The sequence below is a fragment of the Haliotis rubra genome, unplaced genomic scaffold, assembly GCF_003918875.1.
Source record: "Haliotis rubra isolate DU_JTF1 unplaced genomic scaffold, ASM391887v1 Scf77, whole genome shotgun sequence".
NCBI lineage: Eukaryota > Metazoa > Mollusca > Gastropoda > Lepetellida > Haliotidae > Haliotis > Haliotis rubra.
Window position 1 is genome coordinate 874,783 of NW_025767490.1, and position 141,521 is coordinate 1,016,303.

Here is a 141,521-nt window from a genome sequence, read left to right on the forward strand (position 1 = left end):
GTATTGTCCTTTCAGTTCTAAAGTCCGGCGATGTAAAACACCTACAGGAAGCTTAGCCCAGCTGCCTATAAGTGCTCGCTTTCCGCTTATGGGTCAATAGGTCATTATTCGATTATGACGGTCATTTAACAAAAGCAGTGATAGCGAATATTAGCAGGGTATTCCTGGTTTTGTTTGCTATAACCACTGCTTTTATATTAAACTGCCATTCAGTTTGTACCCCACTCTATTTTGTACTACCATTGTAAGTCCTTTTCATTAACATATATTGATAGATAAACGTTGATAAAATTAGAATACAATTGTTAATTGCATTACATTTATTTGTTTGTTGGTTCATCTACGAACTAATTTTCAGTTTAATTAATTTTCCAACACGTAACAAAATAAACGTCTGAGACCTGTGTCTTCTCCCAGCTTGCCTCGAGAACATTAAGCTAACACACCATGATATACTGGAATACTGAGCCTGGATATCATAAAACAGGTTAAGGGAACAAGCGCTCAGACACGTCTCAAACCTTAAAGGTTACATTCCCTATATTGCAGAATAATTGTCAAATTACGACAGCTGCCAAATCAACGCATGGGTGTTTCCTATCGGCCGTAGCTCCTATATGTCAGGTCAGATCGTTTACCCAATTCAATAGGTTAGCGTGAACAAGCAAAACTGTGTACTGAATGTGCGTAGTTGTCTCCAGGCAGCAGACTTGACTAAGCATGAACATGTCCTGTGCCCAGTTTGTTTGTATTGTCTGTTTGGTCCTGACGTCCATCCCAGGATGCAATGCGAAAGATAATGGGGGAGAAAGCTCGTCTGTGTTCACCCGCCAACTAAGACTCCTGGACAGCGAATTTCAGAGGATAAAAGGTACTGTTTCTGATATTGAAACTAAACTGATTAACAATTTTGAAATGTCTGAACTCTCTATGAAGGAAGAACTAAAGGCTGACTTTATTCCACCCTTAATCAAAGACTTGGTACGGGAAGCAATGACCGAGGTGATCATGGAAGATTCCACAGTTAATGGACATGTTCTTAACCAAGTTAGACAGCTAGAAGATCGCTTGAGCAGTTTAGATCGAAAGGTCGAATCTTTGACTCTACAACTGGTTGATAATCAACCTGACCTAGGACTGCAGAACCGGGTGGAGAGCAGACTTATGACGGCGGAAACTGACTTGGATGAGTTGAAGCAGAAGGTGTTGCAGAATGAACACAAGACGGTAGAACAACATGCTCATTTCATGACTCTGAACGATCGCTTAGACATCACACAAACTAAGCTGAACATGTGTAAATGTAAGAAGGCTTCTTTGCGGCCGAGGCAGCCCACATCAACGAAGCCAGCTCCAACGCTGTCTGTTCCAGAGGAAGAAGTGAAACGACGGCTTCTCGTTTTCCCGTTCACCGCCCCGCCTCAACAAATATCCCTAGATTCCAACACAGCCCAACCGTATCCCTACATTGATGTTAAGAGGACGTTGAGTGTGGCTTTTGTATCCAAGACAAAGCAACTGTTAGTGTCGACTAGGGATCCTGGCCTTATCCAAGCGTTCGATCTCGACAGTTCAAGCAGGACATTGCTAAGGCGTGACGTTGTTGTCTATGGAATGGCGGTGGATGAACAGAGACAGCTCGTGTTTATGGCCACAGACGAGCCTTCAACGTCTATTTACCGAATGAAAGTGGACGGCAGTGATTTCGAAATGATCGCAGAACTAAGAGGCGCTTTTCCTTTCTCAATTGCTGTCGATCCAATCAGACAGATGGTATACGCTTGCATGACTTCAAATATTGTGAGTGTTCGCTACGATGGTGTTGGGATGGTGGATATGTTAACTCATGTAAAGAGGGGAGCATCGATCGAGGCACTGGCTGTGGATGTAAGGAATAACGTCCTGTATTTCAACGAAGGTCAACGGTTGAAGAAACTGCGTCTCAACAAAGCAGCAAAAGGCGCCAAGGATGTCCTTCCCCTGGGGTTCAGGGCTCGTAGTTTTCAGTTCTACAACGGCAGCCTCTATATTGGCAGTTCCAGTGGCGGGGAGGTCGAAGTTATCCACTCGGTTGGTTCTGTCAGAAAACCAAATGACCACTCGACACACCGAAGACTGAAGATCTTTGCGGATGCCGATCCCTTCACGTCTATTTGCTTAGTCCCCTGAAGATGGCCCTCTGTGGAGTCTCCACCTGAGTGGGTTTTAACGCCAACATCATTCCATTTATATTACGGCGTGACAGGAACAAAGGGAAGACGGAATCCCGAATTAAGTGATGTGGTCTCAGACATGTATGATTATAGTGAAATGCACGAGCACTTGCATGCTGCTGGCAAACTTAGGAGTAGGGGCGAAAGTCTGTGATCCGTCATAAGTGGAACTACTACAACGACAGATTTCAGACCTCATAACTGCAATAACCACTCGGGAACGACGCCCAATCCTCGACGCTGTGCATAGTTGCTTCCCTTAGCTGTGTCAGTATCCTGTAATCCTTGATTCAAATATCAAGTCAGCCCGTTATGATCCTTCGTTTGAGTGCACCATCTTATTGCTCGTTGGTTCCATTCAGCATCGACCTTAAACACCTGCAACATACCTATTGAAACCGGCGTTACACAGACTCAGACAATAACTGATTCTGATGCGAGAAAATAGGGCTGCGCAATATAACCGGTTTACCGGTATTTACCGGTTCAGACATGATAACGATACGTTTTGCGATACGCTGATCGAAAACCGGTATTTTGACTTGCATTCGGAAAACTTCGTAACACTCGGAAATCTTCGGATATTTCCTTGTATCATTTGTGCCAAATATTATTCACATTTCTATTTCATCATGATTAAAAGTTGTTATTAAAGTTTACTCAAGCATAGTGATTTTGCTGTGTTTTTGCTCTATAAATCAAGCATTAACTCGATTATAAGTAGTTTTTTGTTTGAAAATACTTCATGCAATATATTGCAATACATATCGCAATACATGCTTTCGCATCGCAATATATCGCAATATGAAAATTCTCTGCAATACCCACCCCTACTAGAAAAGTATCAAAGTTCACAGAAGTATATTTGCTTTTGGAAACGTTATGACGTCTTTGAAACATTCATTCAGTGTTATAACAATTCAGAATTAATTCAGACCTTGCAGTGATGAAAGTGCTGTAAACAAACCTCCTTGGCTATCCCCCTTTAACCAGAAACTGACTAATCCCCATTCTTTCGTCTTGACTTGAGATGTGTCTAGACAGCAGTAATAACGTGTCATTAATTATAATTGAATGTGTTATACTTCCATCTACGCATTTTCTATTTGTATTATTATTAATATTATTAATTGAAATAAGAGCAACCATCAGCGTCAATATATAAATAGTATACCAAAGGGTCGAGACTCCTGTCTTGGTGCAAGTCGAGTGTTGGGGTCGAGCATTTGGCATTATGTCTATTGAACACTCTTGACGTGAAACTATTTCATCATCATTTCATCAAGATGCCTTCACAATATCTAGCCCACGATGACATTTAAAGTCAAATTTCACAAACGAATTTCTAGATTTAGTTAGGAGAAAATCGTACCCTTAAAGGCCAGAAACTCAACACAGCATCTCTAAAGAGTTCAGTACGTTTGTAGGATTCTTTGTTTAATAAATGCCAACTTCTGCCAAGAAATAACTTTGTTTTTGAAAATACATTACAGAGCGTGTGATTTCAGCATTTTCAGTTCAACATTCAAATACTTCAAACCAATGATATATTTTTTTCTCTTTCTCGAAAACCGACTTAAGGTATCTGGGAAAATGAACATTCAGAGTGAAATTGCAATCATTATTTAATTCCCTAACACCACAAGTCAGTTACAGCCTAGGAATCGTTTCTGTTTGGATATGTATTTAGCTGTATTAGAACATGGCAAATATGAAGCCCCAGGTAACAGGGCAATCTTTCCAAATAAGACCCTTCAGAAATTTATCCCCAAACATAGAAATCCTCGGACGTTTACAACTTTCCGTGTTGACAATTAGTCAAGTATATAGATTAACCGGCCATGCAAGTCTTCAGCTGCCCGAGTGGTATTTCCTCTCAAAGTCCTGGTGATTCATGTTTCTTGCAGGAAAAACGTTAAAATAGTCGTTCCAATTTGAAGGTGCTTCCATCCCGGCACCTCCAAGCTCGCTGGATTACTAGCCTGGCGCCTTAGACAGCTCGCCCACCGCGCCCCCGCCCCGAACAATATATATATATTGTTACTAACAATATATATATATATTGTTGGGGCGCCAGGCTAGCGGTGAGCGAGCTGTCTGAGGCGCCAGGCTAGTAATCCAGCGAGCTTGGAGGTGCCGGGATCGAGCCCACCTGTGACCGAGTGTAAAAAGCCTTGGAGTCAACTTTGTGTGCGATCTTTCAGTGTTGTCACAACCCCTAGTGTACAGTACACAACCCTGTGCACTTAAAAGAACCCACGAATCCGTTGGTAGATGACCAGATTGTGGCCATATGAATACGTGCAAACACCTAGTTGCGGGTACACTCGGTCACAGTGAACTTGGACAAATTATTGTGACTATGTGTCCCAGTCCACCCAGCTGAATGGGTACCTCGTAAGGATGGGAATGCCACACATAACGATATGCAGCAAGTTGCGGGATGAGACATATGCCGTTGCGATGGACATCCAATGATCGAGGGTAAACAAAGCGCCTGTGAGCAGTTGTACTGGATATCGGCGCTATACAAATGTTTGTATGTATATATATATATTCAAATTTGAACGACAGTAAATCATAATGAATAGAGTCGTATTTATTTTTTGTGTTCATCCAAACCTGGCAGAATGAACCAATGTCGTTATTATGTTAAGTTAAGCTGTGTGTGCGTTTGTGTGTGCGTGCGTACGTCCGCCTGTGCATTCACATTTTGACGGAGGCATGTAAATAACGGAATCTCTAGCAGACACTTCCCCACATGAGTACAATGTGTGAAGCTCATTTCTGGTGTCCCCTCGGACTGATATTGCTGGAATATTGCTAATAGTAAACTCACTCACTCGAGCATACAATCCTGTGATTGACATTATGAGCAACAATGTACGTCGTCGTGGTGACAACGACAAGGAATGGTCCAAGTCACCGAACCTAACGGAGGTCGCTTCCTACAACCAGCGTGGGTTAGAATTGATCTTCAGCAACCCATGATTGTCGTAAGAGGCGACTAACTGGATCGGGTTGTCAGGCTCTCTGACTTGGCTGACACGTGTCATCGATTCCTAATAGCTGAGATCGATGCTGATGCTGTTGATCACTGGGTTGTCTGGTCCAGACTGGAATACTGCATTCTGCAGCGTTAAACAACCAACCAGCAATATGGCGGTTGGGTTCCAAGCAAATTAATCCCACCAAGAGAAAGAAGGCGGAATTACTTGTGAGGATGTACAATTCAGTGACTGGTAGCCTCACATTATATCACGTTCCACACATAGCTTAGCAAATACCAGTACGATGGAGTGAGTGAGTGGAAAGGTTAACAATCTATATCTATATAGTAACAAGCGCGAGCCTCATATAAATCCAGACTTGAAACTGTCGTCAGGATTTACATTACAGTGATCCACAATGTATGAATGAGTGAATGAGTGAGTGAATTAGTGTCCTCACAATGTGAATGAGTGAGTGTATGAGCAAGTGAGAGTGAATTACAGTAATTCAACAATGTGAGAGTGAGTGAATGAATTAGTGTCTCCACAATGTATGCGAGTGAATGAAGTACAGTATTTCCACAATATGAGTGAGTGTATGAATGAGAGTGAATTACTGTGTCTCCACAATGTATGTGAGTGAATGAAGTACAGTATTTCCACAATATGAGTGAGTGATGAAAAAAGTGGGTATGTGGAGCGAATCACAGTATTTCCACAATATGAGTGAATGTGTCTCCACAATGTATGCAGTGAATGAATTTCCAGTATTTCCAATTATAGTGATGAGTGAGAGTGTATGAATGAGAGTGAATTACAGTGTCTCCACAATGTGTGCGAGTGAATGAAGTACAGTATTTCCACAATATGAGTGAGTGTATGAATGAGAGTGAATTACTGTGTCTCCACAATGTATGCGAGTGAATTACAATCTCCTCACAATGTGAATGAGTGAGGGAGAGTGAATTACAGGTTTCCACAATGCAGAGAGAGAGTGAGTGAGTGAGTGAATGAATTACAGTGTTTCCACAATGTATGAGTTAGTGACCCTGGGTAAGATATTACAACACTACCTACTAAGAAAATATGGACCACCACCATCCTCAGGAGGAAATCAGAACTATGTCCGTCACAGGAATTACAATTCCTGGGAATCAAGTTTCTCACCAGAGAAAATCAAATTGTACTCCCACAGGTACGATGGGAGAATATACAGAAATGTCTACACACTGCCTTGAACGAACTTCTTCTGATAAGAGAGTGGCAGAGATTATTGGGCCTCCTAACGTCAGCTCAATCCCTAACTCGCAGAGGAAGGTTACAACTACGTCCAATTCATCGTTTCTTAATACCACATCTGGAAAATCTACAATCCATAAGCATTCCTCAACACTTTAGGGATATTAAATGTGGTGGACCACCACCATCGTCATCGTTTCCAGCAGGAAGTATGTATGCAGGCAGGCATATCAGGACAAAACATCAACAGGACTTGTCACACCAACAAACATTTCCCTTATATTGGAGATAATATTGATTTATTTTCACATGTTTTCTTTCATTCTGTACGGTTGAGTATACATAATTTACATACTATACATATTCACACAAACAATGACATGTAACCACTTGGAGAAGTCATGAGGTTTCTCCATTGAGACGATGACCAAATCACATCGTCTCATCACTGGGCATTCAGCGAATTAATTCCAACGACTTTACAACCATATCAGTCTATTGATGAATCATCTGTAGTGTGAGACAGATCTCTGGTTGTTACCAGATAGCACCGCAGATAAATCTTATACTGAGGTCATGCTCTGCTGTATGCTAGCTACATGGTGCCCTGGGAACCTACCCTTCCACAGAATTATAACCCTCGTTTCCACCAGAATTGGTGCTTAGTCCAAAGATCGGCAGATAAAAAAACTTACTGATTCAGTTTGACTGTCATTGTTTCAGGTTGTGCAGTGTTCTTCAGCAATATTGCAGTAAAATGATGACTGGAAATAATCAAGTCTGGACCAGACAATCCAGTGACTGACATTATTAGAATGGATGTACCAATCTTGTATTCATCAGCTGAGTCAGCAAGCCTGACAACACAGCATTGTAATTGCTTCTTAAAGTGAGGGAGTATAGTTTTACACACACTCAGCGATATTCCAGTTATATGGCGGCAGTCTGTATATAATCAAGTCTGGACCACACAATCCAGTGATCAACTGCATGAGCATCCATCTATACAACTGGGATACGATGGCATGTGTCAACCTAGACAGCGAGCCTGACCACCCGATCTCATTAGTCCTCTCTTACGACAAGCATGGGTTACTGAAGATCAATTCTAACCCGGATCTTCACGGGTTTGCTTCTTACAAGCTTGGTTGACAAGACAAGATGCACAATGGATGCAGCTGTACAGTCTTTCTGCTGCAGTAGAGTCACCCATGCATGATAGATCATCAATTTTCATTCACACATGTACTCTTATCTCTTCATATACTGCACATCCATATTCTTCAGGGCTTTATTAAACTTTCAAACCACCGATATTCTTTTCCCAGGGCACGATCCAGCTTTTTTGTGTCCAGGTCAGCATGTGATACATTTTCCTTTTTCGCTGAAGGTGGCCTTGACCCTTCGGTGACCTCCATGTCAGAGTCTGAATCAGCCTTAATGTTCAACTGTAGACCACTGTCAATATCATCGATGTCATCTTCCTCTTCGTCCTCCATCACTTCAGCCCTGGAATAGATGAACACAGTCAGGAAAACACTTCACATAACAAGTTTATTATTTCTCTAACATTAACATGAGCACTCAGCGAGACATGCCTGTATGCTTTGGATCTTCTGTGAGGTGAGGTGAAATTGGGTTTAACGTCGTGCTTGAGAATATTTCACTCATATGACGACGTGCATGCGTGTGTATGTGTATGTGCGGCTGCTTGTACTAGCCCAGACTGAGGCTGGTTTTATAGTGCTAGCCCACTGAGATACCATGCCGCAGTGAAACATGAATACCCCACTCAGACACATTATACTGATTCCCGAGCCGACCAGTCCTTGTTGTACCCATTAATGCCGAGCGCCAGGCAGGGACCAACAAGTACCATATTTTAACGTCTTTTGGTATGACGTGGTCGGGGATGGAACCCGCGACCTTCCGCACTCCGGGGCGGACGCTCTAACCACTACACCACGGGGGCGGTCTGGGATACAATAACAAGTGTCAACCAAGTCAGCAACCCGGACCACCTGATCACATTAGTCACTGTTTGCGACAAGCATGGGTTGAAGATCAATTCTAACCTGGATCTTTATCGGTAGATCTTTAACTAACACAGGTATCCGATTCTGTATAGTGTAGAGATTCATACACATAGTATACAATTGGATCCTGCGACAAGTAAGGGATACAACTCCGCATGGTGAATCATCAAGAGATCACAAACCAACTGAAACTCTACGATTATCAGACTAACCCCATATCAACATCAACATTTGAGCGAGTGAGTTTAGTTTAATGCAGCACTCAGCAATATTCCAGCTATATGGCAGCAGTCTGTAAATAATCGAGTCTGGACCAAACAATCCATTGATCAACAGCATGAGCATCGACTTACCCAACTGGGATATGATGACATGTGTCAACCAAGTCAGCGAGTCTGACCACCTGATCCCGTTTGGTTGCCTCTTACGACAAACATGGGTTACTGAAGATCAATTCTAACCCAGACCTTCACAGGTTCATCAACATTCGAACATACCTGGCAGTGGTTCCTTTAGATAGGCGGGTCTCCAGGAATGTCAGGCATAAGTCTGGTAGTGGAGGCTGAGCCACAGCAGACATGCTGCACATCTAGGGAAACACAGGTTCGTTATGTCACTTAATGTCCTTGAGGCATTTTGATTTTAATTACTCTTTACAAATCTGATAATCAAAAAGATCATAGCCGTGGAACACCAATGAAAATTAAAGATCATCAGCATAATTTCAGTTACTTCAAAACAGTTTAAAATAACATAGAAGTAGCTTTTTCAAACCTATTCTAAACAGTGACAAGATGTATTTCAGGCAACTTCCTCAAGATAGGAAATAAAATGTGACGGCTTTCAAAGCACAAAACACCTTTCCAAAGCCAGTAACGGCATAATCAAAGACTATCATACCTGGATGAACCCTGTGATATGGGGAGTAGGTCAGTGATTATGGTTTTACGCTGCTTTTAGCAATATTCCAGCCATGTCATGGCGGGGGACACGTGAAATGGGCTTAACACATTCTACCCGTGTGGGGAATTGAACCTGGGTCTTCTACTTGACAAGCAAATGCTTTAACCACAAGGCTAACCAATCGTCCTGATATGGGAAATGGTATAACTGCTGAGTTTGAAGTACTAATATATCTATGAGTATGTGAGTGAAGTACCTGTTGAATGAACTGTGTCTCCTTCATGCCCACAGACATGTCGATGTGCTCATGTTTCCGATCCTTCACGGCAGACTTCCTGTGTTTTGACATGAGCAGGCTGAGAGCTGACTGGGGAAGGTTCTGTTTAATCGGAGTCTGAAAACCACAAGAGACGCTTTAGGATGTGTTTTATTTGTTGTTTAAGGCTGCTCAGCAATATCCCAGGTATATCAGAAAATCAGGTGATTGACATCATGAGCAAAGTTCCATGGTTACCAGAAAATCAGGTGATTGACATCATGAGCACAGTTCCATGGTTACCAGAAAATCAGGTGATTGACATCATGAGCAAAGTTCCATGATACTTGGACGTGATGAATCAACCTGACCACTCTATTCATTTAGTCATCACCTACGACACACACGGTTGTTTGGGATCTGTATTCTTACCTAGAATCCATGGGGATTACGAGCAAGCAAATATAGTTTTACGCCGCTTTTAGCAATATTCCAGCAATATCACAGCAGGGGACCAGAAATGGGCTTCACACAGTGTACCAATGTGGGGAACCGAACCTGGGTCTTCAGCGTGATGAGGGGACGCTTTCACCACAAGGCTAGTCCACCTCATCTGCAGAATTCTAATACAATGCCTGCCTATATAATACTAAAATAAAGCCTATATCAAATAGAACTTGCCCACCTAAAATTAATCAATGCAGGGAATATTTAGAATTTTAAACAAAAAGCACTGGCCCAGTATCCTGTTGAAATTGGAAATTGATTCATATCCTTATTATCTGTAACTCACAGGTACATTTAAGCATTATATTCTGCTGTCTGCTACAAGTTACTGCAGCTGACATTTGTAATAACTGTAACAGTGAGTGAGGTGAGGTGAAATTGGGTTTAACGTCGTGCTTGAGAATATTTCGCTCATATGACGGCGTGCATGCGTGTGTATGTGTATGTGCGGCTGCTTGTACTAGCCCAGACTTAAGCTGGTTTTATAGTGCTAGCCCACTGAGATACCATGCCGCAGTGAAGCATGAATACCCCACTCAGACACATTATACTGACTCCGAGCCGACCAGTCCTTGTTGTACCCATTAATGCCGAGCGCCAGGCAGGAACCAACAAGTACCATATTTTAACGTCTTTTGGTATGACGCGGATGGAGATCGAACCCGCGACCTTCCGCTTTCCGAGCGGACGCTCTAACCACTACACCACGGAGGCGGTCGTAACAGTGAGTGAGTGAGTGTAGTTTAATGCCCTTTTAGCAATATTCCAGCAATATCATGGCAGGGACACCAGAAATGGGCTTCACACATTCTACCCATGTGGGTAATCGAACCCGGTCTTCGGCATGATGAGTGAACACTTTAACCTCTAGGCTACCCCACCACCCCTTACTGTAACAGGGACTGGGGCATCTTCTATTTCAAAGTAGGAATCTTATCTGGCATTACTTGCCAATTAGGACCAGTTAGTACCTGAGATGGTCTAGGTAAATCACTACTATGACAAACTTCTTAAAAACATCCTAAGAAGTGACAGTTACCAAAGCAATACAGACATTGCATATGTTCTACGAATCAAAGCAGTGAGCTTTTTTTATGTACTTGGTGAAATTTAGGGTAAGTTTACTCACAGTAACATGATCATTGTAACTATTTTAGTAAGTAATTGTAAATTTTATAATAAATTGTATATTTATATACTTATCCTATCTCACAGTATCGCGTGAGATAGGATAAGTTTAAAAATTTAACACTTAGTCAGAGAGACAGTGAGACTGCATTAACACTGCAGTTATTCCAGTTAAATTACTACATGTTAGTGTAAAGTTGTAGGAAGGTCCAGTGATGAAGGTCTCTTGCGTACGATGCTGACACACCTAGACACCTATGCCTTAGACTACTCAGCCACCTGTGGCCTTCAATTCTGTGCACAAACTCCACACTGTGCCTGCTAAATCCTACCTTCTTTCTATATCCATCAGTGCTGTCCTCACTGACTTCATATTGCACTGTAAGGAGATCTTGCTCTTTTGTCATGAAGTACAGCTGTGATTGTCTCTGCCATAGTAGTCTCCCCTTGGCACTGAATGGACTCTCCTCTTTGTGAGGTATGAAAACAGCACTGACAACGTCTTTCTTTGAGACCTGCGTCTGAGTGAAGACCGGCTTTGAATTGGCTGGCTCGAACACATGAACTGTCAAGAAGAGGTCAAATGAAGAGAAACGTGAAATATATTTCAATGTTATTTGTTGCTTCAAATCCAAAGTAAGTTTACCATTTTGCTGCTATATTTGTGATGTATTCTTGCAAACATACAAGTATGGACCAGACAATCTGTTCCCGACACTACAATTACAACTATAAGATGGCTATTACATAACCTGGTATAGAGCCATTACAAATCTGGATATCTGATACAAGTATGGATCAACAGCATGAATCTCTGTTCCTGACACTCAAAACTACAACTTTAAGATAGCAAGATAGTCGCCATTATGGCAAGCACCTGGGTTGCTGAAGACCTATTCACAATCTGGATATATCTAGTTAAGTAGGATATTTCATGCCATACTAAACACCATGCTAAAGTTACTAGATTGCTGATAGTAAATAATATCATCTAGACCAGACATTCTGGATCTGTCAACCCAACAGTATAGACAATCAAAATGGAAAGGAACAACATCAAAGTGGGTTTGTTTGTTGGCAGCAATATTCCAGCCATATGGCAGTGGTCCAGAGGCCCAGATAAGCTGCGTATCCGGAGTAAAATACGCATAGAATTACGCATTGAAAAATAATTGTTGCGTACCAATTACGCATTTAAAATGTTAGATACGCAAAAAGTTTAAAACAAATGCGTACGGAATCGATTGCTATCAAGTTGTACTGTTAGTATAGGACAAGTGTTGTAATGTCAGTATAGGATGAGTGATTTTTATGAAATAAATTCGAACTAACCTGTAGAGGTTTCAGATTCTTTGAATATATTCCTCCTTGGGTACTTATAAGCATTTAAATGTCCATTTAAATTCCCTACGACAGTTGTAACAATATTTGAATAAAATATTTACAAAACAAAACTACGCTTTTGTCTTGTGAGACCACCCTTACAGGGCCTTCCCGCCCCTACAGCCAAGAGCAGGTAACTCTAGGACCGTAAACTCGGTACCTCACTTTCCATGCTGAACGAAGTCAGACAGAATGCAGGGAGGTGGGTGCGCATTCTTGCGAGGAATATATTCAAAGAATCTGAAACCTCTACAGGTTAGTTCGATTCTTTTATATATTCCTCCTTGGGTACTTATAAGCATAAGACAGACTCCTAAAGATTAGGATCTCAGGAGCATTATTCTGTCTTAGCTTAAACACCCCCGACAAGAAGTGGAATTTCCCAAGCTAATTATAGCAGAAAAGGCACACTTACCGGTCAACGTGTCCACCAAAGCCAATCAGGCGGGGCATGAGCCAGGGTCAGGGTTAAACGTGATGCAAATTTGTCCAGCTTAAACCTCGCTAATGCAATCTTAACGAGACACACCCTCCCTCCTTCCCGTGAATCTACTTGGAAGCAAAGATAAGGGTCCCGCAATAAACCCAGAAACGAAAATGCGGAATATGAACAGCAAAGTTTCCAAGGGCAGTTTAGTCTAGAGCTTCTCGGTTTAGAAAGCAAGAGACATGGGAATAAAACCAGCACCACATAAAACCCAGCACCAAGGGAAAATGTAACAAGATTTGTAAAACCCAACACCAGTGTTAAAAATTGGCAGATAATGGTTCACACAATAAAACCCTCGAAAAGCTCAATCGGCTAGAGAGGTGGAACCATGCCCACTGGAGAGAACTGACTGACCTAACCGAGCACGCCACTGGAGAGTCTGTCAAGTTGGTAATGACGGATGAACGCACTCGACGGCTCCAAATAGCCGCTGAGCAGATCTCCTCAATGGGCAGGGCTGCAGCGTAGCTGTCGATGTAGCTACTGCCCTAACCGAATGAGTTTTCAACCCAACAGGCGGATATCGCCCTGTTTGAGTATAACTCATATGTATGGCAGAGACAAGCCACCGAGAAATGGTCTGCTTGGTCGCCGGAAGACCAGCCTGAACCCGCCATAACAACAAAACAATTAGTTACCCTTACGGGTACCCCTTTGTTCGCTTGATATAAGCCTGAAGTGTCTTTACGGACATCTAAGACGTGGAGCACGCCGTAGAGAGGTACCGGACAGGGAAGGCTGAGTGAAAGCTGGGAGCTCAATAGGCGCAAATCACATTGAAGGGACTATCCTTCTTGGACGGTAAGTCTCAGGCAGCCGAATGCTAACTCTGTGTCTTTGTGAAAAACAGTAAGCGGGATCGGCCGACATTGCGTGAATATCGCCAACCCGCCTCGCCAGAAGTCACCGCCACAAGAAACGCCGCCTTCCACGCCAACAGCTGGAGGGAAAGAGCCGACAGATTGTGAAACAGTGGACCGGACAGCCAATCAAGAACGATTGACAAGTCCCATCGGGACTAATCAATCCGGACAACCGACGGATTCTGTCCACACCTGCTAAAAGCGCTGTACATAAGAGGGTGCTGCCCCAAGAGAGCACCGTCCAACAGGAATATGAACGCAGAAATAGCCGTAGAATATCCTCGAACAGTGGAAGCCGCTTAGACAGGCTTCCAACCGAGACTGGAGGAATTCTAACACACAGACTAAATCTGTAGAAAAGGGATCAAGAATCCCCTGTTGACACACCAAGCGTGCCAATAACAGGCCCTCCATCTATCCTCATATTGAACGTTTGTCGAAATCCTCACTGGAAGCCAGAATTGTGTCTGCAACTGGTGCAGGAATTCGCCGCGATGGAGGCGTATCCCTGATAGCGCCAAGCCACCCACTGAATCCTGGGATTCGGTGGGCTTAATCGACCGCTCTGGGATAGGAGGTCCGGGTCGAAAAGGTAATAGAACAGGAGGCTGAGCCAGAAACCTGAGAATTACCGAAACCAGCTTTGTGCCGACCAAAGGGGTGCCAGAAGCACAAGTAGCCGAGCTGGTTGTCGCGGTCAGCTGCGACAGGACCCTGGAAATCAGTGGTATCTGGGGAACGCCACAGTACCCTGTCCGTCCAATCTAGCTGAAAGCGCCGCGTTGGCTAACGACCCGGATCCGGAATCGGGGCAAAACACAGGAATCTGGTTCGTCACCCCAGGCGCAAAACAGATCCACCTGGAACGACTCAACAACTGGGAGATAATCCTGAATATCTCCCGGTCGAGCATCCACTCGTGTGGGGCTAGTATCGCCCGTGAGAGAGCATCTGCACGGACGCTGTTCACCCCCGGGAGATAAACAGGCAAAACCCGAATGTTGAACTTATCGCACCACAGTAGAAACTGCCACGCCTCCTGAAGGAGCCGACGGAGACACTGTGCCACCTTGCTTGAGAATGTAAGACATGGCCGCTGATTGTCCATTTCTAGACCCGAACCACACGGCCCTGCACCAACACCGGAAGCACTCGAACACCTTGCGGACTGCTCTCAGTTCTAACACATTGATGTGTAGGCTGACCTCCGGCTCCACCAGAGGCCGGAGGCTGAGTGCTTCGCCCAGGACCCCAACCTGTGAGGGAGGCCCGTCTGAACTGAAGGGAAGGTGTCGGGTGTCGAGGGATCCCCTGGACAAATTCCGGCGTCCGTCCCACCATCGCCAAGTGAGGGATTAACCACTCTGGCGTTATGAGCATAATCTCGTAGCCCTGCGAGTGGGACCACAGCTGAGCTAATGCTTGCTGAATTGGTCGCATCCTCAAACGCAGCGCGCCAAACCATCGTCCACTGTCGCCACCATGTTGCCGAGCAACCGGGAAGCCATGTTCGGGCCGGCGCAACGGGGACTGGAGGAACTGTAACACAGTCCTTCGGACTTTGGCGATGCGTCCGAGCAAGGGAAACAATCCCTAGCGCCGTGTTGAATCTGGCTCCCAAGAATATCAGATCCTGCGTCCGGACGAGGTCTGATTTCTTGAGATTGATAATCCAGCCCAGTGACACCAGAGTATCCAGCACGCACAGTGTGGAGGCTCTGCTTAACTGAGGCCCTAAGGCCCTGAGAAGCCAATCGTCTAGGTACGGTGACAACACCTGCCCTGAGACCTGGCTAACTGAGCTGGGATTAGCATAAGTTTGGTGAACACCCTTGGCCGTGCGAGATGCCTGAAGGGAGCCTGTGCGAAACTGGTAGCACGTCCCGTCAAGGAGAACCGGAGGTACTTCTTGAATTCGGGTGCATTGGAACATGGAGGTATCGTCTTTGAGATCGATTGGCGTAAGCCAATCCCCTGTCTCGACCGGAGGAGATCACTGACCTGAGTGTTCCATCCTGAAAGACGGCACCTCCAGTAATTTGTTCAGCCCTCTGAGATTCAGAATGGGTCTGAACCCTCAGTCCTTTTGGTCACGAGGAAGTAGGTGGAATAAAACCCTCTTCTCGACAAGCGTAGCATGCAGTTGACAACCTAGTACACACTGCAGCATAACTAGCAATTACGGTTTTGTAGCTAATATAGAAAATGCGAGCAGTAGACATCGCCCTACACGCACAAAGATACAAATAAAACCACTAAAACCACCTGTAACATTGAAAAACCACATGGGAAACCAATGAACAGGAAGGCTAGCGAAGGGACCTGTCCGCCATCTTGACACGCACTAGCTTAGCCGTCAGCGACAGGTACCAAGTTACAACGAGAAATTATGAATGAAAAATTCAGAAAAACCTCCAATTAAGCCCATGCAGGAAAAAAAGAGAACCATACATACAGTTGCAGTTTCTGAAACACTCATAACTCTCTTTAGTCGCAAGGAAAAACCTTCTGGTATGGACCCATGTCTTGTCGGTTACAACGACAGCATGGAAAGTGAGGTATGCGAGGTTACGGTCTAGAGTTACCTGCTCTTGGCTGTAGGGGCGGAAGGCCCTGTAAGGGTGGTCTCACAAGACAAAACGTGAGTTTTTGTTTTGTAAATATTTTATTCAAATATTGTTACAACTGTCGAGGGAATTTAAATGGACATTTAAATGCTTATAAGTACCCCAAGGAGGAATATATAAAAGAATCCATCATATTTAAGTTGGTTTTGATTAGGTATGACATAAGGCAGAACATACCTGCTTAGTAAACTTGCTCAATGACATAATACTTAGGTGAGTAAAGTGACTGAAATACACACATATTTGAAAGAAGTGGGTAACGGAAAATGAAATACCCACTCAACATTCATGATACCCACTCCCAAAAAATACAGTGGGTACAGTACCCACATGAGCTTAATCTTATCTGGAGCTCTGGTGGTCTGTAAATAATTAAGTCTGGACCAGACAATCCAGTCATCAATATCTGGAGTATTGATTATCAGAACTGGAATATGATGACATGTGTTAACCACGAGCCTGACAACCTGATGCCAATAGTCGCCTCTTACAACAAGCATGTGTTACTGAAGACAAACTCTTACCCAGATCTTCATGGGTAAACAATATCTACACAAGGCTGCAGATTATTCTTTTCAATTTGTTTCCAATCACCGAAACATTTAACAGTGCAGAATAAAACAGCAGACAGCTAGACCATCAACTGATTCATTCCGGTGGTCTCATGAAATCTTTCATGCCAGAATGTGTCGTAAGCACTGCTACCAGCAAGGTGTGGTACTTACGGTCCCCGCTATGTGTGAACACAGACATGTACTTGGTCAGCGGGTCATCAACCAGCACCACTGCCCCAATAGACACACTCCACTGGACTGAAAGGAACATTAGAGAATTATTCCCACATTGTACCCAAGTGGGGAATTGAACCCGGGTGTTTGGCGTGACGAGCAAATGATTTTATCCACTAGACTACCCTACCGCCTGCAGTACATTGATTAAATTCAATCAACATCACATTTAGTTAACTCTGCAATATCTAGTGGACTTCATCGTCATGATGTTAGGAGTGACTTTTTGAGCATCACCATGGAAACTATTCTAAATAAGTAGATATTTTAGTTCTATAAGGATCTCGAGATTTGAAGCCTTGCTGCTATTTTAAAACCTTACCCTGACATCCACAAAAATAGACACTAACTTTTAACAACGGATAAACAGTAAAAGGATAAACAATCAACTTACAGAAAAGTTGAGGCCTTTTAAAATATCTCAGTCATACTGTCTTACAAGTTAGGTATTTTCCCCTCCACAGTGTTTCTGACCTGAGCATGTGAGGAGGTTCCACACGGTGAGCTGCCATGCCGTGGTGGCCACGAGGAGGTGACAGCAGGACTTGCGGCCGAACAACACCTGTCTGAAACACAACATGACTGACTGAAACACCACTTTATTAGCAAACCAGTGGTTGAAGGCATGACCACAGGTCACGATGACATGCAATTAACAGAGTCACTAGGTATAACCACAGGTTGCCTCTTAGAACGCACAATAGAGATGAAATACACAATGCCATTTAGAAAGTGGTTAAATGTAACATATGTTATATTTGGGATTACACTTTCTTAGTAAAGTACAGATTCTAGTACTTTTGTTGGGTTTAGTCCCACCTGGGATTCGAACCCACACCCTTAATGTCTAGTAATGTTTGTTTTTTCGATTGTTCTAACGGCTAGGCATCTTAGAATTAAGAAATATGGTTCGATTACGAGGGGGCACACTAGAATGGCGCAGTGACGGGATAACGTCATTCAATTGTTACGTCATCAAAAAACTATACCTTTATTGTCTGATAATGTATTCTTTTTCGATTGTTCTAACCGCTAGGCATCTAAGAATTGGGATTACACTTTCTTAGTAACAAAAGTACTAGAATCTGTACTTTACTAAGAAAGTGTAATCCCAAATATAACATATGTTACATTTGACCACTTTCTAAATGGCATGGTGTAATTAATAGCTTTCAGCCGTGGGAGCCGTGCCAATTAACACTTATCAGAGGGGTACACAAAGTCCGCAGTCTAGACTACCAGTTGTCCGACTTCCATTTTTGAGGAAGCCGCGGTGGCTGAGCGGTCTAGGCATCTGACTTTGTGTGCTGGCGATTAGGTGCCTGACTCTGAGGGTGTGGGTTCGAATCCCGGATGGGACTCAACCCAACAAAAGTACTAGAATCTGTACTTTACTAAGAAAGTGGAATCCCAAATATAACATATGTTACACACAATAGAGAGCTGGTCAGTTTCAGCAATAAATATAAAATCAAGTCTGCTTTGGTGGACCTGGTCACTTTGGTAAACCAGTGGTTGATATAATGAACAACATTCAATACCAGGTCATTTTATGTACAAAACGCACACCTGCATATTGAAAACAATCATTTCCCACCTGATATTCTTCTTGTCAAAGCTGCTACTGAAAGTAGTCCTTAGGACGTTAGTATCTGGGTCCCACAGTGTAATGGTGGATTCGAACACAACGGCCAGGAGGGAGCCGTCTTCAGCGAAGGCCGTCGCTCCTGTGTCCATCTCTCGGTAGAAGCCAACCGAGTCACATGTCCACTTGCTGTTGGATCCTGTCAGGGGTAAAGAATATTTTTAGTTTACTCATTCAAGTTTCTTTTATTTTCAGTCAGAAACTGCAGTGAGTGAGGGAATTGTGAACATAGCTTTCTGCATGCCAAAGAGAAAACCGTATATCTACACAAGTTCTTTTTGTAGAATCCGTTTTTTGTAAATATTTCATCAACAAAACCAAATCTGCAACTTTGCAAGATTACACTTTGTACCATGGCATATTGAATTTTTGCACAGCTAAAACTCGAGAGACATTCTCACATAATCAGATTATCCATTATCTCGAATACAACACTGCATAAAACACTGGCACATAACATGATTAATGACTTCGGACTTGGGACTTTGATGTTATAGTTTAAGTAAGCCTGACCATCGATTTCCCACCTTAGTCACTCCTCTGACACCGCCTTTGTAGTGGTTAGAGCGTCCGCACGGAGAGCGGAAGGTTCAATCCTCGGCCTCGTCATACCAAAGGACGCTAAAATATGGTACTTGTTGGTCCCCACCTGGCGTTTGGCATTAATGGGTACAACAAGGACTGGTCGGCTTGGAGTCAGTACAATGTGTCTGAGTGGGGTATTCATGCTTAACTGCAGCATGGTATTTCACGGAGCTAGCACTATAAAACCAGCTTAAGTTTGGGCTAGTACAAGCAGCCACACATACACACGCATGTATATCATCATATGAGTGAAATATTCTTAAGTACAACGTTAAACCCCATTTCAACTCACCTCACCTCACCTCACTCTTCTGACTAGTATGAGGTAAGTGGACAGAGTATTCAATGGAAGTGAGGTGAAATTGGGTTTAACGTCGTGCTTGAGAATATTTCACTCATATGACGAGTATTCAGTGGAACCATGGGGAACTATCACTGAGAATGAACAGCAAAAGAACTGGAGAGAATGACAATAGAACGCCTCCACACTCTCCTTGTTTAAACAATCGTCTGATTTTGACTCCTTCTTGGTTCAACACCAGCAGTACTGATCACGGTAAATCAAGCCAATCATTGGATTATTTCCACAGCTCTCCAAGTAACTAGACCATAGATTTGTAAAGCCTAAGGATATCTAAATATGTTAAACTATGAGTGAGTATGGTATTATGCCGCTTGTAGCAATATTCCAGGATTATCACGGTGGGGGACACTAGAAATGGGCTTTACACATTGTACCCATGTGGGGAATCGAATCCGGGTCTTCAGTGTGACGAGACAATGTTTTAACTACTAGGCTACCCCACCGCCCCTGTTAAACTATTTTACAACAAACAAGCTTATAATGTACTGATGGATATAACAAATATATCTGTGGGTATTATCTGTTACATTTGTTGTAGACTTGCATATCTGTTGTGTGTCTCGACGATGAATTGAACATACTATAGATATCTGTGTCGTCCACCAGCGTCCACAGTTTGAAGCGGCGATCATGTCCCCCTGACACCACCAGCGGCAACATGGAACTGATGGAAGAGTTATAGGGCCGGAATGTCAGGGAGCCCAGTGCTTTATCGTGGGGTCGGTCCACGACCGTGTTCATCTCGTACCTGACAAAAAGCACAGTACTTCAATAAAGTCAATGGCGATTTTGGTTTGGTTTGTTGTTTAATGCCGCACTCAGCAATATTCCACGTATCTGGCAGCGGTCGGTAAATAATACAGTCTGGACCAGACAATCCAGTGATCAACAGCATGAGTATCAATCAATGCAGTTGGGATATGATGACATGTCAACCAAGTCAGCTAGCCTGACCACCTGATCCCTTTAGATACCCCTTACAACAAGTATGGGTTGCTGAAGACCAATTCTAACCCGGATCTTCCCAGGTAAAATCAACGGTGAAAATGAGAAACAAACCAAATCATGTTTGAATTGAATATGACAAAAGAGAACTAATTCAAACTAACACTAAGTCTAAGAAGAGATGTAAACATGGACCTGTACTATTTCCCGATTGCTGGGATACCCCTGGAGTAAATACATGATGACTGTGTGTAACCAGATAAGTTTCACGGTGTCTAGATCTGTGAGAGAATATCCTTGTAACAAAGGATAACATGAACCTCTTCAAAAACAAACATACATAAGTTTTTATCAACAATTGTTTGTTTGTTTGTTTGTTGTTTAACCCCACACTTGGCAATAATCCAGCTAAATGACAGCTGGCTGTAGCTATTCCAGACCAGACAATCCAGTGATTAACATTATGAACATCAGTCAACACAATACAGCTACAATGACATGTAGTAACAGTGTCAGAACACATGACCACCCTATCCTGCAAATCACATCAAATGACAAGTAACGGTTGCTGAAAACCTAATCTGACCGGTACCTTCACCGGTTACTAAAACCAATCAATTCCTCAAGCAAACATCTCTGAAAAAAATAAACGGGCTACACACCTCTGTTTCTCTTGATCAAAAAGCCAGAACTTGAGCTGCATCTCGGGGGACATCTCCCCATCGTCCCACAGTTCATAGGTGGCCAACCAATCACCACGCTCGTCTATCGCCGCCTTTGTGATCTGGGTGACAGTCAGAGGCTGTTCCAGATTCTCCGAGGAGATGTAGTTTTGTCGTACAATATCAAGCTGAAACACAAACACATGGTGATTGGCTTGTACAACTTCATGTATGGCCTATTACATTATGTCACCACAATATGAGTGTGAGTTTAGTTTTATGCCACACTCAGCAATATTCCAGCTATATGACGGTGGTTTGTAAATAATCTAGTCTGGGCCAAACAATCCAGTGATCAACGGCATAAGCATCTATCTACGCAATTGGGATACGATGGCATTTATCAACCAAGTCAGCGAGCCTGACCTCCCAATCACGTTAGTTGCCTCTTACGAAAAGCGTGGGTTACTGAAGATCAATTCTAACCCGGATCTTCATGGGTGACCAGAATATGAGGTGATAAGACCAAAGTGATGGAGATTGAGCCCAACAAGGACACTTGTAGTGATAATAATAAACATAATGGACATTGCAACCTAACCCATGGTCAGCAGATCCTAGCATGACTAAGGGATGCAACTCTATAAGTTCCACCAGTTTAATGCTGGATAAATGACCTAAGCACATGGTGTTGACAGACCAAAAGTCATATTAGTGTACGCTGTTCACTGCTCAGAAAAACACATAGGCACAGGACTTTTCAGCCACACCTCGTATATCAGTCAAGCTGATCATATCATCCTGAACTCACGTTAAAGAGTTGCCTGTCGCTATGGACACAGTAGAACTGTAAGTGTCCTGGCCTCCCATTGGTCACTACTGCCCGCGACCTGGGGTCACAGAGCAGACCGACAGGGTTTCCGTGGGAGAAGCTTGTCTTGGTGAGCCCCTGGTAGATCTGGCAGATGTCGAGGGTGTTCCTGATCAGATGGATACCTGGGGAAACAGTCACACAGTTACCTTTGTTTGTTTGTTGTGTTGTTTTGTTTTGTTTTGTCTTGTTTGTCAAACACTGCACTCGGAGTATTTCAGCTATAGTGACTGAGCTTAGTTTTACGCTGCACTCAGCAATATTCCAGCTTTTTGGCGGCAGTCTGTAAATAATTGAGTCTGGACCAGACAATCCAGGGATCAACAGCATGAGCATTGATCGGTGCAATTGGGATACGATGACATGTGTCAACCCAGTCAGTGAGCCTGACAACCCAATCCCGTTAGTCGCCTCTTACGACAGGTATGGGTTACTGAAGTTCAATTCTAACCCGTATCTTCACAGGTATTTAAACTATCCAGTCTGGACCAGACAATCCTATAGCTGACAAGACAATGCACACACATCCTCAGCATACAACCTGACGGATATTTCCTGAATGCAAACATACAATTCCAGCTTCATATTGTCTGTGACCCACTAATGAACCCATGACAGTGACTTCCTGAATGCTCTCATGATTGAAAACATATTTCAGCCGGTGCATGTGATACCATTGTCACAATGTGACACACACATAACATAACCTAAACCCATAACTTGAACCCATAACCTGAACATACCATTGTCACCCGAGCAATACCATTGTCATGGACCTGACACCCATAACTTGATACCATTGTCATAACCTGAACACCCATAACCTGAACTGACCGCTAACACTGACACACACACACACACATACATACCATTGTCCTGATGACCCATAACCACAGCATCAATAATATCAATACCATTGTCATAATGCTACACGCCATAACCTTAAACCCCATTGTCATGATGTGACACCAAACCCATAAACCCATATACCATTGTCAACCCACGACCCTACCACCCACACCATTGTCAATGTGACACAGCATGTACACATAATGTGACACATAATATTAATACCATTGTCGCTGATGTGACAGCATTTACCTAAACCCATAACCATTACCTCAAATGTGACATAACACCACAACCAAGTGACATACAGCCATAACCAATATGAACCATTGTCATGATTTGACACACACACACACATACCCATTGTCGCATGTGACGCAAACCACATACCATTGTCATGCATTTATTGCACACTGACACATACCATTGTCATGATGTGACACACGCACACACACACACACACATACCATTGTCATGATGTGACACAGCACACACACACGCCATACCATTGTCATGATGCTGACACAACACACACACACACACACATACCATTGTCATGATGTGACACAACACACACACACACATACCATTGTCATGATGTGACACACACACACACACACACACCATTGTCATGATGTGACACAACACACACACACACATATCATCATTGCCATGCTGATGACACACACACACACACATACCATTGTCATGATGTGACACAAACACACACACATACCATTGTCACATACGATGTGACACAGCACACACACACATACCATTGTCAAGTGATGTGACACAGCACACACACACATATTGATTCATACCATTGTCGCTGATGTGACACAGCACACACACACCATTGTCATGATGTGACACAACACACACACACCATTGTCACGATGTGCCACACCACACACACATACCATTCTCATGTGACACACACAGACACACACACACACACACCATTGTCATGATGTGACACAGCACACACACACACATACCATTGTCATGTGACACAGCACACAGCACACACACACGCACATACCATTGTCGCGATGTGACACACCACACACACACACACACACACAAACATACCATTGTCATGTGACACAGCACACACACACATACCATTGTCATGTGACACAGCACACACACACACATACCATTGTCATGTGACACAACACACACACATACCATTGTCATGACACAGCACACACACACATACCATTGTCATGTGACACAGCACACACACACACACACATACCATTGTCATGTGACACAACACACACACATACCATTGTCATGTGACATAGCACACACACGCATACCATTGTCATGATGTGGCACAGCACACACACACACACACACACACACACACACATACCATTGTCACGATGTGACACAGCATACAGGAGGTTGTCTGGAGCACAAGTCACGTGGGTGATGGGGGACCCCAGCCTGGGCTTGAAGTCCTTGTAGTGTGTCTCGTACTGCCATTTGACCAGAGTGCACTCATGGCCGCCACTCAACAACAAGGAGCCTGACAATTACACAAAGAAGTTTCTTCATCTCAAAGAATCAGAAAAAATATGGAGATTGTAAGTTTTGTCCCCATTCTTATCATTAGAGGTACTTTTGGCTGACTGAGTTTAGTTTTACGCCGCTTTTAGCAATATTCCAGCAATATCACGGCGGGGGACACCAGAAATGGGCTTAATGAGGTACTTTTGGAGGTTCCTGAGGAGATTCTATTAGAGGTCCCTTAGGAGGTACTGGAAGTACCAAAGAGGTACTATTGGACGTCCCTAGGAACTACTGGAGGGGAATACTATTGGAGGTACTATAAGATACCACATTAACATCGTATGGCATCCTGCATGCTGCACTATGGCAGTATAGCACCAAAGTATCTGAGTACCACTTAACAAAGTTTACCCTCCGTGATTGTCCAACACAGCATAAGTCACAACACAGTTCAGCTACATCAAGACAGTTTACTAACCCAGTCTTTGTCAGGCAAACCTTTCTCAGAAGATCTGCATGTTACTTTGTGACTTCAGAATTATGTGCGCCACACTTTTTTCAAGATCCTTGATCTGCCTCTGTGACTTAGTTTCAGGATGAACCATCGCTACTTATCACTCTCTCTGTAACTTGTGGAATGTATAGATAAGAGTTATTTCCCTTGATCTGCCCCATTATTCAGCATCACATCTGCAGCTAATGTCACTAACATTTCACAAATTGGAATAAATAACTTCAATTTAGCTAAAACAAATGTGATGGATGCATAAAGGTAACTTGTATTTCAGTGACCAGTAACAGGAATGTGTTCCATGCTGAGCCAGGGAGACGTAGCAAGCCATTTTTTTTGTGTAAGCCTGATAAGTTGCAAAGCTTTTTATTTAGGTAGTATTGAGGACTTGCCCAGCCTTTTTAGCAGAAACCATGTGTAAGCCCGGGCATTTTTTTATAATGGTAGTTACGCCCCTGTCCTCTTCAAACAGCTGTTTTGAATGCATTGTTAAACTACATCATTACACTTTAGTACATAAGAGTGAGTTTAGTTTTACGCCGCACTCAGCAATATTCCAGCTATATGGTAGCAGTCTGTAAATAATCGAGTCTGGACCAGACAATCCAGTGATCAACAGCATGAGCATCAATCTACGCAATTGGGAACCGATGACATGTGTCAACCAAGCCAGCGAGCCTGACCACCCGATCCCGTTAGTCGCCTCTTACGACAAGCATGGGTTACTGAAGGTTCATTATAACCCGGACCTTCACGGTTCAGTAAATAAGAACTCACTCTATACACACCAAGTGGTATTTCTAACGACTGTTACCTTCAGGTGAGAATGTGAGATCCAGAACGGCCAGGGAATGCCAGTGGTACACAGACTTCACCATCTGCTTCTCATTTGTGAAACTGTACCTGAAACAACATGGAAGAGTGTTGCGTTACACCACTGTTTAGCAAACATATCAATGGAGCTGGAATTGATCCAGCCAGGCCACCAGTGTTTGAGTGAGCATGGTTTTACATGACTCAAAATTCCAGCATATTTGACTAACAAGTTGAGCGGGTGAGTGTTTGAGTGTTTGAGCGAGCGTGTGGTTGAGTGGTTCAGCAGTCGAGTGATGGAGTGGTTAAGTGGTCGAGTTTTCGAGTGGTTAAGCAGTTGAGCGAGTGGGTGGTTGAGCGGTTGAGTAGTTGAGCAGGTGAGTGTTTGAGCCAGTGTGTGGTTGAGCGGTGGAGTGGTCGAGTTGTCGAGCAGTTGAGCGAGTGGGTGGTTGAGCGGTTGAGTAGTCGAGTGGTTGAGTTGGTGAGTGTTTGAGCGAGTGTGTGGTTGAGTGGTTGAGCGGTCGAGTCGTGGAGTGGTTGAGTGGTCGAGTTTTCAAGTGGTTGAGCAGTTGAGCGAGTGGGTGGTTGAGCGGTTGAGTAGTGGAGTGGTTGAGCGGGTGAGTGTTTGAGCGAGCAGTGTGTGGTTGAGCGGTTGGTGGTGAGCGTTGAGTTGTCGAGCAGTTGGCAGCGAGCGAGTGGTGGTTGAGCGGTTGAGTAGTCGAGTGGTTGAGCCGTGGAGCGAGTGTGTGGTTGAGCGGTCGAGTGGTGGAGTGGAGTGGTTGAGTGGTCAAGTTGTTGAGTGGTTGAGCAAGTGAGTGGTCGAATGGTTGAGCAGTTGAGCGAGTGGGTGGTTGAGCGGTTGAGTAGTCGAGTGGTTGAGCGGGTGGAAGTGGTGGTTGAGCCGGTTGGTGGTGAGTGGTTGAGCGGTTGAGCGGTCGAGTGGTTGAGCGGTCGAGCGAGTGAGTGGTGGAGTGGTTGAGTGGTTGAGCAAGTGAGTGACTAACTTACCAGTAATATATCTTGCCATCAGAGCAGCCAGTAGCCAGGGCAAGTTCTGTAGGGTGGGCTGACACACACGTGATCTGAACATACTGCATCTTGTATCTGTTGAAACAAAGCAAACATATCACTTTACATCAGCATTAATGCAATGGGTTAGTTGAGCTTTATGCAGCTTTATAGTACTTCATATACATCACAGTGTGTCAGGCTTAATGTGTGAGGAAAGCCTACAGTTGTACATGTCTCAAACATCTTGTTTAACGCCAGACTCAGCAATATTCCAGCTATATGGCTGACGTCTGTAAATAATCGAGTCTGGACCAGACAATCCAGTGATCAACACCATAAACATTGATCTGGGTGCCGTTGTACAAAGGGATCTTTGCGTTAAGGTGACCGTAACTCCCATACCTTAATACAGACTTAAGGTAGTCATAGCACTAACGTTGTTTTGATCAACAGCACCCTGAGCAATTTGGATACAATGACATGTGTCAACCAAGTCAGCAAGCCTGACCGACCAATCCCATTAGCCGCCTCTTACGACAAGCATGGGCTGCTGAAGACCACTCCTAACCCGGATCTTCGAAGGTGCTATGGTAGTAACAAACATGGAAAAACATGGTCTTGCTAACCCAGTATTCAAACGCACAATGTAGGTTAAAGGCATGCCTATGGGATGCCACTCTGCACAGGATTATATCTTAAATGACTTGGAGCCCATGCCACAAGCATTAATGAAGGTGGTAACTTTCACATGAATATCATGGAAATACGATAAAACTGCTTACTTGATACACTTCTTGTTGTAGTGAATGATAAGTTCTTTTCTATTTGTTGATACTCCAGCAAAATAATTATCCTGAAAGAAACAATAAGCACCAACACTAGAACAGGAACTTGACATTTACACAGGTTAGTCTGTGAGTTGTGCTCAGGAAACAGAAATGTGATGGATTGAAAGACAGATACACAGTAGAGATGAATGGAGGGAGGGAGGGAACCCATTCCAATATCACCCTCCCACTTTGTGACTGATGAGGATGGTGAGGTAGTGGTTAAAGCATTTATGGCAAAGACTGACTGACTGAGTTTGGTTTTACGCCGCTTTTAGCAATATTCCAGCAACATCACGGTGGGGGACACCAGAAATGGGCTTCACACATTGTACCCATGTGGGGATTCGAACCCGGGTCTATGGCGTGACGAGCCAACGCTTTAACCACTAGGCTACCCCACCGCCCCTCATGGCAAAGAACCAGGTTTGATTTTCCACATGGGTACAGTGTGTGAAGCCTATTTCTGGTTTCCCCTAGATATTGCTGAAATATTGCTACAAGCTGCATAAAACACCACTCACTCACTCACTCACTCACTTGAGGCTGAGGAAAATAATCAGTGAATATGAGGACCACAATCATAGGATCATTGCATGCCCAAGGGTCACAACTCTTCACAGCTAACTGCATCTTAAACAACAGGACTACCTGTTCCCTGATCAGCTAAATTGACCTTGACATACACGTCACATTGGTCACTTGGTGTTCAGTTTGGTAAGCAAGCTATACTATTTTTCATTATTTACCCAATAACGCATTTCATTAACGTCATTAACGCATTAACGTCATTTCATGGAACATTTTTATCACTCTCACTGAGATCACATTCAAGAAGACTCATCACATTGATTGAATCAGTGACATCAAGTGTTACACCAAGTAAAAGCAAATACAGAACAGGAAGCCAACACTGCCACAGACTAATTTTCTGTCACACACAGACATCTGATTCAGTAAACCCCTTTTCTTCCCTTCTGACGCTCGTCACACCGAAAGCCCGGGTTTGATTCCCCACATAGGTTCAATGTGTGAAGCCCATTTCTGGTGCCCCCCCATGATATTGCTGGAATATTGCCAAAAGCGGTGTAAAACCATACTCACTCCCGAACTCACTCCTCTTTCTGACAGGTAAATATGATTACATTTGTTAATAACCCTATGGCCATGTTTATTTTTTCATGCTTAACTCCAACTTCAACAAGCCAGAGCACTATGAACTATTTCAGCCTGCAGTTACATTATCTACCTGTGACATCTCCATCACTTGCAGTGTGTACCAACCTTATGTCCTATAGCCACGGTCTTGGCATCAAGTGCACAGCTCTCGAAGATGACACCTTGTTTTGTGGCTTTAAGATCCTTTGACACTCCTCTGTACGCGACACTTGACCCTCTTTAAAGAAATCAATGAAATACACTATTCAGGTAAGACCTGCATACAATGCGCACAACCCTGTCACATAACAAGGCATGCAGCATAACTGTAGTCCGTTTGGCTCAAAAGCGGATCGATGAATTGCAATCTAACTCGAAAACTAATAACCATAAAATACTCAATGAAACACTGATCATAATGAAAACGTCACACCAACTCTGAGAGGTGTTTGCAGAATTTATGTCCTAAAAATAAAAAAGTTGTTTAACAAACTATCATTAAAATATCGACACAGTTCACTATTTGTTACGAGGGAGGAGTGCAGAGAAAGGGACAGCCGGGTGTGCGAGAAAGGATGGAGACGGCACAGCACAGGTTAATGAATCAATAACTTTGTCGGCACTTGTGCACGTGCTTCTCTAACACCTGGCTGTCCCTTTCTCTGCACTCCTCCCTCGTAACAAATAGTGAACTGTGTCAATATTTTAATGATAGTTTGTTAAACAACTTTTTTAATTTTAGGACATAAATTCTGCAAACAAATCACAGAGTTGGTCTGATATTTTGATTATGATCAGCGTTTCATTGAGTATTATATGTTTATTAGTTTTTGAGTTAGATTACAATTCATCGGTCCGCTTTTGAGCCAAACGCACTATAGCCCTGAAGCATCAGCTTGTATACAGGAATAAACCTGTAATACCCCTTGGCATACATAACCTGCATTAGAAATTGAGGAAGTATACAAAAGCAGGCACAGAAAATAATTTTTTCAGCTTCATATTGTTCTGGACCCTCAAACTATGTTATCATCCAAAACAGGATTTCCTTCGATGTTATTCAAACGGCCACATCTCATTTTCCATTGAATAATCATGGAGGGTATTATTTATGTGATTTTTGTCATGCCGCCTGGGCACTTTGAAAATATTTCATCCATGTTATTTCAATACTTTCCGTACCATAGCACGCAAATACAAAACTGTTTCGATCCCTGAAAAGGTAAAATAATTGAAAAAACACACTGTTCTCATGGACTTATCATGCTAAAGCAAGGAGATTATCACTGCTTCAGCATCTTAGACATTGTACAACCCCTTTATTTTACATATCAAATGTTACCTGTTAAAGACTGCTTTCTTGGACTGGTCTGCAATACATGGAACGAAAACTGGCCTTTGCTGATATTTACACTCACAAGACTATGTAACGGCTGTGGAAATTTGTAGCTCTGGAAATGTGAAATGTACAAAATTAGTTTTTCTATGAGGATTGACAATTTTCTATTGTCACCATCTTTGAAACTGGTGACATCTTGTTCGAGCAACCATCATCATATGAGTGTCAACTGGGAGTCAGAGACTCAGACTCTGTGACTTGAATAAATACTCATCCTTCAGTCACTGGATTGTCTGGTCCAGATTATTCTTGGGCTGCAGTGATAAAGCATGAATATTGTTGACTGCTGCATCAACAATACATTCTCATTAAGGGTGAGTGAGTGAGTTTAGTTTACGCTGCACTCAGCAATATTCCAGCTATATGGCGGCGGTCTGTAAATAATCGAGTCTGGACCAGACAATCCAGTGATCAACAGCATGAGCATCGATCTGCGGAATTTGGGAACCGATGACATGTGTCAACCAAGTCAGCGAGCCTGACCACCCGATTCCGTTAGTCGCCTATTACGACAAGCATGGATTATGAAGATCAGTATTCTAACCAGGACCTTCACAGGTCTTCTCATTAAGACCTCCAATGTAAACAGAATGCAAATGGGAAAAATGCACCAACATTAATTAAGACAAGACACACTTTAGTGAATTACTTTTAGCTTGGTAACGGTGTACGAATCTACACCGAAACATTGCTCTATGCAATAAACAAAAAGCTGCTATCCACAAAGTCCCATTCTTCGTTACCGAGTCAATCATCTCTGCAATGCCGATCAAACAATCCGAACTGCCAGCTGAAATGGACAGAGACCAGTTCTAACCTGAACTTCCCTCAGGCTTCCTCTAGGACCAGCAATGGGGTTCTGTGGAAATATTCTTCCCCCATCAGTTTAGTTGCCAGTTACCATGGTTACTATAAGCCATGTGGTGCTGGGATATACTTTACCTCTCTTCTCCACACAAGTTTCCATTTAACCGCCTCTCACATCTAGCAACTGATTGCTGCTGACACATTCTACTTCAGTCCCTACATCATGTGACATGACACACTTACCTTGAGCATGACGCCATCGATGTAGTCCCAGAAGAATACCTGGGCGTCAAGGCCACTAGAGATCAGCTGAAACATGACCACCATCAATAACTAGTCCATCTGACTAATGAGGTAAATAATACAAACATATTTACTAGGGATGCCATGAAACATCGATACATTGATACATCGATACTTTTTCTAAGACAATACAATTATCGATACATTCAAAACTGTATCGATATTTAGTTTTGAAAGTATCGGTTTAAATATGTTTATGTATCATTTACATTTTGCAATTGTATCATGTTGTTTGATGTTATGAGAGTTATATATGATTATTTTTCATGCACAAAGATGGGGAATTTGAACTTTTTAATCTCTGAGAATAAAAAATGTTGATCTTTTCATGGACAATTATAAAATATGAAATATTAATGTTCAAAATGTAACTAAATTTACGCAATAATGCCATGAAAATAGGTATCGTGATATGTATCAAATCGTGACATGATGCATCGTGATATGCATCGATTCATGAAACTTATGTATTGTGACATCTCTAATATTTACTCTGAAATCTGCTTGTTTAAGAGCTTTGAATGGACAGATAAGTGAAACAGTCTGTGAGGTTGTTCCCGGTATTGGACAGCATCGCCCAAACGCAACAATCCTCAACAAAAGCGTGTGCCTGCACGTGGACTCATGGACTGTGACGCGTGATCAGATTTCGATTGTAACGAGTTTCGTCTTTGTCTTCATCAAGTAAACGTCTCATATTTGTACATTTGTGTTTGTGTTGTCTGTTCAAGTCAAAACAAAATCAACGGTCATAGAGCTGGAAAACATATCAATTTTTAAAAAGTTACGCAGAAGACCTGTGTTCGATTCCCCACATGGATACAACATGAGATGATGCATTCCAGGGTCCTTCGCCATAATATTGTGGGAACACTGCTCAACACTCCCACTATTTGTGATAATACACTATAGTTACATCGCTAAAACACTCCCACTATTTGTGATAATACACTATAGTTACATCGATATATGTACATCGAGTAGGAACAATATTTCATCATTGCCATGCACGCCGTGTGGCGTATGAATATGTATCACTTCATCATTAAACTAGAAGCACCGTATCCTTTGGTTGTCCCTGCCTTACCACAAATACGACTGTCGAAACCGCACACAGAAACATAACACTATTCACCCACTCCAACTTCCATATTTCATCAACTTGGAACAGAATAAATGTTTAAGAAATTAGATTACACCAGATGACCTGCCTCAGCGGATGCTCATGGTATTTCAAAAGCCAAGCTTCCCATAAGTTACATGCAGACTGTACCTGTAGTTTGTTGGCTGGATTCAGCATAAGACATGTCACTTGATCTGTGTGAGCCTGTAACTCACGAACACACTCCCCACTCTCTGTGCTGTACACCTTCACTGCATTGCCCGAGCCACAGAACAGACATCTGCATCATAAATCATTTAATGTTCATAAACTAGGGGTGGGTATTGCAGAGAATTTTCATATTGCAATATATTGCGATGCGAAAGCATGTATTGCGATATGTATTGCAATATATTGCATGAAGTATTTTTAAACAAAAACTACTTATAATCGAGGTAATGCTTGATTTATAGAGCAAATACACTGCAAAATCACTATGCTTGATTAAACTTTAATAACAACTTTTATCATGATTAAAAATACAAATGTGAATAATATTTGGCACAAATGAAAAAAGGAAATATATTTCCGAGATTTCGGAGTTTTCAATGCAAGTCAAAATACCGGTTTTCGATCAGCGTATCGCAATACATATCGTTTTCATGTCTGAACCGGTAGATACCGGTAAACCAGTTATATTGCGCAGCCCTATCATAAACTATTCTTCAAGTTCATTTGGTTATTTCATATCAGAATATGTCCCAGCGAAGTATGCTGGTTACAAAAATACAAGAGGCAGCCGCATAGTCATGACAGGATGACATAAATGAATGTTTATGTGTTTTACACTTTTCAATGTTCAATTAGATGATCTAACTCATGTTGCCAGCTTGAAGCATATGATTTCATCTAATCAGCCAATAGTTTACCATGGAATCATGGGCACAATCACAAATGATTAGTGCTGCTCTACCAATTAAGTTATCATATACCCCTGCTTGTTTAACATCATGCACATGTTCATTAGCCACTTTATCCATGAAACTTGATAACTATTCTACGTTGTTAAATTACAATGTACTAGACAGTTAAGAGAGATAGCTTAATTACACCCTATACTTCACAACTAACCCTTCAGCTACAGATTGTAACAGGGTATTTGATAGGCAAGTGGTTGCAATAGAGTGCACTTTACCAGGCACAGCTCTCGCGGCATGCTGCGGAGCTATTATCAGCTATAGCGCTACTGCACTCCAGCACTGTCTCGCTGTATTGTGTTAATTGTTTCGTCTCCCTTCACTGCCAGTCTGCCATCCTTAGGGTTAGGGTTTAGGGTTAGGTACACTTTCCAACCCTTAGAGAGATGACGCATCTTTAGAGTCAAACTACCCTTTATGATCCTTAGGGTTTAGGGTTAGGGTATGGCACCCTTTCGGATCCTTAGGGTTAGGGTATGCCACCCTTTCGGATCCTTAGGGTAAGGGAACCGTTCCTATCCTTAGGGTTAGGAGCCCTTTCCAATCTTTATTTAGGGTTAGACCTTACCTTAGGGCAGTGTAATCTAGGGCTGGGACGGGTAACCCGGGACAGGTGGGTAATGAGTTGGACCTGGGTACCCGTCACGTTACCTGGACCCGCTTTGATCACGTGACTAATAAGTGAAGACTTAATTGAATGTGTTTATAATTATTATATGTATTTACAACGAGATTTTTGTCTATGTTTGAGATTGTGGACTAAACTAGCAGTGAAAACTCACAGGGTATCAACTGTGGACAAATAAGCATGTCACGTGTAACATAGGTTGCAAGTACGCCAAGTACCTATGTCTCACAGGCATGCCCATGCTTTGTTCAGGATGGGTACAGTGCCTCCTCATATAGAAACCGGCTGTTATGAAGGAATCGAACTTACAGATAGAAGATATTTTCACTGCCCAAATCGAGTTGAATCGGAACAGCATTTTATTGAAATGTCCACTTTAAGATGATTTAAGAGAAGACCTTTTAACATCAGCAAAGTTTTTCATGCCACGTTTTACCCTCTTATCGGAACCTGAAAAGTCATCACTCATTTTATCTACTCATATGCTTCCAATATATTGCTCTGTGATATTTAATTATCAACCGTCTCTCATAACTCCATTTATAATATTTACTGTATGTTTTAATATGTATTATTATTTGTTTTAATGTACATATGGTGAGACGCAAATAAGCAATCTGTCAGTCTGTCTGTCTGAGGGAGAGAGGTATTTACTTTGAAAACTTCATGTTTTCATTACATTGTTTACTTGTTAGTTTAATGGTATACACTTTTTATTTATACCTTCAATTGTATTTTGGCTGTAGATTGGAACTTCATTTGTTTGTAGCTCCTGGTTTGTTACGGAGGGATGTTTGTTGTTCTGATGCTTCCACATCGATTACGTACTCCCTCCTTTCTGACTTAGCTGCACTGTGCACAAAGTGCATTTTGTCTTTGTGCCTGATGCGAGTATTCAAAATATTTCCAGACGCCACTCTTAATCTCGGCCATAACTGATTTTATTGAAGGAGAATAACTCGCAATTAGTGTTATAACGGGTACCCGAGTCGGGTAACAGGGGGTCGGGTACCCGGGTTGAAAATTTGGACCCGTCCCAGCCCTAGTGTAATCCTATCATATCCAATTAAAAACATTTCACCCAATCCGGGACTCGTCAGTACAGTCCAAGAGTGAGTGAATGAGTTTGGTTTTACGCCGCTTTTAGCAATATTCCAGCAAAATCACGGCGGGGGACACCAGAAATGGGCTTCACACATTGTACCCATGTACAGTCCAAGAATGGCATGGAAAAAAACGAATGGGAAGGGTGTGGCACAGTGTGGCGGAAGCGCGAGAGATGAAAACAACCCATCGCCCTTGAGCAATGTGATGGCGCTCATGGTCTTGAGGTAGAGCATCCGCTAATCACAAATTAACGAAGTCAGTAATCCGGCGAAGCGTGTTTAAGCCCAAGCAGCTCTAATTAATCTGAAAAAGTGTGCAAGGTAAAGTGCACTACTTCCATGGTGCCCAACCAAAAACATCGTGAAGGGGCATTTGATCAGAAAAAGGGCACATGGACCTAGCTATAAAAGACTGAAGAAGTGAGTTGGGGGTAATCTACCCCATCTCGAGTCGTGTGCTACAGCCGGCAGCCTAAGGCTAACCTAATCAGCGTTATATAAGCTGCGCCGAAAACTAATTTTGGCCCATAGCAGCAATGTCTCTATGAAATCTATCATATCAGTTCAGCAAAACAGATGCGCGAAAAGTGTAGACTGTGAATTCAATTCTCAAAATGTCAACTGAATTTTGTATGTGGCATATTTTCGCAATGTCACTTGAATTAAGCTGTGCATAAATATAACTTACTTTGAATCATGAGAAAATATAGGTTTTGTCTGAACGATGCTTTCACCAGCGCGTAAACACACGATAGGTTTATCGTCAACAATATCCACGTGCGGCATGGTCGTCGCCATTACAGTTTACCGTTACCTCAATAAAACGACTGTTGTGATTGGTTTGCCATGGAAGCCTGGCCAATCAAAACGTTCTTCTCAAATAACTCTTCAAAACCCTTTCCTTCCGGTTCCTGCCAAGGTTGACGAAATAAATTTGTAGAAATTTCTACAGAGCACAGAAGTGTACAGAAAAACGATACAAGATCATGGTGAAGTTGAGCCCAGGTGCCAAGCAAAGGGTTACATCGCTGCTGAATACCACACGAATTGTTTTTCAATGGGGATTCATCCCAACTGTTCTTTATTTAGGTAATTGCCGACTTGCTCTCCCATGATTTTATGTGACCCTCACGTTAACACAATTTATACAGAACGGTAACCTAAATTCGTGGATAACCTTGATTTGTGGATCGCGGAAATTATTATGCTAGCTCGTAAATTAAGTCTCGACTGACGTCACAAAGCGGTACTTTTGTCAAAAGTTTTGATGTACATACAATGCCACGCCTCGGGTAAGAGTTCCGCCCGTAACCCCCGCTAGAAATGTATTCTATTTATTAGGATTATTTCGAGGGTTTAGGGTTAGGTTTGTGGTTAGATTTTAGGTTTAGGGTTAGGCATAGGCTGTTTATAAAAAAAACATAGGCGTATATTCTTAGGCATATAATGATTTTAAACAATACGGGGGTTACGGGCGGAAATCTTTCCCCAGCGGGGATGTCTGGCTGGGTTTTTGGCTTATTTCACACACTGGTAATGGTATATACAGTCAAATGTTTTTCCGTAGATATTTTTGATAAAATGATGCATTAATTCTGAGTAGATCTAGCTTGAAATGGCATCTTTGAAAGTGTTTGATGTATTCTTATTTGATTTCTTTGTTTTCATTGTAGGTTTTAGAACAGGGGCTGATGAAGGCACGCCAGAATTAACTCTGTTGAGGTAATCCAGCATTTGAGCAGATTATATCTAATGAAAATGTTTTGAAATACGTTAAATAGTCACACAAAGTATGGGGCAGTGGGGTAGCCTAGTGGTTAAAGCATTTGCTCGGGTACGATTCCCCATATGGGTACAATGTGTGAAGACCATTTCTGGTGTACCCTGCCGTGATATTGCTGGAATATTGCTAAAAGCGGTGTAAAACCCAGCTCACTCACACAAAGTATACATTTACACACCCAAGAAATTCATATCTTATTTCATAGTTCAATCCAAAAAGCCACAAAACCGCTACCTTGATCCCACGTCCAGTGCATTTGCTCATTGAAATCCCGGCTTAGGCCATGCTGTGAGAGACGTAATAGAGAGAAATACACAATTTTCCCGTGTTTATAGTGCATGAATCTGCATGAAAATAAAGGGATTTTCCATCATTCTCTGTACATGCAAAATGCAGAAAGGGGTTTTTTGCAATGCGTGAACTAATTTGTCAAATGAAAGGTGTCATTTCTGTAGATTTCCAAGACCGATTCCATGTGGAGGAAAATTTGGATACAGCAATGTCAGCATGGAGAAAAGTAGAAAACATTTTGTCTCTCTGATCACACGAACAACTGCCAAACATGACTAACATATGAAATAAAACTATGTATCAAAACAAGCCATCATCCGAGTGTTTACAACACATCTCATGATAGCATTATTGTGAATTCATACTGATAAACACAGACCTTAGCTAATGCTATGTTTCTGACCCAGTAGCAGATTGTTTGGTCACTTGATAAACTACATGCTGAAACATGTAAATAATCATTTATTAACAGAATAAAAAAGTTGTGAAATCTAGAATTCAAACCTATCATCACTGATACTATAGTCTGTTTCCAGTGAAAACGTACCGATGAATTTCACTTTAAACAAAAAAGTAAAACAAATAAAGTGAAATTAAGATTGTGAATCCTCATAATTTTACCTTGCCACTTGAACATTTAAATCTCAGAATTTTATTCAACTTAGGATAAAAGTTGTTTAACAAACGATCATAGATTCAAATCGCTATTACTGGTTTGTATTACAATGGTGTAAGCGCAGTAGTTGGAACAGTGAAACAAATGCACGTGCGGTACGTGAAGAGCGTTAACTTAGAACAACCCTTGTCGTTCTTGGTGTTTCATTTGATGTGCATACCCCTTGTAATACAAACCCATAATAGCGATGTGAAACTATGATCATTTGTTAAACAACTTTTATCCTAAGATGAATAAATTTCTGAGATTTAAATGTTCATTTGGCAAGGTAAAATCATGAGGATTTCACTTTATTTATTTTACTTTTTGTTTAAAGTGAAATTCATCGCTACAATTTCACTGCAAACAGACTATACAGTTGTTGAATGTCAAGTATACATGTGTTATGTGTGTAAGTTGTAGTGCTGTCCCATTTCTCTTGTTGCCCGTGAAGATCCGGGTTAGAATTGATCTTCAGAAAATCATGCTTGTCGTAAGAGGCGACTAACGGGATCGAGTGGTCAGGCTCACTGACTTGGTTGACACATGTCATTGTATCCCAATTGTGTAGATCAATGCTCTTGCTGTTGACCAGTGAATTGTCTGGTCCAGGCTGGATTATTTGCATACCACCGCCACATAGCTGGAATATTGCTGAGTGTGACATTGAACGTCAAACCAACAATTCTCCTGTAAGATTAAGCCCAGTATCAGAGAGTAATAGCATTGTACTTTTCATTGTGCTGTGATTGTCTTAATGCTAATACCTTACCTGGGCCTAGATTTTAATGAAATGTATCTCTTAGCACTAAGATGTGTGAAATTAATGCTGTGACCTGTTGTGACTGTTCAACCCAGCTCTGTGGAGAGTTATCACATTTATATCTTACCCTGTCCTACAAAGGGGCAATGGGGTAGCCTAGTGGTTAAAGCGTTCGCTCGTCACACCAAAGACCCGGGTTCGATTCCCCACATGGTTACAAGGCGTGAAGCCCATTTTTGGAGTCCCCCACTATGATACTGCAAAAAGCAGAGTAAAACCAAACTGACTCACTCACTGTCCTAGTGTCCTATGACCATCTTAGCACCCGTATGTTACCTGGTACTGTGAGTGCTTGTGCTTCGTGGCAATTTTTAGCTTCATTGTGTCCTTTAAGGCCTTTGTTGTAAACTTTGATTTGTTTCTCTTCCCAGCTTACTGTGGCAGTGATAAGACTGACGTCTCAAATAGCAGCCATGTTCTTCCTGCTGTGTTGGAAGACTCTTGGCTCATAGACAGTGGAAGCCTGAACTGAGTGTGCAAGATCCTTGTGTGAAAGATCCTGAAATAAAACAATTTCCTGACTCGACTGTGTTTGTACATGTTTTATTTTCTATGGAAAGACCCCAAGTATAGTATCTGGAAGCCTGTGTGTAAGTGGGGCTCAGTGTTCTTAGAAAACACCAAACGTGCAGAGTTGTGCCCCTTAGCTGAGCTGCCATCTGTTGTTTTCGGGTTAAATACCCAACTATAGTACTCATGGAAATAGATATAAAATGGTTTGGGGCGAGGTTTTGAACACAACTAATGTTTAACTGTTAAATATTCTATGACTGTCGTTTTTCCCAATTTTTGTTTTTAACACTTTTTATAAAATGATCCAAAATAGATGAGTTTACAGGAGAGCAAATCATGTCGTATACCACTTTAGTGCAGCCAACAAGCAAGGATATATATGCCACTCTGGTGCAACCCACAAGCAAGGATATATATATCGCTCTGGTGCAACCCAAAAGCAAGGATATATATATCGCTCTGGTGCAACCCACAAGCAAGGATATATATGCCACTCTGGTGCAACCCACAAGCAAGGATATATATGCAGCTCTGGTGCAACCCACAAGCAAGGATAGATATGCCGCTCTGGTGCAACCCACAAGCAAGGATATATATGCCACTCTGGTGCAACCCACAAGCAAGGATATATATGCAGCTCTGGTGCAACCCACAAGCAAGGATAGATATGCCGCTCTGGTGCAACCCACAAGCAAAGATATATATGCCGCTCTGGTGCAACCCACAAGCAAGGATATATATGCCACTATGGTGCAACCCACAAGCAAGGATAGATATGCCACTCTGGTGCAACCCACAAGCAAGGATATATATATCGCTCTGGTGCAACCCACAAGCAAAGATATATATGCCGCTCTGGTGCAACCCACAAGCAAGGATATATATATCGCTCTGGTGCAACCCACAAGCAAGGATATATATGCAGCTCTGGTGCAACCCACAAGCAAGGATATATATGCCACTCTGGTGCAACCCACAAGCAAGGATATATATGCCTCTCTGGTGCAACCCAAAAGCAAGGATATATATGCCGCTCTGGTGCAACCCACAAGCAAGGATATTTATGCCGCTCTGGTGCAACCCTCTGGTGCAACAACAAGGATATATATGTCGGCTCTGGTGCAACCCACAAGCAAGGATATATATGCCACTCTGGTGCAACCCACAAGCAGCAAGATATATATGCCACTCTGGTGCAACCCAAAAGCAAGAATATATATATGCCACTCTGTTGCAACCCACAAGCAAGGATATATATGCCACTGGGTGCAACCCACAAGCAACCTACAAACAAGGATATATATGCCACTCTGGTGCAACCCACAAGCAAGGATATATATGCCTCTCTGGTGCAACCCACAAGCAAGGATATTTATGCCACTGGTGGTGCAACCCACAAGCAAGCATATGATATATATGCCACTGGTGCAATCCACAAGCAAGGATATATATGCCTCTCTGGTGCAACCCACAAGCAAGGGATATATATATCCACTGGTGCAACCCACAAGCAAGGATATATATGCCTCTCTGGTGCAACCCACAAGCAAGGATATATATATCGCTCTGGTGCAACCCACAAGCAAGTATATATTTGCCACTCTGGTGCAACCCACAAGCAAGGATATATATGCCACTCTGGTGCAACCCACAAGCAAGGATATATATGCCACTCTGGTGCAACCCACACAAGCAAGGATATATATGCCGCTCTGGTGCAACCCACAAGCAAGGATATATATGCCTCTGGTGCAACCCACAAGCAAGGATATATATGCCTCTCTGGTGCAACCCACAAGCAAGAATATATTTGCCACTCTGGTGCAACCCACAAGCAAGGATATATATGCCACTCTGGTGCAACCCACAAGCAAGGATATATATATCGCTCTGGTGCAACCCACAAGCAAGAATATATTTGCCACTCTGGTGCAACCCACAAGCAAGGATATATATGCCACTCTGGTGCAACCCACAAGCAAGGATATATATATCGCTCTGGTGCAACCCACAAGCAAGGATATATATGCCTCTCTGGTGCAACCCACAAGCAAGGATATATATATCGCTCTGGTGCAACCCACAAGCAAGAATATATATGCCACTCTGGTGCAACCCACAAGCAAGGATATATATGCCACTCTGGTGCAACCCACAAGCAGATTATATGCCACTCTGGTGCAACCCACAAGCAATCCATGATATATATGCCACTCTGGTGCAACCCTCAAAGCAAGGATATATATGCCACTCTGGTGCAACCCACAAGCAAGGATATATATGCCACTCTGGTGCAACCCTACAAGCAAGCAAGCAATATATATATGCCTCTCTGTTGCAACCCATGACAGATATATATATCGCTCTGGTGCAACCCACAAGCAAGAATATATATGCCACTCTGGTGCAGCCAACAAGCAAGGATATATATGCCACTCTGGTGCAACCCACAAGCATGGATATTCCACTGGTGCAACCCATGGCCAACTATTTACCACTTTGGTGCGACCTACGATCAAGGACACACCACTTTGATGCAACCTATGAGCAAGGATAGACCACTTTGGTGCAACCTACGAGCAAGAATATACCACTTTGGTGCCACCACGAGCAAGGATAGACCACATTGGTGCAACCCACAATCAAGGATAGACCACTTTGATAAACCTACGCGCACCAATATATGGCATTTGTATTTGTGCAAAACACGAACAAGGGTATGGTGATCTCAAACCTTGAGTCAACCGGAGCCACCTTGGCTTCCAAATGACGATTACAGGTTTCTGGTATATGTAGCCAACATACGCAAACAAAATTAGAACATTGGTGGGGGGGCTTTTGTACATACAGTGGATGTGGGTGGCATATACATTGTAGGGGAAATCCAGGGAAAACTTTATGTCAGGAACGCAGTAACCATATATGGGTATTAATGAATTCAAATGCTATTGAAATTTACTGGGTAAACAGTATGTGAAATGTTGGACAAGATAAAGAAAACGGGAAGTTTGCCAACATCAGTTATATCGATGATCTAATATCGCCTTTACGTGTGTTTGTGACAAGTCCCACCAGTGTGGCTCGGATCCCCACACGTTTACACTAACAGCGAGAATAATCACTACTGTGACTCATAAACAGGAGCTGATGATACAGTCGGAATAGTGCAGTGGACTTTTAGTAGAGATTTCTCGTGATTATGGTAATTGCTCCGGTATGCATTATTTACACAGTAGTATGAACATGGTGACAGATTCAGTGCAAGTTGCTGATCAAAAATACACAGATCCACACTTATACAGATCCACAGATACACAGATAAGTCTTACCTCGATGTCATACTAGTACTGTAGGCAAAATATGAATGTATTATTTATCACTGGTAAAATTATTTATTTAACGCTAGATGTACAAAATTGAAATATATAATAAGTAACCGCAGTGCTGTCAACACAAATCAGCAAACAGCTGCTGGGTCAAAACCAGCGCCATGTGCAGAGACAAAGTCCTCTCAGCACATATACTGTATAGAAACACGGAAAGTGGCATGCTGGGATCGGGACAGTGTTGGCACGAATGTTGGCTGATGGCATGTGGTGGGTGGTGGTTGATTGTTGGCGTGTTGGCAGTTATTAACATTAGATTAATCAATACGTCCCGACTGCAAAAGATAATATAGTGTGGATTTTCATTAGTCGTTTCTGAGCTATGTACATTTGTGAGTGAGTATGGTTTGAAGCCGCTTTTAGCAATATTCCAGCAATATCACGGCAGAGGACACCAGAAATTATCTTCACTCATTGTACCCATGTGGGGAATCGAACCCGGGTCTTCGGCGTGACGAGAGAACGCTTTATCCAAGAGGCTACCCCACCGCCCCTTGCTTAATACAGGAAATCGTTTCCGAGCGCCATGGCATCTAAACCAAAAAGGGGGTACAATCGAAGGTTTATATGTATTCAGTGGCGGTTTTCTTTCTTTTTCTTAAAGAAATTAACATAGAACAATGTTCCACACAATATATCTAAACCTAATGGTTAAAGCGGGCTACAATCGAAGGTCAGGTTTAATCCCCACATGGGCACAATATGTGGCCCATTTCTGGTGTCCCCGCGTGATGTTGCTTAAATTGAAATTAACATAGAACCAAACTCAGTCAGTCCACACAATATCATTGTGATACAGATATTCGCAAAAGCACATTTTGTCATGTATTTTCATTCGTGTGAGAATTTGTTCTTTGTCTACATATAATTGAAGGATATAGATTTTTTTACTGAAAACAAAAAGGGGAGGATGGGCGAGGATTTCTTATTGTCCCCGCGTTAATTACGATAGGTTCAGTGAGAGTTGGGTGCAACGCCGTTTGACTAATAATAATAATCCGGTCATACATGGCGCTTTGCGTAGTAAGAAATCTTGATAGAATGTAGGTTTAGATCTCTGGGCCCAGTTCCTCAAAGCGATCGTAGCGCTACGACAGTCGTAAGTCTATGTTAAAGTATGGGAGCTACGACACGATCATGTTAAGCGCTCACGACGTCGACAGTCGTGAGTCTATGTTAAAGTATGGGAGTTACGATCACCTTAACGCTACGATCGCTTTGAGGAACGGGGCCCTGAAACCAACGTACTAGCGCTGATCTGGTGATGACAAACCTTGAAACGTCATCGTGACGAACCGGGATTCGAACCAACGATCACAGGTTCCTGGCGTCCGCAAGGGGTGCAACTCTGTACAGCGAATTACCATGCCATGGAAGACTGAGCCACCCGTGTCCCATAAAATAGATGCAAGGTTTACAACATCCTCGATAACCTCCAGGGTATACGTTACGATCAATCTCCAGTCGTAACGTATACCCTGGAGGTTCTCGAGGATGGGTTTACAACTGTCTCGACCTTTGTTGTGTGTGTGTCAAAGCAAAACAGTTGTTGTTTGTTTGTTGTTTTACGCCGCACTCGGCAATAATCTAGCTATATGGCGGCGGTCTGGTAAATAATCGAGTCTGAACCAGACAATCCAGTGATCAACAGCATGAGCATCGATGAACAGCAATTGGGATACGAATGACATGTGTCAACCAAGTCAGAGAGCCTGACCAACAGATACCCACTAACGACAAGCATGGGCTGCTGAAGACCAATTCTAACCCGGATCTTCACCGGTAGAAAGCAAAACAGCCCGAATTTTCTGTAGTGAGTAAGTGAATGATTGAGTGACACTTTCAGCAATATTTCAGCAAAACGACAACGAGGGGAAACCAGAAATAGGTTTGCCATATTGTAGTCAGGGCGGGACTTGAACTCGGACTTCGACCTGACGACCGAATGTTATAACTAACTGGCTACCGATAGCCCACAATGCAGTGTGTAGCAAGTTGTGTTTACCGTTTCCAACATGTCAGGAGAAACAAGATTATGTTCTCACGCGGTTTACTGAGGAGTTAACCTGGCTGTAATGAACAAGTATCTGCAAGTTATCATAATATGTATGTATGCACACAATGGAGGCTATTATATCATTCTGTGTGCTAACTGGGGCTTATATCCAGGTGGGTAATCTGTTTAGTACGTTCCACAACTGAATGTACAGAAACAGGCATACATGTCGTAATATTGTTCCCAAAATAATGGTGAGGTGAAGTGAAATGGGGTTTAACGTCGGGTTTATTTCGCTCATATGACGACGTGCATGTGTGTATTAGCCCATATTAGCCCAGACTTATATAGTGCTAGCTCACTGAGATGCCATGTCGCAGTGAAGCATGAATACCCCACTCAGACACATTATACTGACTCCGAGCCGACCAGTCCTTGTTGTACCCATTAATGCCGAGCGCCAGGCAGGGACCAACAAGTACCATAGTTTAACGTCTTTTGGTATGACGCGGTCGGGGATCGAACCCGCGACCTTCCGCTCAGCGGGCGGACGCTCTAACCACTACACCACGGAGGCGGTCCCCAAAATAATGGAGATGAGACAGCTGCAAAATTCCACTTTTAAACCATGGTGTTTTCACAGGGTAGCCTAGTGGTTATGCGTTCGCTCGCCACGCCGCGAACCCGGATTCGATTCCCCACATGGGTACAGTGTGTGAACTGGTGTCCCCCGCCGTGATATTGCTAAAAGCGGCGTAAAATTAAACTCACTCACATTTATCCAGTCAGTGCAGGACTGTCGCGGAAATTTCATTTTTCGATTGGCAAAGTGTGTATCACATAATGAATGAAAGATGGAATGTATCATAATTAACATAGGAAACTGTTTTTACTAGGGGTGGGTATTGCACAGAATTTTCATATTGCAATATATTGCGATGCGAAAGCATGTATTGCGATATGTATTGCAATATATTGCCTGAAGTATTTTTAAACAAAATACTACTTTTAAGCGAGTTAATGCTTGATTTATAGAGCAAAAACACAACAAAATCACTATGCTTGATTAAGCTTTAATAACAACTTTTAATCATGATAAAATAAAAAATGTGAATAATATTTGGCACAAATGAAACAAGGAAATATCCGAAGATTTCCGAGTGTTACGAAGTTTTCCAAATGCAAGTCAAAATACCGGTTTTTTAACCAGCGTATCGCAATACGTATCGTTTTCATGTCTGAACCGGTAAATACCGGTAAACCGGTTATATTGCGCAGCCCTAGGTTTTACCAATGTATACGCGTAAGCACCTTTAACTGGGGCGGTAGGTCTGAATTGGATGTACACTGTATTATCATTTGTATCTGGCCTGATGTCTGCAAGTAAACACTGATTTGATGTACCTGCCCGATGTGGTATTGCACATATTTCTACTAGGGATCAACCATACTGAACCACTTATTATCACCTATGTTACTATACTCAAAAGAATTGAATTTTCCTTCTTTTGATGAGCAATACGTCTTGGTTTATGTAATGCAGTGTTTTATTGTACACACAGCCAGTCTCTCAAGATTTGTGGATTACATAAAGAAAACATTTGGATTTGAGATAGTGTGTGAGCGAGTTAAGTTTTACGCCGCTGTTAGCAATATTGCAGCAATATCACGACCGGCCACACAGAAATGGGCTTCACACATTGCCTCCATGTGGTGATTCGAACCCGGGTCTTCGGCGTGACGAGCGAACGCCTTAACCTCTAGGCTACCCCACCGCCCCGGATTTGAATTCAGTGGGGCACGGATACCGGTTGTGCGACTTCCATTTTTGTGGACGTCGTGGTGGCTGAGTGGGTTAGATCGCTGGCGATTAGGTGCCCGGCTCTGCGAGTGTGGGTTCGAATCCTGGATGGGAGTCAACCTAACAAAAGCACAAAAATGGGTACCCTACGTACACTAAGAAAGTGTAACCCCAAACATAGCTTATGTTACATGAAATCATTGGTACTTCAAAGTGTGGTCACCTGGTATCACAGCCCAGCTCCATGTTTGGTCATGTAATACATCTGGGGATACCGTCACTGACGTCCATGTCATGGTACACTTTCCCAATATCGTTAGGTCTGCCACATGGCTGACACAATGCAGATACAAACAGTCATGTAAATGTTGCAGTCTATTCCTGCTCCTAGTTCCATGCATTCATCATCGTCATCATCATCATCATCATCATCATCATCACTGGCAGGAAGCAGGGTATATACTTTACCATTTTACTGAAACAAGGCAATTGTGGAACCCATATTTTCTTGGAGGCGACATTCTCACAATCACACCTGTTTGAGTGTATACGGAGACCTCAAGGTGACCTCAGTAAAGGAAAAGCTCCTGTGTTGCCCTCTGTCCATTTTACCGTGCAGCCTATTGTCCAGTTGACCTTAAAGGGACACTGATCCAGAGCAATTCCACGGGACCGTTTGCTGCTTTTACTTTTGATATTGTTTTCCCCCGCGAGTACCCGGATGATATCCCAGAATTATTGACTGGTACGACCTCTGCTGCGTCACCCGCGCGCGCAGTTGGTAGTATAAGTATGATATCTATATCCTGACACCGCTAAACAAAGATGAAACCTTTGTACTCATTAATATTTCCATCATCATGATAACAAATGAAACCATTTTGAAGTTTAAAATATCTTAAAATATGTTAGGAGTGAAAAAAAGAAGTCAATGTACGTCTATATATTTTTGTCTTATAATCCTAATTAATTTATTATTATATTTGTATGCATTTGGGAACTTCATAAAAAGTGCACGATCTGTTTTAGTGAATTCATAACATAACTGTAATATCGAGACATTTTTAGATTGAAAATGTGAATCATATTTCACACACACGCCACAGTGCGACCTTATTGTTGTCTGTCTCATCGAACTTCACAGCGAAAAAAGATGAAGTGGAAATATTCTGTTTAATATGACACAACAAATGAATAAAAACCAAATACAAATATTAAAATTAAAACCAACTAAACTTATAGCAATAATATCAGGCGATTACCTTCTACGCGGAATGTATCCATCAATATCCACATAAAGGAACGGTAGGTCTCTAGCTGACAAAAGAAACCTGTTCCTTGTCATGTGTCTTTTAACAGTCTATAGTTTGTAAAATGCAAAAAATTTATAAATCGTTATAACTGGTGATGAACAGGAACGATTTTAGGTGCTGTGAGGTGAGGTGAGGCGAAATTGGGTTTTACGCCGTGCTTGAGAATATTTCGCTCATATGACGACGTGCATGCGTGTGTATGTGTATGTGCGGCTGCTTGTACTAGCCCAGACGTAAGCTGGTTTTATAGTGCTAGCCCACTGAGATACCATGCCGCAGTGAAGCATGAATACCCCACTCAGACACATTATACTGACTCCGAGCCGACCAGTCCTTGCTGTACCCATTAATGCCGAGCGCCAGGCAGGGGACCAACAAGTACCATATTTTAACGTCTTTGGTATGACGCGGTCGGGGAAGGAACGATTTTAACGGATAGATAACTTCTTATTGCAATCGATGCAAGTGCTTGATAACGACATTAGCATCTTCACCGAAACGTCGCATCGATTGCAGTAAAGACGTTGTCTATCCATAAAATAACGTTCCTGTTAATCATACCAGCTTCTAAATGCCACTCAAACAAGTAATAACTTGCCATAGTTTCTGAACTGTTTCAGATTCAACCCAGTGGTGTATAGCCTCATTGGTCACCCAAGAAAACACACCTGACAACAATTCGAGAGAGAGGGGTGTGTGTGTATGTGTGTGTGTGTGTGTGTGTGTGTGTGTGTGTTTGTTGTTGTTGTTGGGGGTTTGGGGGTTATTGATTTTCATGGAAAATTGCTGACCCCCTAGTATACATAAAGACGTTGTATATCCTTAAAAATATTCCTCATCCTTCAAAGTTTCATTGCCTATATATAACTTTAATTAGGGGTCGACGCTGTTTTGAGGATACGGACGGTAATTCGTGTTGCATAAGAATTACATATACGCATTTGCTGTGCACTACACTTAAAAACTATAAAAACCTATTTACCGTTTTCAGATTTTTCTAGCAGTGGCAAAGTGAAGTTGATTAAGTTTACGGATTCAAATAATAATGTTTTTAATATCATAGGTCAATAGACATCACTGTGTTACATGACACGATTAGTATGGTAAACATAAACACAGAAATAGAATCAAATTTGATCAGTCATACCATCCAGGCATTACAAAATCCGAAAAAGCCTACACTGCTGGGATACTTTATTACAATCAGACATGCTAGAACTACCGGGGATATTTTCAAAGAGCGGCATCTGATGGACATCCATCGTTCTTACTGTCCCATTGTTTACAGTGGCGGATCCAGAAAAAAGGCCCCCCCCCCCGGAAAATGACATAAGATCACATTGAATTTTTTTTCTTGCGTTGGCAGAGCCAATGTCGGATTCAGGGGGTTCGAACCACCTGAACCCCCTCCTTTCAAAATTCCTTGATCCGCCCATGGTTTAGGATAAAGAAATTCTGCCAAGATGGACAGTTGTCCTGTCCCCGTGTCCGTCACGGTCGAGAGAACAGGGACTGACCACCTGGCAGCTAGGCGGTTGTTGGTGCGAAACATTAATGGCTCTGGATCAGTGCCCCTTTAAATGACAGAAACCATACCTGGTGTTATAATTTGTATTCTGCTGTTTTAATTCGTAATAAAAAAGAACGGCGTCAACGAGAGGGTTCGTCTTTTTATTTTCAAAAACGAAATAGGAAGTATTAGATAACAGAGACAGCTTTCAGTCGAGCTGAGGCCATACCCTTGACCTATATTTTCTATACAAGTAGATGTGATATGTTGCAATGGCGCTCGACACACGGTTTTGTACGGTTTAAACGCTATTTTTCCAAGGTCGTCCACTGCAGAATACTTTCTGTTAACCCTCGCAGTAAAGACTTTTTAAAAATACTCAAACATACATCAAGGTTAATGTAGAAACCTATGTTTGAGGTATATACATAAAACCTGAAGCAGTTCAAGTTCCCCAATTTAGAATAAATCCATTCACATTGATTTTCATATACATTTCTGGTGTTAATAGTGAGTGAGTGAGTTTAGTTTTACGCCGCACTCAGCAATATCCCAGCTATATGGCGGCGGTCTGTAAATAATCGAGTCTGGACTAGACAATCCAGTGATCAACAGCATGAGCATCGATCTGCGCAATTGGGAACCGATGACATGTGTCAACCAAGTCAGCGAAACTGGCCACCCGATCCCGTTATAGTCGCCTCTTACGACAAGCATAGTCGCCTTTTATGGCAAGCACATGGGTTGCTGAAGACCTATTCTACCCCGGATCTTCACATGTCTCTGGTGTTAATAACGTAGCAGAGGGTGCATGACTGAGTATGGTTTTACGCCGCTTTTAGCACTATAAATTCCACCAATACACCGGCGGGGAACACCAGAAATGCGCTTATTACATTGTACTATCTGGGGAATCGAACCCGGGTCTTCGGCGTCAGGAGTGAACCACCAGGCTATCCCACCGAATCTATTATTCCACCATTTTTGCCCTGGTCTGCCCTGGTTATAACGTCAAAATGTGGGCGTTATATCAGGGAAGCCATTTTAGTAAGTCAATATTTTAATTACTCTAAATGTAACTTGTTTACATTCAGTGAGTTGGGCACACATCCATATTTCTTACAACCGTTTCAGAAACGAAGGTACTGGGGTCGAGATGTAGTGCTTGAGTTTACTATGTACTAAATTTTAGTAGTCCGAATGATCCCCCGTAACGACACAGACTTTCATTTCACGGCCTGATGAACATGGTCAGCCTTTCTCTTGATAGCTTATAAGTATTCCGACGTCAGCCATGCATGCACGGGCGTATATTGTACCTGCATGAATACGTTCCTTTCACCTGAGGTGGCGAACATGCGCTTATCATCAAAGACCATTGTGTTGTTTCTCCAGGCTGCTCGTAAATCCTTCGGTTATAAGTCAAATAAGTTTAAAAATGTTCCTATGCATTTTCAGTATAACATATAAAAGCGAAGAAGTGTCTTGATAGTGGTCTCTGAAACATAAAATTGGCGTCCGTTGTCTTCAATTAACACCTTAGACTAGTGTTGTGTATTAACTAGCCGAGAGCCGCGATGCGGTCCTATACAAGTCAAGACATGACCCCGCTATGTACTAACCTGTTAATTAAAATTCATTAAGATCCCGAGGTTGCCTTATAAATAATACAAATTAGCACTACGTGGAATGAATAAATTATGTTTTTATTATTTATTAATCAGCAAGTGTGTTAATGTTTAGCTAGGTAGATAAATGGCATGATGTTATAACAGCACCCAAAACCCAAACTCTAATATACGGTGAAATTCGAAATTGATTGCCCGCAAGCGCTTCCTGCCCGTCGTGATTCCCCGCATCACGTGACCGGCCCATAATGCCTAGGAACATTTTGTGACGTCACGAGGTCTCTCCCCAACTCGTGGAGTCACACAGTACCGGTCTGACTCTGCAGAAGAATGTCACTTGCACGTACAGCCACGCTACGACTTCTGCTGCAGAACAAGGTAAATGAGAACAACAACACCAAGAACAGTTTAATCTGTTTTTGACGACCTCAACACAAAATGTTTGCCACACACGGCGTGTGATATGTAGATTCAGCCGCGAGTTCGATATTGAGCTTCACCTGTTAGCGAAGACGATACGTCACGACAGACCGAAAAGCTTTGATTGGTTCCGAAATCACTCTTGTCACAATAATTGATTCATATCGCACATCAGATATATGTTAGTATTATATTCCAATACCTGTTGTGGGTATTTAGCGTCCGTAAACCTCCCCAAACTAGGTGCAAGATATTGTTTGTCAAGGTCAAACTCGCATCAGCTGTCAAATGTTCAATAGGGCTCATTCCACACACACGATAGATAATATGTAGGTGACGAAGATCACATACATTTTAACAAGTATGGTTCGTTATTACAGTAGGTGACTGCACTTTCCGATTTTAACTAACTAAATCCAGTTGTCCTGACGACAATAAGTGGGTGGGTATGTTCTACCCCAATGCATGGCAGGCCTCAGCTAGGCTTCCTTACTCATCAGCATTATCACTGACAAGATACAAGGTTTCCTTGTGATTTGAAACTGTTTAATGCCTGTATTTTCACAAACCGAATTAAATAGCTGTCTGGGCTTTCACGCTCTGCAATGCAGTCTAGGCGTGGTTTTGTATGTATGAATGAAAGTTTATATGTAGATCTAGAGTTAATAAATTAAGTCAGATTTGGTCGGGAGGGTAAGCAGATTATCAAGCTTTTCAAAAATATGCGGGTTTACCTATAATAGCTTATGATTAACAGTATTGGGAGCTTCTTTAAATACAGCACCACAACTTCTTGTGAGGATGATCTGTTATAAGTCACTTGTCACTGAGACTCTAAGTGGCCAGTTTATGTGAGCTAGGAATTTGTTGGCTCAGAACTCACACTCTTGTTTGCCAGTCAGTTAACCGACTTTTATATGTTCTTACTGATAACCTTGGTATTTATTTATTTTGTCAAGTCTAAGATGTTGGAATGGGCTGAATATGTCACAGACATGAAGGTTACAAGTAGGCGTGATGCTTACAGACACCTCCAAGTGATCCTAATGCCAATTGTGGCGAACTGTTCTCATTCTGTAATCAACAAAATACTGAGCATCAATGGACGAGTCAATACGAGAATCGTATTGTTATACTTTGTAGTCTGTGTTTTCTGACGAAGTGTGGTAGAAGGCATTATGCAATGACAGATCACTTAGAGGAACTTATGCGCATGTCAACAGTGCAGTAACTATTTCTTTAGCCAGTCTAATTTGAAACAAGTTGTCACAAATACAGTCATCCCTCGCAATAACGCTCTTCACGATACCGTGGATTCGGTTAAACCGCGGGGTAATGCGATAGCAATATATAAGATCTCTGTTAGAATAACTGCTTGACATATAAATTATTCTGATAATGGAATAGAAATTCTTTGATGTTATATTTTCGGATCGTTTTTAACTGTACATTGGACCAAAACATCGATCTGTGCACAGCTGATTGCTATTTCCAGCTTAGTTGAATAACAGGTAGCATGACAGGAACAACAATTGACTTATCATGTCTTATGTTTCATTGCAAGTTTCATGTACATACATCTATTTTCATTGACATGGTTTGTTTTTTCGCCTCCAACAATACGATATAGTTTTGACTGGGCACAATACACGAAATAGCAGTTTTGTTATGTCCATGGAAAATACTATTTTACTTGGCCTTTGTTCCACGTTATGTAATCGTTACTATAACGCAGGTGTGTAAAAACGCGGGGGGTCATCCATGGACCCCAAGACCCACGTTATGGCGAGGGATGACTGTAACAGAATTGGGTAATGTGACATTTTTGTAAATTTGTGCTGATTTCTGAAAGTTGACCATGTATTGCTTACAACGAACATGCACTGAGTTGTCACAACATTATTGATTGTCTATCCCATGGCAGTCGCAGTGAGGGCCAGTCTTACATTGTGTAGACATTGAGTGCTGTCATAAAGTTTTTATGATGGCTTAGTACACATAAATCAAGAAATAGACATGTGTGGAAGCCTAAACTCAACACAGTTGAAATCTCTTCACATATACTGATAAACTACAGTGTTGCATTAATTGACATGAAACAACATGTACAAGTTAAGAGCGGTCCTAAGAATTTATTGGCCATTCTGAGGGCTAAATAAACAAAACAAAAAACATTTATGCTTGTCATGTACGTACCAAACAATGATCACCGCCCCTTGTACATGTGTGCAATATAGCAATAATTATGACCACCCCTCCCCCCCCCCATGTCCCTCGTGTCTTTGCAGGGATTAAAGATTAAAACATAGTGTTTGAGGTGACACCTCCCCCTCCTCTCTCTGATTGGTCTATCAAGCACCACTCATGACACCTACCAATTCTTTAGTGTTATTTCTGCAAGTCGATTGAAACCCGATTTTGACTCTCAACTTAACGATCTTGCCACAAATGGATGACGATTTATCCTCACAAAGTGGGTGTGTGGTCGAAAGAAGCGCTCTGATTGGTCAACGCTTTTAAATCTGCATGTTTTTTTTAGATTTGCGGAAATTTTTACTTTCAATGACTGCTTGACTTGAAGTTTTTTTCCCAGCAATGGCTTGTCTAAAGAAAGCATCATTTGTAAATGTCTTCTTAACAAACATCATCCACCCAGAGGACTTACTTCTTTGACTTGATTTTAAAGTCAACATCAACCCCTAGCCATAAGTTATAAACAGTCCTTAAGCTGGTGGTGTAAGTCATCTTTTTTAGATATGGACAATGAAATTGTCTGCTCAGAATACTTATCTTGCTGTTACTGAGAATTTAGAAGTGCTAATCTTATTTCTGATGGGCTAAGTTGAACGCTCCCTTGGCAAGGGTTTGTTAGCCATCTTTAACAGGAAGAGGTTTGGATTCTGAGTAAAGATTAACCTAGGTTGCCTAAGTTTGTTATCACCTTGTTCATCAGACACGAGTGAGTGAGTTCAGTTTTACACCGCTTTTAGCAATATTCCAGCAATATCACGGTGCGGGACACCAGAAATGGTCTTCACACATTGTATCCAGATGTGGACTCGAACCCAGGTCTTCAGTGTGACGAGCAGACACTTTAATCATCAGGCTACCCCAGCACCCCTCATCAGGCAATGTGAAGTGATAGCGATAGGAGAGAAGTGTGTGACTATGCAGTGGTGACACACATTCACTGGCCAGTGAACTGAATTACTTCCCAGTCATCCTGCCTGACATGGTCTACAAGTGATTGTACAGCTAATCACTGCTTTTGTGAATCTTGTCATGAGTGGGCTTCTGTATCTGTGAAGTAATCATAGCAATTTGCCTGTTCAGTCATGTTTAGAGAATCATTATTTGAAAGAATGGTTACAGTGCATTCATTATTCTACCATCAAGGCACATAATTCTACACCTTGGAGGGGCGGGGTGTATGTCTAAAGAAAAGCATTCCATTATTGGTGAATGTGTCCCCAGCTGGTCCTCATACCATTGTTTGGTGTTTTTGAAATTTAAATGTCAATGGGTCCTTATCAAAACACCCTAGCCCTAATGTTAATTATTGGGGGATCTCAGGATTCAAATACCATAAACTTTTCATACACTGCCAATAACTCCTAATGAAACCTCGCAAGATAATATGGTGGTTTTCGTTTTGTAGGGCTTGCTAAAAAGAATAATCTGAAGCTATTTACATAAACTATTAAAATATAATAGGTTTAATTCACACACGGTCTACAAAGTTCTCTCTTTATTCGTTGCTTTTGAAATATGTTCATAACACTTTTCAGTCGGTAACCTTGCATGAGTGAGTCACTGATAATCAGGTGATGTGAAACCTGTTCATTTCTTGATGTTTTGCATGTTTGCTCAAAATGCTCAAAGTTAATTCTCCACTATTTAGCAATGTTGACAAATAACATTTATCTATTTCTGTGATCTGTATCGATAGCATCCTTTTAGATTGTAATAATGTGTCACAAAATGTTACGGAATGAATGTACATTGACTTTGTTGTGTAATGACACACACTTCTTGTTGTTTCAGAACCTTGTTCTGCCAGCCGTCTCAGGAGCACGCAATGCCACCTCGACAACAGTACGTACATCTTGCTTCTTTCAGTGGTACAGTTATTAGCCTCAAAACGTTTGTTCCATGCAGTCGGACACTGGGGCCGGTGGGTTGTAGATTTCTATCGGACCGTTGGCGAATATGCCGGATTTGCCAGAGGGTCCGACGCTATTCGTCAACACTGGTTTTATGTTTAAAACATTAATTGAAGCTTGTTGTATGCATGTGTAATGCGAATATCGGTCTCAAAGACTGTATTCTAGAATACCCAGATATTTTAAATGATTGATATTAAAAGCAATATATTTAGTGGTACTTTTAGTCTTTTTATGATCACAATTTATATATTCATTGTTTTTTTTATTGTGATTGTAAAATAGTGGAATGAAAATTAATACAAATTCACTGAATCTTAAAACAAATATGCAAATACGATAATAAAAACATTGTCATCTGCTATTTCGGCTCAAACAGCTGGTTAATTTGTTTGTTGTTCATGAATATATTTTTTGTGCTCTTGTTAATATATACTGTGCATTTGCACTAGATAACAAAGGATTTCTGGATGAAAGCTTGGAAAAAGTAACCATGGTTACCACCACAAACTGCTTCAAATTGGATAAATCCAACAGACTTCACCATTTGGGAACGAATTACTTTTATTTTTTATGCCTTAGTATTTATGTTTTTTGTAAACACGAGAAATGTGATCAAGTATATGCTTGTAAACGGTTTCAACTTTATTTATCACAGTCGTAATGGTGAATCAGCCTGTTTTGTCATGATTTCTCTTAAACAAGTAATAACCTAGTGAAGGTATGAATGCACAATGCTATTTAGAAAGTGGCAATTGTGAAATGTTATATTTGGGATTGCACTTTTCAAGCACAGTACAGATTCTAAAGTACTGTCGGAAATAGAAAAAACTGTTTTTAGGCTGTCACTCAGTATCCCTAAAATTTACACAATTGCAAATAGCATATGTTGAAATAACCCACATTGGCCTAACTCGGCATTCAATAAAATGCGTAATAGGATATCCAGAAAAGCATGTTTACTCGTAATATTGGACAAAACTTAGAAAAAATAAGAATAGCTGCTGAAAACAATAGATCAGTCTATAGGTGGCAATAAGGTCGCTCAGCCAGATATGACGACGGGCCTTAGACACACCTGGCATGTAATGCATGTGCTGCCCACAGGCACAAGGGGTCATCTCAAAGATATTTCATGCTTTTTCATGTGTGTCATATGTCTCATCTATTGATTAGCATCTTACGTGTCTTCCTTTCATAAAAAGTTATGGTGAGATATGTAAAAGAGTGTGATACCCATAGAAAAGCTTAAATCAGCCATCATATTAAATGTCTCAAAATATATAGGTGGTATATCCACCCAAAGATCGACATGACTGGATATTATTTGTATATTGTTATGACATGCCGTATGCTTCCCCAGTTTAAATTCCCCTAAAGGATTATCTTATCTCAGCTGATACCTCTATCCCCCAGGCCGACCCCAACCACCGTCTGCGACACCCGTCCTGTTTTTGCTTTTGAGACGACCCTTCTACCTGTTTCTTTTTATGGTGATAGTGAGACTCCATGGTAGCTGCATCCTTAATAGTAACGGGTAGTCTTGATCTTATGCTTTGTGTATGTGTATGTGTAAATGACAATTATGGGAAACCTCTGAGAGTGTGGGTTTGCATCACAGATTGGACTCGACCCAACTGGCTATTTGTGCAGTGAACTAGCTAGTTCTCTGTCCTACAAATAGTTAACGGCTAGCTATTTGTGCATTGAGCAGCTAGTTCTATGTCCTATGAATAGTGAAGGGCTGGCTATTTGAACAGTGAGATAGCTAGTTCTCTGTCATACGAACAGTGAACGGCTGTCTATTTGAACAGTGAACAGCTAGTTCTCCGTCCTGTAAATAGTGAAGGGCTGGATGTTTGTGCAGTGAACAGCTAGTTCAACGTCTTATAAATAGTGAACGGCTGGCTAGTTCTCTGTCCTGTAAATAGTAAACGGCTGACTAGCTCTCTGTCCTGTAAATAATGAACGGCTGGCTATTTGTGCAGTGAACAGCTAGTTCAACGTCTTATAAATAGTGAACGGCTGGCTAGTTCTCTGTCCTGTAAATAATGAACGGCTGGCTATTTGTGAAGTGAACAGCTAGTTCAACGTCTTATAAATAGTGAACGGCTGGCTAGTTCTCTGTCCTATGAATAGCGAACGGCTGGCTGTTTGTGCAGTGAATAACTAGTTATCCGTCCTATATACAGTGAATGGCTAGCTATTTGTGCAGTGCTACATTTGCAGTCTTCCATGTCCATGCTTGTCATTCAGAGACAACACTGGGGTATGTGAATGGTGACATGACTAGCTCTTTGTCACCATGACCTGATGCTGTGGATGGTTGCTCAAGCGTTCAGCCAGTGATGTGACTTGGCACTGTTTACAAGCCGTTGAAATATTGCTCGCTGTGGTATCTAAAACCTGCACATTTTGTGATCTACCTGTCATACTGGATTGTCAGCAGTGAAATTTGTAATTGGGTTGGGAGTTCTGCAGTCACAAAGAAATATAAAGTCGAAACATAATCGTGATTATCTTAAAAAGCAGAAATATTTTGTTTTTACTTATCATTGCAAAAATAACAGTGCTTACAGCATTTATAGTAGATAAAACTGTAACTAGTCATTCATCAATATCTGCTCAGTCGTGGATATTCAGCTTCAAATCTGAATCAGAGGTCAATAGATGATCCAAGAGTGAAATCAGATTAAACATGGATGTTTTAGCAAACAGCTGTGGTAATATGTAGGACCATAACGATGCATCAAACTATCAATGGATTGCAATTGTTGAGTTTTCCGATAGCAATTAATCGATGTTAGAAATGAAAAACTATCGATGTACGTGTGACTATCGATAGTTCAGTATTGACTTCTGTTGATATTGCTCAGCGCAAAATACAGGATGTTTGAGTGCAGACTTCATTGAGTTTGTTTTAACTGTTTATTTACTCTGTTTCAAGTTTCTTGTCACTCATTTAAAAGACTGAAAGGACTTCAACTTGTTTTTGTTTCATATAAACTATACATTTAATGATTAATTTGGGAAATGTCTTCAAATGAGACAATTCAAGGAGAGAAAAAACTATTGCAATAGGCTATCGCAATAGTAAGTTGCAATAGCAGGGCTCGATTTAGTTCTTTGATACTTGCACTGATGCAACCTAATATTACAAAGTGCAACCTTGTTATTAGTCTAACTTGCACCAAGTGCAAGTCAATTTTGAGTGGGTAAACCTCTGAATAAAACATCTAAATAATTCATAGCATATTTCTTTCATTACATATTCCAATAAAAGCAGTGCAACTGGAATTGGGCTGGTGCAAGTAGGTTTTATCTTATACCCAGTGCAAGTCAGTTAACATCTCTTATCGAGCTGAATAGACTGTAATAGTCACCCTTAGTTATATGGTTATGTTACCATATCTCTGAATGTAAGAATTTAGGGGTGACTGTTGAGGGGGAAACAACTATTGTGATAGCCAGTGTTGTTCCTAGGTTTGGTAAAATATGGGCCCAAGGGGCCCCTGCATGTATGATTTTAAGGGACACCAGAAAATTTAGAGGGTCCTGAAAATTTGAAAATAGAACAGAAAACATAATAAATTCACTGCCATTTAATGTTTGAATCAATCATGAACCTTGATGGGTTGAACATGCTCAAAATTCACAAGAAATAAACCCATGAATATTGATTTACCCATTCGACCTGGTAAGATCGGACTTTGGGTTTCCGCTTCATGTCAGCGTCCAAGTCAGTTTTTGTGAGGTAATTGTGCACTGGTGGAAATGTTTATTCATTTAAAGGACTGTTTGTCTCATGAGTTCCATTTTGATCCCTCCCTTTTCTAAAAAAACACGTTAGTCGCATCTGCCGCTTGGGCGGGCCTGCTTTCAGCTATGCTTGACGACCATGTGTGCGTTAAATATGTAACAAGTTATTTCATAGGCTGATAAACTGCAAATCTGACGCATGGATATACAACGACGAATCTGATAGTCAAGAGTTAATGCATTCAAAATGGCGGCGTAAACATCGTGTTGTTGGTTTGTCGAGTATTGCAGGCAAAAAATAACTTTAATCTCGGCATATTAATAAAATGTCAACTTTATGTGAAGGTAGGTTTCTTTAGAAATAGGACGGTTACGACTTCCGCCCGTATTCCCCCTAAGTCTTAACGACGAGAAACATTTCTTTGCGTGGCATTTTTAGAAGTTGAAAATGTGTTTCAGTATGTTCAGATACAGTTGAAAACATGTTAAAACTCATCCTTATCAGGTGAGGAATATATGTTAGATTCTGGTGATATGATTTGAATGAAGTCTTTCCATAGGACGCGCCGATGAGGACGCGCTGTGAGAAATTTTATGCGCCATGTGAAAAATTATTGCGTGATTCCCGCAAGCCCGCGCTCACGGCACAACACTGATGGCGATAGTCTATTGCAACTTACTATTGCGATAGTTTTTCTCATTTGAAGTCATTTCCCATATGAATGTATAGTTTATATGAAATAAACACAAGTTGAATAACTGACAAGAAATTCAAAACCCAGATCAAGTAAACAGTCACGTTTGTTTAAGAGGTAACAGGGGCAGATAACGAAAGTGAACGAATCTGGTACTTCCTCTATTTTGCGCTGTGTATTCATTACTAAACTATCGATAGTCACACGTACTATCGATGCATCAATAGTTTTTTTGTTTCTACCATCAATTAATTGCTATCTGAGAATCAACAATTCCAATCCACCGATAGTTTGATGCATCATTACAGCCCCACTTCAATAGCTTACAACAGGAACTGTGTACTGGCTGCCGAACAGTTATCGCCATATTTTAGCGGTATTTACAAATTTACTCCACCGTTACTTAAAGTAATGAAACAAAATTGATCATGATACTAAATTAGCTATTCACTGATGTGTCTAGCCCATTCTATGCCACCGATTGTGTTTTTATGAAACGCGGCGGAAAGGAATCATGACTGGACAAATAGATGTTTCCTCACAATTAACTGTAACAGTTATCGCCATTTCAGAATTCCTCATATCATTCGTGAAATAATATATATTTATATCATAAAAACCTCGAATAATTGTAGGGTTGTAGCAATACGCGAATGTATCGATGCATTGATACATTTGTACTGACGATACGATACGGGATACATGCTTGCGTGTATCGATTCCTATTTTAAAACTTTATTGATTAAAATTTTTGTGCTATATCCATCTCCTTCAAAGTCTTGATAGAAAAATTATACGGGACCGCTCCGATAAATAGATGTAGCTAGCTTTACTTAAAAGTGGAGGTTGGAAACCAAACTAACAGCTTTCTGTGATTGGCTAGACTATTTTGATGGACCAATCACTTAAAAAGTAGGTTGGAAACTAACGCTGCGTAAGGTAATGCTATGAAAAGGCCCGAAAATAATGTATCGGCGATCGCGATACGTATCGTATCGTGACCTTAAAATCGTGATACGTATCGTATCGTGAGATTGGTGTATCGTGACACCCCTAGTGACTTGTTTAGTTTTTTTTTCAGTAGATTGATAGGGAATGAAACAATGACTTTTGTGAACTTGAACTTGCTTTTATATAGATCGTGTAACATCATCGCGACAAAGTTACAAAAAATGATAGGGTTCATACCTTTATCTTCCATTTTTCTCTTATGTTACTTACCGTGAAGAATTTTCTATTGCTGTCATTAATTGTTTTCAAATACCGTGTGAAAAAATAACAGAAGTGTAATTGATCGAAACTGCGCCAAATCAGATGTATTGGCGATGACATTTACGCCGCGATAACTGTTCGGCAGCCAGTAGAGGAGACAAGGAGATTGCACAACTTTTGCTGCACACCTGACATCATTCTCGGACAGAGAATAAATGAATAAAAGCAGAAATATTAATTATGGTTTTTTTTCACTGCTTAGTTTCTGCCATCTTATAGAACACATGTGAAAAATGATGTATGTAATTTCTAAATGTAAAGATCCAGTTGAAAGGTTTTTATTGACAGCAAATGTGATTATGCTGCTAATGAATAAATACAATCACACACTGACTGATATGAATGATAGGGATGTATTAAGTCTGCTTTTAGACTTATAATATGTGCAGAAACTGTAATTGTTATTCACAACTCCAATGCTTTAAGCCGTCTATGTGTAGTTCTGTTCCTGTGTTGACTCTAATCAGTGTGCTAGCATTCTGGTCACATTTCATAAATAAGCCAGAAGAATAGAGAGTTGGACACTGCTTTTCATACAACCTGTATCATATATTTATTAAACCGTTTCATTCAGACATTGTTTTTATACTAGTGTTGGGACTTGGTTGAAATCTCACAATTGATGATTGCTTCATTACCAACCGAACAATCATCGAAAAAAATTGGTTAGCGTCATTTATCATATTTTCCTATCCAGGTTGTTATTGCAGATATGTATAACATGTTGCAACTTGCTACTTTAAAGTGATGACTAATATATCATGAACATAAACTTCCTGGAGTCTTCAGAAATATTCAGTCATGACTTTTCAGTTAGTGAAGTGAGTTTTCTATGAATTAAACACGTTTTCAGGCCCTGACACTTCAACGATATGTTCCATTGTCAAGTATTTCAAAGACTAAAAAAGTAGTTCCAAAATCGTTTATGTTCGATTATGAGAAAATGTGATCGATTGTTTGGTCGTTTGGTCACTGCGACCAATCTTCGATTATTTCAATTAATCACACCACCACTATTTTATACTACTAGTAATACTACCCCATATCATCAATACATCATATATTTATGTAACAGTTTTATTCAATGTAATTTTGTATTTGTATGCACACACATTTCACAAATAAACCAGAGGACAGTTGGACACTAGGGCTGCAACGAATACACTATGTGGTGAATATGATACGTATCATGAATATTGGGTACCGAATACTAATAATTATTCACGAATACAATATTGTTGTTAAGTGATGGATTTACAATATGGAACGCCGTTGTTGACAGTTTTTATTTGTCACAGCAATAACCAGTGATCTCATGACACTCAAATTTGGTATGTAATAGGTATGTATAGTCGACAGTACCATGTGCAGCCTTGGCCAACTAACATGACTTGCGCTACTGCATTGCTAGTACATATTCAATCCTTGCATATCTCACTTTACAAAAGTACACAAGGGTTAAAAAATCGTAAATATTCGTTAATATTTGGTTTTGGTGACCACGAATAACGAATTGAATTCATGAAGGGCTTCGTTTCGATTCACCGAATATGCGAGTGATTCGTTACAGCCTTATTGGACACTGCTTTTTATACAACCCCTTCTATGAATTGTTGGAATATTGTTAAAAACGACATAAAAACTCACACACTTTTCATATGTGCCAAACGTAATATGAGTATCAGTTTATGGTGGTAAAAGAATAAAACATCGTTGTCAAAAGTGCTGAGTATGCATCAGGATGTGTAATATAGTATCACCATACCACCATTGGCCTCACACTCCAGAGCTTGGCAGAATGTTTCATTTACTGTGTTTTTACATGCTTGAGTAGACATACTTCACGCTCTAACTCACAAGCTGTATATTAACAGGTGAATATCATGCTGGTGGTATATTTGCATATATATGAATATAGACCGTAAACAGACCGTAAACTATGTTGTTATAAGCTGTAGGGGTAGTGGCATGTAGGGGTAATGGGGGGTTACCATTTCAGTCATAGTCAATCCTGTTGTGTTTGTGGTTGTGGTTATTGTGCATTCGTTGGTTTCACATTACTTTTCAACTCGCTGTGCGCATGCGAAAAATATCCACTGGCATGTTTCCGGTTTGGTCGTATGTTTATCGATAGTGTAAACACTCCAAAGAAAACAAAAATCTAAACAAATATATAGTTTTATGTCGAATATAACTGATCCCAATTGATTTATGAAACAGAGGCCGGGATTAGTTACATAAATAGCTTCGCTTATGTCAACAAGCTCTTGTATAAAGACATCTCACACCACCGTCCTTCCCGCACATCCCCTTCTCACAACTAAACAAACACATCTCTGATGGAATTGCAACCAAAATAGGACATCAATTATTGAAAAGCAGAGGCAAATGGGAGTATGTACTCAGCTATGAACAGTTGTCATAACGTAAATCATTTTCATAACAGCTTATATTTACAATGCATTTACACTATTGATAAGCATATGACCAAACCGAAACATGCCAGTGGATATTTTTCACACGCTCTGCGCATGCGCACAGCGAGTTGAAAAATCATGTGAAACCAACGAATTTAATGACTTACAATACACTTTCAAGCAGTACACATTACATTTTTTTTCGAGTTGGGTAAAATAAATATAGGTTTGGTGTAAAAACATTCACAAATGTTTCTTTTTGAAATTGATTAACAACACAGAGGAAACAATGACATGAATTTCTGTCAGTTATCATTATTGTTTGACTACAAAATGGTGGTGACTGACCATGATGGGTAATATATACTGGTAGCTGCATGTAATCTGAGTCACTTCAGCTTCTACTATATCGCAATATGTAGCACAAATCAATGCATACTGCATACTTGTTGCAAGAGGCAACTAGCGGGTCAGTAGGTCAGGCTCGCTGACTTTGTTGACATGTCATCGTATCCCAAATGTGTAAATCAATGTTCATGATGTTGATCACTTGATTGTCTGGTCCAGAATTGATTATTTACTGACTGCTGCCATATAGGTGGAATATTGCGTTAAGACAGCACCATAGAAAGTCATTCATGTCAAGTGATGATACATTTTATAGATGAGAGGGTTCTTGAAGCAATGATTGTCAGCTTTCCAAAGCTTTAGAAAGATAGTGAATCCGCATTACAGAGTTTTGATCAGTTGGAGAATACTCATACTATCCCTGCTTAAAACATTTGAGTCTACAGGCCTGAACGCGGCTCTAACATCATCTTTATTAGATTTTAATGGCGTACATGGACCAGCATGACTGAACCTGATTTTACAAGACTTGGGCTTTGGACAAGGCACTAAAGATGAATACTGTATAACTGAGAAATTATTAAAAATCAATACAATATATTCTGTACAGATACCTCATTCCAAGCATCACTCTTACATTAACTCGAGTGAATAATGCAAGGTCTTGTGACAGATATTTGCATCCAGTATGAATAAATGTATAGAATTTTAAACCAAAACAATATACTGTATTATGATAGAAACAGTAATATTCAGCGTAGTTCACTGACAAGTACAAACATGGTGAATGTCCTATAATTAAAGTAATTATCATGTGTTGTTGTGGGGTATACCATTTTTCACTTTACAGGACAATCATATGGACTATAAGCAGGGTAAGGACCCTAAAATTCATAATTGGGTTATTTGGACCCAGTTTTTTGTAGGTCAAGGTGAAAATCCTGATAATGTTTAAGAAAGGTAACAGTACTCATGTAAGTTGTAACTTGCTGTTGTGGCTTTATGAGAATCCTGAGCCTTCCCCCTCCCTCTGTATAACTCTCCCCTCTACCTCCTTATAACTCTGGGGCAGTGGGGTAACCTACTGATTAAAGTGTTCACCTGTCATGCAGAAGACCCAGGTTTGATTCCCTACATGGGTACACTGTGTGATGCCCATTTTGGTGTCAACCCCACAGTGACACAGCGTAAAACTAAACTCACCCTATAACTCTCCCTCTCCCTACCTATAACTCACCCTCTCCCTATAAGTTACTTGCCTTCTCTCTCCCCTTCAACTCTCGCTCTCCCTACCTATAACTCTCCCTCTCCCTCACTACCTACTTTCAAGAATGGCGCTGCTTTTATGTCACATGGACCCCAGCATGCCAAGTGGGTCCGTGTTTTGGGAAACAAGCAGATACGGCAATGTACCTGCATGCACTGTTATGTTAGTACATATTCTTTTAGTAGTACATTTATCGGACAGTAATCCAAATGTCAATATATGTATGTTTAAAATGCCTCTTTTTGTCTATTTCAGAATTTAAAAGATTTCCTTGCTAATGAAATTCCAAAGAAACAGAAGGAAATTGTGGAATTTCGGAAGCAGTATGGTGAAACTAAAGTGGGAGAGGTCAACGTGAACATGGTGAGTGTAACAACAAAGAAACGTACTATGGTTCCTACTCCTGTTGACATGCTGTGGTGTGCTAGGATCCAGTCTTCAACATTTGCTTGTCGTAAGAGGAGACTAACAGGATTGGGTGGCCAGGTTGTGACTTGCTCAATGCATGTCATTATATTCTAATTGTGTTCATCAATGCTCATGTCAATCACAGGTTCATCTGGTCCAGATTGGAGAGTTCAAAGGCAGCATCAATTAGCTTGAATATAGCCTAGTGACTGGTGAAACAACACAAAGACAAAACAAATCTGCTTTGGATCGTAAAGTCCTTGTGGTCTTGTGCGTCTTTTTAAACAAGTACAATGATTCCAGGGTAGCCTAGTTGTTAAAGCATTACCTCTTCACATGGATTCCTGGGATCGATTCCCACATGGGTATGATGTGTGGACCTCATTTCTGGTATCCCTGCTGTGTTATAGAAACCAGATTACACCTTAAAGTGGCATGTTACCTGTGTTACCTGTTTACTGCAGCTTGAAATACTAATGGCCATGTGACCATAGCAACATAATACAAAATGGCAGACAAATACTCAGAATAGTCAGATGTGAGAAGAGTGGGTTGTCTTGTTTTGGGTTTTTTACAAATTACTGATAAAAGAAAACATGATGTGAAAATGATATCGTGGAACAGTAACTGAGTTTACATAGAATCATCTATTTTAAAAATATCTTAGATGTCATAGTCGCAGAAAGTTATGAATACTGATTTCTGAATGTTTATTCCAGATGTATGGTGGTATGAGAGGCATCAAGGGTCTTGTTACTGAAACCTCTGTCCTTGACCCTGATGAGGGCATCCGTTTCCGTGGTTACAGTATCCCAGAGTGTCAGAAGGTCCTGCCCACAGCAGGAGGGAAAGGAGAGGAGCCCCTGCCAGAAGGCTTGTTCTGGCTCCTGGTGACAGGACAGCTGCCCACACAGGCTCAGGCTGATGCCATCACACAGGTGGGTGGGGGATGATGACACAGGTGGGTGGGGGATGATGACACTGGTGGGTGGGGATGATGACACTGGTGGGTGGGGGATGATGACACAGGTAGGTGGGGGGATGACACAGGTGCATGGGGGATGATGACAGGTGGGTGGGGAATGACACGTGGGGTGGCAGAGGTGGGTGGGGGAGGACTCCGGGTGGGTGGGGATGATGACAGATTGGTGGGGAATGACAGAGGGGGGGACACAGGTGGGTGGGGGATGGCAGAGGTGGGTGAGGGATGACTCAGGTGGGTGGAGAATGACGCAGGTTGTGGGGAATGGCAGAGGGGGTTGGGGGGGGCCTGACTCTGATAAAAGTAGCAAATAATTGACTGGGCAGCTGCCGACAGGTGGGTAGGAGATGACACAGGTGAAAATATCAAAATATTTACTGGTGATTCACATAATTCCACGATTTCTCACTTCTGTGATGGATGCCATAACATAAGTCATATTGTCTCTCTGACTTAGAAATAGCTTAAATACAGGGTTAGACTTTAAAAAAATGAGTCATGGTGACTCACAGTAATTGAGTTTGGAGTCATTTTCTAAATTTGTGGGTCATGAAAATATTTTGTTGATAAAAAATTTGTCCCATTATTAATTCTGAAAAAAGCAAGGACTGTGAAAGTATTGTCCCCACTTGTGAGTGATCTGATGCAGTGCGTGGTTTATGTTCATTTCCATACACTCTAGTACCCATCCCTATCATATAAACTAGTGTGATGAAATAGATTAAATTTACTGAACAGACACCACCAATGTGTCACCACTCACAAGTAATGTGAAATATGTTGATTTCCATTTGACTTATTCATTTCATTTTTGCTGATAATTGCTACTTCAATAATTAGATAAGAGTTATATTTGATATTTAGGTATTTTTAAGAGATCTATTATTAGCGATCTCTATGATCTGTATCATAGAGCCAGCCTTTCTCAGACCCATGACTAACGTTTAGTCCTTTTTGAAAATAACATTTATAAATTCCTTTAAGGATTGCAATTTCCATGGTTCTGTCCATGGCTAAATTTTGATGTTTGTGGTATGGAATCCTATATTAGGTACACTATCTGTTTGTATATATATTGTGTAGGAGTGGAACAACCGTGCAGCTCTGCCAAACCACGTGAGCACAATGTTGAACAACTTCCCCAGCAACCTTCACCCCATGTCTCAATTCTCGGCTGCCATCACTGCCCTTAACTCCGAGAGTAAATTTGCCAAGGCCTATGGAGAAGGTGTCAACAAGAAACTCTACTGGGAGGTAAGATATCACTGTGTTGGCCCCTGCATATTAACATGGCAGTACCATCTAGATTGTTTATAATGTTGGATTTGGAAATAATGCGGATGTTACCAGACCCTCATCTGCAATAGGTACTAGAGAAGCAATGTGACATGGTAGTGTGACAATAACACAATTTTGTTTCATTCGAAATTAAGTGTGAAAGTCAACACATAATTAAAAGGGCCATTCCATTATGTCAAGTTAGCGGGTCCCAGATTTTTTAGTCATGACAAGGAAAGCAAACAAGGTATTGTTATCTGCCTATATGTAAATGTCAGAAATGACCTTGACCCATCAACCAAGTAGACATTAAGTGATGGTTGTTGAGTTTATCCTATTAAGGACTTGAAACAAGTACTGCAGGGGTGGAAATAACTTTAAAATTGCTAGTGTACTCCAGTACAGTGGCACCTGTAAAATCACTTGCCCTGATAATTTTTCCACTATACCGGCTGATTTTCCTGTTCATTTTTTAAATAAGCTACATAATTAACATTAGAAAGTCAACTGGACACCGGTACAGCGTGATATACAAATTTGCTTGCCCGACAGACAAAAGCACTGGACTGGGACGTCGGGCAATGGGTTATTTCCACCCTGTACTGTCCAGCTCCGACAGTATGTTCTGGGGTATGGAAGGGTGTCTCAGTGGGCTAGAACTGTTAAAGCCACATACACATGGATGCTGCATGATTGGAATAAACCTCAACACAGTAACACCTGATCCAGCTCATCTTCTTTTTGAGAGACCATCTCTTCCTGTTTTCATGTGTTTTATTCTGGTAATGTCCCCAGCAGCCAGTTTGACCTTATTAATTGAGCCTTCTTTTCAAATGATACATATACAGGGTTTTACCTCGACTCACAAACATGGGGGTCCTAGGACCCCTGATAATTAGTTTTAAGGGTGCTTGCAGTTGCAGGCGATACCAGGGTTCAGTGAAGTATCGGTGTATGGGACTGTATATTGGTATAATGCCTGGAATGAATCATTGATCATGTGGACTGATGGTTAAAATGATGCACGTTACTGCTCTGAAAGAAACAACCAAACACTTAGCAAAGTCATAGATGTTTTGTGGCTACAGTGAATAATATTGTGCCCCTCTGGATGCAGTGAATTTATTTTCTGTGTCTATTCTCTACATTTGTGCTTACTGGATGCACATTTGTTCGTCGCGCAAACCTCTGCATATACAGTCTTTTGCTTTTCGACCAATTGTGGCTTGACCAGATCAAGTCTCCATTGAGATCCAGGTTAGATCCAGGTTAGATCCATGCTTGTGATGACAGGCAACTAATGACATTAGATGGTCAGGCCTGCTGGTCAATGTCAATCACTGGATTGTTTGGTCCACTCTGTTATTCACAGAGCACTATCATACAACTGGAACATTGCTGTGTGTGTCATTAAAAAACAAACAGCAGTAATGTACCTTGAGAATTTGTCAATGCCTTCACTCTTTGATTGTTCATGGTTTCGGTTTTGTTGTTGACAGTCCACATACGAGGATTCCATGGACATGATTGCCAAGCTACCGACAGTTGCAGCCATCATCTACAACAACCTGTATCGCGATGGCGCCACCCCTGCAGCCATTGATAACAACAAGGACTGGACAGCCAACTTTGTGAACATGATTGGCTTTGAAGATCCAGCGTTTGTGGAGCTCATGCGACTATACTTCACCATCCACAGGTCAGTCTGAAGTCATCTCGTGATGTCTTCCTGTACAGGGTTATTAGGGCTGTGTATTAGCAAAATAATATGGTTTCTTCTGTGTTTCCTCGTGTTTTCAATGACGAATCCCGTCTTTCCTTCAGTGACCACGAGGGAGGCAACGTCAGCGCCCACACAACGCATCTTGTTGGCAGTGCTCTGTCAGATCCCTACCTCAGTTTCACAGCAGGAATAAATGGCCTTGCTGGGCCCCTCCACGGCCTTGCAAATCAGGTAATGACTGTACAGGTTGGAGCACAGGGTATCTCAGCGACAGGGGTTTAATCAAGCATTTCAACACAGGGCATATAAATCCGTCAGGACATTACGGCATCCGCCAGATGACGTCCTTACCTTTTTAGGTTGCTCCTTGGACAAGGTATTCGGGGTGTTTGGTTCAAATCCTAACATTGAAACTGAATGGCCGCTACACATACAATTCATGTTTGTGCTCAACAGAAGTAGAAACCTTTGGTCATATAGAACTTCATGTAGTGGTATAAGTCAGCTAGATTCTGAAACAAGAAATTAGTCTGTCTAGATTTTCTTAATCTCAAATTAAAGAACGAGTGGCCATAGACATCCTTGAGTCGTCCATGTAAACAGGTCAGTTTCCATGTGCTAAATGTACAGGAATAAGTTTGCCAGGTTTGAAAAGATGCTTCAGTCCAGAAGTACATTATCTGTCCTAATGCAAGGACACCACAGAACACGTTTTTGTTTTGTTTTGTATCGATGCGAAATAATGCACTTGCTGAAATAATTTACCTAATACTCATTTAATGACTGCATGGTGCATTTGTCTGGCAAATAGTGTATGATGCAGACTTGCCTATCCTTACGAAATGGGCATAAGGCTTACTATTTTTGGTGCTAAATTCCAACCTTACGATCATACTGAAATTCCTTACGACTTCTACAAATAAATGGTAGAATACTAGATATAGACATGCCCATGCTATTTATAGAGTCATTTACGGTACATAAAGTACTGAAAAACAGAAGTCGCATCATAAACATTATAAATAATCTATGCATCTTCCAGTGCTGGTAAAGTTTGTTACAAAGTGAAAGACTTTAAAAACCGTTAATTAGATCGGCACCACATTTTACTATTAAACACTATATTACGATTTTAACCAGCAATGTCTTTCCTTTTTCTTGACATTAACATGCCTTACTATCAAATACATCTGCCTTACTATTTTTTTTAGCTGATCTTACTAATTTCTTTAAAAGGGCGTAGGCAAATCTGCATGATGTTGTTAGTATTTCTAATTCACTTGATAAAAGTTTTGTTTTATGAACATGTCAACACCTAACTTTGCTGCTGTATAACTTGAATACTGAAAATGCAGTGTTTAACAATTGTCTCTGAAACATGGGCCAATAGTTGGTGTTGGTAGGACTGGTGGCAAATGTGGAGGCGCTCAACGCGCGGTGGGCGAGCTGGCTAAGGCGCCAGGCTAGTAATCCAGCGAGGTTGAGGTGTCGAGATCGAGCCCACCTCTGACCGGGTGTAAAAACCTTGGAGTCAACTTTGTGTGCAGACTCTTTCAGTGTTGTCACAACCCCTAGTGTACAGTACACAACCCGGTGCACTTAAAAGAACCCACGAATCCGTTGGTATTTGACCAGATGGTGGCCACATGAATACGTGTGAACACCTAGTTGCGGGTACAGCAACGTGCAGTGAACTTGGACAAAGTACTGTGACTATGTGTCCCAGTCCACCCAGCTGTGAATGGGTACCTCGTTAGAATGAGAAAGCCACAATAACTCGGTGCGCCTAGTGGCTGCAAGAGTTGAATACTCCCTAGGGAGTTGAGATTAATAATACGATGTGCCGTTGAGATTGACATCCAATGATCGAGGGAAAAATACCAGCGCCTTGAGCATGCACTAGTTGCCTGGATATGTGCGCTATATAAATATCCTATAATAATAATAATGGTGGCATGCTGGATTGTTGTATTGTATTGTATTGTATTGTATTGTATTGTATTGTATTGTATTGTATTGTATTGTATTGTATTGTATTGTTGGCAGGAAGTACTTGTGTGGGTGACCAAGCTACAGCAGGAGCTCGGAGGAGAGGTGTCTGATGACCAGCTCCGCGATTTCATCTGGAACACGCTGAAGTCAGGACAGGTGGGTGATTTTCATGAAACTATGGGCATTATGCAATATAATAATTAGCCTTTGTTCTCTTCAGATGCATAACCTATGTGACTCATCAGACACAGCTTCTGGTTTGAACATCACAAGGCTGCCTTTTTTACTTGTTTTGATATATGTATTAAAGTACTAATCCTTTTGTTTTTATCATGGACTCTTTCAGTTGCTGTATATCCTGGATGGGTCAGTTTGCAGGGCTCGATTTAGTGCTTTGTTACTTGCACTGGTACAATCCATTATTACAAAGTGCAACCTAGTTAGTAGTTTATTTTGCACCAGGTGCAAGTCAATTTTTCAGTGGGTAAACTTCTAAATAAAACATCTAAATAATTCAATAGCATATTTCTTTCATTACATATTACAATAAAAGCAGTGCAACTGGAATGTGACTGGTGCAACTAGGTTTTAATCTTAGGTTGCACCTGTGCAAGTAGGTTAACATCTCTTAAATCGAGCCCTGGTTTGGTTGAGTTGCCTAGTGGTTAAAGCGTTTCGCTTTTCTCGCTTTAGACGCGGGTTCAATTCCCCACATGGGTACAATGTGTGAAGCTCATATCTCATGTCCCCGCCCGTGATGTTGCTGGAATATTGCTAAAAGTGGCATACACCTACACTCGCTCCGGGTGGGTTGGATCTTAGCAGATGATTCTGGTGTTCATAGTATTGGCTGCTTTTGTGTCATTTTACCCATATGGCATGGTTTATTGTTCATAATATCGATCACTGGATCGTCTGGTCAAAACTCATGGTATAGCTGGAATAATCCTCTGTGTTGTTTAACAACAAACACATTAATGTACAAACATACGCTGCGATATCATGGTCAACTGTGAAAATCGTGCAGGGGAAGGTGAATGTGTCCATGTTTCATGTCACAAGTGTTGTGCTAATGCCAACCTTCCATCTCAGGTGGTGCCGGGTTATGGCCATGCTGTGTTGAGGAAGACCGACCCTCGCTACACCTGCCAGAGAGAGTTTGCCCTCAAGCACCTGCCCAAGGACCCCCTCTTCAAACTGGTGTCTCAAATCTACAAGGTTGTCCCAGACATTCTCATAGAACAAGGCAAGGCCAAGAACCCATGGCCGAACGTTGATGCACACAGCGGTGTTCTCCTACAGGTGAGAGCAGTGCTATAGTGTTCCACTTGAAATCAATGTGCAGATGCTCTGGAGCATGTTTAAACAACACTTCTCTGAAGTATTTCCAGTGTATACTTAACTCAAATCAACATAAACTTATTTTGAATGTATTGCTGATAATTGTGTTCAAATTCAGAAGACTATTGCCAGTCATGACATCTCACTCTTTTGTTTTGCCTTGTGTGGAAATGTATGTCCTGTAGTTTTTTTGTGTGAAATCTGTTATATAGTACTCAAAAGAAGTTCAGGAACACTTGATTCCTCCATGACCCGTGAAGGTCCAGGTTAGAATATTGATCTTCATTAACCCATGCTTGTCGTAGGAGTAGACTAACGGGATCGGGTGGTCAGGCTCGCTAGCTTGGTTGACACATGTTCTTGTATCCCCAATAGATCGATGCTCATATAGCTGGATTATTGCTTAGTGCGGCATAAAACTAAACTCACTCACTCACTCACTCTTTATCATGATGATTCAGAGGTAGTTCTTGTTCCTTTCTGTGGATAAAGAATACAAAGAAGTTGTTATCCAGAACCACTTCTTATGTAGTCATCCTCATCCAACTTCTGACCCGTGAAGATCCGGGGTAGAATAGGTCTTCAGCAACCCATGTGCTTGCCATAAAAGGCGACTATGCTTGTCGTAAGAGGCAACTAACGGGATCGGGTGGTCAGTTTCGCTGACTTGGTTGACACATGTCATCGGTTCCCAATTGCGCAGATCGATGCTCATGCTGTTGATCACTGGATTGTCTAGTCCAGACTCGATTATTTACAGACCGCCGCCATATAGCTGGGATATTGCTGAGTGCGGCGTAAAACTAAACTCACTCACTCACTCATCCAACTTCTAAATGCTTTTCAAGAACTTCAGCCAATGTTTAGGTGTCTTTAATTTCAGTACTACAAGCTGACACAGATGAACTACTACACTGTACTGTTTGGAGTATCACGGGCTCTAGGCTGCATGGCCTCTCTCATCTGGGACAGGGCGCTCGGGCTTCCCATAGAAAGACCAAAGTCCTTCGACACACCAGGCCTCATGAAACTTGTTGGATCCAAGTGATTAAACATTTGGTTACCATAGGAATTTTTTTAAAAAGCCACGTTTTATAGAGAAACCAGAGTATCTTTTGTACATCTTGATTTCTTCATTTGTTTGAATCTGTTTTTGAAAATAAAGTAAGAGAAAATGTGTTAGTACGTTGGTATGGTTTGTTTGAGGTTAAGCAGGAGTATGACAATCCTAAGATGAAGTTCATGAGACATTTCGCAAAGCATATTTTAGACATTAGGTATTCATGGTAGATTCCTGTATATATGCTTTACTGTACGGACATTATGCTCTGGTAGGAAATTTGAGAATCAGAATTGTTAGCGAAAAAGGGCACAAGCTTCATATGTCTGTGGATATTTTTGGAAAAACGAAGCCAGTGGTGCAAAGTTTCAGTCATCATGATGATTCTGGTAGTGATGCAGATACATGTGTATATATTGTTTAACAGTCACCATGTAAAACATTTTCGTCACCATTTCTGAGATGGGCAGTTTTCTTCAGTCATTGGGAAATGTCTGATTTAGTGAAAGCACTTTCATGGAAATTGAGAGCAGTTCATAAAACCAACATAACAATTATCACATTTTTGACAATCTCTTGAAATATACTTTAATATTTCTCTCAACACCAATGTTTGCCTTTGTTTATACAGAGAAATCTGTAAAAGTATGTTGTGGGTGTAACCACCAAATTTTATCAACAATGTTGAATTTCTGCTCAGTGTTGCACATGGAGTTGTCTCCCTTCAATTTAAAAGCAAGCAATTTCTGTTTGTATTTGTGTGAGAGTGTGATTGTCAGATGTGATTACTCAATTTCACTTCAGTGGGATGTATTTTCAAATACAGACTATACTGAGGAACCCAAGCATCATATGTGCTATGTATTGATGACTGAGAGTTTGCACAATAGATCCACAAAGGACTTTATGTAGTGTCGGTGCTCATCTGTACAGAGATGCTATAGTTCAACACTGTCGGCCCTATAAGTTACTCAGGTTAAGACACCTTTTAGATAGTAGTGTATTAGTTGTATTAATAGCTTGTGTACATACTGTGTGCGTTGTGAACATAGCAATCAAATACTATTCTATGTAACTGTATATGATGAACAAATCTGTCTAAGTGTTGTTGCCATCGTATTTCTAGCCATACATATCAGCCGGGGAGGTTGTTAACGGCGCTTTAGGCCACTTTTGTGCCAGTATGTTGTTACCATAGAGCAGAGTTGATAATCTGGGCCCCATTTCACAGAGCAATCGTAACGCTACAATTGTCGTAAGTCAGTGTTATGGTATATGACTTACGACAATCTTAGCATTAGGGTCACTTTGTGAAATGGGATCCAGGACCCCCTTCCTAAAAGCGATCGTAGTGCTACGACAGTCGTAACTCCCATGCTTTAACATAGACTTATGACTGTGGTAGAGCTACGATCGCTTTGAGGAACGGGGCCCTGATTGGTAAAAAATCCTATTACAGTTGTTTCAGATAATGGTGATAGGAGTGTTTCAAACATGTTATTTGTGTCTGTCCCGTTGTTTACAATACACAAGATATTCTTACTGTAGCAAATACGGATTAAAGGTGTCTTGACTTGAAGGATCTTGTTTGAGTGGCTGGTTGTTGGTAATTCATGTATTGAGAACATATAATTGTACACGGTGAGATTCCTCTTGATGATCATTGGGCAATTACATGTGTCATGGAAAGAATTAAACAACATTACGTGTTTTTTTGTGTTATTGTTTTTTGCAGTCTGTTTAGCAGAAGAAAAATAAACATGACCCCAATATGACAAGGCAAAATATATGGTGTGTAGGGAGAGTTGCCTACCTTAGCCAAAACGGTCATTATCCCTGGTGAGCTATTAGCCTATCAAAGGTACGGGAGTTAGATCACCTCAGGGCTAAGATCACTTTGTGAAACAGCACCATGAATTTAAGTGATTTACATAGGCCCTTGAGTTGTTGACCGCCTCCGTGGTGTAGTGGTTAGAGCGTCCAAAAGACGTTAAAATATGGTACTTGTTGGTCCCTGCCTGGCGCTCGGCATTAATGGGTACAACAAGGACTGGTCGGCTCGGAGTCAGTATAATGTGTCTGAGTGGGGTATTCATGCTTCACTGCGGCATGGTATCTCAGTGGGCTAGCCCTATAAAACCAGCTTAAGTCTGGGCTAGTACAAGCAGCCGCAAGCATCGTCATATGAGCGAAATATTCTCAAGCACGACGTAAAAACCCAATTTCACCTCACCTCACCTTGAGTTGTTGTTCCATTATTAGCGTTTTTAAATAAAGATTATCCTGTAAATACAGTAAACTACATTTATGACCAATTCGTTTGACAGATACAACCAGTTTGAAGAACCTCTAACTGCATAGTTTAGTGACCAAACAAAAATAAAGCATTTAAGTAAATGAAATTAGTGATCCTTTTGAGCTTGTAACCTCAGTTTATGGGTGGTGGTGTAGCCTAATGTTAAAGCGTAAGTTCGTCACGCTGAAGACCTGGGTTCGATTCCCCACATGGGTACAATGTGTGAAGCCAATTTCTTGTTTTCCCCACCCCCCCCCCTGCCGTGATATTGCTGGAATATTGGTAAAGGACGTATAAAACCATACTCGCTCACTCACTGTAACCATAGTTTACTGTGTATAGGATAATGCACTTCTGACATTGCTGGAATATTGCTGAATACGGAGAGCATTCACAACTTCCGTCAATGCTGGACCAAAGTTTGTTTAAAATCTATCCACAGCATGGAGTGAGTTTAGTTTTACGCCGCACTGAGCAATATTCCACCTATATTGTGGCGGTCTGTAAATAATCGAGTCTGGACCAGACAGTTCAGTGATCAACAGCATGAGCATCGATCTGAGCAATTGGGAACAGATGACACGTGTCAACAAGTCAGCGAGTCTGACCAACCGATCTTGTTAGTCGCCTTTTGTGGCAAGCATGGGTTGCTGAAGACCCATTCTACCCCGGATCTTCCCGGGTATCCACAGCATGGACCTGGTGGAGGCAATGGTCACCCCACTAAGTTAACGCCATCCTTTTTCTATGTGGAAAATCGGCGGTGGGGTAGCCTAGTGGTTAAAGCGTTGGCTCGTCACGCCGAAGACCCGGGTTCGATTCCCCACATGGGCACAATGTGTTAAGCCCATTTCTGGTGTCCCCCGCCGTGATATTGCTGGAATATTGCTAAAAGCGGCGTAAAACTAAACTCAGTCAGTCAGTCAGTCTATGTTGATTGGAGGACCAACAGTGTTGGAACTATGGAACAAGTGTTTCAACCAGAGATCCTTGACATCCCACCTCAGGAGATCGTTTGGGTGTAAAATGAATGGCAACCCTTGCATGAGGGTTTGGAAGTTCTGACATCCAGGCAGGGGTTTCACTCATGTTTGTGCAAACCATGGGTGAAACCAACAGTCAGTTACCTGTTCCTGCCCATGAAGGAGGTGGGGCTGATGGTTTGCCTGCGCTATTTTGGTGGATCATAGATGATTTGCTGGCCGACAATATCAAGCATGAAGTGGCCGACGTACTGGGATGGTTTACGAAGGAAGTCGTCACAGCACGTCTGTGCTGGCCTTGACATGAAACACCTTTGCCTCTTTACACACCTTCGAACCATTAGTTTAAATGCGCTTTAAGCAATCCTGTTTAAAAACAGTAGGAGGCGTCTCACATTGATCACTTGGTCAGACAAGCCTTTCCAGGACAGACATACTTCATTTTGGAAGCCTATGGGTATGTCACCTTGGCTTCTTATTTGTTCTTTTTGTTTACTTCAAAACTACCACGGCCAAAGGGCATCGTGCACATACCCATCCTATACATGATGGTGATGGTTCCGGCAGAAGTATGGCAAAACCAGCAAGATGAAAAACGACAATGCCCAACCTGTTGGAAAGGAAACGGATGCACACACTTCACGATATGGATGCCTTAATATAAAACGACAGTGTTCCCCTAAGGGACAGAGTGCAGCTGTAAACACCTCGATGCAGTAGACCACTGCCATTTAAGACAAAGCAGCACGACCCCTAGAAACTGCTGGGATCCCTTTGGCTAGAACATTTTCAAGTTCAATTTCTTCTCGGTGCCTGAAAGTGATAGGAATGAAATGAAAAAAGTCAATGTGCAGTTGTGGTATTTTTTGGCTGAACCTGGTGGGTTGTGCTATTTGGGTGTGTTTTCAGATTTTACATTAGCAAACTGAGCTTTGGTTGAAATTAAGGGTTTCATGTTGCGGTATGAACAGGTCTAAGACAAATAAATTGACGTATACACATATATTCATAAGCAGTTATTACGCATCACCTGAATCTAAGGGTATTTGATACAATTATTGGTCCACCAGCATATTGGTGTGAGTGAGTGAGTTTAGTTTTACGCCGCACTCAATATCCCAGCTATATGGCGGCTGTCTGTAAATAATCGAGTCTGGACCAGACAATCCAGTGATCAACAGCATGAGCATCGATCTGCGCAATTGGGAACCGATGGCATGTGTCAACCAAGTCAGCGAGCCTGACCACCCGATCTCGTTAGTCGCCTCTTACGACAAGCATGGGTAACTGAAGGCTCATTCTAGCGCGGACCTTCACGGGTTCCAACATATTGGAATGCAAAGGCACCAACCACATTGGGATGTAATTTTCATGATTTCTGAACTGATTTAATTAACGACAGTACTAAACAGTAACTTCATCAGACAAGACAGACATTTTTAACCCATTCAAACGTTCCACCCGTACCAGAAGGAAGATGGAGCTGATGGCCGAGGAACGTCGTCAGACAAACATGTAATATCATGTCATAGTTCACCTTATAGTCTGTTTGCATTGAAAACGTACCGATGAATTTCACTTTAAACAAAAAAGTAAATCAAATAAAGTGAAATTAAGACTGCGAAACCTCATAATTTTGCCTTGCCAACTGAACATTTAAATCTCAGTATTTTATTTATTGTAGGACAAAAGTTGTTTAACGAACGATCATACATTCAAATCGCTATTATTGGTTTGTATTACAAGGGGGCAAGAGCAAGGGGGCAACCCTACATGTACCGCTGTTTCATTTAATGTGCATACACCTTTGTAATACAAACCAATAATAGCGATTTGAAACTATGATCGTTGGTTAAACAACTTTTGTCCTAAGTTGAATAAAATTCTGAGATTTAAATGTTCAGTTGGCAAGGTAAAATTATGAGGATTCGCAATCTTAATTTCATCTTATTCGATTTACTTTTTTGTTTAAATTGACATTCATCGGTACGTTTTCAATGCAAACAGACTATAGTCACACAGATTTTCAACAAATAAGTCAACCTCCTCCCCCCTCCCCCTCTTTCCTACCTATTCACTCTTGTAGCATCGTCAAGGATGTTTACACATGCAAGTGATGTAGTCTTCTATTTTTGACGTGGACACACCAATACATTATACGTTTTTCTTGCCCCGGAAGCTAGAAAACGTTTTGCTGGATGTCAGATCCAGCATGTGACTGGGTGCAGCTTGCAAGTTCTCACAAGGACGTCCTGTGAATACAGGATGTTTACTGACTGCTTTCTTGAGTTCAAGGGCTCAAGGATGAAATAGACACCGGTGATTTATTAAATCGCTTCCTTCAAAATGTGTTTCCTCGTTCAGAAGTTCAGAAGAAGAAGTCATCGAAATAGTTTTGCCACGAATACGAGAATGTTATCAGCAGAGCTTCCAACTGCTTTTTGCTTGTCCTGGTGATGTACAGAAATTTACGGTAATATTGGAAACAGTGTCAGTTTGACATCTTACTGTATAGCGTTTAGACAAGTTATTATTTGAGGTGAATAATGTCCTTTTCTGCGGTTTAGTTCAGTCAATGTGTAAATCAACCACAAACAAAAGGCAAAAGACATATTCATGTCCAGTAGTATTGCTTAAGTGACACAATAAAAATCTGTTGAAGTACACTAGCCACATAAAGAAATTGTGCATTGTCAAAATATTATCCCAGTTGATAAGTACGATAACAATGTCAAAGGTACATATAAACTTTAATGGAGGGATCATGAGACCATAAGTCGGGAGAATTTCAATTGAAAAGTCAATCACAATGACGTCACGAGTCCACAAGCGGGACAGGGGGCACACGACCATGTCACAAGCTCAATAACGGGTATGTCCACCATCGGCATTGAGAACAGCAGTGCTTCGACGACGCATAGAGCCTATCAAACGTGCAAGGAAGGCTTGTGGGATGTCACGCCAGATTCTCTCAAGTTCTGTTGCAAGGTCAAGGACGTTATCTGGCGGATGAAGAAGACGGCGTAGACGTCGATCCATCTCGTCCCAAACATGCTATATCAGGGAGAGATCCGGTGAATTTGCTGGTCAAGTCAACGTTGTGGTGTTGCAAGAAATCCATAGCAACCCTTGCCGTATGAGGGTGGGCATTGTCCTGTTGGAATGTTAACCCAGGGCAATGACGTTGCAGAAAAGGAATTGCCACAGGTCGAAGAATCTGATCCCTGTAGCCCACACCAGTTAAGTTGCCCTGAACAATCACCAAAGGAATTCTTTGGCGTGCTGTTATTCCACCCCAAATCATCACGGAACACCATCAAAGCGATTCCTCTCCAAGACACAGGCCTGTGCATAACGTTCTCCCACGCGTCTATAGGCACGTTGACGTCCATCACTATGGGAAATGTTAAACCTGGACTCATCTGTAAAAACAACATTTCTCCAGCAAAACAAGGGTCTGCGGACATGATTTCGGCACCACATTCGGCGAGTTTGTCGATGACGTTGTGTCAGGCTAGGCCGTATGGCGGGACGTCGTGGTCTGATCCCGTGATGACGTAAACGTTGTCGAACTGTGTTGGGGTGGATACGGTGAAGTCCTGGGATGGTCCGGGCAGTCATCACTGCAGTCTGAAACCTGTGGCGAAGATGGGTCACCCTTATCCATATGTCCTGTCTTGGCGTTGTTACACGTGGACGTGCAGCCACTTGTCGTTGAGACATTCCCCACGGACCATCCCAATGGCCTCAAGACGTTGTGCAGACGTGAGCCTTGGGATGCTATGCGTTTCAACAGCCGTTTAATGTTTTGAACGATCGCAAGGGCAGGGGTTGAGCTTTCCAAAGTGACAGTATTGTGTGGCATTCATTTGCTCTGTTTCTCTCTCCCGGAATGCACGTGCAACAACGTATTGCACGTCTCAAGGACGAACCCACTGACGTGACGGAACGTGGCACGTGCATGCATGTTGGATACATGTCACTATTCTCTGAGTTTAAATCCTTATGTGTCTACACAGGTTTGATAAATTTAGATTTTAATTTTTTGTATGCACAGTTTCTTTATGTGCCTAGTATATATGGAGCGGAAACAGTTATAAAAACAAGATATACTATAGTCCGCTTGATTTCATTTGAGACCGATAAGTTGCTCTCAAACACAATATCTAATAAATGCAACAAAACCAGATTTTGCAAAGCCCCATGAAATCGACCGACCAACTCTAATGATTTGTCCCATAATTTTGAACACCCGAATAAAAAAGTTGTTTAACAAACGATCATTATTTTGTTGTCACTTGTCGCTATTTCTTACGAGGGGGGATCACTTGATTACTCAATGCCATTTCGAAAGTGGTAGATCACTTGCTGGTAGAACAGCCAGGTGTGCGAGTTGCACGTGTGAAATTAAAAAAATTCACTACACACGCTTGTTATTTACCTGATAAGTTTGTCACAGAATATTTGTTGTGATTGTATGAACCACCACTGGCAACCACATCAGTACCTGTATCCACATCAGTATCTGTATCCACAGCAGTACCTGTATCCACAGCAGTACCTGTATCCACGGCAGTACCTGTATCCACATCAGTACCTGTATCCACATCAGTATCTGTATCCACATCAGTACCTGTATCCACAGCAGTACCTGTATCCACATCAGTATCTGTATCCACATCAGTACCTGTATCCACAGCAATACCTGTATCCACAGCAGTACCTGTATCCACAGCAGTACCTGTATCCACATCAGTACCTGTATCCACGGCAGTACCTGTATCCACGGCAGTACCCGTATCCACGGCAGTACCCGTATCCACAGCAATACCTGTATCCACATCAGTACCTGTATCCACATCAGTACCTGTATCCACGGCAGTACCTGTATCCACGGCAGTACCCGTATCCACAGCAATACCTGTATCCACATCAGTACCTGTATCCACATCAGTACCTGTATCCACAGCAATACCTGTATCCACATCAGTACCTGTATCCACAGCAATACCTGTATCCACAGCAGTACCTGTATCCACAGCAGTACTTGTATCCGTGGCATGGATAACATCAGCCAGTTTCTTCCTCATACTGGTATCAAGCGTCGAATTCCCAGCATCGGAATCCCCACGCAGTCGTACACCATGGAATGCCTGCGTCAGTTCCAGCAGATTTTGAACAGGAGGGTCTCTAGGTCGAACTTGGCGTCAAAGACAGTTACAAAGATGTTCGATGTGGTTCGTTCAGGGCGTCCCTACTAGCCATGGCAATATTTTGTTGGCGTTGTTCTGCAAATGGGTGATGAGAACGATGGGGTCGACTGGTAAGGGGATGGTTATGAACTCTGGCATCCAACGTTGACCGTTGAGTGTCGCAGGTACGTAATGAGATCCAACTTGCCGTATCAATACGGAACTCACTCACCATCACTGAGACACCACCAAAGGGTTCATCTGGAAGGATCATCTCCTAGTGAGATGTCTTGTTTCGACGTCTCCACACGCGACAATGTGCAAAAGATGGCAACATTTGTCAGACCAAAGACCCCTACGCCATGTCCTTAAGATGCGGTTTTCTCGGAGCCTGCACCACGCCAGACATTCCTGCCTGTGGCTGTCTGTGAGGAAGGGACGTCTGATCGGATGATGTACCCTCAGACCTGCAGACCGCAATCTCGCGCGCATTTTGATGTGGTTTCCATCGTGGTGACCCGTGAAGATCCAGGTTAGAATATTGATCTTCAGTAACCCATGCTTGTCGTAAGAGACAACTAACGGGATCGAGTGATCAGGCTCACTGACTTGGTTGACACATGTCATCGTATCCCCCTTGCGTTATCGATGCTCATGTTGTTGATAACTAGGTTGTCTGGTCCAGACTCGATTATTTACAGACTGTTGCCATATAGCAGGAATATTGCTGAGTGCGGCGTAAAACTAAACTCATCATTCCATTATGGTAGGATGTGATCACCTGTTTGGAATAAACTTTCTATAATTGCCTTTTGATTTAGGTGATACGTGTATGATATTTGCTGTGACACATATCATTTATATGGAATTGGAGAGAAGCTTCAGTGAGGAAACTGATCCTCATTTCAAGCACTAAGCCGAAGCACTTTCCAAAAAGGCATCACAGGAGGAAATGTGGCTGATGAAAAAGCACTTGTCTTTCTGTATACTGATAATTTCGTTGGAGGCTTTAATATGTTGGGGTGCAGTCAATTTCACAGCCTGACTAATACATGACATTTGTCCACGTTTTTGTCTTACCGCCAATAGTATCGTCATCATCCAAACAGCATACTCTGTGTATTTACTTCAAAGTTCAACAGTGGATAGGGCTGGATGGGGGTTTGTTTCCACAGGACTTGGGACGGAGTACAGCCACACTAACTCCAGCCTATCCTACCCACTTGTCACTGGAGCCAGAGAAACTATAACTTACACTCTTTGCAGTTTGGTCATAGATTGAAGCAGATCGTCAAAGTTTTGTACATATACAATATATTTTGGCCATATTGCAAGTTATAGCTGTGTGACACGCCGTATATATAGTAAATTACGACATACTTACATACTGCACGCCACAAGCTTGTGATCATCAACACAATCTATTTTTGGTCACATTTTCGTATTCCTGCTATATCTTCCTTTCTAATTTTATAGCTTAAATTTCAATTATTGCTAGGTCCATTTATAAAGGACAACCGTGTTATAATACTGTGCTTTATTGATCAACTGTTTATGAAAATATCAAGGAACCTTCCTTTGGTGAAAAGGAATCGATAGTGGCATTAATAGCACCTTACCGTGCCCTATTTAAACCGTAAATTAATCTAAAATTCCGACTGACAAAGTGAGGCATATTTTTACTCATGTAAAGAACAGCTAAGACAGGATATAACCGACGTTATCTATTACAACCAACCAGGAGCAACAAGTCACGCGAGACCTTCAAAGGGTGATGAAGAAGAGCGAGCCGGGATGTCCTGTCATTGCGGGGGGTCATATGTAAATTGGCTGTTTAAAGATTCAGACGCACCCCTGCTTTGTGTATATAATGCCAAATCTTGCTTTTTAAACATTCATTTCGCAAATGTTGATGGTGCAGCAGGAGGTGAATGTAAAAACATGGGTCTCAAAGGTAGGCAATCGTAAAATCTTCTGAAATTAAGTTTATTATTTTCACGTTGTAACAAATGAGTTCCTTTTGTTGACAATCTAGTATTAATTCAATGAATGGTTTTATGTGTGTTGTATATATTCCATTAACCATGGACTCGTCTTTCCATAATATTTCTGTTCCTATTGAACCACGTTTCGTGACCTTTGGATAAAATTTTGAGAATAACCAACAAGCTACAATAAGTTACACATTTTTGGTTTTCGAATGAATGAATAATCCTGTGCCTTTGGCGACGGACTTAAACATTCATTAGCGAGGGACAGGGTATCTCGTACTTTCCAGTTTTGAGCAGGTTCTTTATAATTTACCTACTGACATGTTAGGAGAGAAAATAAAGAAGAAAAATTAACATCAGAGAGAAATTTTAGTGAAGACAGTCTAACGTTCAGGGTCCACACGCACAATTCTATCTCAGCGCTATGATTATTGCAATGTAAGTGGAGTAAAACAATTGTGCGGGGCCTAAGATCGATTGTTCACTAGGATTGTTCAGTACAATCGGGGCCAGATGACGTATTGTGTTAAAACTGTGGCATCGTGAACAATCGCGGACGTTGTAGTGAGTGAGTGAGTTTAGTTTTACGCCCCTTTAAGCAATATTCCAGCAATATCATGGCGGGGGACACCAGAAATTGTACCCATGTGGGGAATTGAACGCGGGTCTTCGGCATGACGAGGGAACCCTTTACCACTAGGCTACCCCTCCGCCCTTTGGAGGTTAGATATTCTCAATGATACAATGTGTGAAGCCCATTTCTGGTGTCCCCCGTACTGATATTGCTCGAATATTGCTAAAAGCAGCGTAAAACTATACTCACTCACTCACTCACTCACTATTCTGAGGGGTGGTTACCCGTGAAGGTCCGGGTTAGAATATTGATCTTCAGTAACCCATATGTTCTCGTCACGATATTGCTGAAATATTGCCGATGTGACGTTAAATATTAACTCACTCACTCACTCAGTAACCCATGCTTTTCGTAAGAGGCGACTAACGGGATCGGGTGGTCAGGCTCGCTGACTTGGTTGACACATGTCTTTGGTTCCCGATTGCATAGATTGATGCTCATGCTGTTGATCACTGGATTGTCTGGTCCAGATTCGATTATTTACAGACCGCCGCCGTACAGCTGGAATATTGCTGAGTGCGGCGTAAAACTAAACTCACTCACTAACTGAGGGTTATGGGAGGTTTTTGCCGAAAAATTATGTTTCAGACTGTAGAAAGAAATGTCTATCACAGACATTACTAAAGTACTGGTGACATTTTGCAAATAGCATTCTGTAGCCAAATTAAAGTACGCCGAAGTTCTGTATATATTTTACCTTGTGGTGTCACATTGCAATAATGCTGAAAATCCAGAAATCCGGTTAATTACACCCCTGGGCAATGAAAAATTTACAAGAGTTTGTCAAACGTCTTAGGGAAATCGTAAGCTGAATACATGTTGCGTTACCGTGTCCCCGGTCATACGAAGTGTATACAAGTTTGGAGCCAGTGATTAGTTGTATCCAGAGCACCTGTTGGCATCCATCAAAGACAGGCCTGTTCTTGTACGTCATACTGGGATTTCAAAACCTCAACATGGATGTCTCTAATCTTGAAGAACCGCATCGGGCATTGACCTCAAGAGAGGCATTCATTGCTGTTGAGAAACAAACCTGTTTCACAGTGCAATAAACCAGCACATGCAGCAAATATTTAGACTGAAGAAAATGGATACTATAAGAGCGTGCGTGCGTGTGTGTGCGTATATATAAACACATTGGTATTCGTTATATATTTCAATGATGCAAGCACACGAGATCCAAGACCTTCCCTGTCGATAAGAAATCTCAGGAATCCATTGCTCGATTCCGACTGTATCATAGACAAAATGTGTGTTAATATCCGTCTAATAGTAGCCTATTCTGTCCTTTCTCGGGGCGGTTGGTAGCCAAGTGGTTGAATCGTTAGCTCACATGGTTGCAATGTGTGAAGCCCATTTCTGGTGTCCCCCGCCGTGATATTGCTGGAATATTTCTAAAAGCGGCGTAAAACCATTCTCACTCACTGTCCTTTCTGTAGCACCTGTCCCAAACACACGCAAAGGCAAGTAAAATGTACTTAAACTTGATTTTGGTGACTGAGGCGTCAGATTTGAAAATCTTCACATGTCTAACATAATAGATTATGTAAGCTTCACGATGGCCTGGACGCTTGATCCAACACTTTAATTTGCATGGTTGTTAGCCTTGGGATAACGAAACACATCGTCATGATAATCAACCCTTTTTCAGATACAACGCCTGACGCAGAACATGGAACTGTCGACAGCACCGACCATGAATCCTTCTGTGAAAAGTACACTTCCTGTCGGTGGGTCATTGGTTACCTGTGCTGTTCCGTCCGTCTCGCCCAAACTACGCTACGGCAGTGCATGGGCATGGCGGTTGTTGTTATGACGATGCCAATCGCCGGACCCGATGTGACGTCACGTTCCCCCGTCGTAGAGAACAATACGTTGTCTGACCATGTTTTGAGTGTGAGAAGCATTTTATTATTTATAGATTGCGTATTGGAAGTTACAGAATGTACTATTGTCATCAGTCTTTACAAAGAGTTAAGGACAACTTTTGAAACCGAACAGATTCTAATGTGTTTGCAGGAGTACGCCAGAACAAACATCGTGACCAATGATACACGTTTTATGATGCCGATGTTTCTTTGAATAAACCTGTAACGTATTTCAATCTTGCAACCTTCTTATTGTTACGGTAAAAAATGAAGCTTAAGTAAAACGTAGAATGAAATGACCAAGCGAGTTTGGTTTTCGGCGGCAATTAACCGAACTTAAGGAACGTCACCGTCAATCATTGCAGCAATATCAATTCAGGGTGATTATTTTCCAGACCTCAGAATTCACATGGACCTCAGAATTCGAGGGTTTGATTCTCTCGTCCTACACATTTGGTTTCTTAGCAACGCCGATCATCGGTGGCTATGTTGCTGGGAAATATGGTGGGAAGATTGTCATCACGGTCTCCCTCATCGTTGGTTCCATTCTGACAATAGCAACTCCAGTAGCAGCACGAGCATATCCTCTATCTTTGGTGGTTCTCAGGGCTGTCGTCGGACTGGTTATGGTAAATGTCATTCATTCATTCATTCATTCATTCATTCATTCATTCATTCATTCATTCATTCATTCAGAAACTATCACATGTCATTCATTCATTCATTCATCATCCATCCATTCATTCATTCATTCATTCATTCATTCATTCATTCATTCATTCATTCATTCATTCAGAAACTATATCATGTCATGTGTTGTTTCATTTCCTATCATAATTCCACATAAATCTCCAGGTTAATCCATCAACTAAATATAAATAGACATACACGCGGGGTAAATGAAAATGGGATCGTCAAGTCGTTGTGAAAATGTGCATGTCACTCAGGGAATTACTAGTACATACAAAAGCATTTTGTCATCATCCATACTTGCATCTCCCCTTTGTCCTAGGGTTCCGTTGATCCGGCCATCCAGTCACTGTGGTCAAAGTGGGCTCCGAAACACGAGAAGGCGTCCCTCACGTCCTGTGCCTACTCCGGTATGCGACAACTCTAACATGTACCTACTTCTGTGTGTGATAACCCTTAACATATGACAACTCCAGTGGGTGAGAAATCTAACATGTGCCTACTTCTGTGTGTGATAACCCTAACATATGACAACTCCAGTGGGTGAGAAATCTAACACGTGCCTACTTCTGTGTGTGATAACCCTAACATATGACAACTCCAGTGGGTGAGAAATCTAACACGTGCCTTCTTCGGACGGGACAGCATATTCCAATGCGGGGTCTGATAACTGTATTATCCTTACTTCTGTATGTGATGACCCTAACATATAAATACCCCTGTATGTTATCATTTTAATATATACATCTGTGCATAAATAAAACACCACCCTGTATTTTCACGAATGAATTTTGTCTGTAATGAAATTCTAAACTCTTTCCAAAAAATAACCTTAATTTTGATAGCATTTAACATTTCAAAAACGAAAACATCATTGAAATTTCCATGTTCTTTAATTAGTATAATTGCCTATATTTAAAACAGGTGTTTTTCTGTCCTAATACAAGTTGCCTTATTTTGAAAAGTGAAAGTAATAATTGATTGTTGTGTGGTATATACTTTCGTTATTTATTGTGAATGGATGAAAGTTTGTAACCTAAGATTTAGGAAATGTTACAGTCAAACTTAAAAAAAGGAAAATTTGAAAATGCAGTAAAAGCTTTACAAACAAAACAAATAGATTTTAGCTGTAATTATCAGTATCCGGCACGGAGAAGTGTTTATTTATTACAATAAACTCAAAAGCATAAAAAAATATTATTCCAAAATCTTATAAATGTGGCTTTTTTCAGTTTTTGTCAATTAGCAATCTGAATTGTCTGAAAAAGGTCTGAATCTTTGACATTCGGGTTCTTCCTGATAATGCACAATTAAAGCTTACTTGATGTGTAAATGTCATCTTGGTATATGACAGAATTGTTATTTTTAGTCAAAACTTAATCTAATTGTGTAGTTTGAGCAGGAGAAGAATAGTTATTTTTGGTAAAATTCAGTCCCATCACATTTTCATGAACATATTCTTTCATAAAGAATAGAAAAGGTTATGGTATTTGTAAAACTGTCAGTGGATAAAGCTTCTTTAACTACAGGTTGATTAAATTGATGGGTATTCCCTAACTTTTCTGTAGCATCACATCTTTTTTTCAAAATAGGGTGGTGCTTAATTAATGCACGGGTGTATATATGCAAACTCCGGTATTTGATAATTCTAACATATGCCTACTTATGTATGTGATTGCCATAATATTATGAATACCCCGGTATGTGATGCTTGTATATATATGCCTACTCCCGTATGTAATAACTCTAACATATGCCTTCTTCAGTATGTGATGACCAAAATATCATGAATACCCTGGTATGTGATGCTTGTATATATATGCCTACTCCGGTATGTGATAACTCTTACATATGCCTACTTTAGTATGTGATGACCATAATATCATGAATGTGATGCTTGTATATATATGCCTACTCCCATATGTGATAACTCTTACATATGCCTACTTCAGTATGTGATGACCATAATATCATGAATACCCTGGTATGTGATGCTTGTATATATATGCCTACTCCGGTATGCAATAACTCTAACATATGCTTACTTGTATGGTATGTGATGCTTGTATATACTAAACGCCCAAAGAAACGTTACCCTCCTGGAGGTACCTATCCTCAGCTGGCGTTGTGATGCATGGATGTCCACTTCATGGTCTGTGTCCGGTGACCCCAGTCTGTCCGAAGCCCTGAATAAGTCTTATAACGGTGATACGGTGGCATCCGAGGGCGTTGGCAACAGCATTGCATGTCGATCCCATCTGCACCACCCAAATGGCTCTTTCTCTCCCCTCAGCTGTTAATCGTGGCATATTTCTCGTACTTGTGTATCAGATCATGTCTTCTAGGCTCTCTTTATACCCTATAGAATCATTCTCCATGTGAAATGGATGTAAATACTGTTTGAATATTGGTACGTTTTGGCGATTGATATTGCTATGTGTAAAATGGGAATGGTAAAATGTTACTTTGCAAGCACAAATGTTAAAAAAGATCATTTTAGATGTTTCTAAAACATTTTTTCACAATATCCAAGACACGTATTACTTGTTTTCACTAATGCAAATCAGCAGAAAATGTTTTAAAAGACTGAAATCATAGCAATGATTATTTTACAATTTTACACACTCTACAACAGTTTGTTTCTTGTTTTAATAGTTGAAAAATGTCCAAAAGCAGAATTTTATTTCAACATTTCTTATGGACATCAAAATCACTATTATTGGTTTATTTGGGCATGGACGATACATTTCACCCAAATATGAATGCATTTGAGAATTTGTTTTCGTGATTTGCATAAAGCTGTGTTGTAACATATGTTATATTTGGGATTACACTTTCTCAGTAAAGCAAATCTAAGAATTTAATTATTTTGAGTTTGAGTTTAAAATATGTTTGAATTAAACCGTATATAATCCCCCAGGTGTTAGCATCGCCGGAATTCTTACATTTTTCATCTCGGGATATCTGGGTGCCGTCTCCCTGGACAACGGATGGCCTCTCATCTTCTACGTGTTTGGTAAGACGACATTTGGACAAATTCGTCAGGTTCCGCGAATGTCCGTAAAGACGATCAGCCGACTAACACAAACTGAAAATAATCGACACCTTTAGATTTTAACACAATTCTTATTTCCGGTTTTGCAGGCATACAATCAAATCATGTATCTTTTGGAATTTATCAGTTGTATATTTTCTACTATGATCGTTGTGATGATAACGGTGTGTTAATTAATGATATGTGCTCTTTGAAATTCTTTCTTCGCGAATGATTGAGTTAGTACCTGTGCATTTACATTTTATATAATTAAACTAGCAATAAAGGACGTATATGAAAGAATGGATACATATGGATAAAGGTATAGATTAGATAAGAAGCCCAAAACAGATAAACGTTTGGTATAATTCTTAATTTGGTTTACTAAGGCCTTTTTAATAGCTTGATATGGTATTGATACTGTCACTGATACACAGGAATAGATGTTTAGATCCTAAACACAAGTCTAAACATGTGCTATGTACTATAAAAGAAGCGTAAGAGATTTAGTTTGGGGAAAAGGTTTTCCGAATTCTTTAATTTACCCACATCATTAACCTCTCTTAACTGTGATGCTAGTGGACTGTAAAATCCAAAGACCCTTAATTTGATGTTTGCTGATGAACAGATTTAGTACAAGGTGAAGTAACATCCGATATGAATGCCAGTTGGTTTTTTAATACTGCATATGATTTGTCTCGCAAACTTCAGTGGGGCTGTACTTTCTATAACCTACAAATACATGGGACGAGTGAATTTAGTTGTATGCCGCTTACAGCAATACTCCAGCAATATCACGGGGGAGATCAGGGCTCGATTTCTCGAAACAAACTTAAGTTAAAGTTTTAACTTAAGTTAGAATTTTTACTCAAATTTGAGAAAACGCATTTCCCAGAATGAACTGAAATCGATATTAAACTCAAACATAGTAGACAATTTGAGTTTGGTGAATAAAATAATTAAGCTGTTGGGGCTTTTTTATTATTAAAATGCAGCTGAGTTAAAAATTCAGCTGTTTCAAGGTGTCAAACTCACTTTGAAATTTGAGTAAAAACTTAAGTTTGTTTCGAGAAATCGGGGCCAGAAATGGATTTCACACATTGTGCTCCAGTGGGGAATCGAACCCGGGTCTTCAGCGTGACGAACGAACCCCTTAACCACTAGGCTACCCCGCCGCCCCTGAAATACAGACTAAATGTTTCCTCTGTAGGTGGTTTCACATTCCTGTGTGTGTTTCCCTGGGTGGTGTTTGTGTCCGACTCTCCACGGATCCATCCCCGGATCTCGGAGTCAGAGCTGAAACTGTTCACCAGGGATCGGACTGCTGGGAAACTGGACATAAAGGTTCGTGAGATAGTATGTCAGAAGTATGTATCTTGTTTCATATACTTAGTGATGACATAATACTTTCGTTATCTGAAAATATTAACTTTCTTTGTGAGGTGAGGTGAGGTGATATGGGGTTTAACGTCGTGCTTGAGAATATTTCGCTCATATGACGACGTGCATGCGTGTGTATGTGTATGTGTATGTGCGGCTGCTTGTACTAGCCCAGACTTAAGCTGGTTTTATAGTGCTAGCCCACTGAGATACCATGCCGCAGTGAAGCATGAATACCCCACTCAGACACATTATACTGACTCCGAGCTGACCAGTCCTTGTTGTACCCATTAATGCCGAGCGCCAGGCAAGGAAAACCAAGTACCATATTTTAACGTCTTTTGGTATGACGCGGTCGGGGATCGAACCCGCGACCTTCCGCTCTCCGGGCGGACGCTCTAACCACTACACCACGGAGGTGGTCAACTTTCTCTGTGCATGTCATTCCGTCAGGGTTGCATAGACCGATGCTGATGACGTCAACCACTAGACTGACTGGTCTCGAAGATCGCGCTATATAACAGCATATTGCTGATTAGCATTCCTCCTCATTCATCTATATATCTACCCTCAAGAACTCATCTGACCACGAGGTTTTTTCCTTTGCTGCTATTTGAAAACCACATCTTCGTGACCGATTTGAGTGTTGTTTCATTTACAGAAACGTATTATGTACATTGGTAATGTATGTATCATCGAAACATTTGATTTTTCAACTTTTATATACTGCATCCCAAATGACAAAAGTAAGGGAAAAGTAATTTTTCCGGTCCACGGCATAACTGTCACTAAACGTAATATCCATAGATAAAGTTCGTGAAAGGCATTCAGAACGACCGTAAATATACATAACAAGTTTTTATGGACAACAACTTTTATTCTTTATTCGACGTTTCAGAGCTAATTCATGCTCCTTCATCAGGGGAATGTCCATAGATAAAGTTATATATCCTATCTTATCGTATATCATATAGAAACGTACCCATTTATACGTAAACGTTGAACTTGTAGATGTCACGGCCGCCTTGGAGAAAGATATGGACGTCCCCGGCGTTTTGGGCCATCCTGGTCGCCCACATCTGCTACTCCTGGGTGACGTCATGGGTCATGGCGTACCTGCCTAAATACATGAAGCAGATACTGAAGTATGATATTGAAGAGGTGATGATGAGGGTTGAAACCGAATCAAGAAACGAAGTCGTCCTGATAAAAGAATAAACCATCAAAGACGCGTCAGAAAGCCGTTCCACTATACGAGTATCGTTTTTTAGATGCCTAGATTGGTCCTGATCTTTATTTGTGAATGACAGCAAAATACCTGTGATCGTATGTTGCAGTGTTAGTGGAGCATGTCTTGCTTTTTATGTCAGTGAGTGAGTTTAGTTTTACGCCGCTTTTAGTAATATACCAGCAATATCACGATAGGGGACACCAGAAATGGGCTTTACACGTTGTAACCATTGGGGAATCGAACCCGGGGCTTCAACTTGACGAGCGAAGGCCACCCCACCGCAACCTTTTTACGTCAGGATTTCCTCTATAATTATAATGATTAATGAATAACTCTTAACCCCAACTCCCAGTCATATTTGAATGAAAACTTCGAAAGAGATGACAGATGTATGTCAAGAAATAAAACGGCACACTATGAAATTAATGCAGTGGTAAAAATATCACAATAACTTCAACTGTCGTTTTCTATTTTAAAAGAAAGACGATAACAGAAAATGTAATCACTGATGCTGTGTCGTCTACACAACGTTACAATATGTTATAGGGGCGGTGGGGTAGCCTAGTGGTTCGCGTTGGCTCGTCACGCCGAAGCCCCGGGTTCGATTCCCCACATAGGCACAATGTGTTAAGCTCATTTCTGGTGTCCCCGCCGTGATATTGCTGGAATATTGCTAAAAGCGGCGTAAAACTAAACTCAGTCAGCCAGTACAATATGTTATAACATGGTATTGCAGGATGGTATACTGTCATCAGTTCCGTTTGCTGGGAGGTTGCTGGTAGGTATAGCTTCTGGCTACATATCTGACTGGGTGCTCATCAGGGGACTCCTGTCTACAGCCAATGCAAGGAAGACGTTCCAGCTCCTGGGTACGTCATCGTGGCGTCAGGGACAAAATGTCTCTTCCTTTCTTTTGTCTTTGAGTATGTCACGTGTAATATGGTTTACCAGAGTTTATATGGTTTATTAGCACGTATCTGCTATCGTGAATGTTCGTTATCATTGACGTCATTACCAAGATGTTAGAACTTAGAACAAGTATATATGGATGGCAACTTCTTTATTCTAGAGCACAACGTTTCGATCCAGGTTCATGTATCGTTTTCAAGTAAGAATGGTACAGGGAGAGAACAGGTGATATATATACAAGACAAATTAACAAGGCAAGGAGGAATAACAATGTGATGATAACAAATAAAGGGATAACAGAGGGATTACAGGGATAAACATGGAGGATAGTGGAAGCCAATGATACACAGAGCATAGAATGTTTACAAGATTAACAATGTGATGATAGTGAATAAAGGGTAGCAGAGGATTACAGGGATAAACATGGAGGATAGTGGAAGCCAATGATACACAGAGCATAGAATGTTTACAAGATTAACAATGTGATGATAGTGAATAAAGGGTAGCAGAGGATTACAGGGATAAACATGGAGGATAGTGGAAGCCAATGATACACAGAGCATAGAATGTTTACAAGATTAACAATGTGATGATAGTGAATAAAGGGTAGCAGAGGATTACAGGGATAAACATGGAGGATAGTGGAAGCCAATGATACACAGAGCATAGAATGTTTACAAGATTAACAATGTGATGATAGAGAACAAAGGGTAGCTCTAGAATAAAAGACCATGAACCTGTATCGAAACGTCGTGCTCTAGAATAGAAGAAGTTGTCATCCATATATACTTGTTCTATCTGACTTTCAACTTCTGACTTTCACCTCACCTATGTACGTGCCACTATCACATACAGTGTGTTTGGATATTGCTGTGTAAGCGTTCAACAGGAAACAGGAATGCTTTATCACATTCATCGTAGGTTAGTGGGTTCAACGTACATCATGTTATCACAAACGTATGTCATGATGACGCCATCTTTACGAGAAAATTATGATCACATATATGTGAATCAAGTCAATAATCTGATCTGATCCACTTGAAACCAGTCAGTATGGACGTTTTGCTGTAAAGATACGGGTTTTATTTATCATTCATCGCCATGAAGTAATTATGGACGTTTGTTTGTTAAGATATGATTTGATTTTCAGGAAGTATTGGATGCGCAGCGTGTACCATTCCTATTGGGTTTCTGGATTACGAAAATCGAACCCTGGCAGTGATTCTGTTAATACTCGGCTTGTCCCTACAGAACTGTACATCTGTCGCCTTCAGGATCAATCACCTCGATATAGCGCCAAGGTTGGTTATTATTTATTCAAACAACCTAATAACATAAGCTAATATACACATGCAGTACATTGTCACAGTCATTGTACAGTGAGGTTAACTGAATGTTGTCTTCCAAGAGGTTGTTCTGGTGGTGAGGTGAGGTGAGGTGAAATTGGGTTTAACGTCGTGCTTGAGAATATTTCGCTCATATGACGACGTGCATGCGTGTGTATGTGTATGTGCGGCTGCTTGTACTAGCCCAGACTGAGGCTGGTTTTATAGTGCTAGCCCACTGAGATACCATGCCGCAGTGAAGCATGAATACCCTACTCAGACACATTATACTGACTCCGAGCAGACCAGTCCTTGTTGTACCCATTAATGCCGAGCGCCAGACAGGGACCAACAAGTAGCATATTTTAACGTCTTTTGGTATGACGCGGTCGGGGATCGAACCCGCGACCTTCCGCTCTCCAGGCGGACGCTCTAACCACTACACCACGGAGGCGGTCTGTTCTGGTGGTACAGAGGTTGTGTATAACTGCGGAAGTAATTAGGTCTTGGAGAGAGACAGCAGGTTCCTGGTCGCAGTGGATTGTCTGCAGCGTCAGCATCATTATCAACAGGAGCAAATGTTGATTGCTGGGAGTCAGGTTGACAGGTTGAAGTGCTGACGTAGTTGCAACAGAAGTGGTAACAGAAGACGTGTTGACGTAATAAGTTGAAATAGAGAGATTAAGAGGCGTGCTAGCTGCTTCTACATCAACATCCTCAACACATCTACACCACTATGTCAACACGTCCCCCAAACATTGGCGGTAAAAGTTGCAACGCGTCAGAAGAGCGTGTTTGAGTTAGACTTCGGCGCGTCTTACACAATTGTGTAAGAGTCCAATGAGTGGTGTGTGCTTAAGGCAAAACGCTCTGGTTCGGATAAAAGTCGATGTGAAGGTGTTCGTTGAGGTTACGAGCACCTCCGATGGACTGACTGAGTGAGTTTGGTTTTACACCGGTTTTAGCAATATTCCAGCAACATCACGGCGGGGGACACCAGAAATAGGCTTCACACATTGTACCCATGTGGGGATTCGAACCCGGGTCTTCGGCGTGACGAGCCAACGCTTTAACCACTAGGCTACCCCACCGCCCCACCTCCGATGGAAGCGATTGAGCACGTTCATTATTAATGCGATACTGAAAGCCATTAAAACGCAATTGGTATTTGTTGTCCTGAAACTTACAAAAGTTCTATTGAAGATTTTTCCTGCGATACAGAGGATGTAGGGATAAAAGGCTGTTATTCTGGCCCATTTCGAGTTCGAGTCCCGGAGCATTCCTCTCACATGAACTTTGATACTTAAAACTGAACCTTTGACATTTCTCGTAAACACAACCACATTCATGAAACACGTTGTGCACATGCATTACCTGCACCCAGGCCCTGTAAAAGCACAAGGAATTGTGGAACTCAATCACTTTGAGAAAATGCCACACTTGACACAAGACGAAAGGAATCAGGTTATCGGTATGGTCAGCCAAGGTGCTTCAGATGTGATGATTGCCAGGCACTTTAATGTGCATCCATCCACTGTAAGTCGACTCAGACAACGTTTTCGGGCTACCGGAAGTGTTGCTGATCGTCCGCGACCTGGTGCACCACCTGTGATAACAGCTCGACAAAACCGCAATATCCGAGTTTCACACTTGCGAAATCGGTTCCAAACAGCTGATGATTAGGCAAGGAGGACAATTGGGACAAGTCAACGTCATTTCAGCGCCCAAAAGGTGCAAGGACGCCTTGCTGCCTTCAACATCCGGTGTCGTCACCCGTACCGTGGTCCAACCTTATTGCATCGCCACAGACTTGCCAGACAGCGATGGGCAGCAAATGGGGCCAATCTTGGCAACAGGACATGGCCAGATGTCATTTTTTCAGATGAATCCAGGTTTAACTTATCCTTTGCAGATGGACGTCAACAGATTTATCGACGTAAAGGAGAAAGACTTGCGCCAAACTGTGTCCTTGAACATGATCGTTTTGGAGGGGGTGGTGTCATGATCAGACCACAGACCATCAGAGGCTGCAGACCATCCAACAGCTGTTCCTGAGAAATGTGTGTCTTTCAATGCCCCAAAGACTGCGAGCATGTCTTGCAGCGCACGGTGGACACACACGATATTGACTGCAAGTGACCCCCTCCTTTGTGTGATGTCGTTGTTGCGTCACTGATGTTGTTGTTGACTGGACATTTTCAGATGAAATTATTCACAGATGTTCACTTAAAACATATCTGCCAGTTAGGTTTATATATGTTGAAATTAGTGTGAGTAAAGAAAGTATGAATGTCAAATTGCATTTTTAATGGCTTTCAGTATAGATTATGTACAGTCTAACCATTATTCTTATCATTTCGAGTAGGTCAGGTAACTTGCACTATGAAATGTGCTGAGTCCTATTAAATGTCAGATAACATGCACTTAGATATGTATTGAGTTCCATTAAATGTCAGATAACATGCACTTAGATATGTATTGAGTTCCATTAAATGTCAGATAACATGCACTTAGATATGTATTGAGTTCCATTAAATGTCAGATAACATGCACTTAGATATGTATTGAGTTCCATTAAATGTCAGATAACATGCACCCATTAAATGTCAGATATGTATATGTATTGAGTTCCATTAAATGTCAGATAACATGCACTTAGATATGTATCGAGTTCCATTAAATGTCAGATAAGATGCACTTAGATATGTATTGAGTTCCATTAAATGTCAGGTAACATGCACCTAGATATGTATCGAGTTCCATTAAATGTCAGATAAGATGCACTTAGATATGTATTGAGTTCCATTAAATGTTAGATAACATGAGTCATGACGCTTCTCCATGTCCAAATACATGGCCTCATCCATTGAGTACAAGACTCGTCCTACCCAGGGCCATTTTAACAGTCAAAGTAATATTCTAGGTCAGTGTGGAAGAATTGGAGTTACAATTATGCGCGTTAGTTGCATTGTTGAATGGCGGTGTGTACGGCAATAAAGGAGTCTTGACTCCCAGTCGACCGCCTCTTGGCAGTGCGTCGATGTCAAGTTAAAGATATGGAAAGATGCCACAAAGAAAAGTCCCAAACAAACAACAACAACAACAAACACCAAACAAAACAGAACCCATGAAGGAGATAAATATGTAAGTCATTAGTTTAACATATGATACCGTGAATAATATTATGCAACAGCTGAAAAACATCTTTGACGAGTATATTCCTCATATAATTCTTTTTTCAGGGGCGGTAGGGTAGCCTAGTGGTTAAGGCGTTCGCTCGTCATGCCGAAGACCCGGGTTCGATTCCCCACATGGGCACAATTTCTGAAGCTCATTTCTGGTGTCCCCCGCCGTGATATTGCTGGAATATTGCTAAAAGCGGCGTAAAACTAAACTCACTCACTTTTTCATGTTATGATGTGCGTGAATGAGTGTGTTTGTAGTGACCGTGTTTGTGGCTATTTCAGATCGATATACCTCTTGGTTTATTCTTCAGGGAACTAGAGAAGAATGGCAAATAGTTTTCTGGATCGTTGGTGGTTTGAACATTGTCGGCGCATGCGTATTTGTGGTGTTTGGAAAAGGAACTGAACTTGATTGGGCAAAGGAAGACAACCCCCACGTTGTTTCTACGGAAATGCAGGCTAGATACGACGCAGACAATAACCCAGATGAGACGAGAAAAGGTCACAGGACCACATTTTCTGATGACGCTGTGTCCGGAACTAGTGACGTGGTGCACCAAACCGATGACAATGTACTTCAAACTGATGAGAAAGGGATCCGAACTGGAGATGCTCCCGAAACTGATAGCGGTGTACCCCGAACTGATGACGATGTACACCGAACTGATGACGACGTGCCCCGAACTAATGACGTTGTACACCAGTCTGATGACGATGTAACAACTGATGCCCCCCTAAAAGATGACGATGCGCAGCGAAGTGCGGACAGTGTCCCCACGAACCGAACGGAGGAGCACGTATCCTGACCCGATCATCTGTAGACTACTAGTTGACCCCTGAAGCAGATACTCATCTCTCCTGTTCAAACTTTTACGTCAACGCGTGATACATTCATGATCACATCTTATGTTGTGTTTTTATAAGTTTGTCGTTCCTATATCATGACAACATTTTCCCCTTTTCTTCATTATGCAGTGACATTCCATTATGTGCCTATAATTACCTAAGTCTTGCAACTATCTTCCCTTGACATCTCTATATTTTCCCATGTCGTTTTCCCATTTCCGAACGTCGGAGCTATATCTGGCCCGTCGGTCCCATAGATTCTTTGGTTGGTCCTATATCATCCTCGATAATCTCCAGGGTATGCGTTACGATCACTCTCCACTATAGTGATCGTAACGTATACCCTGGAGATGTCATGACCACACTGGGCTCTGTCAAGAGACACCGAAGACTAAGCCTCATGACTAATACTAACTGACTGAGTTTGGTTTTACGCCGCTTTTAGCAATATTCCAGCAATATCACGACGGGGGGACACCAGAAATGGGCTTCACACATTGTGCCCATGTGGGGAATCGAACCTGGGTCTTCGGCGTGACGAGCCAACGCTTTAACCACTAGGCTACCCCACCGCCCCTCATGACTAATAGGGTTGGTTGGTTGTTTAACGCCGCACTCATTATTCCAGCTATATGGCGGCTGTCTGTAAATAATCGAGTCTGCACCATTAAATCCAGTGATCAACAGTATGAGCATTGATCCACACAATTGGCATAAGATGGTGTGTGTCAACCACGTCAGCGAGCCTGACCACCCGATCCCGTTAGTTTAATAGGGTGAGTGAATGGAGTGTGGAAGGGTGCTCGATGCTCCTAGCTTCATCGTATGCAAGATTGTGTGTTACAGTAGTCGTTGGGGTGAGGAATGCCCCGCGTTAGTCACCAGATTGTAAAGGGTGTAGTGTATGTCTCAGAGGTAAATGTTGGCTGCTGAGGGAATAAAATTCAGGATTTATTTCAAAATGTTTCAATGATCGATGTCTTAATCAATCCACGAAGGGCGTATTTCACTGAATATGTATCCCACCGCGGTTTCTGATGTCAAATATTGAAAATAAAAATGTTATAAGGACAAATTTGCACGCTCGTTTCAAGTTATTTCCTCAGGTGCTCGTTTTCAGCTGATTTTGGTGAGTAAATCGAAGCACTCGTAAAATCTCCCAAATCACATCTGCTTGGCAGAGTGTCAAAAGAAAGAGCTCCTAAAGATACCACGTCGTCATATGAGCGAAATATTCTCAAGCACGACGTTAAACCCAATTTCACCTCACCTCACCTAAACATTCCATGTAAACAAATTGTCCCATTTGATCACAGCGTTGCTGCATTCGGCGAGGTAATGGAATTCATTCTACCGTGACAGAGAATGAGTCTTGATATGTCTGGTCACAATATCATTATATTAGCACGTCTAATTCCTTTCGTTACCTCACAATTACTATGCTCTTCACACCAAACGTTACTAAGCCTTATCAATTGCCGATATACGTTCGATACCAGACCAACAGTATATAGAACATGATGAAATCTATTCCAAGGGACACGCAATTACCGTAGATACACCAACCACTAACCATTCTCACAGTGAAACCGTGGTCTATATATCTGATTTGAGAAAAAAATAATACAACCGAAAGTCAACGTTAAATAACGGCCAAGTCAAAACATTGATTACACGACAGTCTCGTTTCCTGTTGATTGGGTTCCGTCCTATTGCGCAGCTTAGTACAATAACCAGTCCAGAATTTGTAGACCAATTCATTGCACTGGATATATAAATATTAATCAGTATTATTTGATACATCTAAGCACTTGTATATTGCAACACTACGCTCCTTATAATCCTTGCAAAAATATCGTGCAGCGCGCTCTGTCGTACAGCAAGCACTGACAAACAGAAACCTGGAAATCGTGGAAATCTCAAAACGAGGCTCTGCCGCTAGAAAGGTTTGGCGGTCTGGTACGGACTTGATATTATATCAATCACATTGTGCGTTGCAGAACTACACTGAATAAGCACAAAAAAACACAAAACAGGTGTAACCTGTCAGCCAGATGCATTGTGAATCATTTTACGACCTCATCAAACTGGGGCAGTCTGTGACGTCTTTGTTAAAGTCATGCTGCCTTCACCTCGCCATAAAATATAGAAATACGATGTTATTAAAGTTTAAAATTAAAATCCAGTTCTAAATACCATTTCTTATGAAACAAGGAATTGGAATTCAGTGTAACCATAGTTGTTTGTGATGTCTATTTCCACTTTCACACGAGGAAATTCGGATCGGCTGAAAAGTAGGTCATTGTCTGAATAGGTTAATGAGACTCATGTTTCGGTTTGTGTGACAGTTACCTTGATTAATAAGTGACATGAGTCTCTCACAGGGACCAGAAACCATGATGATGTGTTCGAATCCCAGATTCGACCTAATAATATGCTTGCTGGTTTATCCGGCCATACCACTGCTCGAATAACTCGGCCTGGAATGTGTGTTATTAACTTCCTCGTTGATCCAGGAATCTGTGACGCGGTATGTGGCTGTTCCCTGCTGCTTGACAAATATATATTACCGCGGGTTTGAATCCCGGTTCATCATGATTATTACTTAAGGATTGCCAGCACTACATTCGTGTTTGTGAACTAACATAAGCGGAATCACGTATTTTTGTCGTTTTCCAAAATGTGATTGTATGAATGACAGCCTTGTCATCAATGGAACAGTGTTCAAAGAAACCGTGTTTCAAGTACCGGCAGACATACAGTCACCCAGACACTCAGAGTGAGGAACCGAGTCACGATCTAACCCACTCAGCCACCGCTTCAAGAAAATGGAAGTCTGGCTACTGGTCAGATCAAGTACTTCGTGTACCTCTTTAATCAGCGCAAATTGACACGGCTCCAGTGACCAAAAGCTATGAATACACAATGCTCCTTTGAAAGTGGTGACGTATGACATTTTCTGAGTATATTCCAGTATATACAGTATTCATTTTTCCTGTATATACAGTAATTTACTGTTGTACACAGCTGTAAAATCTTAATATGTCATTTTGGGATCAGTATTCTCTTATATTTTCGTTTCAACACTTTCAGCTTACAGACATTGCTATTTATCCATGTTACAGACAGCCTATTTCACAGCCGCAAAACAACAGCATACTCCAATATTTGATGGCGGCAAAGAATAAAACAAGTATTTACAAGTCCTTTATATAAAACAAAACAAATAAATTATTTTTATATAAAAACGTCCACGTTAAAATAATATGTACAATTTAAACTACCATCACATTTAACAACAACCAATACCAGTTACACACATAAATATTCACAATTTAATATACATTTGGTATACTAATTTCTTTCAGGTAGTGAATAATGAAATGGCCTTGCTTCCTGATACTATGAACCCCTTGCACTTCATGTTCCGGTCAGGGCACTGGAAGCGAAGTCGTGTATAGGAAGTGACTAAATTGTTATGCACCAATATACATAGCAGGTAAGACAAAATGATGAAAGAGCTGCCATATTTTCGTTGTGAATCTTTTACCACAAGGGATACAGTTATGGGCGCCCTCATCTGTTAAAAGCAGGGGGTGAATTGGGGGGAGGGGTAGCTTAGTGGTTCAAGCGTTCGCTCGTCACGCCGAAGACCCGGGTTCGATTCTCCACATGGGTACAATGCGTGAAGGCAATTTCTATGTTCCCATATTGTTGGAATATTGCTAACAGCAGCGTAAAACGTCACCCACTCATTCATTGTTAAAAGCAGATGCTCGTGAGTAAACACTCTGTGACCAATTTGACATCGTTGTAAAATGACTCCTTATCATCACAATCCACGTAAATGTGTACGATTGTTTTTGTTTTTATTATGGGCTTGATATTTATTATGGGCTGCTTTCATGTTACCTTCCAACGCTATGCAAATCACTTTTCGGGATATGCAGTGGATAACGGTTTTGTCAATTCAGTTGCTCTCAGTCTGCAGCATCGGCTAGTACAAGCAGCCACACATACACATAAAGCTGATTACGCATTTCCTATCAGCTATGCGTTAAACTACACACACCTCACCCCACCTCACCCTCACCTACATGATTGGTAATCAGCATAAGGTCATGTCGGATTTGCCCTTAGAGAGAACGTGGTAAAGTTCCCGGAGATGGTTAGGCCGTATAGGTGGAAGGTGCGTGAAGCTAAGTAGACCACGCAGACTGTTAGACCATGCAGATAGTTAGACCATGCAGATTGTTAGACCGTACGGATTGGTAGGACAAGTAGATAGTTAATCCGTACAGCCATTTGGAGTGTTAACCAATCAGCAAAGGGTTCGAACGCATAGAATGTTATACCATACCTAGCTTTGATCGTGTAGATAGTTAGATTGTGCAGAGCATCGATCTGCGCAATTGGAACCATGAGAGTAAGACCCTACAGTCGCCTCTTAGACCATTCACACTTTTAGACCATGCAGAATTATCAGTGTAAGGCCGTGCAGCTAATTAAACCATACACATTATCAGTAGTTACAGAAGCAATAAGCACATAGATTCCTTCTATTTTTTAAATTACGTATCCTCCTTCGCCCAATCACGCTCAGTTCCTTTACCAAACACAACAAAAACACCAGCTCCGAAAACGTTGACGGCGCCCACGATGAAGAATATGATTTGCCATTCCCGTCTTGTCCCCTGAAGAAATGAAACAGAGCTGATTTACACACCAGAACAACTCAGGGGATACATGTTGTTTAAGTGCTGTTCGAAATTTCTTGCACTGGTCGTTGTCGATATGTTCCAGATCAACGAAGTATTTACTGAGGTTGAAAAATTACAATGCTCAAGAAAGAAAAGAAATCAAATCTAGAACCTGGGGAACGAAATCTAATTTGCATTCCAAGGCATCTGCTAGATTGTGCAGTTAGGCTTGAGTAAATTGTCTTCGGGCAATTACACTAACACTTTGATGAATCTTTTGTACTGATTGGAAATACAGGGGCAAATAATGTATCAAACATCAAGATAAGTCACAGTAAGACACCGATACCCTACATATATGAATCTATATATAACTGATGACTGCTCATAAATCAAAAGAACTATAAGTCTATACGTTCTATATAGAACATAATCGAGCGTCGTGGGTCCTAGCCGTTCTATATAGAACATAATCGAGCGTCGTGGGTCCTAGCCGTTCTATATAGAACATAATCGAGCGTCGTGGTCCTAGCCGTTCTATATAGAACATAATCGAGCGTCGTGGGTCCTAGCCGTTCTATATAGAACATAATCGAGCGTCGTGGTCCTAGCCGTTCTATATAGAACATAATCGAGCGTCGTGGGTCCTAGCCGTTCTCTATATAGAACATAATCGAGCGTCGTGGGTCCTAGCCGTTCTATATAGAACATAATCGAGCGTCGTGGGTCCTAGCCGTTCTATATAGAACATAATCGAGCGTCGTGGGTCCTAGCCGTTCTATATAGAACATAATCGAGCGTCGTGGGTCCTAGCCGTTCTATATAGAACATAATCGAGCGTCGTGGGTCCTAGCCGTTCTATATAGAACATAATCGAGCGTCGTGGGTCCTAGCCGTTCTATATAGAACATAATCGAGCGTCGTGGGTCCTAGCCGTTCTATATAGAACATAATCGAGCGTCGTTGGTCCTAGCCGTTCTATATAGAACATAATCGAGCGTCGTGGGTCCTAGCCGTTCTATATAGAACATAATCGAGCGTCGTGGGTCCTAGCCGTTCTATATAGAACATAATCGAGCGTCGTGGGTCCTAGCCGTTCTATATAGAACATAATCGAGCGTCGTGGGTCCTAGCCGTTCTATATAGAACATAATCGAGCGTCGTGGGTCCTAGCCGTTCTATATAGAACATAATCGAGCGTCGTGGGTCCTAGCCGTTCTATATAGAACATAATCGAGCGTCGTGGGTCCTAGCCGTTCTATATAGAACATAATCGAGCGTCGTGGGTCCTAGCCGTTCTATATAGAACATAATCGAGCGTCGTGGGTCCTAGCCGTTCTATATAGAACATATCGATCGAGCGTCGTGGGTCCTAGCCGTTCTATATAGAACATAATCGAGCGTCGTGGGTCCCAGCCGTTCTATATAGAACATAATCGAGCGTCGTTGGTCCTAGCCGTTCTATATAGAACATAATCGAGCGTCGTGGGTCCTAGCCGTTCTATATAGAACATAATCGAGCGTCGTGGGTCCTAGCCGTTCTATATAGAACATAATCGAGCGTCGTTGGTCCTAGCCGTTCTATATAGAACATAATCGAGCGTCGTGGGTCCTAGCCGTTCTATATAGAACATAATCGAGCGTCGTGGGTCCTAGCCGTTCTATATAGAACATAATCGAGCGTCGTGGGTCCTAGCCGTTCTATATAGAACATAATCGAGCGTCGTAAGGTCCTAGCCGTTCTATATAGAACATAATCGAGCGTCGTGGGTCCTAGCCGTTCTATATAGAACATAATCGAGCGTCGTGGGTCCTAGCCGTTCTATATAGAACATAATCGAGCGTCGTGGGTCCCAGCCGTTCTATATAGAACATAATCGAGCGTCGTGGGTCCTAGCCGTTCTATATAGAACATAATCGAGCGTCGTGGGTCCTAGCCGTTCTATATAGAACATAATCGAGCGTCGTGGGTCCTAGCCGTTCTATATAGAACATAATCGAGTCATGGGTCCTAGCCGTTCTATATAGAACATAATCGAGCGTCGTGGATCCTAGCCGTTCTATATAGAACATAATCGAGCGTCATGGGTCCTAGCCGTTCTATAGCAGAACATAATCGAACGTCGTGGATCCTAGCCGTTCTATATAGAACATAATCGAGCGTCGTGGGTCCTAGCCGTTCTATATAGAACATAATCGAACGTCATGGATCCTAGCCGTTCTATATAGAACATAATCGAACATCGTGGATCCTAGCCGTTCTATATAGAACATAATCGAGCGTCGTGGGTCCTTGCCGTTCTATATAGAACATAATCGAGCGTCGTGGGTCCTAGCCGGTAACCGTGACATGCTTTATATCAAGGTGACAACGCGAAATGAAGGCGTATCGTTTTCGCATAAATGACAACATTTATAAGCAGTTTTAAAGTTGTGTTATGTTCAATTTTCGCACTGAAACCCACGATGATGGTTGTTCTTTTGAAAATAGACAACTTCAATAGCAATCTATCATCAACCAACCGGACCAATGTTAAACTGTTTTGGAGGGAACAGGGACCAACGTCAAGAGTTTTCAGTGAGTGATCTGTTTGCTGGAACCCTGACGGGAGATTATTTGTTTCTATCATTCCTGAAACCCACTTGGGCAGAACAACATTACACATTTTCTCTTTTTTCGATTTAAATTATATTAAATGTTCAGCTGGAAGTGAGTCGTGAACTGTGTACAAACCTGTTTAATGACGTACGACGTTATTAGTGGCGCGGACAGCGAGGCCGTCATCGCACATGATATGGTCATGCCGACGATCACGCCGGCGAATCTGGGGGAGGCAAATGTTGGAGGATAAATGGTGGTGATACAAAGAGGCTTTGTGTTATTTCTACCTGTGCACCTTCTGTTACCTTTATAACCACTACCTTTACACCCTCTGTTGCCACTATCTCTACACATTCTGTTACCCCGTTACCACTACCCCTAGACCTTCTGTTACCACTACTTCTACACCTTCTGTTACCTCCGTTACCACTGCTTATACACCCTCTGTTGCCACTATCTCTACACCTTCTGTTACCACCGTTACCACTACCCCTAAACCTTCTGTTACCACCGTTACCACTGCTTCTTCATCTGTTACCTCCGTTACCACTACTTGTACACCTTCTGTTACCTCCGTTACCACTACTTGAACACCTTCTGTTACCACCGTCACCACTACTTCTACATCTTCTGTTACCTCCGTTACCACTACTTCTACACCTTCTGTTACCACCGTTACCACTACTTCTACACCTTCTGTTACCACCGTTACCTTCTACTTCATACACCTTACCACCGTTACCACTACTTCTACACTTTCTGTTACCACCGTTACCACTACTTCTACACCTCTGTTACCACCGTTACCACTTCTACACCTCTGTTACCACCGTTACCACTGCTTCTACCACCTGTTACCTCCGTTACCACTACTTCTACACCTTCTGTTACCACCGTTACCACGGCTTCTACACCCTCTGTTACCACCGTTACCACTACTTCTACACCCTCTGTTACCACCGTTACCACTACTTCTACACCTCTGTTACCACCGTTACCACTACTTCTACACCCTCTGTTACCACCGTTACCACTACTTCTACACCCTCTGTTACCACCGTTACCACGGCTTCCCTCTGTTACCACCTCGTTACCACGGCTTATACACCCCTCACCCCTCTGTTACCACCGTTACCACCTTCTTACGCCCTCTGTTACCACCGTTACCACTACTTCTACACCCTCTGTTACCACCGTTACCACTACTTCTACACCTGTTACCTCCGTTACCACTACTTCTACACCCTCTGTTACCACCGTTACCACTGCTTATACACCCTCTGTTACCACCGTTACCACTACTTCTACACCTTGTTACCACCGTTACCACGACTACTACACCCTCTGTTACCACCGTTACCACTACTTCTACACCCTCTGTTACCACCGTTACCACTACTTCTACACCTTGTTACCACCGTTACCACTACTTCTACGCCTGTTACCTCCGTTACCAATACTTCTACACCCTCTGTTACCACCGTTACCACTGCTTATACACCCTCTGTTACCACCGTTACCACTACTTCTACACCCTCTGTTACCACCGTTACCACTGCTTCTACACCCTCTGTTACCACCGTTACCACTACTTCTACACCTTGTTACCACCGTTACCACGACTACTACACCCTCTGTTACCACCGTTACCACTACTTCTACACCTTCTGTTACCACCGTTACCACTACTTCTACACCTTCTGTTACCACCGTTACCACTACTTCTACTCCTTCCTTTTAGATTGTTACCACAGTGCCTACACCATTGTTGTCACTACCTCTACATCTTCACGGGTACCTCTTCTGAAACAATATTTCTACTCATCCGATGACCATGCCATCTCCCATTAATACTTGTTGCGGTAACAATCACATGGCAACATGCCTTAGTGCTGACTAGTAGAAACAGAATGAGGTTTTGTAGAAGCAAATAGTATGTGAGAATATGTTAGTTTTACTGTTTCTACGCCATCTGCTGCAACAAATGACGCCACACCATCTGTTTCACCTCCCAACGTTACCATGGTTACTGCTGCTACAAGTGTGTCCGTTACCCTTGGGTGGTCCTGTCGCCGAAGTCGTAGTAATCTGTGAAGTGTCCTTAGCTACGCCAGGATCCTATGAGCCTGAGTTCGAGTGAGTGAGTGAGTGAGTGAGTTTAGTTTCACGCTGCACTCAGCAATATTCGAGCTATATGGCAGCGGTCTGCAAATAATGGAGTCTGGACCAGACAATCCAGTGATCAACATCATTAGCATCGATCTACGCAATTAGGATACGATGACATGTGTCAACCAAGTCAACCCGATCCCCGATCCCGTTAGTCGCCTCCTACGATAAGCATGGATTACCGGAGACCAATTCTAACCCGGATCTTCACGGGTGGCGTGGGCTCGAATCTCAGATATGCCCTTTTGTTGTATATATTTATATATATGTCAACCCCGTGCTCGAGGGTTTGAAAACGTTCCAAACCTCTAGGACATATATCCATTTGAGCTTCTTCTCACCCCAAGATGACCCAGACGTTCTACTGACGTTCACCTGTAATACTCATTAGCCCTGTACTTTAATATGCTATATACACTACCCATCAAAAGTTCAGACTTACTAATGTAAATATAACCACTTACTTCAGGCAACTGTGCTAAACTAAAGTTTGCAAAATACTCCATACTGTTTAAAGGTCCTGTTTACACATGAACTGATGTATTGTAAAACAAATTCGTAACGTTGAAAAGATTATTGTCATGAGTTCAATACATGATAAACATCAGTGAACATTGGCGAATTCCTAACAAAACTTTACACCAAAACGCTGCTGTACACATGCACAATATTTGCACATGCTTTCAGCAAATTGATACATGATCCTCGTGCAATTCATCTGCATAAGTTCTGCAGTTGGTACCCTAGACTAACAACTAGTCTCTGAAATGAACCTATTTTACTGAAAAAAGTTCATAGTAAAAAAAAATATAATATAATGAAAAGGAGCCTTGAGACTTTCTTCATTTCCTGAAGCTGAGGAAATCTAGACTTGCCACATTTTGTAGATTTGCGTGGGCTTTCTTGGATATATTTGCTTCAGGGTCTGTACGACAGACTATTGGTTCCCCTAAGTTCGATGTAACCATATATATATACATAATATGTAGTGATTGCTTTAGGTGAGTCTAAACTTTTGATGGGTATATGATGAAGTTGAGACGTAGCACCAACCTTGGCGCTATGTCAAGGTGATTGATTTTGAAGGCGACGGATGTACAGTTCTGTAGGGATATACCAGCAATCAACAGCGACAAAGCCAAGGTCCCATTGTTGTCGTCAAGGAACCCCACAAGAATCATACATGCAGCGCACCCAAGACATCCTGGAATATACCTCATTTCAGTTAGAGTGAGTGAGTGAGTTTTACGCCGCACTCAGCAATATTCCAGCTATATGGCAGCGATTTGTAAATAATCGAGTCTGGACCAGACAATCCAGTGATTGACATCATGAGCATCGATCTATTGGGGATACGATGGCATGTGTCAACCAAATCAGCGAGCCTGACCACCCGATCCCGTTAGTCGCCTCTTACGACAAGCATGGGTTACTGAAGATCAATTCTAACCTGGATCTTCACGTGTACATTTCGGTTAGTAGGGTCTGTATATGCACATACAGCAAGAAATACACAACACACAAAATACATGCTCATGAACACACACGCATGTCTGAAATTGGTTATTCACCACTGAAATTCATCCCAAAGAAATCAACACAAGTTGATTAAAGTAGCAACACTGCGTGTGTTCCTTATTTCCTTATTTCATCTGAGAAATAATTGAGAAACGGGAGAGGGGAGTTGAGGATAGGATGGGGTATTTATTATTTATTTCTGTTTGAAGCATTATTAATTACTTAAATAATATTCGAGCTCATCCTAACATTAGAAGAGTAAATCAAGAATCTAACTGTGTCCTTTTTCTTAATGTGAAGACGATGTTTGTGACCTAACAATTGCATTTAAAATATCTTTATGATATTTAAAAAATCACCTAAATATTGCAGCTGCGTATGATCATGGATGAAAACCTTAAGTCGACCTGTACGTATCGAACTGTACTATATGTCGAACTCTTGCAGAAAATGTTGGAGATCTAGACTCGACATTGAAACGAATGACGTCACACGTCAAATGAATGACGTCACGAAGCGTTGCTGTGCAATGAAATTAGATTTCACCTAAGCAAGTAAGTTATACCGATTTTATGCTAAGAGAATGTTTGTTTTAAGGTTGGAACGTTATAACTTTATGATAACGTATAAGTTCGTCCACCAACTAATTAACAGTAAAACGAACAATCATAATTTACATCAATCATATCGCTAACTTGGGATATACAAACATATTCTACCCTGTTTGTATTGCGTGGAAGGCAGTGAAAGATAGTACAATTAATGCTTATGACGAAAAGTAGAGGAAGCACCCGTCATATATTGACGTCATCAAGACGTGCTCAGAAGCTGGGTAGTATTCCGTGCTTTAATTATAGTCACCTGGAGGTATGACGTACGTTTCTGACGGCGGTAGAACGTTAATAATAGTAATTCGCACAATCCGCGACATGTCCTGAATGTAATTCAATCCATAAACGACTAAAACGTCACAGTAAAATATAGTAAAATTAATGCTTTCGAGGGGAAAGTAATGGGAGCATCCCGTCACTTTCGTGACCATGACGTACCCTCGAGTTGGAACGTCGTCCTTACATTGACTGTAGACAGAGGTTAAGATAGAGGATGGTGTTATGACGCATATTTGTGAAGACTGATACCGACTGTTCACTTCCAGGAAGCTATGAGGAATGAGACGCTGCCTAATCACCAGTACAATGGTTTACTAACGTCATTTCGATCCCCGACCGCGTCATCATGACGTACAATTTGAGCCTGGCGCTCGGCATTAATGACAAGGGAAAATAAATGCTGGAGTGGGGGTATTCAGTCCTGCGGGCACTCAGTGGGCAGTACTATCCATGTCTGGGATACTACAAGCAGCCGCACATCAAGAATTCTAAACATACGCCATCTTAAATTTCACCTGACGTCATTTTGACGTACCTACGTCAACCCTGGAAGGTCTTCCTTGTATTTGCTGTCGACAGAAGTCTCCTGGAGAGCATCCTGTCCGATATGTTGCCTGACACCACGCCGACTAATAACCTCCCCGCATACGGCACCGACGACAGGATACCATTCTGCAATAGGGTTACTTATTAGGTGTTTTTAAAATGATCACGTATGGTAGTTGTTATCAGAAGAATGTCAATTTAGCTGTTAGTCACCACGCCTATACCGGTCTGTAACTTCATTTCGGGTTAGCTTGACTGTATTGGTTTTTCCATCACAAGGGTAACTATTTCAAAGTTTCATCAATGGATCTTTTTATTGTAAGTTCACTTTTAAGTATTGTTTTTTAAAAAGAAATTGATTTATTACACAAATTTTGATTTACATGTTTTGTATATAACAATAGATTTTATAAAATTGGTAGAAAAATTGATAACTAAGTTTGTTTGTGGCTGTTCCCTGAAGGGGGTTGAAGTACTGTAAAAATTATTTTCCCTCTGATGAGGTCCATATCAGTCAAGGTATATTTTATCTACCAATGGTTATAAACGTAGAATATTTGTCATTTTAATTTTGACTTCAGTTTCCCCAATATTGCCAGCGACTGAAGGGATGATACTCCTTGGGTCCATGCACGTAGCCAAAGTAGTGTAAGTCCCCATGGTCCCTAGTATGGTGATCTACCTTCAGTTGTTGGCAATCTATAGCCTGTTTTTATATTGCATCGTTTTGTATAGTTAAAATGTTTCAAATTTAATTACTAGATTTTAAATTTCCATCTGTGATAAACTAGTTGTTTTACTGTCCTTAGTTGACAGGTTTTTATAATGTACCTATACTTATTATAAATGTATACTCATGCCAATAATGGTTGTCACCCCCTTCAATTTTTTTAATTAGAGAGGGTGTGGGAGATAGGGAGTGTGACGTTTGTGTTGGGTTGGGGTGGGGAGGGGTGACAACCATTATTGGCATGATATAAATTGATGTCAGTCACGATATGGGTGAAATACTGCCGATGTGACTTAAAAATTAACTCACTCACTCATTTCGGTTTCGGACTGTTTACACGAATAACTAATAAGTAATTAACTAGCTACTGTATGTTGTGAGGCTTACTTGTTCTCAAACCAAGCATCATAAAGGTTATATAATACGCAGGTTACAAAGACATATGAACTCATTTGTTTGTTTCGTTAATTTGTTTGTTTTGTTTGTTTTTTGTTTATCTCAGCACTTTTTGAGCTATATGGCAGCTATCTGGACCAGACAATCCAGTGGCAACGCCATGAGCATCGATCTACGTAGTTTGCATGCGATGGCTTGTGTCAACCAAGTCAGCGAGCCTGACCATCCGAGTCGCCTCATACGGCAAGCATGGGTTGCTGAAGAACAATTCTAACTCATTATTATTGTGAACATTCATGACTACCAAATGTATTAGGTGTCAGATAAGGGGCGAGTGGTGAAATGTTGACACTTTAGCATTGTGAGACTACCAAATGCTTAGATTTATAATCATTTATCCATTTTGATACCAATCAACAACCATATTTATCCCAGGTTAAAGAAGAAAGGATAGCATTACAGGTATGAAACATATCTATAAACCTGGTTTAAACATAATGCCGGTTTATTTTGGTTTAAACATTATTATTAAATGAATGTGGCTTATAGAAATATATGTTATATACCTATGTATTACACATGTAATATATAGGTCCACACATATAATATATCTGTAGTGGTTTTAAGTTATTTGTATCCAAGCAAAAGTCATGTAGCTTCCTAATTTCAATAATGATTATTAACATGATTATATTGAATCTCTGAGTGACTTTAATTAACCAATCACAATCCAGTGTATTTGTCACTAAAGTCATGGTAGAAAATTTGAATTGAATCAACATAGAGAGTTCTATATCCCTGGCTGACAAAATGTATGTTGATTCAAACCAATCTGGAACCGAAGTTCAGTCTGTGTTCTATTGTCAGGGTCATATTTATCCCCTCAGTGAATGGACTGAAAATGTTGCCAATGTTGATTAAATCACTTATGATGGAACCGAAGTTCAGTCTGTGTTCTATTTTCAGGGTCATATTTATTCCCTTAGTGAATGGACTGAAAATGTTGCCATTGTTGATTAAATCACTTATGATGGCGGCCAATGCTTAATTAAACATGATCTAGGACCGAGGTTCAGTCTTATATTAGTGTCAGGACCATCTTAATGTTCTCAAGGAGCAGTCTTAACAAGGTTCCTGAGTACATGTATTAGCTACAGTAGAATGGCACGTATCTGAAGGACGATCATAGTGACTGGACTAATACAGTCTACAGACTCCACGTGTGTAATACACAGGCACTGAATCCCTTAGTGGGAATAGGCGGTGGGGTAGCCTATTGGTTAAAGCGTTCACTCGTCACCCCGAAGACTCAGGTTCGATTCCCCACATGGGTACAATATGTGAAGCCCATTTTGGTGTCCCCCGCTGTGTTGCTGGAATATTGCTAAAAGCGGCATAAAACATACTCACTCACTCACTCACTCAGTGAACTGAGATGCATAGTTGGACATTGATGGTTAAAAACCTATCACGGCCTAAGTGTGACAAAGGGGAGTTTGACAAGATGGGATTCATAGTAATGATAATAATCACCTCTTCGATGTCATAGTTGAGGATCTGCTTCATGTATTGAGGCAGGTAGGCCATGAACCACGATGTTACCCAAGCATGACTGATGTAGGCGGCACAGATCGCCCACACTTCCGGCGACGTTAATATCTTCCACCATAGCGACTTCGACATCTGCAATATGGACGATGAGTTTGAATATGGTAATAGTTGAATGCCTATACACAGGATAATAAAAGCTACAAAACCCTTTCCATATTAAGAAGGCATCTCTGACAATCTCCATGTTACGATGTCCACTATATTACGAGTACATATTTATTCCCGAATAGATCAAGAGTGTTGAGGGGCGGTGGGGTAGCCTCGTGGTTAAAGCGTTCGCTCGTCACGCCGAAGACCCGGGTTCGATTCCCCACATGGGTACAATGTGTGAAGCTCATATCTGTTTTTGCTGGGATGTTGCTAAAAGCGGCGTAAACTCACTCACTTAGCTCACTCAAGAGTGTTGAACAAAGTATCACTTCTATCCCAAACCAACTTGCAGTCATGGGTGGTCCAGTTGTCTAAGACGCCGCATTTGCTGCACAGAGTTGCGTCCCTTTCGGAGCCAGATCGCTTTGTTCGTCGGTTCGAATCCCGGTTCGCGAGGATTATGTCGCTAGGTTTATCAGCAGCATACTCGTACTCGTTGGATTTACCAAGTGGTAAATAGCTCCACTTGACGCTTGTGAGTCAAACATTCACTCACTCACTCACTTAACCAAAATACTGACCGCTGAATGGAAGCACTGCGATCTTCCTCTGACAATATCTCACTTGCCTTCCAGTGCTTTTTCCCAACTGACTGGTTCCTGGTGATGAATTTCACCTCTGTCTCCTTAATGCGGGGATGGTCCCTTGGGAAGTCGGAAACAAACAGGACCCATGGAAACACACACAGTAGTGTATAACCACCTGTACAAAAATGGCTGAGTTAGTCACACAGTCTACAGGTGTTCTGAGTACGGATTGAAATGATCAATGGTCGTCTCAAAAGCACTTCATGCATTTGATTGGTTGCAAAGGATGATCCTTTATAATAGTCTTGTTACGTTCAATCAAACGAAAGTTTGTGAAAAAACATTTGGTTCCCCATCCTTAGTAAAAGTTCCGTATCCAGAACTTTTCATTTCTTTATTTGTTCCTGTAAAAAGTGCATGCGGGAACAATTATTTAGTTCCAACGTTTACACACAGAATTTATTCGGGTAAAGAGGAACTTCCACACACACGACATAAAGTGTCTAAAGAGGGTTTTGTTTGTTGGGGTGGTCTTAAAATTGGGGCGTGGGGAAACGGAAAGGAAAAAAAAAGGATTTTTCTGTAATAGTGTATTTGTTTCCATATGGAACAAATCATGTTCCGGGTATCAAGGAACTTCCACACAATTATCATGTGTGAAAGTTCCTTAATTTTTTGGTCTGAAAATACATTGTAGATTCCCAGAATGCGAACTGATGATTCTAAATGAATCTTGTGTTAAAAAGAGTTCAGTTATTATGTAACCAAGTTACCTTCATTAATCAGGTTACAGTCAGTAGCCAGGTTACAGGTCAGTAGACATGTAACCAACATGTAACAGTCAGTCAGTAGTAGCCAGGTTACAGTCATTATGTGACCAAGTTACAGTTGGTCAGTAGCCAGGTTACATTCAATATGTAATCAAGTTACAGTTAGTCAGTAGCCAGGTTACAGTCAACATGTTACCAGTAGTTAGTCAGTAGCCAGGTTACAGTCAACATGTAACCAATTAACAGTCAGTCAGTAGCCAGGTTACAGTCAACATGTAACAATTAACAGTCAGTCAGTAGCCAGATTACAGTCAACATGTAACCAAGTTACAGTCAGTCAGTAGCCAGGTTACAGTCAACATGTAACCAAGTTACAGTCAGTCAGTAGCCAGGTTACAGTCAACATGTAACCAAGTTACAGTTAGTCAGTAGCCAGATTACAGTCAACATGTAACCAAGTTACAGTTACAGTCAGTAGCCAGGTTACAGTCGACATGTAACCAAGTTACAGTCAGTAGCCAGGTTACAGTCGACATGTAACCAAGTTACAGTCAGTAGCCAGGTTACAGTCAACATGTAAGCCAAGTTTACAGTCAACATGTAACCAAGTTACAGTTAGTAGCCAAGTAGTCAGCAGGTTACAGTCGACATGTCCAACATCAGTAGCCAGTTACAGTCAACATGTAACCAAGTACAGTTAGTAGTAGCCAGGTTACAGTCAGCATGTAACCAAGTTACAGTTAGTCAGTAGCCAAGTTACAGTCGACATGTAACCAAGTTAGTTAGTCAGTAGCCAGGTTACAGTTCAACATGTAACCAAGTTACAGTTAGTCACCCGTAGCCAGGTTACAGTCAGCATGTAACCAAGTTACAGTTAGTCAGTAGCCAGGTTACAGTCAACATGTAACCAAGTTGAAGTTAGTAGACATCCCGGATGTTGACAAGTTGGATGAGTCCATTTTGCATTCAATAATGACTGGAATAGGTTAGGCCTATTTCGGTATTTGTTCCTGTTCGATGGAATATTTGCCGTATGTTCCCGCGGAATTTTTATTCGTGTCATCCATTCTCAATTTCACGGCATTTATTCCGAACCGGAACATTTACTACTCGGAACTAAATCATGTTTACATTGTCTGAGCGCGGCGTTGATAAAAACCTCCAAAACAAACAAAGTCAAACATAATCTCCCACGTCAAACAACCAACACCACGAGTATCTTACACAACCACGAATATCTACCAAAACCATGTGTATCCACGCCAACCAAAGTATCTACTACAAACAACAGTAGCTACTAGCTACCTGAACAAGAATATATACTGTTATAAGGTCAAAATATATATAAAAAACCGTTAAATTTCAGCAGATTCCTTATTTAGGTTTGCGTTTTTTTCACGAGTGCTTTAAGGTTGGGAAGGCAACGGAAACAGAATGACGAAAGTTACAAGGAGATCAATAGAGAGATGTGTGTGAGCCGTAGTGCAGGCACGTGCAGGACACAGTCGTCATGAGTGACGGGACAGATTAATCTTTCGTTCAAACAATCAAGAACAGTTGAAAAGGGGTGAGTCACTGATCTATGCTGCCCGGTATTTTTCCGATATCTACTTACACAGGTGCAAGGACAGATACAGTCCTTAACGAATCAAAACGATGGGTTGGAACATGTGATCAAGATCAGATCAGACTCGAACCATTTAAAAAGTTACCTTTAACACGAGTAGAGTAGTGCGGGCTTTGCAATTGTCGGAAACCTATCGCCATCACTCAGTTTCCCACTGTTACAACTGACTGACTGAGTTTGGTTTTACGCCGCTTTTAGCAATATTCCAGCAATATCACGGCGGGGGACACCAGAAATGGGCTTCACTCATTGTACCCATGTGGGGATTCGAACCCGGGTCTTCGGCGTGACGAGCCAACGCTTTAACCACTAGACTACCCCACCCCTCCACCCCCCACTGTTACAAGCCTATCCTGACTGGTGTTGAAGTTGTAGTAAGAGAGATGGCAAAGTAAACATATGTGAATGTAGAACTTGGTGTTGTGTTTATCTTTGGAGGAATGTGTTCCAAAACATAAATGTGATGTTGTTAGTTAGGAGTCACGGTCGTCCGACCCATCACTCCTGGACTTAGCATCCTGCAACGGACCAAGCGAGTGTACAACCTGAGCTTACATCTCCCCTAACACTGTGGAACGGCCATAATTAGTACGTAACTGTAGTAGGGTCTACTGACGCTCAAACGCAGTTACGACAATACTAGAACCACGAGTGTCTAGCACAACCATGAGTATCTGCCTCTATGTGTATCTGTCAATCAATAGATATAGCGGGCAAAAAACGATTCAGATAATAAATGTTCATTTTGAATTAGTGATCATTTTCCCGTGACGAGTTACGCGTCTAGTTGATTGAAATAATGAAGTAATGTTAAAACGCAAGGAGGCAGATCCGTGTAATTTATGGTAATCAATCAGGAATCATTTGGTTATACATATAGCTGGACTATTGCAAACCAACAAACGAACCAACCAATCTTTGGTTATAGAATGCTACAGGTAAGGCAAGCATGTATGCCCTTCCCGCGAACGCTTGGTGTCCTTACTGATTTTCATTCATAGTTTGCTTTTTAGGCCAATTAGAATGTGTTGGGCCCTAAAGAATGTTTATTCTGTTGGGTTGCATTTTTACATTTCTGTTGGACATTACGAACAAGATTAAAGCGTTAGACCTATCAATCTGCAGCAGCTAAACCAACGCAACATGGAAGAGAAAACACATACCAGCATAAGCACACGAGGATAGGGACGCCTTCTCAAGTTTTGGAGCCCACTTCGACAAGATGGACTGAATCGCCGGCTCTATTGTCCCCTAGAAACAAGTTTCCAAAACTCAATTGCCAATAAATTTAAATATAAAGTTTAACTTTAGGTATTTGGTCGCACCATTTAATATAGGTGTTACGACCGTAAGTAGGTCGCGGTACTTCGCGAGACTTTAGTACTTCCGGTGACAAACAACGTTTCAACCCTTTTCGAATGGTCTCGTGGTTGTCAGTTGACAGTAAGGAACCGATAATCCTTGCAGGAATAACCAGTATCCGATTTAACCATCCCCAAATTAGCCAACTGTTACGACTGTCAACAGCTGTGACAGGCAAGGATGGTAGTACACTTGGTCCTGTCTAGTAAAGTCATATTTGACGGTCGCGCAATTTGGAACCAGAACTGGTTCTTGAATATCCGCTTGTCACCGGAATTCTGGTAGCGGGAGTAAGCTGGGCCCCCGTCTTGCATATCGCATGGTGGCGTGCGGAAAGGGAGCCGGGAACCAGCTAAGTACCGGAAGTAGCGCCCTTACTGGCCCCATTCTGGAAAGGGCTGGGAATGTTTCTTTAAGTTTTTAAGAAAAGATAGTTTGGTCACTGCTTGGAAAACGTGTATGTGTCTTCCTGTCTAGGAGGGGCCAAAGAATTAATTCATTTTTCATGACATCAGATAACTTTTGTTGGTTAAACCTTGAAGGTTTTTTATATTTATTTGGAACAATAATTTTGTTATTTGTAAATAGTATTTCATTTCTTACAAGACTCACTACTACCACATAACACGAGTGTAAAACGCTGCAATGTACGACCACTGAAATACATTACCATAAAGATTCCACTGCCGGCACGTAAGATCACCAAAGACATCGGGAGTGCTCGTGTTGCTACTGGAGTTGCTATGGTAATTAAAGAACCTGCAACGAGGGAGACCGTGATGACAATCTTCCCGCCATATTTCCCAGCAACATAGCCACCGATGATCGGCGATGCCACGTAACCAAATGAGAATGACGACAGAATCAAACCTTCGAATTCTGAGCTCCATGTGAATTCTGCTGCCTGGAAAAGAAGACGGTAGCTGAATGGGTCGGTTAAAAAATTCGAATTATATGATGAAAGAACTGTTACGAAATATGTGCTGTTTTGGTGTTTATTTTTAACCTCTGTTCATCGCCGTGGGAATTTGGAATTACTGATTTTCACAAATGCAGATGTGTCCCTCCCTTGTCAGATGACTATGCCCTGAGACAGGGAAATAGATCGTGAAGTGGACCCCACGCTGTTGTTCCGAACGATTCGGGATTTTTCACGTTTTCGCGAACATTTAGTTTCATCTCTATTTGGTAGAATTTCATGCACACGTTTTAATTATAGTCGGAATCGTGCAATGGACTCTCACTAGTTTTCTCATGACTTCTTTTTACAGTGTTCTATGAAACGCTGACTGAAGACATATTCCATCGAAGAACTAAAGAACAAGCTCCTTACACCACCCCAACATCTCCTACTCCTGACATTAATATACTACTCACACTTTACTTAAACGTAGATTCATAATTTGAAATTGTATCCATTTAAAACTGGATAAATAATAACATGGTAACCCCTCTTTAGGCAAACAGTCACTTTAATCTGACCGTATGCACTTGATACATGAGTAACCATAAAAATGGTTTTCATGGCACCAATCAACCATTTTGCAAATCAGGGCACAAGTCATTGAAACGTACACCTGTCAGTAGCAGGTATGGGATCCACAAGATGAAAGGACATACTGAAACCTAGGGTCCATGTTTACAATAAGCTTAGATATTTAAACTAAATTTGACCCCACGTCATAGTTTTCTCTTGAATCCATGGTTCTTAGCAAAGTGTCAATAGTATACTCATGCCAATAATGGTTGTCACACCACCACCCCCCCACCCCCCCACCCCCTCTCCAATTAAAAAGATTGAAGGGGGTGACAACCATTATTGGCATGAGTATATATTAGGCCTAAGCTTTTGACATATAAGTCATATGTATAGTGGGAATCGAACAATAGATTCCCATTTGCTTTCTTATTACTTCGTCTTACAGTGACAGAAGTTGTATGAAATGCCGACTGAAGACATATTCAATGTACAAACTAAACAAATTCCTTACACCACCCCAATATCACCTACCCGGGACTTGAATATGTGGTTCTAAAGCTTTTGATATATGAAACAGTAAATCACTTACTTTCAAAACTATTTCAGATGAGGTGCTGTTCTCTGTAACAGACTGCCCTGACATCACTTCCGGTCCCGTGAGGGGCATCATCATGACAACCACCGCCATGCCCATACATTGTCGTAGCGCTGATTGAGCAAGGCGAGCTGAACAACACAAGTAACCTGTGACCCACCGAAAAGATGTGTATTTTTCACAGAAGGTCTCTCTGTTTGGAATTTCGTACGGTTCTTGTTCGTCGTCAGATGATGAATCTAGGAGAAAAGATTGAATAATAATAATAATAATGTCACTTATAAAGCGCAAATGTCCACACAGTTATGAATGCTCAATGCGCTGAAAAGAATTGAGTAAAAGAGTCAGCCATAGGCACTTTGAAACAGGTGAGTTTTAACTTTTGACTTGAAGGTTGAAAGAGATTCACATACTTTGATTTCTAAAGGTAAAGAGTTCAGAAGAGTTGGTGCAACATAGGAGAAAGCCCTTTTCCCATACGAAACTAGGTGGAATTTTGGAACTTGTAGTAGGTGCTGGAATGGAATTCTGTGATGAGTTCAGTGAGATATTCTGGAGCTTGATTGTGGAGACAGCTGAAAGTGATGCAGAGAAGTTTGAAGTTGATTCTCTGTTGAATAGGCAGCCAATGTAAGGATTTGAGAACAGGAGAGATGTGATCAGATTTAGTCTTCAGAGAAATAATTCTTGCAGCTGTATTCTGTACTTTCTGTAGTCTTGAGATATTGTGTTTGCTGAGGCCAATCAACAGTCCATTGCAGTACTCTAGTCTGGATAGCACTAGACATCTAACTAGGATGTGGGCACATTCCGCTTTGATGTACTTCCTGATGTTTCCTATGGATTTAAGATGAAAGTAACATGATTTGCATATCCTGTTGACTTGCTGCTGGAGGGAAAGGTCTGCGTCAATCCGAACTCCGAGGTCTTTCACAAGTCTCGATGTAGACACTTGTGCTGAGCCAATTGTGACTTCATTTCTGAGATCAGTTAGGTGATGCTTTCTGCCAACAAGTAGAACCTCTGTTTTCTCATCATAGAGCTTTAGTGTTTGGCCGTTATCCATGATTTTATTCCGGCAGTGCAGAGTTCTAGTTGTTGGACGACTGGTGATTGTAACACAGGTGTTAAAGGCTTCAAGAGGTGGGTATCATCTGCATACGAATAGTTCGAGATTTTGAAGCTGTCGATGACGGATTGAAGCTGGTTTGTATAGATGAGAAAGAGGACTGGACCTAGGACGGAGCCCTGAGGTACACCACACGAGAGAAAGGTCTTGCTGGAGAGTTTATCTGCAACTGATATAAGTTGACTCCTGTCTGTCAGATAGGACTGAAACCATGTCAAGGCTACACCATGAGTTCCGGCGTGATGCTCCAGAATGTGCAGCAGTATCTCGTGATCCACAGTATCAGATGCTGCACTTAAATCTAGTATGACCAAATATGCAGCATTGCCTGAGTCAACTGCCCATCTGAGGTCATTCACGACTCTTAGGAGCAGAGTTTCGGTTGAGTGATGTGGTCTATACGCAGACTGGAATTTACTCAGAATGTTATTTTCAGACAGATGATCCATGAGTCTCTTCGTAACTGCTCGTTCAATCAGTTTGGACAGGTAGGGCAAGTTAGAGACCGGGCGGTAATTTTAAGGACCGTTGAGTCATGGTTCAATTTCTTTATGTGTGGTTTGATGATAGCAGTCTTCATGTTATGCGGAAACACACCCTCCGATAGACTCTTGTTGATATGTCTGTGATGACGGGCAGCATAGAGGTCATGTGATCAACAATCATTTTGCTTGGGATTGGGTCACTCAAACAGGTTGTTACATTTGATGATCTGATGAGAAGTCTAACTTCGTGCTGCGAGAATGGTTCAAACTTGAACAGGGTTATTCCAGTGAACTCAGACTGAGTGCCTTGTCTTTTGACTGGACTGTTTCCATGAAAGAGGGTTTTAATGTTTCGGACTTTGGATTCAAAATAGTTGTTAAAGTCATTTGCTAATTTAGAGAAATCATCTGAATCTGGGAGAACACATTCTCTATTTGTGAAGACTATTATGAAGACTTCGTGGCTTGCTTGAAAATTTCATAATTTCTTCTTTGCAAAATTGACGTTTGGAGTGTTTAATCGTCTTATTGACCTTGCTCTTGTAAGATTTATAAATCTGCCGATCGATTTCAAGCTTTGACCTGCGCCATTTTCGTTCTGCTCGACGTCTTTCACATTTGGCACTGTGGATGTCTTCAGTGTACCACGGACAGTCTGTCCTCTGGAAAACGTCTGGTTTTGGCTGGAGCATGTATGTCTAAGATGTCCTTAAGAGTCTGATTATACAGCTCAGTCCTTTCGTGGATGTCTGATGGAGGGTCCAAAAATAGTGGAGAAAGCATTATGTCATTGCTGAGTTTTTCGTTATCAATAGTTTTCGATTTTCTCACATGTATTGTACTTAGATTTTTCACTTTCCGTCCAGATCTGCAACCTCTTTTTCTTATTTTCCCCTTCACATATAGTGTGTCTATGCTGATTGGAGGAAAATGAAGTGGGTGGACTGATTGTCTGATTGTCAATAGCATGTCTCTAGAGAACACAGGTGGCTGATTGGTCCCCATTGCACCGCTCCTCTCACAGTCCTGTCTTACCATCAGAGCTTGGGTACTGATTAGCAAGAGATTTGAGATCACAGTGAATTTAGAACACAAACAGCATAAAACTGTCCATAACATCCACATTTCTCAAAGTTGACTTTTGTAACTTCACCAATGTATTCCAAAGCCACTTAGCCACAACCATGCCAAAGTTTAGCAAATGAAAAGGACTATAAGTCATGAAAAAGGTAGAAAAGGTAGGAGCTGAATAACTAGCTGCTACCAAGCGCCCGTCAATCAGTAGCAATACATTCATCTTACCATCTATACTTAAGCAAATTAAGAACTGACACTTGATGAACTAAATCTACTGGAGGTGAGGTGAAATTGGGTTTTACATCGTGCTTGAGAATATTTCGCTGATATGACGACGTGCATGCGTGTGTATGTGTATGTGCGGCTGCTTGTACTAGCCCAGACTGAAGCTGGTTTTATAGTGCTAGCCCACTGAGATACCATGCCGCAGTGAAGCATGAATACCCCACTCAGACACATTATACTGACTCCGAGCCGACCAGTCCTTGTTGTACCCATTAATGCCGAGCGCCAGGCAGGAACCAACAAGTACCATATTTTAACGTCTTTTGGTATGACGCGGTCGGGGATCGAACCCGCGACCTTCCGCTCTCCAGGCGGACGCTCTAACCTCTACACCACGGAGGCGGTCGAATCTACTGGAAGAAGAGTGTGCATCTTTATAGAAAATGTATGTATCATACTGATATCATCCAGGTAACAACTGAGGCATGACAAGGGGATTCATAATGCGTAACGTTACTGAAGGTCTGTTGCAAGCGGACGGCTCATGCCATCCATTTGAATGCACTCCAGCTATCATTGCCAATAAGCCTTATCAGCTATGTATGATTAGTTCCGCCTCATGGACAGTTGGCTTCCTCCAGTTGTTACTGCATTAATTACCAATATCCATTATTGTTGATAATGCATTTCATGCATGCCACCATGCATGTCTTTTTAATCCACGTTAGATGTACGTAGTCTGTCCTGTGCTGTAGTGCTTCACTATTGTTTGACAACAGTATAATAATCCATATACAAACTTCGCACAGTAATATGATAAAGAAGTTGTCATCAAGTTGTCCACAGAGTATCCTACCTTTCTTTTAGCCCATGGCCCCGTTCCACATAGCGTTACGATGATCGTAAGCCAATGTTAAAGTATGGACTATCGATCACCTCAGCACTAAAATCGCTTTGCGAATCTGGGTTCAGGGCTCATGCGACTACTGCAACGGACAGACCAGCAATGCTTCTACCCAGGGCACCTCCCGTTGCTGATTTGTAACTTGCTAAATGCTAGTTTTTAACCTTTCCATTTTGGTGTGCTTTCCTGTTAAGCGATGTCTGTATGCTTGCATCCCAGTGATGCTCCCTGTCGATTTTGACAACATTGAGCCGCGCGTTGTTCCAGACTGTAGTCCTGATATTTGCCCTATTTTTGAACATGCCGCTGAGGTGACCCTGACATAAAGTAATCTTACGGAACTTGCAACAAAATACCATTCCAAACCCCAGACATCGATCATACACCTTTCTTGTACTTGACGGGTAGTTAGAGAAAGTTGTGTTTTGCGAGTCATTACTGAATGCAAGGCGTGTGACATAGAGAATACTAAACGAGCGTCTGTCAGATACCATTTATCTTACAACGAGTGGGGCGTGGGGTAGCCTAGTGGTTAAAGCGTTCGCTCGTCACTCCGGAGGCCCGGGTTCGATTTCCCACATGGGTTCAATGTATGAAGCCCATTTCTGGTGTCCCCCGCCGTGATATTGCTGGAATATTGCTAAAAGCGGCGTAAAACCATAGTCACTCACTCTTACAACGAGTTGTAACATAAATGGTATCTGACGGACACGAGTTCAGTAATCCGTTTCTTACACACCATAAAATCGCACAATTTTATGGCGGAATAGATTTAATTTTCACATTTTCTCATCGTAACTGCGCAATGATACACAATACAACGTTTATGAATGAGTGACGTCACTTGGCTTCCTAATCATTGGTAATCCCCAAGATGACCCTCCACAAAAAGTTTCTGCCTCATCTTCGCGTTCACATAATGAGTGAACATACTGTTGCACGACCCAATATATGAATCCAAATATTTATGCATAACGGTATTCGTATTCTAGAAAGTAAATACCTTTGGAAGTGAATCATGCTGCAATTTTCGTTTGATCTCGACGCACGCACTTTGCAAAGATACAAATGCATAATGCACAGTTGAGTCGGGGTTTGTATCTATATGAAGAAACACAGACATCCCTCACCACGGTTCTCAAGTTAGCCGTCACGCCAAAGACCCGGGTTCGATTCTCCACATGGGTACAATGTGTTAAGCCCTTTTCTGGTGTCCCCCGCCGTGATATTGCTGGAATATTGCTAAAAGCGGCGTAAAACTATACACTCACTCACTCTCAAGTTTGCTTCAGAATTGTTTATGGGGAACAGCAAAAGGGTATGGTTACCGCAGTTTCAGTTCGATGTTCAACATGAGTGCACTGTTTGCAGTTCTAGTTTGGTTTACCTGCTCAGATGTGGTACATCTGTGGTACATCAGACATTTTCCACAATCATACACCTGTTTACTACAATATTTCTTGAATCATTTTGTCTTACGTCCTGGTTTAAAGATAGAAATGTAGAAATGTTACTCACCACTAACTATAAGCCATGTCCTCTCCTCTGTATCTGTGGATGTTGATAACGCCTCCATGTTGGGACTATGTCAGAACAACAATACGAGTAAAAAGATCAAGTAATGAACGTGTGAGTGATTTAAAAGACCGTTTTGAACATTATTATTGCTTTAAAAGAACATTGAAAAGGCTCTAAGAATTGACATCTTAGACGATTACCACAGTGGTGAACCCGACAAATCGCTGTCTGTTCTCATCAAGCCATAGTCATGGTAAAGGTAGAAACAAGCTTGCACGTGTTTCAGAGAACAGAATGTTGCACTGCATCTGCGACCTGTCGTATTTATTTCAACGTATTTCAGGCAAAGTTTCAAATGATTGTTTAAAATGAAAGTTGTGGTTTTTAAAATGCCAGCTGATGCTGCTTCAACTTGCACAAGGTTTATAGATAAAGGACAACTGGACCAAAGTGTGCATTATTTGAAGTTTAACACAGTTCACTGAAAAACTATTATTTTCTTTAATGAATGTCTTTGTTGTGTATCCTTTGTTATCGTCTCTTGGTTGATGGTTGCACCTATTATGTTGCAAATCAGAATCTCCCACTGGGGTCGTTCAGTGACATCATAATACAGTTATGTAAATTTACAGAACAAAAACCTTAAAACGTATAAAAACGCTTACCTATTGCTAATCAATCAGTGATGGAGATGACAAATGGTTGATGCACACAACCTGCCAGTACTCACTGGCCCTGGATGCGGGCACCCCCAGTTTCCGCCTACGTCAGGCATGAGCTGCATCAATCACTAAGCAGATATAATTATTAAAAAACATTGGATATGCATTAATGGCAGGTGGCTCATAGGTATGATTTCAAATGTGATTATGATATTTGCTTTTTCATGTATATAGTTATACTAAATTTATTCATATGTTCTTTTGCGAATACGTTCCATTGTAGTTTTGTCAGTACAATACACCGATTTCCAACAGATTGAAACTGAAAATTCCTTGAATTCGCTTTAACATCTCAAATAACGCTTATCTGCCAGATATGAGCTAGAAACAGTTTGCCCTCGTCGGTACTTATGTTTACAGATATACTTTCGACTGTCCATTTAAAACCATTCAATTAATATACTTTTGGTTTAACGAGGATTCCAGTTTCTCTAGGTATGACTGTTTAGTCGTAAGCGCTACGACCTGTGTGTGTCTAAGGTTTAGTTTACCTGCAATGCTGACCAGGTAGTCATTCATTTCCATGTATTCCAAATCATTTGGTTATATTCCCAAGTATAACTAGTACGGGAATGTTTGGAAATGTAGAAATGCACATCTTTATATCAGTGTCCATACCCGTTCGATATATTAGCTGGGGTGTATATGTGGGGCAAAAGATACTAAACCAGATTAAGGATATTGTCGACGTATGCACATACCATTTACAATAATATGGACAGTTAATAATTACAAGCCTTAATTTATTTTAAACTTTAGAAATAAGACGTTTCCTTCAAATTTCGAGATGATAATGTGATTTGGCAATTGTATACTCTCCCAAAAAAAGAAACGCATATAGGAATTTCACATGTATTTTTATGTTTATTTTGAAACATCTTATTGGCTTTATGAGTCAATGAAATATAGCGAAATTGCACACTGGGAATGCAGAATTATCCGTCTTTGGCACCAACTCGAGGAAAGTCAGTTTGAGTGTCACATGGAGACGTGTGGTGGCGTGTGGTGTGACCAACGTGGGCATCCAGAACTGCACGGCATCGCCTCGGCATCGAACGAATAAGTCTCAGAATCTCGTGTTGCCCCATCGCAGCCCATTCTGCCTGTAGTGCCTGTGCGAGTTGCTGAAGTGTCTGGGGCTGAGGGTAACGGCATCGCATCCGTCTGTCCAGGGCATCCCACAGATGTTCGATCGGGTTTAAGTCCGGTGATCTTGAGGGCCAGGGGAGCACATTGAGGTTGTGGTTCTGGAGAGAAGTCTCTAGTGTGATGTGATGTGTGGGGCCTGGCATTGTCCTGTTGAAACAACTCCCTCTGGCGATCAATGATTGGAAGGAGGTGTGGGAGTTAGATTTCGTCACAGTACCTTTGAGCTGTCAGGTTGCGCTGGATCATCACCAAATCACTTCTCCTACGGCAGGTGATCGCTCCCCACATCATAACACCGCCCCAGCCGAATCTGTCGACCTGGGGAACGCAAGCGTCAGCGAAACGTTCACGTCGACGTCTGTACACCCGCATTCTTCCATCGCGTCGTTCTAATAGAAATCGTGATTCATCACTGAACCAGATTCTACGCCAATTCGGTAGGTTCCAGGCCTGAACGTTGGTGCACCATTGAACTCGATGTCGACGATGTTGTTGTCGAAGCACAGGGCCAAAATAAGGTCTTCTGGCACGTAAACCAGCCTCTCTCAACCTGTTCCTGACGGTCTGTGCAGAAAGCCTCCTCAATCCGGGTATTTGTCGAGCGGTACTGGTCGCCGTAGCTGTTCGATGACGCAGGTGATGTACCCGGATGTAGCGATCCTGCGCCGCAGTGGTCGCTCGAGGTCGCCCACTACGAGGGGCATCTGCTACCGCATTCTGCCGGCGACATCTCTCCCAGAGCCGTGAAATGGTGCTTTGGTGAACATTCATGCGTCGGGCAACTGCACGTTGAGACTGGCCAGCTTCAAGCAAACCAATGGCGATATGACGGTTGGTTTCACTTAGACGTTGCATTTTGCGTTCGTCAACAATATTCCAAATACAGTGAATAATCGACAGACAGCGATCAACCTTTTATACCCATCATTGAGACTATCTGATCCCCAACTTTCACGTACATTGCATGTGAATTGTGTATTCTGTGACACTACACGCCAATGTGAAAATCATGCTGTTAAATACGGGTATTTTACGGATGGTGCGTTTTGTTGTGACTCATAAACAGAGCAAAACCTTTTGTAAAATGAATCACATTTTAATTCATTGCTACATGAAATTGCTATTTTCACGATGCGTTTCTTTTTTGGGAGAGTATACAATTTCAAATGTTTGATGCACGTTTGACATGTATTGGATAAAATTTGCAGCTACACATTTGGAATATTAAGAGAAACACATGCCAACTGAACGAGTTGTGAGCTATTTTCTTTTCTCTAAAGACCATATACAGGCTTCGATTGCCCAATAAAACAATAAGAAATATATTGGAAATAAGGGCGTTTGAATATTCTATTCTCTCAAAGGAGAGGTCCTTAAAGAAGAACTTAGAATGATCTAAGTACAAATCGCGTAGAGCAACTTGTGATGTCCAAAGTTTATTAAAGGCGCAGTGTGATTTGGATAGCTGTGCCCTGTCCTCATATAACCCACATTGTTGATGGGTAGAACGGGCAGTTCGCTCTGATTGGTCAAACTGTATTTAAGAAGTCATATGCATTTAATGTTGTTCAGCAGATTTTACCTGATAATTTTTAGATTGGAAGGAGTCCTATTTGTCTTAAAGGTTTCAAATATCGCTTGTCTAGGAAAACAATAGAGACCATGTACAAATCCTATATTCTTCCTTCTTTTGATTACTGCTCTCATATTTGGGACAACTGTACAGATCAGCAAGCCCTAACTTTAGAAAAACTACATCTAGATGTCCTTAGAACAATATGTGGTGCTGTCCATGGAACAAGCCATGAAAACATTTATCGCGAAACTTCCTTCACTTCGTCGAGTGAAAGGTGAAAATACTATAAATTGCTAACATTTTATGAAATGTATCATCATGTATTACTGGATTATCTGTGCAATTTGTTACCCCAATTAGTCGGGGAAAATAGTCGTTATCACTCACGTGATGGCACCAATTTGAGAAGCATTTACTGCCGAACAACAAGATATACCAAATCATTCATTCCAGACACAATCAAACTCTGGAATTCACTGCCTCTCAAAGCTAGAAATTGTATGCCTCTATCTGATTTCAAAACCCTTATCAAAGAACAAAATAAATGTAATGTTTACTTTGATGAATATTATGGTAGTAGACACTGTCAAATAACTCATAGGCGACTGCGGCTAGGATGTAGTGATCTTAACGGGGACAAATTTCAAAGACATATATCAGAAAACCCGGTCTGCTCTTGTGGGCACCAAACTGAGAATTCATATCATAATTTTTTACTTGTACTAAATATAGTGAAATCAGAAAAATGCCTTCTTTTACACCCAAGGATATGATCTAGAAACTATCCTATATGGCAACAAGTTTTTAAGCAAATGATTTGAAATGGATACATTCAAGTCTGTATATCACTTCATAACTGAACGCAATCGATTTGTAAATATTTAGGCAAGTTTCGTATGATAATGACAGCAAATTCTAAAAAGCTAGAACTCTTGTATGCCTGTACGTTTACTTGCCGTCATTGCAGCACTATCATCATATTGTTAATCGCACCTTTGCTACGAACACATGCTTTATCTATGAACACATGCTATGAACACATGCTCTATGAACACATGCTAAGAACACATGCTTTACTTATGTATGAACATGCTTTATTTATCTATGAACACATGCTATATTTATCTATGAACACATGCTTTATTTATCTATGCACACATGTTTTATTTATCTAAGAACACATGCTTTACTTATGTATGAACACGTGCTTTATTTATCTATTAACACATGCTTTACAGCGATATATATGAACACATGCTTTATGTATCTATGAACACATGCTTTATTATCTATGAACACATGCTTTATTTGTCTATGAACACATGCTTTATTTATCTATGAACACATGCTTTATTAATCGAAGAACACATGCTTATTTATCTATGAACACATGCTTTATTTATTTATGAACACATGCTTATTTATCTATGAACACACGAGTTGTTAATTATATTCCTTTACGTGTAACAATCATGATTTTGGAATTGTTGTCTTGCTGGGGCAGTATTTATATAAGCATAACAATGCTTGTTTACCAATCCAGGTTTCAGAAAATACATATGTTTAAACCATTGGAAGGAGTCTTTGACTAAGAAGCCAAAGAAGATTAAGCCCTAATGCTGTGATGACTAAAACGGCCGTTTGCTTCGGCGATTGAGTTGCTTTAGGGATTGAGTCACAGTGACACCTTCACAAGGACTGAAACGAAATAAGTCATCGGACAACGATCTTACTGAAAATGACTCTGTTGATGTTTTGAGCCAAAAGTATGTTTATTTCTTTAATTTAGTGTTATCTACAGTCGTAGTCCCAGAAGCACGGTTAACTGGCATCACACGTTCCTTATAGATGAAAAGGAGTCCCGGTAAACCCAGTTACAGACCTATAACAATACTTAGGAGCCTTGAACAAAGAAAAGCGCAAGACGACTAACCCCACAGCTGAAAGGCGGCCATTATTTAGGGGATTGAATACAAATGAAGGTTACACTGTTCTGTTGTACAAATGCAGTTGAAACCGTTGATATGTACAATTGAGCCGTTAGTGTATACGAATATATTGATTTGAAAGATAAACTACAGATTACATTTCTCAGAAAGGTACCAAGCCTATGAACGTCAACAATAAAGTTCATCATTCATAGAGAACTTATAAGATTCCATGTTAAGATAACAACCATGTAATCATGTACAAGTAATAATTACCCAGTTAAGCTGTCTAAAACAAAGTGAAAGTAAATTCTTACCGTAAACAGCCTTAAAATGTTTGGTAAACATATATCACAGAGATAACTGTGGATGAACAAATGCAATAAATAATGCCAAAATGTGCGGTAGACATGGGTGGATTCTTTGAATGAAAATATATTTAAAGTTATATCAGTCGAACCCACCAAGACCTTTCCGGAGAATATGGATACTCCCTAACCCAGCAGCCTTCTGCATAATCTGTCTCACAGTCCCTGAACCACATTATTTCCCCTAGTGCCTAGCCCTCCCTGCAATGCTTAAGCCCTAAATGAAGCAAGTCTAGATTTCCCAAGGTTCTCCCAACTCACTAGCGCTGCTTTTCATTATAAATGGGTTTTGTAATGGGACTAAGCGTTAGTCTACCTTCTGCATTACCCAGTATGTTAGAAGAGTTGTGTTCATGGTGGTGAAACCGGACATTCTCCTGATCTGCGCCAAGCGATCAGGAGTTATACCAAACCAAGAGCACCGAGAACAATGGGAGACAACCGTGTACTTAGGATGCAAGAGAGCCATTTCCAAGCCGAAATTTTGCTTCTTTTTCATTTTTTCTGCTTTATCTTGTGAATCACGTTACATCAACCCTCCAACAACCCTGCCATAATGTACATGATACATCATCTAATAAAACTGGGAACGAACACAATTGCCTTCTAAATCACAGCCATCAATATCTCAAGTTATATTTAGAGGATCCATTTCGGAGCAAGTGGCGTATGAGTGAGTGAATGAGTTTAGTTTTACGCCGCACTCAGCAATACTAGATTTCCCAAGGTTTATGGCGGCGGTCTGTAAATAATCGAGTCTGGACCAGATAATCCAGTGATCAACAGCATGAGCATCGATGACATGTGTCAACGATGACATGTGTCAACCAAGTCAGCGAGCCTGACCACCCGATCCCGTTAGTCGCCTCTTACAACAAGCATAGTCGCCTTTTGTGGCAAGCATGGGTTGCTGAAGACCTATTCTACCCCGGATCTTCACGGGTCAAATGGGGTATGAGTGAGTGAGTTTAGTTTTATGCCACTTTTAGCAATTTTAGAACAATATCACGGCCGGGGACACCAGAGATGCTCTTCACACATGCGCCCATGTGGGGAATCGAACCCGCGTCTTCGGCGTGGCAAACGCCCTAACCACTAGGCTACCCCACTGCCCTAAGTGGCGTATGAGTGAGTGAGTTTAGTTTTACGTCGCACTCAGCAATATTCCAGCTATATGGCAGCGGTCTGTAAATGATCGAGTCTGGACCAGACAATCCAGTGATGAACAGCATGAGCATTGATCTGCGCAATTGGGAACCGATGACATGTGTCAACCAAGCCAGCGAGCCGTTAGTCACCTCTTAAGACAAGCATGGGTTACTGAAGGCTCATTCTAACTCGCACCTTTACGGGTCAAATGGCGTATGAAAAACATTACCGGTCCGGTTTCCAACTCGACAAGTGAATATATCCAAAATTAATATATGTGTGGCATTCGTAGTCGCAGGTAATCTTTTGTGACAAAATACATCACTAAAACCACAATGATTTAGTAAATTTCTAACATTCGTTACCCAATTTGATTTACCGTTGGTGTCAAACAAATACATCATGTTATAACATTTCTTAGGAAATCTTGATGCAGGCATATTCAAGAGCTTTGCCCAGTATTTGATAACTTTTATCTGTGCTTCTAGATAAAGTGGGAAGCGACCGCATTTCTTCACCATAGATCATCACATTTGGGGTATTTAATTTTACTCCTAAGACTTTTTACATGCGTACAAGTGAACCTTTTTCAATGCTTCCAACCGAGAAAACCCCCAAACCTCTGCCCCATATAGCAAAATTGGTTTAATTTTTTTGTATCAAATATTTTTGAAATATGTTTTGAAAATTTACATTGCCCAATTTCTTTAAATTACTGTAAATGCCCATAAAAACCTTCCGTCCCTGTAAAGCGGCACTATTACCATGATGATACCATGATAACGTATTGGCAAAATGGACCCCTAGATATTTTATATCCTTTAACAACTTCTAAAGTAGTCTCCGTTATAAAGCCATTTTTCTGATTTGGACAATTTAACGCCTTTCTTAAAGACAACAACCTTTGTTTTATTTGCATTTACATTAAAGCTTAAATTCAAGGCAATGGCTTTCCAGCAAGGTAATTTGTTTTTGTAGACCCTTCACTGTACCCGAGAACATGATGACATCATCAGCAAACAAAAACAAAAATACCTTAACAATGTCTCAGGTGCAACTGAATACCATCTGTACAATTTTGATACACAACTGACGCTAATTCATTTATAAAGAAAATGAATAGAAATGGGCTTAGTATACAGCCTTGGCGTACACCAATATTGCAATCAAATGTTGATGACATAACACCATTACTACGCACACATGCTTTCACATTGTTATATATATTACATAATAGTTTTCCCATTTTGCTACTCAAGCCGTTCTGGGTGAGTAGTTTCCATAATTGTTCCTATCCGAATGCCTTGGCAAAATCTACAAATAAAACATAAAATTTACCACCTTTACGTGAGATATAAGGCTGTACAAGGCTTTGAAGAATAAACATATTGTCAGTGGTGGAGTAGCCCTCTCTAAAGCCCGCTTGTGATTCATGAATTTTATCTTTCAGATCAGCCAGAAAACGGAGTCTTTTATTATTAATGATATACAAGAAAACTTTACTAAAAATACTAAGTAATGTGATACCGCGGTAATTATTTACTAATTTTGGATCCCCACCCAGTAAACAGTGGAATTATAATACCGGTATCCATGCTTCTAGGAAGGCTGCATTTTCGAGCATAATGTTAAATATTACTAGTAGGTAAGGGCGTAAGCACATCTTCCGCATTCTTGAAAAAACTCTGGTATAATGTGTCTATTCCTGCAGATTTGTCATTCTTCAGATGTCGTATACTTTCCTCCTCTATTTCAAACTCTGAAATTGGTGCATCTAGAATATCAGTTGTAATTTCATCTTCAACATCATTGTTCATAATAAAAATCAAAGAAAGGCCTGAACACGTTACCATTATCTTCTTTCGCAGGGTCTTAAACATTAAATAAGGTTTTGAAAGTGGTCGTACCACTCATGACTTGGAATAGTATTTTCTACTAAAGTTGGATTTTTAAACTTTTTATTACTTCCCAAAACGTTTAGGATTTTCAAGTGACTCTTCTAATAAGCGAAGTTTTAGTTCATGATATTTGTTCTATTTTAACTTTACGAAACTACATTATACTTATTTCTAGCATCCACGTATTCGTGGAGGGAAGCGGGTTCCTTATCTTTTCTGAATTTATTCAAAATCCTGCACCTTTCTTTCTTTTGGGGAATTTACATTCCAGCGTCAAAGCCACGGTTTACTGGTTCTACGTTTATTACCAATTCGTCGTTGCATTCCATCTGCTGCCGCACATAATCCTTTACACATGTAATCTATACTGTCATTAATATTTGTAAATGCAGCAACGAGAGATTTTTCGAATATCCCTTGGTACGGTATCAGAATGTAAATTATCTACGAATGATTGTTTCTTATCTGTATCCCATATAAACCTGGAAGAAAATATTTTTTGAGTTATCCTCGTCCGAACCAACACAAGCACAGGCGTGAGGAGCTTGTAAAGATAAAACAAGTGGGAGGTGCGATGATTCTGCACGAGAAAGTACATTAAACGTTTCACAGTGTTGAAAAGAGCTCCGGGGAACATATTACATAATCAATCAAGCTTGCCCCATTATGTCCAATGAATGTAAAATCACCCACACCCTGATCGCCATCACATCTTCCATTCATTATATAAATGTTTAAGACTGCACATAGATCAAGTAAACATTTTTTCAAAAACGATTTACACATTTGTCTACTGAATACCTTTTCATTAGAGAAACATCCGATAAAAGCTCACATGATCTATTATCGGTACCTTCTATCATTCTCTATAAAATCAGAATTTGTACCAGTTCTGGCGTTAAAATCTCCACCGATACATAAATATACGTCAAGTGTACTTTCACATAAGTATATCAAATAATCTTTCTTCTTGAAAGATAATGATGCCATTATTACATTGTATTTCTGTATTACTGTACCACGATGATCCTTCGGGATGTACATACACACAAGTGTATAATATATCCTTATTAATATCAAACAGGAGTTTATCAAACAATACAATACAGTTTTCAAACACCCTCAATACATTTTACGTATTGGGATAAAGTATTTTGATAAGTACAAGTATGCCTCAGACAGTCTCCCAGCTGCAGATATTTTCTCAGCATCCTTCATATAAATGATATAGTCAGCAAAAACCGATTTCAGATCAGAACTCTTCATCCATGTTTCTGTCAATCCGATGATTTCATGTGATAATATAAACTGAATACAGTCATGATCATTAAGCTTTGATAAAAGTCCGGACACATTCCAGAATACAAAATTAACTTTTGTACAAGTATTTACACAACTATGTATACAATGTGTTGAACGAAGTGCCGTAGAATCACATAGGCCCTGACCACACCCCTATCTCTCCTTGTTATTCTTTCTCCCTGTTCTATTCCTCTCACGGAGTTTTCTAATGTCAGGTTCTTTCCTACTAACTCTCAACGACTCTCCCACTCCATCAATCGGCATATCATCATCCCTATCTGTCTCACTAATGTTTCTATTCAAGCCTCTCTGCCCTTTCCTCTCGCTTCTCCTGTTTGATTTCCAAGACACATTCCCCAGTGTGTCGGAACCAGTAGGAGACTGACTTTCAGATCGGGTCTCCCTGTTGAGATCTGGTCTCTCACTACTTTCACGTCTACCTAGTTGCGTATCAGATGTGGTCTGACGCCTCGCACTTTCCAAAATTCTATTTCCTTTATAGTAAAAATGTTTATCGGGATTTTCCGATCTTAACCTACCCAGTTCTTCCCGCTGGTAGGAGGTCATATCATTTGCCACACCATATCCCATATCTCGGAGACAGTCTCTCATCCCAATAACTTGCATCTTGTCATCCCAGTGCGACATTTTAACAATAAGAGGTCTATGTTTACCGTTTATTTTCGCACCTATTCTGTGCGCTCTTTCCACATCTCTGTGTGTGAGTAACTGCAGTGACCTGTCTTTCTTATCTCTGGCACTGTTTATTACTTCTGTCACTCTCTCTTTACACACTTTGTAGGACTCGGATTCACCCTCAGGTATGCCGTATAGAATTAAGTTATTCCTTCTACTCTGCCGTTCTTGGTGTTCGACTTTTACTTCTAGATCTTCTATCCTCTGACGATAATTGTCGAAATCACACATTTTGGCATTCAAAGCATCGATATCAGCTTGTAGAACAATTTGCTCTTCCTTTGTGTTCTCTACCTCTCTCCTCAATCCCGATACGTCTTCCCTGATAGAATGAATTTCTTTCTTCAAGGCGTTAATGTTTTTAGACAGTCTGTCCTCAGATTCTTTAATCTGTTTAATTATTGCTGCCTTCAAATCATCTGTCTCTGTATTACTGGGCCCAGGATTGAGCTCGACATCTCCCGCCAAATACAGAAGTGATATGGGGACAGCCTGATTGCCATGGTCAACATTGTTCAGTTTTCGGTATGTAAACATTGTAGCTGTGGTCATATAACTGGGACAAAACACAGAAATGCCGGTGGGATGAGACGTGTCGCTCCTATGACGATGGTGCTTGCTGTTGCTTGTCCTAGCGTCCACAAACAGAGTAGAAGTGACGTACAAAGCAGTAGTCGATACGCCATGTCCATTCCCGGCGTCCATTGAGTGTCGGGCGTGTAGGGTAGGATCTTTTCAATCTGTCTAGAGCCTCTCGGCTGGGTAAATCCACCGATCCTGACTCTCCAGGCTTCCAGAGATATCCCCATGATAATCCACACTGATATACTCTCTCGTACGTCAATTGATTCACTTTTGCATGTTTTAAACGCGTGCCTGTGTTTGTACACCACTACCCCATCAGCATTCGTAGTCGAGAAGGTAAATGCCCTTGGAACTGAATCATGCTCCACTTGCCGTTAGATCTCGACTCATGCAATTGTCAAACACACAAATGCACATTTGGATCGGAGATTTGTAGCTGTATTATGAAACACAGTCAGCCCTCAGCTCTCTGTAGCGACAAGTTAGCTTCAAAACTGTTTATTAGGAACAGCAAAAGGGTATGGTTTCCGCAGCTTCAGTTCGATGTTCAACATGGGTGCACTGTTTGCAGCTGTTGTTTGGCTTACCTACTCAGAAGTGGTTTAAAATAATGTTCCACAATGGTACACCTGGTTGAATCTTGAATATTGGTACAATACATTTCTTGAATCTTTTATTTGATCTTTTACGTCTTGGTTTAAAAATGATAAACAATCGTAGTCTTGGTAATTGTTACTCACCACTCACTATAAGCCACGCCCTTTCCCCGGTGTCTGTGGATGTTGATAACGCCTCCATGCAGGGACTATGTCAGAACAATAGTGTGAGTAATAGTGAGTGAGTGAGTTTAATTTAAGTCACTTCGGCAGTATTCGGGGCGGTGGGGTAGCCTAGTGGTTAAAGCGTTGGCTCGTCACGCCGAACAAACGGGTTCTATTCCCCACATGGGTACATTGTGTGAAGTCCATTTCTGGTGTCCCGCGCTGTGATATTGATGGAATATTGCAAAAGGTGGCGTAAAACTAAACTCAGTCAGACAGTTGGCAGTATTCAGCCATATTATGAGGTGATCAAGTTATATGATTTCAAACAATACATTTCAAACTAAATCAGTAAACAGTAACAGAAACATAACTAGATACTCACAGTTATAGGTCTAAAACTAGTATGTAAGTATTAAAATGTGACTGGGCTATAGATCACCACTAGGCCACCACACCATGGACAATGGTCTGATGGTCCTGCTACCTGCAAGGTAACCCAGCTGGATTAACACCACACCTCTGGATACCGGCGATGTGTAGACGGTTAAGCCGAACAGTTAAGATTAACAGAAATGCTACGATTAAGAACATGGGGGATGAAAAATACTATTATTTTTTATATTATTATTTAAAACTACTATTAATGTCATGGGACTTAAGTACCTTCTCTGGAGGACAATATTTGTACGCTGTTTAACCCATTTGAAGGTACAGCCACTAACAATCAAAGTGATTGATTCATTCGTCCAAATTGAAATATTTTCCCACTATTTACACTATATATTCGTATCAAAATTTATCTGTTAAGTCAATAACAAAAAGCGGGTTGAAACTAAAAAGATCTTTCATGGATGAAACCTTGAAATAATTTAAACCTTGGAATTGTAATGGAAAAATCAATACAGTCAAGCAAAACATGCTTGACTGGGATTCTTTCATCAAAAATACAAAACAGGATCCTCAGTTTTCAAAAAATATTCATGAGTATATCAGGGATGGCCAATACGACATCGTCTTAATATGACCTCTTCAAATCTGGACTGACAAACCAAGTAGGTGTAACCGATACCTGGTTTCATTTCATGATACCTACTTATCTAAGAGCAGCTTTGTAATCGCTGCTTGGTAAAGGACGAGGTGTCACAGATTTGTTGAGAGCTACCCTTGCAGCAGCAGCAGTCATTTTGTTACCCGTTATGCCAACATGACTAGGTAACCAATAAAAGACAATATCACATTGTCCAGTTGAAAGATAATTGTATAACTCTAAAGTTTCTAGTGGATGAGTTGGAGACAAATTATTTAATACTCGAGGACATGATACAGAGATTATAACACACTGTCTATACACTGACTGTCTCTGAATGTGTAGCAATGCGCTAAGGATAGCATGAGATTCAGCGGTAACATTGAGCTATTGTCTGGTGTTCTGGAAGATAATTGCTTTGTCTCAACGATGGTAGTACTAGATACTTTGTCACCGTTTTTAAATCCATCGTTAAACATTGAACGGTGATTATTGTAAGCATTCCTGCTGATAAATTAATTGGTTTGCTTCAGACGTTTTAAACTTGTTAGGGAAATGTCTACTTCTGGTCTGACCAGCTGCCAGGGAGGAGTTTACAGAAACCGGTATGGAGAGATGATGTCAAAATATATATTTGCAGCCACAATATGCTGTTTGGTCCGAATCCCAAGAGAGGAACCAGCTTGGGTTTCCCATAAAACAGTTCTTCATAAAGGGGCTTAAAAACAGAATCATTAGCAGGATCGGAGGGATTGGAACGTAATATAGCAATATACTGGAAAGATGATTTAATGCGGCACTGCTTTCAAAGAAGGCTCATTTGCCTCAACATAAAGGCCATCGACGGGAGAGTCGTTGGTGGTGGATCGTGTTTAGTTTCTTTGAATTACTCTTACAGGCTCAACATGGTTCCATAGTCTAATTTAGAACGAATCAGTGATCTATATAAGTGAAGGAAGGGTATCTGACCTCCTCCCCACTTCGAGTTTGAGACACCTCTTAAAAGATCTTAGGCCTTCAGATATTTGGTCTTCAAATATTTGATATGTGGTTAAAATGTCAAATGATGGTCGAAAATCAAGACCAAAGACTTGGCTTCCTCTACAACCTTTATTTGAGTGCCATCTAAAACATTCGAATGTCCAGTTGTCCAAATATCATCAAAAATATTTGAAAGCGTTTCAAGACAAGACTTGGGTAAATGTTTTAGAAGATGATAGTGGATATTATAAGCTCCCGTCGTGGTATCATGGACTTGTGCTAAGGCTGAATTAAGCTCATGTAGTGAAAAGACATCATTGTAGTTTTCACCATTATTAGAAATATAAATAATTTTTTTTATCTTTTATTGTTGATGTTTAAATTTCTGAACTTGTGGATTATAATGTGATGATGAAAAATGTGCAGCTAAAGTTTCACCCAACTAATTTGCAATGTCGGATTTATCC

At 41.3% G+C, this 141,521-nt stretch overlaps 4 protein-coding genes and 1 long non-coding RNA gene across 5 annotated transcripts; 2 read left to right on the top strand and 3 right to left on the bottom strand.

The window, feature by feature from the left end:
* Positions 1-7,467: 7,467 nt before the first annotated feature.
* On the bottom strand, positions 7,468-36,345 carry LOC124260557 (WD repeat-containing protein 75-like). Its single transcript, XM_046694879.1, is given in 20 exon segments — positions 7,468-7,951; positions 8,976-9,067; positions 9,638-9,775; positions 11,605-11,837; positions 17,361-17,447; positions 17,898-17,989; positions 19,021-19,207; positions 20,599-20,765; positions 21,625-21,812; positions 22,436-22,620; positions 24,729-24,884; positions 26,194-26,282; positions 27,201-27,296; positions 27,986-28,056; positions 29,315-29,332; positions 29,335-29,426; positions 30,531-30,639; positions 31,638-31,703; positions 32,971-33,100; positions 36,199-36,345. Coding segments are annotated over 20 exon segments (2,532 nt in total). The 5' UTR covers positions 36,309-36,345; the 3' UTR covers positions 7,468-7,725.
* Positions 36,346-51,449: 15,104 nt separating this feature from the next.
* Positions 51,450-76,045, top strand: LOC124260558 (citrate synthase, mitochondrial-like). The gene is made up of 10 exons (XM_046694880.1): positions 51,450-51,587; positions 55,674-55,724; positions 65,806-65,913; positions 66,678-66,896; positions 68,024-68,194; positions 69,718-69,917; positions 70,043-70,172; positions 71,988-72,089; positions 73,026-73,235; positions 74,158-76,045. The coding sequence occupies exons 1-10, from the start codon at positions 51,540-51,542 to the stop codon at positions 74,320-74,322; spliced, it is 1,404 nt and encodes a 467-aa protein (XP_046550836.1). The 5' UTR covers positions 51,450-51,539; the 3' UTR covers positions 74,323-76,045.
* A 2,346-nt stretch (positions 76,046-78,391) lies between these two features.
* Positions 78,392-82,703, bottom strand: LOC124260594 (clumping factor A-like). Its single transcript, XM_046694915.1, has 2 exons — positions 82,121-82,703; positions 78,392-78,426 (listed from the first exon to the last, which is right to left on the bottom strand). The coding sequence occupies exons 1-2, from the start codon at positions 82,701-82,703 to the stop codon at positions 78,392-78,394; spliced, it is 618 nt and encodes a 205-aa protein (XP_046550871.1).
* Positions 82,704-82,923: 220 nt separating this feature from the next.
* Positions 82,924-99,858, top strand: LOC124260595 (uncharacterized transporter slc-17.2-like). Its single transcript, XM_046694917.1, has 11 exons — positions 82,924-82,936; positions 87,082-87,326; positions 87,694-87,927; positions 88,311-88,398; positions 90,909-91,004; positions 92,233-92,366; positions 93,414-93,563; positions 94,370-94,502; positions 95,693-95,843; positions 99,110-99,114; positions 99,335-99,858. Exons 1-11 carry the CDS (start codon positions 82,924-82,926, stop codon positions 99,856-99,858), a joined length of 1,773 nt encoding a protein of 590 aa, XP_046550873.1.
* A 4,598-nt stretch (positions 99,859-104,456) lies between these two features.
* LOC124260618 lies at positions 104,457-115,128 on the bottom strand. Its single transcript, XR_006894135.1, has 5 exons — positions 114,983-115,128; positions 112,323-112,449; positions 110,423-110,584; positions 107,333-107,423; positions 104,457-104,592 (listed from the first exon to the last, which is right to left on the bottom strand). It is a non-coding gene; the product is annotated as an uncharacterized LOC124260618 (long non-coding RNA).
* Between the last annotated feature and the right edge of the window lie 26,393 nt (positions 115,129-141,521).

Coding starts and splice junctions, on each gene's coding strand:
- LOC124260595 (XM_046694917.1), top strand. Junction 88,399..90,908: donor CACGTCCTGTGCCTACTCCG/GTATGCGACAAC, acceptor ATAATCCCCCAG/GTGTTAGCATCGCCGGAATT. Junction 94,503..95,692: donor GAAGACGTTCCAGCTCCTGG/GTACGTCATCGT, acceptor TTTGATTTTCAG/GAAGTATTGGATGCGCAGCG.
- LOC124260558 (XM_046694880.1), top strand. CDS start 51,540: ATGTCACTTGCACGTACAGCCACGCTACGACTTCTGCTGCAGAACAAG. Junction 51,588..55,673: donor GACTTCTGCTGCAGAACAAG/GTAAATGAGAAC, acceptor TTGTTGTTTCAG/AACCTTGTTCTGCCAGCCGT. Junction 72,090..73,025: donor ACACGCTGAAGTCAGGACAG/GTGGGTGATTTT, acceptor CTTCCATCTCAG/GTGGTGCCGGGTTATGGCCA.
- LOC124260594 (XM_046694915.1), bottom strand. CDS start 82,703: ATGAGGAAGAAACTGGCTGATGTTATCCATGCCACGGATACAAGTACT. Junction 78,427..82,120: donor AGATACTGATGTGGATACAG/GTACTGATGTGG, acceptor TATCACTTTCAG/GCACCGAGAAGAAATTGAAC.